Raw genomic sequence first — 144,179 nt, forward strand, 5'->3', positions numbered from 1 at the left:
TGTGCCTCTATTCATTCACACACACCCCTAAAAGCTGATCATTGTCTCCTCTCAGTGGTCTATTATGCAACCCTAGTTTGCAGTTTTTCTTAGCTTGCAGCTGTTTTTGCTGCTTGCAGCATTTACCATAGACATGTGTTTTGTATGTTAGGATAATTTTTGTTTTTTAAGTGGGTTTCGTGTTTGCAGGGCTGCTGAATATTTTCTGTTTGCAGTATTTTTTTTTAATTCTTTGTATATTTTGGGGGTTAGTGTGTTTTCAAATGTTTTAGGTTGCCTGTCTCATTTCTGTGATTGCAGGACCTTTGAATTAGCTGTAAATCATTTATTTGCATGCCGTTTGAACCACAAGGCCACCATAGAAAGGCTTGGTAGCCTTTACATATCCCTTCTCAAAGTAAACTGTTGATATTTTCTCTCCTTAGTTCATGTGCACAAGACGAAGAAAGGCTATAGCCTAAATCTGAAAAAAAAAAAAAAAACTAAACTTGTTCAGTGTTTTCTAATCATGGGACCTTACGTTTTTATATGGCTATATTGATGGATTGATTTATTTTTGTACATATTGTAGGAAAAGCAAGTCTCACTCCTTTCAAGCCAAAATCGGTCTGGCATGGTGTGGTGAAATCCGGCCCTGTCAACACATTCAATGGTCTGGTGTCCGTAAATGACCTGGAACATCTGGCAAATGAGGGAACAGTACTCCTCTGCAGCATCCTGCAATCATAACACAAAGGTTATACCTAAGGATAACTATTTAAAACAAATAAATATTTCTCTCTCTATGTGGCATAGTCAGCTTTTTTTTATCTGACTGCTATGGTAACCCTAGAGATGAATAAATGACAAATAAACAACCAACCCTCACCCTGTTCTCAACAGCCAGGATGACCAGGTTACAGTAGGCATCAGGAGAGGGTGTAGGTTCCAGTGGGTTGTAGTTCCTCCTTTCCCAACTGCCATAGCTTTTACCTCGTTCCCAGCTCCCAGTGCAGGCTTGACGCCGCTCCCAGCTCCCTCCACCACCCCCTCCTCTTCTCTCCCAGCTCCCTGCTCCTCCACCACCTCCATGCCTCTTCTCCCAGCTGCCTCCCCCACCTCCAACCCCCCAGTTCCCACTCATAGGTCTTGCTCTGCGGTTCTCCCAACTCCCACCTGTTTTCCTTGTTTGCTGTCTCCTCTCCCAACTCCCCCCCGCTCTCCTCCTCTCTAAACTCCCCCCTCCTGCCCTATCTCCCCCTCCTCTCTCCACATTTTGGTTTTTGTCATGGTTACTTCTGGAGAGAGATGGTCTCCAGTCAACCCCACAGATTGTATGTCTGCGCTCCATTGTGCCCCCTGCTGGTCGGGACTCTGCATTGCAGCCCATGGTTTGTCGCCTCCCATCGATGCCTTGTGTTTTCTTTCTGTCCAGACTGTCATCATCAGCAACCACAGAATCCACATTTAGTCCTGCAGAAAGCAGAGTTGAACACACAATCACTTGATTACAAGAGTCTAGGATGTCAGGCAGTATTTGAGCTTTCTTCCAGTTGGATAAATGCAGAGGCATAGCCAGAAATTTTTTATAAGGGTGGCCAGGCAATAACTAACGTACACTGAGGGGTGGCCAAAAGTGGATAGGCACCAGAATCTCACGGTCAATCTACACTGTTCCTACAGGAAAATGCACGAGCAGAACATCCATATTTTCTAAATAAAGACAAACTATACTTTCCCACAGCCTTTCATAGCAAATAACGGCATATATTTAACCCCTTGAACCCTACGGACCCGCCGGCGGGTCCAGCTGCTACATGACCTCGTAACTTTACCAAACCCCCAGTATTGATGTAAAAAACATATTTGGCACAGTTTGGTGACATTTATGGATAAATGTGCCAAACTGGCCCCTCCGCCTAAGAAATTTCTCACTAATACCATTCTAAAATAAATATGATTCATCTGATTGAGTCCACATTTTGTATATTTTTACACAACATTTAGATTTAAAAGTCTGTACTACTTTTTTGTGCTATAAATAATATTTTGGTAGTGTTTTGCAATGTTTATTTCAAAGAAAATTTTGGCGAGGTTCAAAAAATGCAAAATATTTTGTATTTTGTCCCTAATATTTCAGGCAGGGTCAAAGCTACAATGGTGCTGACACCAGAAAACCATTCTATGACATCTTACCTTTACAGAGGTACCAAAAGTTTCTTCTTAAATCTAATAGGTTTGAGGCTATAAGTTATTTACTTTTGTGTGTTTTTGTCAGGCAGAAATTTATTTATACCCCCTTAGCGTGTAAGAGGTTAAACATCCATGCTTTCTAAATAAAAGGTATAGTGGATAAAATTCTTTCAGGCTTGAGTTCTGGGGCGAAAATCTTTTCCATTGCCATTACTTACCTACTTTTATCGATAATCATTCTGCATAAAATTTATATTTACAAGTGCTAATATCTACATAAATTGATAATTTTATTAAAATTGTTATTTATCCATGATTTTACTGAAGACTCCTAGATGACTTGCAGAGACACATCTCTTTACCCCATATGAAACAAAATCTAGTTTTGAAAAGAGCATGAATTCTGTACTTAATGTTAGTACATTGATGTGCATAAATAACCACAGTGTCTGTGTTGTGAAGTCATTGTTAATATATGAGAATGAAAATGTTTTGAATATTTCAAATGAGAGTATTACTGCTGCCATCATCTGTATTAAGGGGAAAAAATGGTAGGGGTGTCTACAGGGGTGGCCAATGATTGGCTAAGGGTGGCCATGGCCACCCAGCTAGCTTTTTTATTTCAATTGCGCTGTTTTTGTTGAGAGATTATTCTTGTAAAAAATATTTTTAAATCTATACCATGGCCAGCTTGTTCCATAGCTCTACCACAACAGAAAATTAAAATGTTTCAATCACTTCAAGGCCAGGTGTCCTGAGGTGCTACCAGTTGGTTGTGCAGAGTCATTTAGAAAGGAACGTATGCCTTCCTTTGTTGAATTTCATCAACTTTCAACTTCATCTATTTATTAAAGTCTAACTCACCCCAAAATCAACGTTTTGGAGACAAATAGTAAAAACTAGGTATACTGGAGGAAATTTTATTGTTAAATTAAGGTTGCATCCAGTGTCAGCCTTGCTGATACTGCATTGTACTTGATGACAGTGTTGATCTGAAAGTCAAATCTAATCAAATTATTGTTAAAAAAATGCATGAACACTTTTCAGCACTTTTTTTTTTAGATCTGTGGTCTGTGTGATTTAAGCCTGTATGGCTTATTGTTACCTATGCAGCAGCTAGGTTTGCTTATTCCTTGGACCCTACCTGTCTTGAGGATCAGAAGGTGTAGTGCGTCATCTCGCAGGTAGGAGGCAGCAGCGATCTCATGTGTTGGGATCCTCATTAGCAGCTTCTCGTTGTTTCTCCATGTCAGCAGCAGACAGCGAGCAGAGAGACTTAGAATACAGTCCTGATCAATGCTTGTCTTCAGTGGCAGTACCTTCAGCTGCTACTGACAAACAAAAATTAAAGATTAAGGCTCCATTCATGTTAGGTTACCTGCATTACATTAGAAATCACATAGAAAATAGAGGGTCTTTGAACAGTCTTCATGAGGACTTCTTGAAAGCCTAAAGAAAGTATTGTGTTCCCTTTCACATTAGATGGATGTGCAAGGTGGTTTTGAGCATATTGAAAGTTTCTAATTTGAGTTCAGATGTTTTATTGTGATAGAAGTACATCAGGGAGATTTTCACCATCATAATTTGATCCTAAGTACATTGAAGACCTGCTACACTGGCCTTATGCAAATGGAATAACCTCATCACAACAGAGGCTGTTGGGGTTTATAAGTAATTTATTGTAATGGTTCTTTGTACATTGCCTCTCGCTGCTGCTCTGGCTGCAACCAAAGCACCTCATTAGGACACTGCAATCCACCATCCATGATCTTTACTCCAAAAAATTCGGAAATAACATCAGACTCATAAAACAGATCAATATGTGTTTCCTCAAGCTCAGTGCCAGCGCATACACCTTCATATTGACTGTGGGCTTAACTTTGCTCGTTGCCTGAAGACAATTATTTTTTTTCTTTTTATTTTGTAGGCTGCTTCTAAGAAGTCTCATCATACTTTACGATGTTGAATAGGGTTCATTATATAATTTTGCAGGATTGGAAGCAAGTCTTGTAGAATTAACTTCATAACTTTCATGTATCAGCTTAAAGTGAAAAACATAACGTTTAGATGATTCCTTTTGACTGCATTCGCCAATGTATCCACAAAGGACCCTTTTCGGAACGCTTGCTCTTCAGAATGCCACTCTCCTGCTTTCCCTCCTATAGCTGATTACAATTCTTTTCTCATCAGCGAGGATGAAAGTTATGGTGGTCGTGCCGAAACCTCTTAGACCTATATAGAATGGAACCTTCTGCTGCAGGTATGATCAGCTTTTAACTTTTGTGGTATAATAGCGGCAGAGAAAAAACTGTTTTACCTGTGAGTACTGAGAAAGAAGTGGCATCATGAGTGCCTTGAAAAAATGTGAAAACATGCTTTTCAAAATTTTCCCTGCAACTCACGGAAACTTTGAAGCCTTAATCTGCAGTAAAATGTGGCCAACCTAAGTTAATATAAAAACTACTTTCTTAAAGCAATGAACCTTAATGGAGAAGGCCTATTTGCATATCTGGCAAAACAGAAAGTCGACTGAATCACAGAAGCTGGATATTTACATTTCTGGAGCTTATTGTAAACGCTGAAAAGACATTTACACAATTACATGGTTCTGATTGGATTCCATGTTTACTTGCAAACTTCAATAAATAAAATCATATTAATTTATATATGGTAGCCATGTTTTTATTTAAACATTTTAGTTATTAGAAATACATTTGATATCACTGGTTAGCCTGGTTTGCGTGTATTTTAACAGAAAATATGAATAAAACCCTTGTTTGATTATAGATGAGGTATATCTACCAACCCTGGCTGTGTCCAGCAGCTGTAGAAGTTCATCTCTGCTTGATGGATTCAGTGAAACTGACACCCAGGTCAGATGACCGAGGAACTAAGGCAAAAGGTTAAACATTGAGTAATTAGACAAGGGTCTGTTATGGTATTACTCTTGTTTCTGTTTTTTTGACAGTTTCTACCTTTACTTCCTTCTCCACATAATCAAAGATGAGTCTCTCGGGGTGGATGAGGTAATCCGGTGGGTAGAGGGGGACGGTGTGGAGAGGCCGGCGGTAAACACTCCCTCGATCAACAGGTCTACGACCAGATTTGGACCAAACCAACCGCTTTATGGGTGAAACAAAAGCCTGGAAGAATCACAGAGAACCCCTTGGATAGTCTGGCATAACATTTGGTCCTCTGTCAACAAGTCCTTACTCCAAGGAAAGGTTGAGACCTGATGAAATGAATTTAAATGCACAAATTGATGTTGACATTAACCTAAAACTGGATCACCAATCTGACAATATGATCTGAGTTTTGAACCTGATTCTTTGCAGCATGATTTTAATTCGATTGACTTTTTGAATGACTTGGGGTGACATTTGTTGTGATTTGGCATTAAGTAAATTAAACGAATTAAATTAAATTCACTTGCATTAAATAAAGCTGTCTACAGTTTAATCCAGAGAACACTAGAGACTGATGTGTCTAAATTCACCTAGTGGCAAATATTAACAGTATTTTAAACTGTGTGTTTGAGCTGTTTTAGGTGCCAAAGAAACAGGGACTATCTAAGCTATTCTGTGAGTGTCCAAAACACTGTAGATAAAATAAAGGTGCCCTGTTTTATTTAATTAATTTAAGAAGCGCAGCTTATTGGCATCAAAGTGGCTTCTGATGTAAAACAGGAAAGAATAAACATGGTAAGTCTCGGTCGAGACTTCAGTTAAGGGTGATTTTGACAATTCTAATGATCTTTATTGACTACAAGATTGTTTCTGTTACTGAAAACTTGATGTTTTTTTTTTAATGGAATTTCAGCAATAAACAGATTTACTGCTTTAAAACATACATTTCTGTTTGGATGTTAAAATAGGCTGAAGTCATCTGATCTTGATAAGACAAAAATGGCGAAGGAAATCAGTTTGTCTACCTTCCTGGGTTTCTTCGGTTCATAGTCCATTTCAGTAGGTCAGAAAGTCCTGATCCTGGTCCCAGTTTTCACTCTGCTGGTGTTTAGAGATTGTAGATCCTCTTGCTCAGTTGTTCTGCTTGTTTCTGCCACTCTGTTCCTATAGGTTTATGTAGAGTTACATTCTAATCCTTTCTGTTTCTACACTGATTGTCTAAACTGCGGAGACCTCTCCTGGGGCAGAAACACACAAACAAGCCGGGCATGAGGAGAGAGCAGGAAACAGAGGAAGTTCGCTTCCTGTCCATGAGGAAACTCCACCAACAACTGATAGCATCCATTTTCTCTTCTCTGATAAAACACAAAAATTCTGCAGCTCAAAGTGGATCTTTTTATTTTATTAGTTATTTTTTGTTGTTACAGATGTCATACTCTGATAAATCTAACACACGTTATCATGCATAGCCTAAGCTATTTTCGATGCCAATGCCTTGATGAGCTTTTAGTTACATACAAATCCTTCATGCAAGCTTTGACCTGAAGAGAACTACAGCAAAAAAGACCAACAAACCCAATGAGGATGAAGCTCTCCAGACCATTTTGTAACCAAAAGGCCTTTACAAGAAACTTGGTCAAAGTAAAAGCCATTACTTAGCTTATATTGAAAAAACATAAAATCCTCTCTGAAGAGGGTTTAGAGGAAAAACTTCTATATTTTATATAAATAATAGGTTTCCAGTATGAATGCTTATACTCATTCAATATGCTTGGAAGAAAGTTTTGCCCCTCGGCTTTTGAAAATACTGTTGTATACAGTCTTGACTGCATGAAGGGCATGCACCGGTTTGTGTCATGCCACATTCAGACCTATATATGTTTTCTCTCCCTTTAGAGAAGAAGACAGTTCATATTGACATACCTCTCTAGTCAGCAGGTGTCAGGAAACAACATATTCTTCAAATAACTGAAAACAATCTCTGAGGTTACCTGAAAGTGTTTTTTTTTTTGTGTTTCCCAAATCAACTTTCCATTCCCAGTTTCTTGGAACACTAAATTTCCATTTTTAGTTTGTATCATAAAATTTGATTTTCTTGCTTAGCACATGGCTTCCTGGCCTTATCATCTTCTAAATATATATCCTGCAACTCAATCACTGCATGCAATCAGCTGGTTTTCTTTAGATATATACTTTTTACCAGTCTGACTGTATGATCTGATTGAACTGTCTCTTAAAATGTGATGAAATTTGTTGCGAATGGGTGCTTAATTTGAACTGAAAATAGCAGACCATCTCCCACATGCTATCTTAATAAAAACGTGTTATTCCTCTTCTGATGATTGTTTTATATTTGTACCCTGCAAGCATCTCTCCTATGGCTTTTGCCTTCCACTTTGCCTTGACCACACCCAAGGAAAGAATCCCAGAGCTTTCAAAATGGCCTCCCCCCTTGTGTGTTTTTAACTAGACTCTCGTAACGAGTCAAAATGAAATCTGTATTGCTACACTCTTCAAGAACTCTATCTTCTTGCATCAGATTAGCAAAGCCAGGGAGTCTTGCAGTCTCTCGCAGGGCTAACTGTGCGATAGATCCAGCTGGTCTGTCACCTTTGTTAACTTGTGCAGCGGCAGCTTGTCCTATTTCTCTAGAAAGATTTTCTCACCAGAGCAAATCTTTCAAGGTGCATTTTGCATTCTTCTTTCTCTGTAGAAAGGTACAGCAAAAATACTCAGGAGAAGGATATTTAGCATTTGATCAAACTTGACTGATGTAAAATAGCCTATACATAACAGAGTTAAAGTTTAATGAAACGAAATAGATGGACTGAAATGACTACAATGTGATTAAATATAAACAGAACCAGGAGGATTTTATATTGTACCTGCATATGATTGTGGGTAGTGCTCTTGCTGGTAAAGCACCCTCCACAATGAATTAAATTAATGGTTGTTATGGTGACTTTAAGGATGACACTCTTTGTTGCAGTTCTCTAACATGGAGCTTTAGAGATTCAGTTTTTTTTTTTTCATTTTCTTCTCTCCATTCACTTTCTCCTTACTGTGAGTGGTGTCATTTCTTTTTCAGGCTTGTTTGTCACAGTTCCCAAAAACTAAAGAAACTGATGAATAATTGCTTAAATTGCAATTAGGTGCTAGTTAAGGACATTGGCTATATTCACACTAAAAAAAGATTAAGCTACCAAGTTCTCTGGTGTTAATAGAAATTGGAGTCTCAGTCAGGTTAGATTTTTGGTCTGGGGAAAGTGGAAATCATGGACAAGTAACTGTACTAAGATAATAATAATAATACAAAAAAATCCACTTATATTTGTTTTACAGGAATTGCTAAAGCTGCAAAAAGTATATTTTAAAGGTATAGAGGACAACCTTTTATTTCCGGGTGGATCATCTTAATAAGTGGTCCTCCTAATTGTCAATCACTCTGCTGGCATGTTTACGTGAGGCCATTCTACGTGTTTCTCCCCAGTTAGCTATCTTTCTTTCTGCATGCAAACTTTCAGGCGTATATGTGTGAGCTACGGTTTCAGGCAGTTATTGAAGCTCACCTTTCTCACTGGGGATATTTGAAAGTGTCTACAAAGTGAATCAGAAGAAAAGAAAGGCCTCAGAAGAGGCAGATATACCCCGGAATGATTTGCGCGGAGAGCTCTCCTCACAAAGCTTTATGGGATTTGCTGTCACAGTGGCCTGTTGTTGCCATAGACTGTCGCTACCCAACAGCGGCGACTAATAACAAAGATGGCACAGGCACCACGCGATGGAGGAGGAGTTACATGGCCAATGGGGAGCAAAAAATAGTGATCATCTGTCTGAATGGTCAGTTATCTGAATTCACTACAAAATCCACTATATAGTCCCTATTCTATATAGTGATTGAGGGATTTAGGAGTTAGGGTGGACATAAAGACACAGTAAGCTTGTATGAAGTATGAGAACAGCAACTTTTAAACAGAATGCCTATTAAACATGTGCGAGAGCAGAGCGGGTACAGGGTTGTGCCTGAACATTTTTTTTTAAATGGAGAGGGCGGGTCTTTTAAAAAGTTCTTGAAAATCCTCCACAATACCTTTAATAAAACATTTAATTTTGAAAGAATATCAATAGACTAAATGTTGTTTTTCTTTTTTTCTAATGCAATAAGACTATTGCAACAGAAACATTATTCATTGTAATGCTCTTGAGTATTAGTGTAAGAAATTAGGAAGAGAAATAAACATTTCAACAGAGCTGGACCATTTTAAACCTCATGGAAATCATATCAGTCTGCAGTTGCAGTTAACATGTTTGACCTAAAGAGGGCAGCGCAGTGTTAATGGTTGATTAATTGAGAAGCCTGTGGGGAAAAGGAAAGGAGATAACATTTCTCTTCTTTGTGACAGTGATGGAGCCAAATGAGCCTTACAAAAAACAGCATCAGATACAAATAAATTCAAGTGAATCATATCCATGTGCACAGCTAATGTCAAGGCAACCTCTCCTTTAATATCTGGTGCGCCAGTTGCTTGATGATAACCTGGTTACCAAGGCAACTAGAAGCTGAGATGGGACATTTATCTTCTCAGCTTTCCGTTGTTTTTGTTTTCTTTTTTTTTTTTTTTGGTAATATTTGTTTTAATCTTCGTCTGTCTTTGCAACCCCAATAAGACGCATGTCTGTTTAAAATATAATATCGGGCTCTCAGTTTACTGGTCCATTCATATTCCAGCCCTGATCTTTGGTCATGAGTTTCAGATCATGGGTTACATAAAGAAAAAGAACCTTTCAGCCTTGTGCATCTGTGAATAAATGCTGCTCACTGAAGGACACAGAGAGAAAGTTTCTCTGAAAAAAACATTAAGAAGTTCAGACTGATTAATAGTACATAGTCAGGAATGAAAAATAGATTCTCTGAAGGTTCCTTTTACCAGAACCACATTGGAACTCAGCAACAATCAAGATTCTCTAGTCAAGACACAATCTATAGACTGGCATTGGTATGATTTCATGCCTCTCCCTGTTGGCCTATGTCCTTTGATATTAGCTCTTCTCACTGGAAATGAACTTGAAAACTTTTCCAATGTATCTTTTGAACTCATATCCCCAAAATCTAACCCCGGAATTTTGAAAATGAGTGGATAAATATAAGTTTTCAGACTCTGGGCTGTTGGCAGTTAGGTGCCCTGACAACATATGTAATTTATTCATGAAATTAGAAAAGCTGCTAAAATATCCACCGGTAGATGGCTTATAGACATACCAGCTTTGTGACAAACTGAACAGTCAGTAACCTTTACTCAAATTACTTTATTGATCCAAAAAACAAAGCAAAACAAACAAATAGACCAAGGAGACGTTTACTTCTACTTAACAAACTCAAAGAACAGCATGCCAGGCTCTCGCCTCCTTAGAACTGGGGTCATTGGTCTCTAGCAAAGACTACTTTACTTTTTGTTAAATTTTTTTCCACTGGAAATTAAAAATAGCCCACTCAGGTGTATAAATCTCTAAACTATAGAAATAAAATTTGTATTTATGTTATTTAGTACTTATTGGTTAGGTTTGATCTTATAGCTTTAGTATTCAGATAATGTGCAATATACAGTATAAATGTTCTGTGATGTTTAATTCTGCAAAGCAAGAAGTAGGTTAATAATTTGATGTATAACAAAAATCAAAATGTATATATATGTATATGTTTTCCTGGAAATGAACTTGAAAAGTTTTTCATTCTATCTTTTGAACTCATATCCTCAAAACCTAACCCCAGAATTTGGAGAATGGGCCAATCCAGGGATGAATATAGGTTTTCAGACTCTGGACTGTTGGCAGTTAGGTGCCCTGGTTACAAATGTCATTTATTCATGATATTAGAGAGAAAATATCCACTGGTAGATGGTTTAAAGACATACCCATATTGTGACAAAGTGAACAGTAATCTTTAGTCAAATTACTTTATCGTTGAAAAGAAAACAAAGCAAAACAAATAAATAGACCACGGAGACGTTGACTTCTACTTTACAAACTCAAAGAACATCATGCCAGGCTCTCGCCTCCTTAAAACTGGGATTATTGGTCTCTAGAGAAGACTACTTTGCTTTTTTGTTCAATTTTTTTTCACTGGAAATAACAAATAGCCTGCTAGGGCGTACAGATCTCCAAACTATAGAAATAAAATTTGTATTTATGTTATTTGGTTAGGTTTCATCTTATACATTTTGTATTCAGATAATGTGCAATAAACAGTGTAAATGTTCTGTGATGTTTAATTCTGCAAAGCAAAAAGTAGGTTTACAGTGTGGTGCATAACACAAAAACAAATTTATATATATGTATATGTTTTTCAATAATAAAATATCTAAATTTAGTGACTAAAAATCAAATATTTCAATTGTAAGTAAAACAGAGATAAAATAATGAATTAGCTTTACCGCTGATATATCAAAGAAGACACAGACACAGGCTTGTTGAGTTTATTCTGATGGCTCTTGAGCCATGTTTACTACAGTATTTTTCCCACCTACAGTAATCAGCACAGTTTGTGAACTCCTTTTTTTTTTCTCCTTTTTTTTAACATCGTCATAGATAATTTTCACCACAGGTTTATTTTCTGCTTGCTCACTCAAAGGATGTTTAAGCGGCATTATCAAAAACAAAGAAGAAGAGGAAACTGAGAGCACATCCTTACGGTACACACATACTTTACATACACAACATACTTACATACCAAAGCACACATACTTGTACACGCACATCCTAGAATAGCATCACTCTGATATTTACAGAAATATAGAATGAGTAAAAAAACCAAACTCTATTTTCATATTGTACATCTTAATAAAAGTCATACTAAAGACATGGCCACCAAGTGAGTCGACAATAGATAAATAGATATAAAACAAATACAAAAATAAATCAACATAAAATCCTTGCATTAATCAATAAAAGATGATTTGAGTTTTTGAACCCGTTAACATTTAAACATGTTTTTGTTCAAGTCAGCAAATAATCAGCACATTACTATCAACTGTTTTCTTAGCTTAACAACAAAAAACTGTTGCATTACCCAATCAGAGAAAGCAAAGCGTACCTTGGCTTGTGACTGGGTGGTTTATGTATGCATCAGCCGTACATTAGCCTATCAAGTTAAACATGTCATGAATATTTGTAACAAAAACTCGTTTTTCAGCACCATTAACATCTCTGTGTATGTCACCAGTGGACGAAGGTCCAGGAGTTCAGGTAGGACACTCTCTGCCACGTTCTAAGTAGCTGTTTTTACTTTTATTTGCCTTTGTGAAGGTTTTGCACATTTCGTTTGATCGGAGGACACACAAAAGGAAGTGTTACTAGACCCTCCCCACTTATTGGCACCTCTGGTAGAGATGTATTAAACGTGTTTTATTGCAGCGAGCTAATGTCCCACTGAAACAAAACCCTACATTTAATGTGAGAACATTTATTCAATGAGGGGAAATTTTACACCGACACAAATAAAATTTAAAAAGGGATTTTTTTTTCTGATATCATAACGGCAGTACTTACTGACACCTGTAAAATCCCTAACGATACTTTTGAAGTTAATAAATGTGTCTAAGAAGCATCAAATCTTCATAACTAGCAACAGACCTTATCTATATGGTTACTGGTTGTTTGGGGATCATGTCGGGGAAAATGATATTTCTATCCCACAACAACAACAACTGTAAATATCTTGAATGACGGGTACCCTGTTTTAAAGTGAAATAGGAATAGAATTAAACATTTTCGGGGTAGGTAATACATAAAAAGGATGAATATGAGGAAAATCCTTTCATACTTAACATTACATATTTTAGAGGACCTGTAATGCTGTGTGCTTATTCCTCTTTAAAAGATCCTTACAAGTGTTTGACGTTAATGAAGGAAGAGAACGAAATACTGGATCCAGGAAGAATTAGAGAGATTGACAAAGTAGAATAGTCGAAAATCCTTCTTTGTCGCATTCTGAAATGTTAAAGAAGAAGTCTAGTCCAGCCATCTAGAATAAAATTAAGCCTCTTCAATAAAATGTTAAGACGTTTTTACACTTCTTTGTTGTATAGCCAATAAGTGTGGAGGGCATTGCACATGTTAGAATCTGAGCCCCTCTATCCTGATTTTTAATATCACAGATTTCTGAGTAGCATAGGTTTTCTTTACGTTCCACTAAATACTTTACAGCAAACTGTGGGACACATTAGGAAACAGCAGAGCGTGCAGCAGCAAATGGCAAATTCAACAGACAATACAAACAGCATGGAGAAACTCTGGGAGCATGTCCTTAATAGGATGCTGCTAAGGTGGCAGCCAGTGGTGGCCCAGGTACCTCTAGTCCCCAAAGGGGGATCTGCCTGTGACAGACGAGGGAGAAGTACATCTATAAAGAGGGCATTATATATTAACAGCAGAAGATGCTCGAAGGTCACATTATACCAGGATATGAGTATCGTTCAACATTAATCAAGCTGTCAAAGCAGAACTGTTGATGCAATGTGGATATAAATGTTTTTGTTAGCCAACACGGCGCAAACAGAAATCATTAAATTTATTGTCTTCTATGATACTGAGAAACAGATCCATGGCCTCAGCCACCGAGGTCCTCGATATCTATACTGAGCTGCAACATTTTGATGTTACAGGAACTAAGCAGGAAAAAAAAACATTTTAGAAGATCCACCTTGCATTAAATGTTACCACTTTACATTAAATCAGTATATTTCTGTAAGTTTTCCAGGAGCAGACAGAAAAGAACCTCCACTTTTATGAAGTCAGATTAACTTAAATACAGTTGAAGTTAAAGGAGAACCTGCTTAGGAGAAAAATTACTTGTTTGATATAAAAGTGAGAAGAGTTGACTATTAGGGAGTTCTTCTTCTCTGGACTGTTGAGCACAATGCAATTTCTTTTAGCGGCATTTTGCCACACCCTGCCGGGTTAATAATGTGCTGCTGCGCTATGGGTTCTGCAAGAAACCCAAATTACTGGAATGAATGTGTACGCTCACATCTGCCTCGATGCAGTGTGGGTGTGGTTATAAAGACTATGCGAATCAACAAAGTGATTCCTCAAAAAGGAAGTTTGACTGGACATTGGCTGGACTCTTGCAGCACCATCCAAGCTACTAAATTTCACAAGCCAAACAGAAAATGTCAAGCGCCAGACAAATAAAGTCCTGGTGAATTTCAGAATAAATTCCACCTATACTAACTTGACTAGTGAAAATAAAAACTGAAAAACTGAAATTATAGGAAACAAGGGAATACGGGATATTTATGAGCATGGGTAACGAATTTTGCTCAGCAGTTGCTGGAAAATGCACTAACCAATGTGAACTTCTTTTCTCTCAGATGCTGTTTCTGCAGCCAGAGGCTGTAGCGGGCCAGCCTGGTCTCAGTGTTCAATTTGAGTGAGTGAATGGCTTTTTGACTGCATTGCAGCTGCACCACCACTGTATTCAGTGTGAACCCAGCATTAGTGCTGCTACCAGACCTTAACCCCTGAAGCTGCCTCCCAGTTTGCTAGAAACATGGGGTCCATACGCTTTTAGCAATCAATGTTTTCTTGCCAAATGCCTGCTACCTTTGGGTATAAGTCAAAACACAATTGTGACAAATCTGCCTGATAGGTCAAGGATCCATTCCTGTCAATCCACCAGCCAACAGAATGAGGCTTATTAATTATGAAAAAATATTAAAAAGTATTGAACAGACATCAACACCCATCAATAAAAGTGTACCCTCCAACACCTGCGCGTTTGCATTGTCCAGGATGAAAAACAACAACAGAAAGTGACATATTGATCCAGTCATTATCCTTCTGTCTTCACTGCTGCCTCCCTTGTTCTTTGCTAAATTACAGGAAAAAAACAACAACAATATTTACTGTTTATTTGCCAACTGCCGTGTGAAAGAAATGCCTGGAATCAAAATGTCAGTCTTGAAACCGTTGTTAATTTAAAACAGTTGGAAATCCAAACTGATTAAACATTGGCTTGTAAGTGGCGTTAAAGTGTACCAGGGTTTCTGTTTTTTAAAGGTTTGGTTTTTAGATTGCTAAAACAATTTTTTCCCCAACAGTTTAAATATCTTTAGTTGAGGTGTCCCAGAATGCAGCGGGGTGTGTTTAGTTATCTCCAACTGTATGAATGAAATGAAAAGCTGCCTCTCCCCTACTTAATGGCGCACTGGCAGAGGAAGATTACATAAAATGGAAATCTAAGTAAGTCATTTTTCTTAAAATAAGTGCATTTTTTTCTTGAATTGAGGAGGAAAGTTAGACACTTTGCCAATGGAACAAGACAATTTACATTTAAAATAAGAAAAAACTACTGCATTGTCTTATTTCAAGTTCATATTATCTAATTATCTTATTTCAAGAGTAAAAATACTAATTTCATTGGCAAATCATCTTATTTACCTACTCAGATTAAGGGTAAATACACCTAATTTATGAAATTTTTACTTATTTCTAGATCGTGTGTACTATAGATTTTTTTCCTTTCTTACAAGAAAAGACATTTTTTTCAAGTCACGATTAACATGCAAGGTAAACTAAAAGTAAGTATTACACATCACTCTTAATGTAAAGCTGTTTTGAAACTGTATTTGGAAAACTCAATAAAATGGCAAATGTAAACTGCTACCTGAGCAAATAATTTAACTAATTAACGAGAAGCTATTAGCTTTTTTAATCTCAGTGTTACTCTGTGAGGAACAGAATGGCAAAAACAATTTAATCCATCCAGCTGTCCAACTGTCCATCATCTTTAAGAGAATAAGGCCCAGAACAAAAAACCCAATTTTCACTTTTGCCAACAACACCAAAGTCATTCTTGCAATCTGAAGCCAGAGTCGATGTGTAATCATGTTTGATTTTCTAGGTTTGCTCCAGGTTCTCCTCCAAGTTGTATGTCTACAGGGGGAGGGGCCCTGAAGGCATCCTGATCAACTGTAACACATCAACTGTAACTGATTCCTTGTGATATTTCCTGTGGATCAGAAAGCGCCTAAACCCATCTCCAAAGGCGAGTCAAGCCTCAGTGCTGATGTAGATTTAGGGGACATGACTCATTTCTTCTCCACTGGCTGCAAACTGCTCACTTGAGTATGAGCTGCAGGTGACTGCTTAAAGAAATAACATTATCTGCAAAAAAAATATTCTCAAACTAGAACACCCTCCATTTCATGAATGCACCTCGAGGTCCATGATATCCCTAGATTCTTTCCCAGTACTAGAAGCAGAACTGGTGGGGTCCAGACTCCAAACTTTTTCTGTGCTAAGTATGCAAATGGATAATTGGTTGTTATAAAAGCCCCACCCATTCCCAATTCTCCTGCAGCACCACACGTGGACCAGAGCACCAATCTCCTGTGACCCATTAAGAAAGGGTAAAGAAAGATAAAATTTCTTTAATGAAAGCAAAGCATTATTTTGCAGAGGAAAGAAAGTTGGGTTTTTATATAAATTCAAAACATTAGAATCAAATTATATTCAGGTATTTTACTCCAGTTATAATGATGTGGCTATCTCATACCAACTCGTGCCTTACGGTGGTAAAGAAGGCTTTTGCAAATTAGAAGGCATCTAGGAAACATTTCTTAATCTAAAAAAAAACAAAAGAAAAAAGAAAAATCCCAAACAAACAAAAACATAAAAATACACACAATCAGTGAAGACATGAGTTCTACGTATGATACCAACACATCCTGTATGTAATACTCTGGTCATCCTTTTTTTTTTCATAAGTAGTTGCAAAATCCTTTAATATAGCAATATTTTTGCCTTGTTACAACATGAAAAGAAATTTATTTGGAGCCTGACAGCGTTTCCTATCTCAGAGCCTTAATTTGGGACCAACAATAAGAGCTGATCATTTTTCCTTTTAATTGGAAACTCTCATAGCCGCTTATCAGTTGGATTGCACTTTTAGCAACTTTGCCAATCTTTCTATAACTTCTTGAGGCAGTGACTTTCTCCACTGACGATACAACCTCTAAGCACCCAGAAGGTTTTTATTTATTCATTTTTTAAAATTACTGCTCATAACCTTCTAAAATCTTAAAACATGGTGGCCTTCAAAATAAACCAAACCTAAAAAAAAAGAAATGATACGGCTGCGGCGGGTATATCCTTACAAAAGACATCAACTATTGCAACTAGTAGTTTGCAAAAACATTTCTGTTGTCTTGGTTTTTGACAGTTTACTTTAAACAGGTGTTATATTTCTTTTTAGTATTTTTTTGCCCTTAAATCAAACCCTTAAAAACCATACTGAAATAGATCATTAATCTTTCATATACTACATATTATGATTTTTAGAAAAAGTGAACCACTTTGGACAACATTTAGACTCTTACGAGTAAATGAAGCTTCCTTACTCACAAAATGCATTCATCACCTAACTACAGCTTATTTTAACATCTTATACAGTATTGGACATCTGCATTTATTCCACTGTACATCACAGACCTGTTTCTGGCGATTTACAGCATGCCATATGTTGGTAGCTATTGGAGAAGCTGCTCACGTACATCCATTTATCAGATCCTCGTTGAGCTTTCCCCACAAGTCCAATGGGTTGGGGTTGACAGTGCAGCTAGGATGTAAACAGCGAGACTTGTGCTATGGCTGCAATTGTGGCACAAATGGATGGGTGAATTGTTATCAGTTGTATTGAAGGCCTACATTTCTTGAACCAATTAAGCTTAAACTGAGCTGCGGTCTTTCCTCAGATGAAAACCGGTGCTCTGCTGGGAATTTGAGAGTGAATGATGAAATGTTTAAAGAGCACATTTATCAAAGATTTGTGAGGCACATGCAATGTTTTGGGGACAAGATGAGATGCAGGGAACAAATCGACCTTTGCAACAAATCAACTCAGACCTTTCTGTGAGTTTTTGCAGGTAATCTCTAAAGCATGCCAAAGTAATTCATTGGTTAATTGGAGGTAAGATGTGTCTGTTTATCTTGGCTAAACCTGTGATGAATTTAGTTGTAGATAATGGCTCAGCATCTTTGAACGTAAAATTACATAGACTGTAGATTTATGTTGGATGCTGTTGCATTTTTCCCAAAACCAAAATGATTGCATGTCCCATGCACACTCTGACAATCTGTTTCTTTAACATTTCGTACATTTCTGTTCTCTCTTTACAGCCTGAGGCTCAAGTTCATGTGGCAGACAGTTTTTTTTTTATTATCTCAAGCTTTATTTCTCTGGTGTCTTTTTACTTGTTGCTCTGACCATCCAGGTTGAAACACTTATTGGTCTCAGGTGTGGGATTAAGTTCCTTGTGATTGAAGTGTTAGAAAATATATTGGAGACCATCCTGGTTCAGCATTACTCCATTTACTCCCCACCAGTGACTCTTGCTAAAAGTTCTTCAACAGCTTTGGTCCCACATTGAGGCTCACATTTCACAATCGCTGTCTGACAACCTCTCTTCTTAAGACGACTTACCAGACACTCTCCCTTTTATCCTACTTCCAGCACAGGTAGTCCTGGGTTGAAGACCGATTCCTGGTGGAGCCTTGGTCCCAGGCTGCACTTTGTAGTTTGAAAGCCCCTATTGGCTTAAACGGTTGTCTCATATTCTAACACTTCTTTGCTGCCCATCAAGCTGCTCCTGTACTGAATCCGTGGACTGATGGCTGATGTGTTTTCTAGCAGAAGGATGGTTTTGCGAAGGCGCCGGTCGATAAAGTGTGCGTCCCAGGCCGGGTATCGCTTTCTTGGGAGGTCGATCCTGATTACAGGACCCTCCTGTGCACGGGATGTAGAGGAGGTCCTGTGAAGAAGAGCAGGAGAGGCGGAAGGGGACGGGCGTACCTGGAAGACGGGCAGGCAGCTCTCCTTGTCTCTGTCCCGTTCCCCAGGAACTGGCTCCCCTGTGTCTTTATCTTTAGTCCTGGGCAAAGTCCGTGGAGGACTGGTAATGACCATATCCGTTTGGGACCCTTGGGATGGAGTTAGGCAAGCGTCAATAACTCCCACCATCCCCCCTGTACCAACAACACCCTCATCAACACATCCTCCCCACTGAGAGCCCAGGACCGGCCCATCTGGGTGTAGCCAGCAGTAGTAAACCAACATAAAGAAGGTTCCCAGGGCAAAGCTGCAGGCCACTAGGCACACCACTACCAGGGCAGATGAGTCGGTAGTTTGGGGGCCACGGTACGTGTACCAGGCAGCCGTCAGTGCCACATTCTCTGCCAGCGTCACCGAGTAATACAAAGCCATGCGGAGGCGACTGGGCCCTTCTTTGACGTTGAACCAGCAAAATATGTAGATGATACCCACAACCATGTTGTAGATAATTTCTTCCCACTTGGACATACAGAAGTCAGTCTCACCCTGGATAATCCAAAAGGTCATCACGCACCTGGAAACAGTAATGGAGGTATGGTTACAGTTAATCATTGAATTGGAAATCAGAAAATCTTGTTGGTTTACAAAACTGACATGACATGTCAACCCTGTTCATAAAAGCTTTTGTTCAAGAAGTTCTAGTCTATGAAGGTTATTCTGACCATTTGGTCATAACTTGATTTTTTGCCAGTTTAGGTAACAGGTGTATAGAGTGGAATCTGAATGTGCAGCACAGGGCGGTAATAAAGAATTAGGTTTAAATGAAGCCACGTAAAAGTCATCTCTGCTTTTCTCGTTATAGTAGCTTTATCTGGTCCTTTTCTGTTTGGCTGAGTCTCCATCCTGGCAAGAAATGTCAGCTGGGCTGCTGCCATCAACACCTTTGATTGTAGATGATAGAGTTGGGCCTGTTTTTTAGTGTTTAGTCCTGTTTTTTCTCTTAGAAAGAGCTAGTGACTAAGCTTTTACTATGACTAACTTTATGTACTCTCTTTCATTCCTTTGACATAAAAACTGGCTCTGAGCTTGCCTGCTTGTCACTTTCTTTCCTAGACAGAGCCACCAATGTGGCTAGTTTGTATTACCTTTAACATAAAAAGTATTTATGGATCAGTGATTCGGTAGTCCTCTCATTATCTGTTTCTCTCTCTCCTGGAACCCCCAGTGGCTCTAGGTAGAACGCCGCTCACATTGAGCCTGGTTCTGCTGGAGTTTTATTCCTGTTAAAAGAGACTTTTTCCTCTTCACTGTTGTTGCATGCATGTTTGGTTTGAGGGTTTTCTGTAGAGTCAACTTTAAAATGGAAGTATATTTCTACAGTTGCCACATGCTTATTCAGGAGGTGCATGTTCTTCAACTCAATGACTCAAATCAATCAGCTGGTTTTCCTTAGACAGAAAACTATTTACCAATCTGACAAGTGCCTTTAGACAGAGCCTTGTATAAAATGTACATCTATGCATAGGAAGAAAAAAAAAATGTCATGCCAGTATCATAAAGTTAGAGCATGAATGAAATTTATTTATATTTTCTTACTTATTAACTCTACATCTTAGAAAAATAGATAAAAAAAAAAATCAAGTTAACAATATTTTTGTTAGCAATGAGGCAAAACTTCTTACTTGGGCCAATTTACAGCTGTTACCGTAATCTGTGAGCGCAGCGCGCACTAGTTGAGGGCGTGAAGCAATGTTCTTTTCTGCCTCTGATATAATAAACGGCCATTAAAAGCAGTTATCAGTCCCATAGAATGGGGGCTGCGTCTCCTCTATCTTCTAATATATATTTTTTTGGCTAATAACATGTAGCTTATCATTGATAACAGCCCCTTTGGCCATATCTAAAACCATAAGTTTGACTTTCGATTTACATACTAACAACAGCCATTTAATTAGATGATAACATCCGAAGCGGCTGAAACGGCTTTGGATACACTTTGTGATCATGGGTGGGGTTGCACTTCCTTATTTACGGTTTTAAATGGGGATAATTGCGGGTAATGGGTATGGTCCTGAACTGTTGTGTTGGGCATTTTTTTAATCTACATTTGTAAAGCTGTTAAACATGTTCACAGGGAATACGACAACCTTGCGTTGGTCGCCCGACATTTCAGCCATATAAACCCTATAAACATTTAATAAGTAAGTTTAACTATTCAGAATTACCATCAGAGATATCTGTAAAGTCATTGAGACTAGTCAAAACTGCAGTTTCAAAAATATTTAATTCACTTTTCATTAGGCAAAATGGTGTTGCAAATATAAGTAATTATTATCCAGTTTAGGAATTAGATCTTAAAACATATACCAAAGCCTCTATTCGCTTACCGGTTCCTGTTGTCTGTTCAGCTCATCATGGTGAGTCACAACACTGCATGTGATGTGTGAAGCCAAACTGTTTCAGTGGCTGGATAATTGCTACCAGCAGTACTTAAGTCTTTCCAGAACCCAGTATCAGGAGCTGCTCTCCTGCTTGAGGAGGATTGATCGACCGGGTCTGGGTCGACGCCAAAACCACATCCAGTCCCTGATTGTTTAACGCAACGCAAATTATCAGAGAAGTTCAGATCTTTCAACTAAAAGGAAATGTCCGTTTGCTCCTCTGTGTCTCCACCAGTGATGGGACTAACGGCGTTGAAAGTAGCGGCGTTACTAACGCCGTTACCTTGTTTTAGTAACGAGTAATCTAACTAATTACTTTGACTGTAACTATAACGCAGTTACCATTGCAGACACCCCGCTACTGCGCGTTACTCAGGTCGCACAATGAGCCTTTTTTCATGATAAGACTCGTGCGCAGCTGCGTGAAGCTGACACCCCACCCACGTCAAAAAGAACTCTGCAAATAGACTGAATGGTTAGTGCAACGTTAGTGAAGATTTGTGCAGAAAAAAATATTGTTTGTGCTACTTTTGTTTAAGAGATATTAAAGATTATTTTTAGGTCATCCAGAGGTGCGCGCCTTGTCATGAGAGAGGGGAGGATGAGAATGGCTGATGTATAGTGAGATTCCGTCTGTCAGTTGGGTAGGTGGGTGTTTCTGCTGGTGGGTGTTAACGTACAGCACACACAGAGAGATGGAGAGTGAGGATGACTCCGGCAGCAAAACAGCGTTTTCCTGATAGAAATACCGGTGTTACGTCGAGCTGCGTTTCCCCATACGGTTTCCCCTGCATCTCCGCACAGCGCAGGCGGCACGATTCACCGCACACGCGACAGGAAACGCGCATGCTTGCTAAAGGCGCGCAACAGTCGCCCTGTGCTCGCGCCACAGGAGAACTATGGAGAGCTGAACGATCAAATGATAGCCTATATGGAGAAAGAGAGAAATCTGGATGGATGGATGGATGGATACTCTGCCTTCTCAACCTACTGTATTTTTTATTTTAAACATTATTTGATGGCCTTTGTGGCAGGGATGGAGATCCATATTTTATGTCACACACAGAGTATAGATAGATAGATAGATAGATAGATAGATAGATAGATAGATAGATAGATAGATAAATGTTGCAGTACACAGGATTTCAGAATTAGACATCCCCAGTTATTAATTTCATATACTCACCAGTTGCAATAAATGCAAAACTCTCTGCAGGTTCTTGTCTTTGTCGTTCGCTCTATTCAGCTGGCTTTGGAAACACACGGCGAGAAGGTGGGGGCTGGGTGGTGAGGGTTACGGGGGCGAGAAACGCAAAAGTAACGCAATAGTTACTTTTACTAGTAACTAGTTACTTTTATTGTGGAGTAACTCAGTTAGTAACTCAGTTACTTTTTGGGAGAAGTAACTAGTAACTATAACTAATTACTTTTTCAAAGTAACGTGCCCAACACTGGTCTCCACATAGACACTTCCTTTGCATCACTGTTCGGTCACTCTTGAACGCGCCTCTACGTAGGGATTACATGGAAGTCACTTTATTCTCTCCAATCCAAATAATTATGAATGCAACATTAGAGGTATGACTACTTCTAAAAAATGACTGGGGCTCTTTTAATACGCATTTATGTGCATGGCTGCAATGTTCTTTTCTACAGATTTATTTTCCTGTTTTACATCACAAACACAAGTGCTGATGATTTTCTCAAGGTGAGCGTGCCAGTATGAATGAAAATCTTTGGACTTTGATAAAAAGTTACGCACCAGTGACTGACGATGAAGATGCCAAAGTAGAGCTGGAAGACAGAGGCAAAGAGAGCGAAAGCCACAGTCCTGGCTCCAATGGTGAAGAAGTGCCACAGCATCTGGGCAATCACAGCCTTGTAGGACATGGGCAGCTTGTCGTCGCGGGAGTCCCGAAGAACCTTCTGGTAGGAAGCGATCATCCAGGCCAGCGAAACCAGCGATGCTGAAGCTGAGAGACCTGGTGAAACAGGAAAAGTGTGTTGAAAAAGGTGGGTTACAGCAAAATGATATTTTGATGTGTGGAATTCTTGTTATTATCTTATGCGGTTTATGTAAATATAAGGACAAGGAAACACAGAAACTGGATAAGCTGTTTCAAGTTTTAACCTGGTAGGTAACACTATAAGCACATTGTAACTTTTAAACCACATTTGATCTTTTAAAAGTTAATCAGTTAGGACTTTACCACTTCGTACAAAGTTAAAATAATCTTCATTTCAGTTTGAATTTAATTTAGATTATTTTGCAGCACCAATTCATCATCTCGATAAAATAGAGACAGAAACTTAGAGGACTGCATCATGGACTTCTAGTATTTACTCTTCCTGGTTGAGGGTCACTTGTTGCATTGTGTTGTTGAGCCTGTACCAAGGATGCATGCAGGAACAGTTGAGAGCAGTCGGTCACAGAGCTTTGAGCTGCCCAGAGCACCGTTTAACACATTAAACATTCATATGTGTTAATAAAGTTGCCTCATCTAAAATTAGGAGCAAACCAAACTGAGAGAGCAACAAATTAAACAAGAAGCATCTCCTTTAATTCACTTTGCTTTTGAATGTTTCTTTTTATATCCATGTTTTTCAAATAATGTTTTTTAGGTGATTTTTCTCTAGCTGAAATAGATTTTTTCTGGCCATTTTTAGGGAGTCTCTTCTGTTGCAGTTTTAGGTTGACAGTAAGATATTTCTTTTTTAAAATGGTTCAAGAAAGAATCTTAAAACCTAAAAAATCTAAAGTTACAGGTAAAAATTATTCTTGATCATTCTTGTTTAACAGAAGCCTGTAGAATCTCAGGTGGAACTAATGCTTGTTTTTATTACGATTATGTTTTATTTTCTGAGCTTTTCACAGTCTAACGGTGAAATGGGGACATTTTCCAAACCCCAAGAGTCTAGGAAAGGAAGTGTTTCTCACTAATGCCTAATTCTTCACTAAAGGATGATGGATCCATAATAGTTTCAAATGTCCCTAAAACTCATCATCAATTATGTAAACATCAGAGGAGCAATCTACCAAATCTCCAGATTTTATGAAGAATAATTACAAATCCATTTGGTTTAGATTTTGCACATCTGCTCTGCATCTTTGCTTTATTGGTTTAAAGAAAAGTTTTCTGAAACTATACCTTTTGGACTATACCAAATTTATATACTAACTCATTTGCACTTCACTATTTATTCATGTATTTCTTTATAGACAAAAGCAGTAGAAGATGGAGGTATGGATTTATCAAAAATGTAATTTACTTATCTTATATCTTAATAACTTTATTTTAGACAAATAGCAAATTACAACATGTAAATACACAAATATTATGTATAATTAATGATATATATAATTAGACTATATGTATAAATTAGTGCGTCTGAAATGGGATAAAACGAAGGTAAGGCATGTTTATTTTCATAGCACATTTCAGCAGCAAGATAGTTTAAAGTGCTGTAGATGATAAAAAAGAAAAAGAGAAGTACATTGCAGTTGCATTAATGCTACACAAATGAATAAAGAGAATAAAAGTGAATAATTGAAATAAGACTATTATCTTAAAAACAAAATTAAAGTGAATGAAGAAGTGAAATTTATTTAATCATCCATCCATCCATCCATCCATCCATCCATCCATCCATCCATCCATCCATCCATCCATCCATCCATCCATCCATCCATCCATCCATCCATCCATCCATCCATCCATCCATCCATCCATCCATCCATCTCTATTGGGTAATTTTTTGGTGATCTAGGAATTTATATTTTAATTCATTGTTTGAGCTGGACGAAAAATGCACAGGAGAGGAAGAAACAATAAAGACTACAACGATCAATAAAAGAAACTGAATCCTAGGAGAGAAAAGAACAACACACAGCCAGAGATATTGTATTAGCATTGTTGGAGCGAGGATCTGAGTAGAATTTAAATGATCAGCTCTGCCATATATTTATGTGGAATCTCAAGAAATTATTGATATAATTCAGCTTTTCACACTAGAAACTCTGTCCAAAAGCAATCAGACATTTGTAGGCTACAGCTCTCTTTTTGGGCTATAGATATTCACCACCTTGATGATGGGGACTTAATCGCCTTCCTCACACACTGTGTTTATTGCTGTATCAGTTTAGAACATGATTCATTGTTTGTTTTCCTGTTCCCCCCATCATATTATGATGAGTCATCATTAATGAACAGGTGAGCTAAATTGATATCAGAGCAGGAGATAATGTTCGGTTCAGTGTTTGTGACTGTATTTGTATTGCACACAAGAGGTGAGGAAGTTAATGACCTGTGTTGCAACAAAGGAACATGAATTTAGGCTTTTTTGCCTTTAGATATGTCTGTTGACTGTAAATCCGTAAATGTGTGATTATTTAATCCCAGGAGGCCTTTATTGTAAATAATAAGAGCAAAAACGTCCAGTTACCGAATCATCTCTACCACTTGTCCATCTTTTGCAGACACTAATGAGACCACCATTTCCACATTGACAATAAAAGAAATACCAGGAAATGTAGTTTTGATAAAATCAATAAATTATGTACAATTTATCAATGTACATGTGTCAATGTCATTGTAATTCATTTTTATAATTGTATCATCAATTGTGTTTTTACATTAGATTGAACTTTAAAAGATTACTAATGTGGTTCCATCACCAGGAGCTGCAGACATGGTGACCATTCGAAAAACAGTAACGCTACTGTAAGTTCTATCTCAGCAGGACTACGGTTGTTTCGGATCTCCTCCACAGACATCAGGAGAGCATTATGCAGAGCTCTGCTTTGCAGCGTTAACAGAGGGACCAAAGTGCACTTTGAGTCACTGTCAGAGCACATTTACTGCCTTTCCTGGGTAAACACATAGAGCTGATTTACCGTCAGCCAGGCATGTCACTATCCATGCAAAACTGTTATGGTTGGTGGACGCAGGTTTTATTTTTAGGGTGTGAGGATGTAGAATACTCTAATAGTCATAAAGATGCATGAAAAACAAAACAGTCGATGAAGGAAACAGTTTTGTTTCTGTAATATTTCATGCAGTTATGACTTTTTGGGAAAACAATCCTTTTTGTTAACCACCACAATGTCTGCGGCAGACCAAAACTAAAGCTTTTGCAACAGTAAAGGTTGATTTTGCTTTTCGTGTTTGACAGATCACCAGAGCCTTTCTTCAGCAAAGCTACAAACTCCACTGTGGGGCTAAATTCCCTTCTTCTTGTTGGTTTTATATATAAGACGCTGCTAAAAAAAGTAGTACATTCAAAAAAGTACATTCAAAAACAATACTTCTTCAATCAACTTCAATCAAATCAAACTCCTGTGAAATCAAACGGTCCACTTAGGAAGCAACACTGATTTATAAACAATTTCACATTCAGTTATTTGCAATTAGCAAGACACACTCAATAAAGGAGTCATTCAGCAGGTGTGGAGGAGGCTGTAGGAGGTCCACAACCCAGAAGCAGGTCTGCTGCCTCGGCCTTTGTGCAAGGAGGAACAGGAGGAGCACTGCCAGAGCCCTGCAACATATCCTACAGCAGGCCACCAATCTGCATGTGTGTGTACAAACGCTCAGAGGATAGTCCAACATCTACAGATGGGGGTTGTGCTCACAGCCCAACAGCGTGCAGGACGCTTGGCATTTGTCAGAGAACACCAGGACTGGCAAACTGGTGGCTTGTGCTGTTCATAGATGAAAGCTGGTTCACACTGAGAACATTTGACTGACGTGCAAGAGTCTGGAGACACTGTTGAGAGCGATCTGCTGCCTGCAACATCCTTCAGCTTGACCAGTTTGGCAGTGGGTCAATAATGGCGTGAGGTGGCATTTCTTTGAAGGGCTACACAGCCCTCCATTTAGTCCTCAGAGGTAGCAGGACTCCCATTAGATACCGAGATGAGATCCTCAGACCCCTTGTGAGACCATATGCTGGAGTGGTTGTCCCTGGGTTCCTCCGAATGCCTAGTGTACTTTTCCACTTTAATTTTGTGTGTGACTTCAAATCAAAGTCTTTGTTGGTAAATAAATTGATGAATAAAAACCATGTTGTCTCAAACATTATTTCAAAAGTTTTGAAAATGATTTTAACAGCCAATTATTTTCTCAGAATTAGTAGTCAATTTAATGGTTTGAATCCTAATAACCCTATTGTAGATAGAATATATGTTTTTTGTTGTTGTTTATTTAAGCACTAGTGGCTCGTTTTTTGGACAGTAACGGGGGTATGAGAGAGGGGGAGAGACATGCAGCAAAGGACCACAGGTCGGATGCAAGCATGGGTCGGCCGCGTCAAGGACTAAGGCCTCAGTACATGGGTCGTGCGCACTAAACACTGCGCCACCTGCACGCCCCAGAAGTATGTTTTTACTGATGCATACGGAATGTGAGCTGCAGTTTTTGCTGGTTAATCATTGCACTATTTTCTAGGTTATACCAGTTCCCTGTCTGTGTTACAGGAAAGCTTTAGGTACCGGTATACAACCGTATGTCCAAGAATTACACTTTAATATGTCTGTGTGCACATGAATGTGTTTGTGCATGTCTCTGTTTATCTGCTTGCATTTTTGTAGGTTTTATGTGTACCTGCTCTGATTTGAGTGCCTTTCTTCTGCTGCCGCCAGGTGTGTGAGTGTGAAGCCAGAGATGGGAGTGTTGTTTTGTTTTATTCATCAAAGACCAATCTGGCTCTTGTAAGACCGGCATGAATAAGGCATGCTCTGCTACCGATACCTGCCTTCTGCACGAGCATACGCATACAAGATACCAAGATTATATATAGAAACGTGATGTTATGGACTGCACATCATGGGGAAGGCTGCTGACTCGACAGATGTCCAGCAGACTGTCACTGGTGACCTCCAGCAAGAGGGTAAACAACTATAGAATATTGTTGAAGAAGCTTGTTGTTCACAAGCTGTTTAATGTCAGAAAAATCTAAGTGGAGGGAAGATGTTTGGTTAAAAAAGGCAAACATCATAATAACTACAACACTGAAGATTAGTAAAACAAAATCCATCAGAGGGATGTTTCCGGTTAGTGATAATATGTTGGTGTTAGTCCATCATGTTTGATAAAGTCCACAGCTATCAGACTTACCTGTCCTAAATCCCACGGACAATCTACAGCTGTTGTCTAGAGGAAGATGAAAGACCAACAATGAGCTGAAGGATGATATGAAGGCAACTTCAACAGCAATGGGCTCTCTTCCACACCACAGGGCACTGATGCAGTAAACTGTTCAGCAGGCCACCATTTCAGTACAAAAACTCTCTTTTTATTCTGTTTATGGATTGTTCCACTTTTCAGAGAATTTAATTGTGCTGATTTTAAAGCTACAGTGTGTAATTTTCAGCGACATCTAGCGGTCAGACTGCAGACTGCAGCAACATGAATGTCTCCCCCCCACCGCTTCTCCCCCCCAACAGTACGGCGAGCGTTACGGGACAAAATGTCTTCCACGACGTCCGCATCACCTACCTTCTCAAGTGATGAGGTTTGTTTACATAGATAATTTTACAGATAGTATTTCATTAGTCTGTGTAGGGTATAGATTTCATGTAGACTTAAGATAATAAATATACCCGTTATTTTTTCTACGTCGTTGTGACGTTTTGGTGAGCTGCTTTGCATGGTGATATTAACAGACGAAGTAATTGTAGTCATTAGTTTAACAGCGAGATTGTGTTCGCTGGAAGAATATATATTCCCCGTTTACAGAGTCCAAGTCTTGTTTGTGGCACGGGGGTTACAAGGCAAGGAAGAGGGAAAGGAAGAGGGCAGAGAGGCCGGGGTGAGCGTGCAGCTGGGGCCAGGCGAGAGAGGGGAGCCAGCGGGGTGAGAGCAGAGGAGGAAAGGCTTGAAGATCTCCAAAGGAGCCGGAGAGAAGTAACCGAGGTATATATCCAGAAAATTATTTTACAGAAAATTACTGAATCATTACCTGTGAAATGTCAGGGACGTTGCTGAATAAGTATACTGGAGAGTAACAGCATCATCACGCAGCATGTTATTGTTTTAGACAGGTCTGAGCATCCTGTACTCCAAAAACTGCAGTGATATTAGACAATTGTGTGTATAGGATTTATTACCTGTCCAAGAGAAAACTGGCAACTTGAGCGTCACTTTGAAAACCTTTTTCCTCCATCAGTGACTTCCATCGTGTAAATGCCGTGCCAATGTTGATCCGTGTTTTTTGTCGTTTCTTGTCACTCTTGCGTTTATTCTCGTCGTGTTTCCGCTTCTTAGATGACGGGGGTTCGGTGTCCGCCGCTTTTCGTTGTGATACACAGTAGGCATGATCCTCCATTCGTCTGATGTTTGGCCACACAGTGCCAAACAGTTTGCAAAGTCACTCACGCCTGCCGCCTTGTTCACCTTTCTTGTTACTGAGGCGCAGTATACCTGCTTCTTCTTCTTCTTTGGTTTCAGGCAGACTAAACGCTTCTCAGGCATAATACTGCCATCTACTGTTCAGTACCGTCTCAGTTCATCTCTCTCAACTTGCCGTAGTTATTTTCGAGCGTAATGGGAGATCTCGCAATCGCTAGTTTGTTGCCTCTGCGCTGCCGTAGCGCAAAGATGTCAGCCTCCATGGCTGCGAGACCCGCTCCTATGTAATTATAAATAACGAATTCTAAGGCAACGCAAATGTTATGGTTAAAAGGCTGAGCTCATAGGTGATGATAAATAACATAGTTATGTATAATATATTAAATTTCTGAATTTATATGCCTGTAATTATTACACACTGTAGCTTTAATGAAAATAGCCACAAAAAAATCTATCAATCTATCATATTTTTATAAAAAAAATTTTGGATTGTAGAACTCAAATAAGCTCTCTTTGAAAACATCCATTTTAATTTACATGCATCAGTAAATACATTTTATTTATTGATTTTTATTTATTTTATTTTGCAAAAATGATGTTATTCTGAATAGCTTGCATTCAAATAGGTGGGATAAGGGACGCTTGGAACACTTTAGGAAACATGAAAATAAGATACGTTGGAATCAGACACAACCAGAACATTTCTGCTTAATCGTGCAGGTCTGGGTGGGTTCAGATCAGTGTTGGACAAGAAATGTGGACCATAATGTCCATGACCAGAGCTGATATTAAATAGATTATCCTAAAGTTTATTAAATATTAATGCACTTCTGCGATGGGCTAGCAACCTCTCCAGAGTGTTACTTTCCCCATAGACTGCAGGACACAGGCACCAGCCCCCAGTGACCCTGATGGATTAAATCAGTCATTAGGCCTAGTTATAGTAAAGTTAATGTTACCATTGAAATACTGCTTTGCATTGTAAATAAAAAAAACAAACAACCAGATTTTTATCTCTTTATTGTTGCTGGGCCAATTTCATCCTCTGGTAATCCCATTTTACTGATTTGTGCAGCTGTCATCAGTATGCAGGTTAGGACAGCGTCAAATATTCAAATGTATTGTGCTCAGTATTAAGCCCTTTTACACAAACCAGGGCAAAAACTGCCAATTAATTTAATTAGAATATAACATTCTGTCACAAAAACAGAGAAGTGGTTAACATAAAGGATTTCAGCAAGAGGGTTTGGGGTTTGATTCCCGGCCTGGGGTCTTTCTGTATAGTTTGCATGTTCTCCTTATGCATGCGTGGGTTCTCTCAGAGTACTCCGGGTTTCCACCCACAGTCCAAAAACATGACTGTTAGTTTAATTGGCTTCTGTAAATTGTCCTTAGGTGTGAGTGTGTGCATGAATGGTTGTACATCTTTGTGTGTCTCTATGCTGCCCTGCGACATACTGGCAACCTGTCTAGGGTGTACACCACCTCTCGCCCATATACTGCTAGAGATGGGCACTGTAACCCTGATGGAATAAGCGGGAAAAGATGGATGGATAGACTTAATGTAATGGTTTACATTCAGTTCCTTCCAGGTTTCACTAATCAATTACTTTTTTTTTTTCTGTCTTTATGCTGCACAGGTAGGACAAACTCAGTGTTGGTTATGATGGGTCTAGTTTGACTCTCACCTAAACTGCATCCTACAGTCAGGTGCGCAAATCAGTAGAATGAGATTAGAGGAGAATGAAAATGTTCACCAACAATACAGAGTTGAACATCTATGATTTCTTTTTCTTAATCTACAATACAACACTATATTTCATAATGTTATCATGACCAAGTCAAAGATTGACAGCATTAAACGGTTTAAAGTTCACTGTAAAACTTTCTGTCTCTGATCATGCGTCTCCTAAACAGAAATCCATCCATGAAACATTCCCAGAGTGTGAAAGACATCAGTGTCTCTTTCTTACCTTGCAATGGCAGGACTTCATTCTCGTGAATCATTATGCTAAGCTGGAGGACGAGCTGTGGCGCGGACTTCAGGAAGGCCTCCAGCAGGCGAAGCATGGTAATGTCGGCGCTCTCAAACATCAGCCTCCAGTGGAAGTGACGACGGGGCCCGTTGCTGTGCCATCGGCTTTGGGCGCCCAGGTAAAGCGTGTGGACATATCTGAGGATAAGAGACAGGAGTTTGGAATGGTGACATTTTAATGGTCAACCCTTCAAAATCCAGTTTAGTTGGCATTTTGCCTTTCAAAATGTCTGAAGACATGTGACAGCTTTGTCGCTCGCTGCTCTAGCCCTTGCTTGAAATCTGACACTTTCTCTGTTGCTGACAGGTCAAGCTTGGTTGCAGACCACTCCCAAAACCAATATATCGTATCCCATATAACCTTTCTCTTCTGTAAGTTTGTATTTGGGGACCATATTTTTCAGCTCAACTGTATCAAAGCTGACATCAGATAAATAAAAAGCGAAATGAGCTAAATATGCAACCTATTGGGAGCAAACAGGATGGTGCATTGGTTAAGAACATCAGGTTTCCAGTGCTTCCAATAAATAGCCAGCATACTGTACTATGCTAACACCAGCCCATTTTTTTACTAAATCAAGGTCCATTCAAGAGGTCTGAACCACTGGAAGCTGCATGTTCCTCATTGTGTCTCATAGTGTGCCATTACACTAACGAATGGTCTGTATTGTATTCTAACATCCATATAGTTCTATTGTTAATCAGTCAGTGACCCACAGGATACTCCTTATACTACCTTAAGGCATACCTGAATGCCTTCTAGATTTCATCAACTATATTATCTTATACATTATTTATATTTTTTGGCATTTTTTTATTTTCTTAACAAAGTTAGGCTTCATATTCTCTCCAAGTATTATGTAAATATGAGAAAGAAATATTCTTCACAAAACTATATCTACGAAGTTTATTTGAGGAAATAAAGAGACCTCTCAAACTAATTTTAAAGCTCTTTTTTTAGTCCTTTAGTACCTCATATTTCCTATTTAATTTTACTTGCTCTTAAGTAAAAGGTTCTGATTTTCCAAAGAAATCAACCAGGGCAGGAGATAGAAAAAAAATATCAAAGGAGTATTTGTAGTTCACTAGTAAATACAGATAGATGTCAGTTTGACAAATGTTGGAACAAATTGGGTTTCTGTAAAAGCTAAAGGAAAGATCACCTATAAACATATGAGAGAAGAAACAAAGTAGTAAAAAGTATAACTGAAAAAGCAGAAGATATTTTTACCACATGCTGGTTGTGTTTGACGTGTGACAAACATCTTATGTGTATCTTTGGAAGAAGAGTATGAGCCTAAAACAGTATTTTATTTTCCAAAGAAAACATCTAACTCTATCTGATGAAACCAAACCTAAACTTTAAACCACAAAACTCTTAAAAAAAACATTTCCAAAGGACACCATAACCACAGTGATACACGGCGATGGTGCCATCATAATCTGTGGCTAGACCTTATTTCCGATAATAAAACATCCATTTAAACAGGTTTTGCAAGGGATTGTGGGCAATTATTATCAAGTAAAGATGTAGGATAATGAATCATAAAAAAGACTGAACACTGAAATTAAAACAAAATGCATTTCTTGACTGACTTGCTTGTTTTTCATTTAAATTATAGATGATAAACTACATGTCAAATGTAGGGCTGAAACAATAAGACGTGTTTAACAGATTATTGAAATAATAGTCAAAACATTTGGTAATCTAATCAAATTGTTTACTTGCGCATACAGACATTAAAACATGCCAACAACCAGCTCAAAGCAGGATTTAAGCAAAAACTATACTAAAAAACAAAAACAAAAAACAAAGTCTTTTTAAGGTAAAAAAAAAATGATTTTTCTCTAAATATAATCTATCCAAACCTCCTTGTTTAGTTTTAGTTCCAACTGTTTCAAATCCTGGAAAGTATTAACAGTATTACATACTGTTCAATAAATGAACAGTATGTAATAAATAAGAGTTTTTAATTAAGAGTATTTTTATTTGAATGTGCTTTACTGGAGACATGTTAAGAACAATACTGCCACCTATCGGTTTATGATGTAACGGTGCGGTATCGGCTGTTAAGCAAGTCCCAGCACTGTATCTGGTGTTTGTCACAATGCACTATTATCCAAGTCATCTTGAAAACATTATTTTTCCAAATGTTGGCTACATATTACATGTTTTTTCCCTGGCCAGAGGTTCAATGGCAAATCCTCCCCCTTCAAGTTGGCAATCCAACGACCAGGACCGCAGTAATCCGTCCGTGGAGGATCATGAATCAGCAAGGTGAAATAGCAATTTTTTTTTCACTTTTAACAATGTATTACAACATCTAATTGCCATGCATGTAGGCATTGTCAGTTTAACTAATTTCAAAGGAGAAGTCCTCTCTAAATCTTAAATAATTGTTTTTGACTGCAGATGTGTTTAGGAGTTCCCACGGCTGCAGCCTGCTTCTGAAGGAGCTCCTCAGAGCCCCAATAGAGGGAGTGAGAGGCATTGATTATGGTGGAAAATCCTCTAATCCTCCACTGTAGAAACCAGAGGGCAGGCAAATGGTGAACTGGTCCCAGTTTATCCCTTCACCCAAACCTAGCATTTCAACAGATGTGTTTCAACAATTTATTTCTATGGAAAAGACCCTGCCTGTTTCCTAGGATTGCGAACTGGTTGATAGGCTAAGGAGATAACTTACCCATCCCTGTTATTAGAGTACCGACCACCATCTTATCTGCATTTTGCCTCATCAGGATAAGTTTTCGTCTCTATAAAAATATTCTAGCTAGAGCCAATCACTGACACATGCTTACTTTATAATGCTGTGTGTATTTCCCTATCCTGTCAAATGACCCTACAGCTCACATTACTGTACTGCTTGGGTGAACCCCCCACAATTCTACTCTGCATCATGCTGGTGAAGATTCTCAGTCATCCAGGTCATAGTCATTCCAAAAAAGTAAAAAAAAAACAATCCACTGGACTTTGTTGCAAAGTTTGAAAACATCTCTCTTTCCATTCAGGAAGCTTTTTCAATTCAAGCTTTTTCAAGCCTTGTTTTGGCTTATGTTTAGTGGCACTTTTTCTATTTGGACAGAGAGGATAGGTGGTTTGAGAGGGGTGTGAATGAAGCCATGTATGTTAAGAAAGAAAAACCAACCTTAAACAAGAGGGTGGATTTCACCAAAAGCCTATAATTCAGTGATTGAGTTGGTTCCTTCCGGTTATCATTGCAACCCCCACCCCATTACAGGGGACCAGAGCACCTTGCCTCTTCAGCTGGGCCAACAATTCCCTTTAATGTACCCCTCTTTTCAGATACTTATACAGGTTTTGGGTAATACAGGCTAACAAAGAAACAAAACGAACCCCATTCCAAAGGGGTGGACCGGCTCATCAGGTTCAATTTGCATGTTTCTAAGCCAAAACAAGGCTTTGCTTTGGTCCACTCTATAAAGCCTTAAACTCAACGCTATTTCTGACATTTTGGATTGAAAAATCTTCCTGAATGGGAAGCGAAACATCTTTAAACTTGGCTTTTTTTTTTCCTACTTTTTTGGACCAACTCTGCATCACTTTTATCATCAGAATGTTCAAATAAATACAGCCTGTCTCCACCCTGGCACTCCTGTCACACATACACAAACAGCAGAAAGAAGGACGTGAAAATCCTGTTATAATATCAACCCAGTTTTACTCATCAGACTGATACTGATATGTAACAAAAAAGACAGTGAGCTTAAGAAAGTTTAGTTTCACTCAATCCTCCTTGTCTCTTTTTGGGTCTTTCCCACAATAACGTCACATAAGGCCCACCGAAGCATCCTGGGAGTGTAGTCTAGAACCGTAGGAGAGATGTGTTAAAGAGGAGAGCTAAAACTCTGAGAGGAAGTGGGATGACAGGAACATCCTGCACATCTGGCTCTGTTAGCAGATTTTAAAAGGAGGAGTAAAAATAACCGGGCAGTTTATGCACTAACAACGATCCATACGCTGTCAGCTATACTCCGCTGTAAAAGTGACAAAGTTTGATCCCACACCACACTCATATGCCTAGAGGCACATTTATACTTGGTCAAGTCACTGAAATTTGCAGCATATCATTTCTAAATGTGTGTACAAGCAGAAACACACAGCAGTGGAGACAAGGAGACAGACAGGCAGGAGGAACACGGCTGCCATGGAATCTGTAGCTCTGTAAATCTGCTACTCAAGCAGTGTTGACACTGCTCCATTCAGTCCCCATGCCCCTCTGTCTACTCAGCTCTTTCAATCGTTCAGCCTAAAGCATTTTCTGCTGCCATTTATTATATTAATTTAATTCTCTTCAATATAGTTCATTTATATGGAGCCAATTAAACAAAATATTTAATCTGAGGGCGCTCCATGAAACAAAAAAGACCTGTATCATTTCCATTTATATGAAAATACACAATATATCAAATTTGTTCCAATACAATACAATCATAGACATACGCCAGATTCAAAGACACAGTCCGTTCTGACCTGAAATGTTATACAAGGCTCTCTTGTTCTGTTTATAATCTGAATTAAACATTTTCTTTGTAAAAAAAAAGCTAATATTATTGAGTTTTTGCAGAGATCCTTTCTACTCAGAAAACATTTAGCGGACCCTTTTACCTAAAGCAGCACACTGACCACTATGCCATCTGATCTATAGCCATCGTTTCTCGCTGTGATTAGTTTAGCCACCTTCAGATTTAATTTTCAAGCCCAATTTAGTGACATTTTGCTTTAGTATAGAAAAAACTAACCATCGATTGTTTTTTTCATCTATTTTGGCTTACTTCTGGTGGACCACTGGTCGGGGAAAGAGTGATGAGGTCCAGTGTAATTAAAAAGTATTTAAAGAGTAATTTCTAAGGTTTTTGTTTCCATCGAACCACCATAAGAACCATTGATTAGAGACAGAAATCATAAAATAAGTAGATGAAATCCATTTATAGAGGCTTTTTTCCATCATACCAAACACTTACAGTGCTAAACACAACTGCAGCTTTCACCCAACCATAGTTACAAACCCTCTCATAACTGCAGAGATTGTAGGCAGGATTAGAAGTCTTGCTGATGGGCCCAATGGCATGTGCAAACTAAGGGTTTGCACATGCCATTGGACCCATCACAAGTTTGTGAAATACTTTTCTCCTTTCTAGATGAAGCACAGTTTGGGCATATCTAAAAAACCTTGGTTGGATTGGGGGTGTCCAACCTTTAGATAGATCCCTGATCCAACATATACACCTGCATCAAATGGCTTAATTACCTCCACAGAATGCTGTCATGTTCTACAAAGTTCTACTGATGACATGATAATTTGATTTAGGTTTGTTGAAGTTGGGACACATGTAAAGGTTGCAGGATACCTGCCCTTCAGGACCAGAGTTTGACACCTGTGTTTATCGCTTTACAAGCTGCAAACTGGCAGGATTCGACATGTGAGCCAGCAAAGGACTCTCCGTTCCCTTAACACACATGAGCCAATGCAAACAACATTGGTGAAATTTACAGCTAAGGACCTTTTTTAGGCTTTATTCAATTGTTTTGTGGATTTTACAGAAACACATTTAGCTCCACTTGTGCACTCCAGGGTATATCGTTTTTGGCCTGCTCTTTTTCCTAGCAGTGTTACACCAACACTACTGGTGTGGCATAGGAAACAAATGGCTCCTCTGGCCCCATAAGGTTTCATTTATAGTTCACAATTATTCTGTATCCACACAGAACAATTTGGATACAGAATAATTAATGTATCCACAGGATAATTGATGATTAGATTTTTTAAAGGGAAAAATAAGTATTCAAACCAACCTTAGTTTAAATACTTATTTTTTCTCTTAGAAAAAATCTGATCATCATTTAGATATTGTATTTTGAACTCTGACATTAAAATGTGCCTTCTTTTATATATTTTATAAATAGTTCTTGGCAGTTAAACTCTGAAACTTAACTAAAATAATTTCTGAGAGGAAATTTCAAAGCCTAAAAATTGTGCCTCAAAAGATTATGAAAATAACACATGCAGCAATTGCAGTGATTCAAATTTAAACTAATGCATTAAGCCTGGGGTGGGAATGTGATGTTTTAATTTGTATCTCAGAATATAAACTGCAAGGAAATAAATCTAGCCCAATCAGCTTTGATACGCCGTTGCTCTTTATCTCCGTAGATTGATTAATTCTATTACCATTTCATTTGCTTTCCATTTTGTTTCAAGAAAATCTCTTTCTTAAACTTCCTGAAATCCAACAAGAGGGGCTGGTTTTAAATGAATAACAAAGAAAAAACTCATGACACCTCTCATATAATCTGAATCTGGGAAAAAATATAAACACTTGTTCAAAGAGAGAATTTTAAAAAATAAAGTTTACTTTAACTTCATGTTTTTATGCTAGAGCTCAATAACTGTCTAAATATTTGGACAAATTTGAGGATGTTAAGTTTAAAAAACAGTTAAAATTGTGATGAATAGTTTATTATCATGATAAATAGCTCAAAAAAACATATTTTGGTTAATTTAAGCAAATAATCTCAAATGCCTTTCTCTTTACTCTTACTGGCTATTATTTAAAATCTGTCATTAATGAAAAAAAAATAATAAGGTAACAAGTGAAGAAGTTTTTATCCTAAACACAATAAAACAGCACTAGGTTTTGAACAGTCCACCGATCCATTAGCTTGATTCAGTAACTCCCTGCAGATTTCCATAAGTCCTGCAGATCAGTCTGCTGTCATCGCCTGACTGAAGAGACACTCAACCTGCCCATTACCAAAGCAGCAATCAGTGACATTTATGGCCTCTGTGCAAGTCTCTGTGTGTGTGTGGACATACAGTCACCTTCTTTAGGCTCTTATAAAAAATACTGCTTTTGACTGGCTTATCAGGATTGGTCAGAAGCTAATCATCTGTATCTGCAGTACTTGATATGGTTACATAATAAACTTGCATCTCACCAGCTTCTGCAAACAGATATTATTGCGTCTGACGTTACACTCAAGCATCACAGAAAAGGTTAAACTCACGAGATGCACACATGGAACATCTAACGGGCTACATTCCAGTAAACCCTACTGCAGCTTTAAAGTGACAGCAAGCGTTATGTTTTTGAAAGGGTGGTGTGAAACGGGTCAGTGAGGGCAGGAAACCTGTGAAGAATGGAGACACCAAGCAGCAGCTCTGCTCGGCGTCAGACGTTTAGGAGTTCCACCTTGTTGCTCAGCTGTCGGCTCTTTTCCTGCTTGGGTTTGTTTATATTGCTCTCATTGTGCCAGCTGCAGTGACGAGCGGCTACAGGATGGCAGAAAAATCCAAGTATCTTTTAAAATAATCACATCAATTGTTTTAATTTAAACTCAGTTTTTCAGTGTTACAGCTGATAAAATGTCTCAATAAGCATAGAGTAAAATGTAATTATAGGCTTTTTTATGGGGGTCAATTCTCTGTAGTGTAGGTATTTTTGGGGCCACAGGCAGAAATGTTTGAAAAACCTTGGTCTTAAAGATCTTATAAGATATCATCTGCATCCCTGCTGTTTAGCATGAGCAGTTTATTATCTGACACTAAATGAGATTCAGTAGGCTCCCCACCATATACGTATAATGCCACATATTTAATCACTTTGCCAATCTACTGCTTTGACCAAAATAGGCATATGCTGAATATCTGTGTCACTACTTGTGCTAAACAGAAAATCACAGATGTTAGAAGTATGGACAAGTTAAAACAGGTTGGGAGGAGGAATTTCTTGTTGTCTACCATAAAAAGTCTCGCTGTTAGATAAGCTTTGCTCCAGAATTAAAAAACAGTGTCATGGTATCAGGTAGCAAAAGGCTTCCCAAAAGTCATGTTTGCTTTCTCAGTTTAAAATGACTACTGATTTCTGCAGATTTAATCTTAAGGATTTTTCTTAATGGAGCAAAAACATTGTTTTATTCCAGCTGTCTGCAGTGTCAGTTTTTTTTCTTTTCGAAAATCTCTAAATTCAGGGCTTTTTCAACAAAAAATTGTAAGGAGTTACTTAAGCAGTTCAAGTAGATTATAAACTAATAATAATAAAAAAAAACATTCTTTATAATAATATAAAAATATTCTGAACAATCATGTAAATAAATGATGCCATGCTGCTGGAATAAATACTTATTAAACCAAAACATCTAAAAGTTTCACAATACTTAGGCAAAAAAAAAAAAAAAAAAGAAGCAAAAAAAAAAAAAAAAAGAAAAACCATAGTTTATGATATTATTGCCAAAATACCCTAAATGAACCAATTCTGTTTGGTGGAGATATAGAGTCAACACGGTGTTAGAACTCTGGCTTTGGAGCTGTTTTACAAACAATTACAACACATAGAATATTTGTTTAAGCAGGATCTAAAAATAAAAACTTATTAAATGCATTTATCTTCAGTAGAATTGATTACTGCAACAGGGTCTCCACATATTTGCCTAAAAAGTCCATCAGACAGCTGCAGCTGATCCAAAACTCTGCTGTCTGTGTTCTCACTAGAACTAAGAAAGTAGAGCACATGGTTCTGTCTGGTTCTGAAGTCCTTCCACTGGCTCCCTATGGCTCAGAGAATTTACTTTAAAATCCTTCTGTTAGTCTATAAATCACTGAATGGATCAGCACCTCAATACATAACAGATTTGTTGTCATTGTATCAACCTCCCAGACCATTCAACCACAGGTGGGTTATACTCAATAAGCGTAGCACTACTTCAGCATATTTTTACTCAAGGCAAAGTAAAAAGTAGCCATACAATAAATTATTCAAGTAAGAGTTAAAAAGTCATTGGGGGAAAAAAAGCTACTCAAGTGCAAAGTAACCGTTCATAACATTTCATTTAATGTATTGAAGATGATGTAAATTAACAAAACACATTATCTACACATTTTTAAAATGAGATAAAACATTTATAAATTATTTCAAACGATATTTTCAAGTGGAAGAAACACAAGATTTTCTTTTTAAAGAAATATTTGACGTCATTACTGATAGAATGTTATGTACATAGGTGAGAATATGGTAACTTACTTCCTGTAACATGATACAGTAAAGTGTTTTTTTACTTGACCTCCAAATGACATTGAAGGAACAGCCAATAAAAATAACATTAAACTAAAGAACCAGCAGCACAAAACCAAACATTAACTGTAGGTGTTTGTCTCTTTGGTTCCTTTTTGTTTAAAACAAGCCTGTTCTTCATTGAGTGACGTTTACTCATGATGGGTAGGGTAGGCCAGCATTTTACTCAAGTAGAAGTAGTGATACCCCATTATATTTTTACTCAAGTAAAAGTAAATTGCATGATGTAGAAAAATGACTTAAAGTTTTCTCAAAAAGTGACTCCAGTAAACGTAACTGAGTAAATGTAACTTGTTATTTCCCACCTCTGCACCCAGTTCTTTAAGCCTACGCTGTACATCCAGAAATACAACCAAATATTGAGAAGCAGCATTTAGTTCCTATGCTTCACTTATCTGGAAAAAACTCCCAGAAGACTGGAAAAATGCTGAAAGCCTGAATATTTTTTCTGTCAAAGTTTAAAACCAATTTGTTTACAGCTGCCTTTGACTATTGACGTTAAACTGCTAACTGAAGTATTATAAGTTTAAGATTGTGGTCTGACTGTTTTATCTGTTTTACTACCTACTTGTATCTTCAATTTATTTTATTCTGCTTGTATTTTCCTTTTATTTTATTGTTTAATTAATGTAATATACTCTTAATAGTCTTTGTACTGCTATATAAATAAACTTGCTTTGCCTTTCCTAAATACTTTGACTGCATACAGTAAAGATGTACATTTGTTCTTTTTCTAAAACTGGTGTAGCAAACATAAACAACCGTAGGCAGTGCATCACAAATGGAACATCCCATACTGTGTTTGCCTCTATAGAGGTTTGGAGAGCACTTTCGCTGGCTTGACATTTCAGTTTGGGGAATATAAACCGGAAGGGAAGATAAAACAAACAACACATGATACCTATAAATCACTCGTATTAACAAAGTAAATAACTTTTCAAAAAAGTAATTAAAAAGCCATAAGAATCATTGCTTCCACAGTAGAGCATAGCACAAACAAGCAAATTATTTCTGGAAACTGGTCAGATTTAGGAAGATATAATAAATAATGTGAGCTTATTTATATATATTCTGTTCATATGCTTACACTATATTGCAATCAAATTAATGCATTTGGACATCCGATCAGTCCCATGGATACATTTGCACAAAGTTCGGTGTAGAGAAACCTGATTGACTGTCACAAAGTCCCGACCCAAAGCTTAAGTAACACCCTTGAAAAGAGAAAAGAGCAGATGGAGATATTCTGGTTTTCTTGCTAGGGTTTATTCACAAATTGGACCCTATAGATTAAGAAACAATCTCATCAAACTAAGTTCATCTATATTGTAAGCATATAAAGGTACTTTTGACTTTATACTTATATCCTCAAGCATGACGAAAATAATTTTAGTAATCTGAATTATATAAAAAAATATAAAGTAAGTTGATATAAAGTATAGTTTTGTCTAAGGTGCTACAGGAAGAAAATGAAAAACATGTCATCTAAATCTTGGAGTTGGAACTGAATTATGCTGGACTTAAATAAGGTAAGGTCCAATACTCTCCAGCTTCAATCAGACTGAAAGAATCGTAAAGAGGACCTATTATGCAACAATGCTTTTCTGTAACCATAACATTTCAGATTGCAGCTGCTACAGACCAATGTTTAACTGATACCCTTCATTGTGTCCCAAAAGAGATGTTTTTACTGATAGATTTTCAAAAACTGGCTGTTCTAAGAGCTTTTCTTTGTCTCTATTCAAAATTATCTATCAGATTATAGTCTGCAACATTATTTAGCCCTGCCTTTAAAATCAAGGTATACCCTCTCCTTTTCAGACTAATATGACAACAGAAATGAATACATTGTAAATTAGTCAGGCTGACAAGGCTAACCATCTGTTGCCTTCCTTCATTTGGTTTCTCCTCAGATTGTGATCATGATCAAAATGGATGCGGATTCTTTGCATGCATAAAAAACCTGAAGGGCCACAAAATCCGAGGCAACAAGTTGAATCTTAACTTTAGGATTCTCACCAATGCAGAGGGTGATAACTATCTTATAAAGCCACCAGACCTACCAGTGTCATCCATTGTGCAGACTTCTATACAGTTACAGTCAATACAAGAAGTTAAGGAAAGCAGTCGAAGTATCTGGTATCTACATGTGTCAAACATGCATGGAAATGAATGAGATGAACAAATTCTGATTTGTTCCAAATTTATGCTCTGAGCATAATCACTGACTGATCATCTCAGCTTTTGCCACCAGAGTCGCGTCATAACAGTTTTCTTGTTCTGGTTTTCTATGAGTTGAAGTGATGAAATACTATCAGACGGACACTTCAGCTAAAGAAAAAAAAAACTAACTCCAAAACCCTGTTTGTTCAAATGGATGAGCAAGCATGCAGAGATGTGATTCTCAATGACTTGAAGCCAGAGACCACAACTCAGAGATAGATTTGATGCCTGCTTCAACGGGGTGCTGGTGTTCGCACCTGCAACAAGATTGAGCCGCAAACCATTCATCGAATGTTTGGAAAAACCCACACAGAGCAGAAATAACGTCTTCTCTCAGTCTGCAAGGAGCTCAGCTGTCACAGCCGACCTACTTAGACTGTCACACTGAAAAACGAAGCAAGCAGAGAGGAGGATGTGAGATTATGTGAGGAGAGTGCGGCGAGAGGAACGCAAAAAAAAGGCAGAGGAAGAGATGCAGAGCAGGAAAAAAAACTTAAAGAAGGAGGAGGAAGAGGAAAAATGAGCTGAAAGGAAAAAAGGGAAAAGGAACAATGTATTTATAATGCCTTGGGATAAGATGAAGACCAAAAAAAGAGAAGCTAAAAAATGAACAAACAAAAAGGAGAAAAAGAGCAGGAGAATGAGTGGAAAAGTGGTGCAAACAGTGGAAGATAGAAAGAGATGAGAAAACGTTCAAGTTTATTTGAATGAGTGCAATTCTGCATTAACATGTGTGTGTAGGAAAAATGCTGATTGCTGCTGCTAAAGCGTCCAAGCTGCACATCAGATACGATCATTCCAAGCACTGAGGTGTTTAATTGGGAAGTGTGCGCATGTCTTTGTGCATGTGTGAAACAGGTGATTTTTATCATTTCACTCAAGGGCCCAGGCTCGATCTTTTATCTCTGTGCTGCTCCGCCTTCCTCCTCTCGCTGATGCATCCATCAGTCAGGAATAACAAAATATCTGCTGTGTGATGATCTCAAGGAGAAAACGAGGTAGAAGGAGAGAAAAAGGCGTGGAAATAGAGGAGATACAGAGGAGGTGGAGCAGGAGGAGAAAGATTAAACAGTAAGAGGAATGTGGGAAACAGGGAAAAGTAAGATAAGTGCTGTGGTCAGAATATTAATCACAAAAAAGGAAAGAAAAAGTAAAAAAAATTGTGTGGTGGATAGCAAGGACTCAATGATACTGAAAGAAAACCAAGAATGTAAAACAGAGGTTTGGAAAACCAGATGAAACGTATTCTACATTATTTTGCTTCAATGCAACAGACTAATGGAAATTAAGACATAACTGCAAAAAAGAGGGATATTTAATGCAAATAAAAATATCTGAGGTGTGCCATGCATTTATATTCATCCCCTCTTCTTAAACGCCCCTGTTTTGCAGCCACTTGTAAACAAACTACCCCTAATGAGTTTGGAGAATCCATTACTGTCTGACTTGATCTTAGTAAACAGGCAGAGGCATCTTCTAAAAGTTGAAAATGATTTAGGGAAAACATTTCAGGAAAATAATAAATCTTTAATGCCTTTTTTCAATATTTAGTGGAAAAACTGAAATATTTTAAAGTCTGGTTCACAGCTTTTCCATTTTTATCACTGATTTGGCTTTGTGATGAGCTTAGTCTTTAAACGGCCTCTTCGTCATCACCCTAATGTTGCCACTGGGAGTTACAGTTGTTCAAATGGTAAAGGTTTGTTTTGTAACTGGAGGGTTGTTGCATATATATATATACATATATAGTCCATAGACGTGCCAAGCTCACAGAAAAATGTCTACAGATATAATTGCAGAAACAAAACCGATTCTATAAAGTATTGAATTAAATTTTGTGCTATGAAACCGTACTCTCACTATTTCTTTTCACACTGAACACCACTGAGTTCCAGTGCACAAATCAACCTCTGCGATCTGTAGAATACTCGGATGCCTCTGCAGTTGTTGGGCTCAGCAGAGGTAGACAAGACCCTGATCACAGGGAGCTAGTGAACAAAATGGTTTGGAAGCAATCATTTTACTCTGAATGTGATTAAACCAAGAGAGATGACCGTAGATTTCAGGGGAAAATGAAAACTTTTACCTTTATATACAAAGCCAGGGAGGTGGAAGAGGAGTATAAATACCTCTGTGTTCTCTTGGACATCAGAATAGAACGGAGCTGCAAATGTGAAGCCGTCTATGAAAAGGAACAGACTGTTCTTCTTCAGGAAGCTTAGGTCCCTTACTGTTTGCAGGAAGATGCTGCATATCTTTTGTAAATCTGTTGTGGAGAGAGTGATCTCTTCCTCCAATTGCTGGGTAACGGCATCAAAGCAAATGACTTAAAGAAGCTCAATAAGCTCATAAAAAAGGTTGGCTCTGTTCTTGGAACTCCTTTAGAAAGTGGAGATTACTTCACAAAGAATCATTTTTCATGAAGATTGATCATTTTGTTAGACCATAAGATTCCTCTTGATCAGACTGTTGTAAAAGACCAGGTTGTCTTCAGTCAGAGGCTTCTCCAAATCAGCTGCAAGACGCATCACAACAAGAGGTTCACCCTGCCTACACTAATCAGCGTCTACAAATCCTTACATAAACACCTATTCTATGACTTACAATATCATTTAATTTCCCTTTAAAATTATTTGAGTGTTTCTTGAGTCAATTGAATTAAAGCTAATGCAAATGAATACCACAAAATATTTTCCTTAAGTTTGTGGTTGTGTAAATCACAAAATGTGGAGTTATGAACACTTTCACAAGGAGGGCACTATAATAGAATAGAATAGAATATTGTGTTTACAGCAGCGAAAAGATTATAGAAATAAATAGATAAATAAATGAATCAATAAAACAGAAGTCAATTATTTTAGGGTGAGTTTGCAGAAAAAATACAGAAAAGCAATAAGAAATAAGTAGAAACCAGGAACACAATTAGGAAAAGAGGTAATTTCAAGGTATGGAAAGAAAAAAAAGTACCATTGCCAACAAAAAGGTAATAAAGCAACGTAAGATGAGGTGAAGAAGAGCAGGAGAGACAGGGAGGAGAGGAGCAGGGAGAAGATAAATGATGAGGAGGAAAGGTAATGGAGGAGAGAAGAGAAGGTAATGAAGGGAAAGAGAAAAAGGGACGGAGGAGGTGATGATCAGTGAGCTCCTACTGCTGCTGATCAATCACTGTTTATGGACCGATCAGAATGAAAGGGAGAAGCAGAGAGGAGGACGGATGGGTGGATGAAGAGGGAAAAATATTTATTATCTAGACAGAGTAATAATGGGAAAAGCAAGAAGAGACTAATGTTGAAAGTCAAATTCTTTCTTCTCTGCAGTTATTTTTGGAATTTTTACCCCCGTTATTTTTCTCTTCTGTTTAACTCTGTTGATAATTTCAGGTCTCCATCTTTGCTCCGGTTTTACACCAGTTACTTTGTGTTAATTGGGACTCCATGTTATTGAAGTTTCTTCTCACATGTAAGCAGTTTAATATGATACAGAGTAATATTTTCTCTGCACCTCTCATGTTTTTGTGTCACTGTCATGATCTGCAGTGGCGAAAGATTGAAGGTTCAACAGGGCATTGACAGGCACATGCTAAGAACAAAGAAACCAATGGGAGGAAAACAGATAATAAGACCATGAGGGAACAGAAAACACTGACTTTAACACAGCAGAAAAGACCAAAAAAAACAAAAAAACACAGCAAAGGTGCAGATCAATACTTTCACCTTTTTTCTATAAATTATAGAGAGAAATGTGTCATGACTCGGCACTTTTTGGTTCTGTTTAAGTTTTCTTTTTTGAGCTTTCAGTTATACTTTGATCAGGTTTTTCTGTGTTTTCTAGTTTATTGGATTAATTTCCTTTTTGTGTTATCCTACTTATTTTTGATTGTATTTGAGATCTTAGGTATTTCTTGTTTGCCTTCTGTTGCCCTCTTATGTCAGTCTATTTTTTCCCTAGCTCCCTTCTAGACTCCTCTGTCCACACCTGCTCCCAGTCTGCTGATTAGCCTGGTCTTTGTTCAGTCACCTATTTATACACCTCAGGTTCAGTCACTGTTAACTGGTTCCTCGCGTGTGTTTTCCTGGATGTCTCCTAGATTTTGAGATTTCTGTATTTATTATTTGGGATTTTTGCTTCAATTGCTGCTTTTGGACATTAAACCTACAAGAAATTATCTCTGCCTCCCTCATCTCTGCATTTGGGTCCTCAAAAACTTAAACACAAATTGAGATAAAATGAGTTGGTGTATGCAGGTTCTCTATTTCAGATGTATTAGAAGCAGAGCCAACGTACTATTTAGTCTCCAGGTTCTACAGGTCCACAAAACAAACATTAATAAGCATGAAAAGCTCAAAACTGACATATATTAAATCCTATAGGCTTCAAGGAGTTAGACACAGATTATTAACATGAGTGGATGTGTGGAGTACCGTAGTTATATTTTTCACCAACTTTCACCATCAGCATTCATTTCTGCTGGCTGGTTTCATTACAGTATTTTTCAGGAATACAGTAAAACTGCTGCTGGGTTTTGCTCAAACTCTAAAGAGTTGTGTGGGTATACAAGAACCAAGCAGGACCTGTCACATCTCCATTTTCAGTGGTGATAACAGTTATAGTTTAGATATTTACAAAACAACTCCTTATTGCACTGATATCAAACTGTGTGCACGCTTGCAGTTGTAAGCAGTATGTTCTGTTAGTTGCAGAGAGGAAAAGAAGTATAGATGCTCAGCCACAGAGCAGCAATATTTAGTGATGAGGTTTTTTTTTTTGGTGCTTGAAGCTGCATCAAAGTAATGGCTATGTTATTCAGTAAAACTACTTGTGATCAATTTATCAGTCCTGTTTTTCAGCGAGTACATAAAGAATATTATTTTCAGCTCAACCTTATTAGATTTGAATGCAGCGACTGGGTACAGCCACAGGCATTCATTGTTTGTTTACATAAGGATGTGATAAATCACCAAATAAAATGATAAAGAGGTCCCAAAAAAACTAAAGCCACCACAGAAAGTAAAAGAAAAGTAAACTTCTCAATAGCTAAAAAACACCTTATTTCATATAATAACCCAATTTACAGCAAATGACTTGGATCATACCAGCCTGTGTCCCTGAGGCAAGCATCTCATCTTCCTATTGTTGCTGCTAACATAGGCACAACCTAATTATTAACAGTCAGCATTGGAGGTCTGTGGTATTTTGAATTTCTGATACCATATTCCTAATGCTTGTTTTTTTTTTTTTATATAAGCAAAAACATAAAAGCCTTTAAAGTTTGAAAGATAACAGTACATCTGTGCTGCTTCCATTGCATTTAAGAAGAAAAGTTGAACAAACTGCCTTTAATCCAAGGCAGTCTTACTCCCAACTCCTAATAAATTGATAATTGGTGAAGCCACCAGTGTGTCAGATAATGACACGACAGGAGGGTTCCCTGCTTTGTCATGTATTAGAATTTGTGGCAGGAACCTATGAAAAAAAATTACATTTACTGCAGAACTAACACTAAACCATCCCTCACTCTAATATTAACCCCTAGGCCTTAACAAACACTAGTATAGATGTTACCATACATTCCTGTAGCTATCAGCAGCATCTTTGTAGGGTAGAATTCTTTGTGTATTTAGTAGATGATGAGAGGGGTGCCCCCTTTTGCTTCGGTCTGACACACAGAGGGCTTGACCAAATGTAGTTGACGAGTTGGGAGTGAGAACTGTTGCTTAATTAAAAGTACTTAACTGGGTGTGGTCACCAGGTTTCAGTAGGTTGTAGCGCAATACAGTAGCATAAAACTGAGGTAGAAAGAAATTAAGAATGATCTGTAATGGCTGTAAGGCCATTTTGCAAATAATATGAATAGTATTTACACATAGAAAACATTTAGGTCAGTTAGCAAACTCTACAGTAGTTGACATCTCCAAGATCATCCAAAGGTCAGACCCTGCAATGTTCAAATAGACTATTATAACAAACCTGGCCCAACATTTCTGACTCTACAGCAGGGGTCACCAACCTTTTTAAGGCAGAGGGCTGCTTCATCGGTACTGATTCATAGGAAAGGCTATCAACACTGACCGATGAACTGGAGGGATCAGTGTTCAACTTAACTTCATAATTATAAATATATTTCAATTACAAGGGAGGGTGAGAAGGAGGGAGAGGGAGGGAGGAAAATTGAAAGGAGGTAGGGGGAGGGAGTGTAAAAAGAAGGAAGGAAGCAAGAAAGGAAGGAAGGAAGGATCTTCGTTCACCTTAACTTCATACATAATAAACATATTTTTTGGAGGAGACAAAACACTGCAAATAACCATGTTTCCTCTTTATGAACCTTTGTTTGATTAAGCAGACACATGACCTGAGGCACCTTGCAGTTGGCCATGCGCTCTTGTCTCACTGCAGCTCAGCCTATGCATAACCTTACAGATGGTGCTTGTCTGGCTCTCTTATAATATGATAAAAAAAACTGATGTTAAATTAGAAGAGGTTGATTGTTGGAAAAAAAGAAGGGATTATTTTTTTCCTGAGCACTTAAATTGAAGACATTTCTACTCAGAAACAGATATTTGTTTCCTCTCTAAAAAGAGTAAAACATGCAAATTTTAATTCCTTTAAATTTAAAAGTTCTTCTTGATGAAAATACTTTTAACTCTGAAAAATTACTCAGTTGCAGTTGCATATGGTGCTGCCCTCTGACTATTTAGGTTTTTTATACTTATATGTCAAGGATGGGTTCTCTCATGTTTTACACAGGTACGAAAGTGTGATCAACGAAGGCAATTTCTAAATTTTCTGCATTGAAAGTCAGCAAGTGTTATAAGAGATATGCAACCTATTTAAATGTTATGTTAAAGAAATAGACCTTAAGTTCCCCAACTTTCTCCCTACTCTTGCTCGTTAACTTTAAAACATGGTGACTCATATAGTACTAGATCAAATCACATTGTTACAAAGGAACAGGGGAGTTTACGTCCGTCCCCTGTCATTGCATGGAGCTTCTAAAGAGTTTTAATTTAGTATTGAAGGAGAAGGAGCCTGGGGAATCAAAAGAGCCCAAATACAATAAAATCATCCAGTCAGTACAGATTGACTTTTCTGGATTGCAAAGAAATGAAAAAGAAAAGGTAAGGACAAATCAATTCATTTAGATTTGAATGGCATCAAAACTTTCGAGATATAAGAAGAAGCTATTGCACATCATGTGAACTACAGCAAAACAGCAATTATATCATGTAAACTACCGCAATAACTATGGAATTTTTAATCTGTAATTCAGCAAACATCATATTAAATATTGCCTACATAATCACTGTAATAATATCGGGGGTGTATAAAAACATTGCCTCTAATAATCTCATATATTTCAGAACGAAAGCACCTAAAAGCGCCCGAATTGTAAAATCAGCTATTAGTGAAGCATCTTGCAGGTCACTGCAGTCTAATATAGCCTCTCCAGCACACTGCTACCATGGTTACACAGGACTGAGACGTCACAGGTACCAATAGATGACTGAGCATGCTCGCTGCTGATCACCTGTCTGTCACCGTCTCATTCACAGTGACACAAACTCTCAGTAAACACACAGGGAAAGTATGGAGGCAGGAAGACATGCATGCGGCAATTTTTACCACTATTATGAAGTCAGCACTATCACCTACTGTCACACATGCATGCGCTATAAATATCCACATGCCACTCAAAGTGAATCAGTTTTCTATCCCTGAGCTGTTGTCCCACATAGCCATTCAACTGAGGCGTGTGTGCCAGGAGAATCTGTGTATGAGAGACTGAAAGTAAGGAAGCGTTATTTTAAGCACTGCATCTGAACAACAGACCGAATGTTGGAAATTTGCAGAGAAAGAAACTGTGCATCTGTGTGTGTCGGAGGAAGAGGGCCTTAGTTTTTATGTGTGTGTTGGTGCACGTTCAGCTGAGAGCAAACATTGTGCTCTCCTGTGTTGAGGATACAGGCCTGCAGACGCAGCGCCCCCCTCAGAGCAGAGTCTTGAACACAGAGTGAGGGGGAAGTGTGCGATAAGACGTTCAATGGTAACTAAATCGAACTTATCAGTTAAAAAGATTTATCTAGTGCTCCCTTGGGCTATTCAGCCGAATATTTATACAAGCTGAGATGAAAGATAGCTTAAATATCCGGAAGAATTACATAAAACCCTCAAATACTTAAAAGGAGAAAAAAAAGTTATTTATAGGACACTATAGCATGCCTACTTTATCCATAAAGCGCTATAAAAAACAGCGAGAGCTGAAACCAAGTGCAGAACATAGACGTAACACAAAAAACGATGCATTAAAACAAATAAAAAAATAAATAAATAAAAAAGGCATATCTTTAAATAACAGAAAACAGTCAAAACAATGGATTTTGAATAGTTAATCTAGATAAATGATGATTCAACATGGAACTGAAAATAGAATATGGGATGTTTTAAAGAATTCCTGCCTCTTTTAATCAATGGAAACTTTTCACATTGCAGTGAGCTCTCACTAGCAAGGAAACCTCTTTGTCTGATGCACACTAACACTTTGTATGTTTTCTATTTGTGAAACACCTTGAAATGTATTAAGAGTTTCTCAATGGATCATCAAAAAAGTTTAGAGCTTTGAGCACAAATTTAGATTCTTTTGTAAAACAGATAAGTGTAAGGGTCATACTGTATCGTTTATCTCATTCAATGATCTTAATGTTAGACCAAGTAATAGAAAAATAATTAGCATTATTGTCATTGGCCAAGAATTTTAATCCAAAACACTGATTGCCTCAGTTATGATTAAAGCTAAGTCTTCAGCAGACCTGCATCTGCAGAAATAGGAAATAAAAACCTACCCACACATTTCCCTGTTCTAGTTTGATTACTGTTTCTATGGTTACCTCAACCTAAGAAATACAGCTTCTCATGTGCTGGACAGGCTACTTGAGTCTTATATGCAGATATGAAAATACCTGGGGGGGATATGTATATAAATAAACAGACCTGCAAAGACTGTCTGTCACAAAATACTGTGCATATTGGACAGAGAATCTTCTAAATTCCGACATTTATTTAAGGTGCAGTTTTTGGATTGTGAAGAAAAGCTGGACTAGCCAATCAAAACAAATCCCTGCATAATGTCTGAGTAACATACAGTCTCCAGGAACTGTATGAAACCGTAAAACTATTTACATTCATCACATGTGTGTGATTCACAGTGTATCTATTATTGTTTTTTGGATGTTTTTTGCTGCCCTTGACAGGTCCCTCTTGGAGAATATATTTTGATCTCAACAGAAAAACAACAAAAAACTTCTAGCTGTTAAAAATCAATTCTAATCATTGACCCAGAAAATCTATAAGCTAAAAGAGACTATAACATACCGCCCCACAAAAACAAAACAAAAACAAACAATAAAAAGGCAGAAAAAATGTTTACAGCAACACAGTTTAATTATTTCTGACCATTCATTGTTTTTCTCTATTTTTAAGGATATAGTGGAGGATTTTCACAAATTTTTGAAAAGACCCGCCCCCTCCACTTTAGAAAAAAATGCAGATGCACAACTCCTTACCCGCTCCCGAGAGGGAACACCAATTAAACCCCTTTGAAAGCATGCATGAGCCCATTTCTCTATTATGCACGCTCTGTTTAAAAGTTGCTGTTTGCATCACTCATACAAGCTTACTTTCCAAAATAAGATTTGCAATTTGTCTATGTCAGACTCACCACAGGTAAGTGAAAATGGGGACGAGGATGTATGTAAAAATATCACCTGAATGATTGACAATTAGCAGGACCACTTATTGTGATTGTCCACGCAGAAAAAGAACATCCTCCACTATTCCTTTAAATATTTGATTGATATATAAAATAGTTTGGTGTTATTTTTAATAGGAGGGTTTACCATACGCTCTATAGACTTCACAGGACATAAAATATGCACAAATGCACAAAGCTTTTTTGATACATACAAGAACTTTTAAGTTGCTAAAAATTTCAGAAAAAATAAGTGATAAAATGTTGGTCTTCACCTTAAGGTTTGGGTGATTACTTCTAAATTTCTATAAGGTTTTCTATATGGCTTCATGTCCATTAAATGTCATGAGAGTGGATGCAACTCAGATGAAGGTTGGAAATAGGCCAACTTTCCTTCTGATGTGCCTTCATTACATGGCTTATCCTTGCTTACATGTTGAATCTGACAGAAATATCCCTGCGATTGAGGAGATTTGCATCAGATTGATGGTTAAAATCATTCAGCGTCTACAGCTGATCTAAATGCTGTCTGATGATGATGTCTTCTTCTTATATTCCCACTGCCTCTGCTTTTTCTCATGCGTCATTTCTCTCTGTCGATATAAGAAGTCAGGTTGTAATGCAGCAGAAAAGTAAACACCGTCATGAGGAAATAAAATAAAATGAGATGATAGCATTAAAATAAAGATACCAACCCCCAGATGTGCACATTTGTGTAGATGGTTGTCATTTATCTATAACAAACAGTTAATGTACTTTGTCAGTAAAATAGTTGGAAATAAATGGAATAACTGAGGCTCTGAGATCCATTTAGTCTGATTCAATTTAAAGATGTGGAGACTGTTCACAGCTGCCTTGGTAAAAGGGTAACAAATCCAACTGGAACTAAAGCACTGGATATACAATGTAATCCATGTCAAACATTTCACTGCAGTTCACTTAAATATAAAAATTATTTGGTTTCCTGTAGCAGGATGCAAACATGTAAATTACATTCCATGTTTAAAGCCAGGACTGATCTTCCAAATAGGAAAATGCCTTGCTGTGGTCCTGGCTGTAGAGTAGTGGACCAGATATTTCCTTTCTGCAGAGCTGGTAAATGGATTTTGATTGTCCACTCCATATTTGTTTGGTAAATCAGGATAAGGTTGAGTGCTTGGGAGAGATTAAAAGGATCTCGGATTCTATGTCCATTTCTAGAGTTGTGTCCAAATTCTTAGAAAAAACAGGAAACCTTGTTCCCTGTGCAGATTAGACTCAACCTGGGCTGCCCCTGGTTCTCACTCCTGTTTTGGGCCTAAAAAAGAAGACGTAGTCATGGAGATGAAGGTGTCTGTCAGAGAAACCTTAGTGTGTATTGGTTACTTCTCAGTGTTCACTAGGGAGGTTGAAAGCTGATTGTAAAATCAGTGACTGATTCACTCGCACACCTTCAATCATCTTCAGACATGAGATGTGGACAATAAGTGTTTTATAGGAGCTTCCATATTAGAGCAACCAGGTAGTTTGAGGAAAGCTTTTTATTCCTGGCTTTGAGCTACAATGAGCTAAATGTACTGTTGGGGAATGTTTTAGTATTCCCTTTACAGGATAATAGATGGATGGATTAATTTCCTTTCAAAAGCTTCTCCAACTGAACATAGCATCAGTATCTTGATGGTGTTAAAGAAAAATGATTATTTTTAGACTTTAATACAGTTAATCTTATGGCATGTGTAAACACTCTCACTTGAACATATTTCTTAATTTTGAACAAGGCTGTGTTAATGATTTAAAACTACTAATGGGTAAGTATTTAGAGCACCATACCATAAAATGAGTATCTCCTGGGGGCGAACATTATTTAAGCCTGCAGGAGAGATTTCTGCTTGGTTTACAGAAGGTCAAAAGTCTTCCAGAATAAACAACCAGGGATGCTGTGAAAACTGAATTTATGGTGAGGCCCCCCGCATTCCACAAGCTGTCTGTGAGACCTTATCTTGTGTTTTATGACCCTAAGAATTCTAAATGCCAGGACAAGCTTTCCGCCTTTTCTTGTTAAAACAAAGAAGCAAATGACCCCAGATGTTTGCAGTAAATTAGGTAAAGCTCTAGGTAGTGTCAGAGATGGCTTTTGGTTGGACGACCGAGGGCCAGCCCTTTTTGAATGGATTAGATACAAGAGGATAAAGCTTTCTAAATAGAAGTTACAGATCAGATTTTGCTCTTGCAAACTCTCCAAAGATGTCTTGTACGTCTTTGCTTTATTTCCTTCTCTCCATTCATGTCAGGTAATGGAATGTATGTCTCTGTTGTTCTGCAGTTTCTGGTGTAGGTTTGTGCATTGTCTTATTTCTAAGTGTATGCATTGTCTTATATTGGATTAAACTCTGTAATTCTGTGATGTCAACACGCCTTGCTGATTTTCATAGTGACCACACGCAGCTCGCCGAGTGGACCTGGGGAAGGGAAGAAAATGAAAAGCCAACCTTTTTCCAAAGTTAACTATGTTAGAATATTTTCTTCCTTTACAATGGCAAATGGTTTGCCCGCCTGGTGTATCTTTCACAGGTGGATCCAGGCATCGGATATAGGAAAGAGCACAAGAATCAAACGATATGTCATATTTTCTGCTCTTCATATGTGAAGCTCCTGTCCTCATTATAATAGTTATTTTGTTGAATTAAAAATAACAGACCAACCTTTAATTTTAACACTGTTGTTATTATTTGAATAAGAATTTCAAATCATTTGTCATTGATGGGGCCATCCCATACTTTTAAATTTCACGCGCAGATGCATATCTCGATCTAAGCTATTATCATGAGTCCAAGTTCAAAATTAAACACACTATTAAAAGTAGCTTAAAGTATAACTCAAACACCCCTCTGGGACTTTACTCAACACTTCATTGAAACAAAATAACAGCCAAGATTAAAACTATTTTGCTCTTTAAGGGACACAAATGTAATTCGTGAGTAGATTGTCTCTGAGTTAACAGCTACAATGAAAATAACAGCTATAAAAAAAACCCCTAAGAACAGAAACAAAATATCTGTATCAGGATACACTAAAGGACCGATGCAAGAACCCAACCAAGACTGAAAAAAGGAGCCTAAATACTAGCGAGGATGATAACTGATGTGAAAAAGTGAGTGATTGCAGAAGAGTGAATATGTGGGTGAGGTCAAAGAGATGAAGTTCATTCCTGCAATTTATTGAGAGTAAATGGATAAAAGGGAAGCAAAGATAACTTCTCAGTCATTTATCAGAATAAACACCATAAGAACAAACCCAAAGGTGGAAAAAGAGGTTTAACAGAAAAAAACTGGAGGTTATAGGAGAGACTAGAGACTACAACACAAGTCAGCACTTTACCAAGACTTGAAAGCATGTCAGACGGTAGAATCTCACATCTAAACACTGACCTTCATGTGATCCCAACCAAAAACTGATCACAACACAAAATTATTAAAAATAGAAGTCGTGACATGAAAAATCTTGAAATGTCTTAAATAATCAGATTTGAGTCTAGGTTGTAGAAGAGCTCAGCAGTAGACATCATCTGAATTTATGTTCCTGAAGCCCAGAACTCAGCAGTGCTGAAAGAAGGACATTTGAAAATAGATGGATCATTTGTTAAATATGTCAACATGCCTTCAGGAAGGCTATATTGAGACAGCATTTTTTTTTTTAAAGAAAACATATAATCATTCAGGGATAAGCAAGAGTGACATTTGTTTTTAAATGAATGCTGTAAACTAGGTCTACATCGCGCAGTGGATGGGGTATTGAAAGGAGAAAAACTCAAACCAACAGCTCCCACATACTGCAATGCTCCAAGCACCATGAATTGTCTCTTAGGTTTCCTCAGCCCGTCGGTGTGGATACTGACCCACATTTCAGACTTCATTTAGATATTCCTTCATCATGGCTGATCCAGAATTACAGCTGGATGCTGTGCCTGGAAGACAGGAACCTAATAAGGGAACACTGTGTGTAGGTTTACTCTAGGGCTGTGGTCTCTGTGTGCAGGACCTGCTTCCCACAAAGAACAACCAGATCCAAATCTATTAATGTCTGAATGGTGTGAAGGCTTAAAGAACTGCTGAGTTGTTTGGTTCTGTAAGATCAGCTGTACTGAGGCGAGGAATGTCCTACAGTAGTATAGAGTGGTATGTTTTCACACCAACAGGGGCCTGAAAAAGTATTCAAAGCCTTCTGCCTTTTCATTTTCCAAGCATTAATATTTGAATATTGAAAAAGTTAAACACATAAGTCCTTAAAAACGTGGTGCAAATATTTTTTCTTCATCTTTTGAGAATCAACAATTATCTTTCTATTACCTTTTCATTTCTGTCTATTTATCCAGAACAGTCCTGTGTTTCAATCTTATCCTATTCCTTAGTGTTATTAAAGAAAATCTCACTGTATAGAGCTGCCAGCTCTGTGTTTCACTTTAGGGTTGGCTTATTCAGAGCGATTGGCAATATTCTTTTTTTTTTTTTTTTTTTTACACACATAACATTTTGCCTTTGGGCCAATTAATTTTAATCTTTTCCTTTACATGTTTACTGTGTCCCTAAGAGGAAAAACAGCCGATGGGAAATCTTGTTGTTTAAGTGAAAGTTGTAATTTCAATCAATTATTCACTGTTTTGTGTTGCCGTATTACATAAAATCACGATTAAACACATAATTGTTTGTGGTATAAAAATATAAAATAAGAAAAAATATTCAAGAATTATGAATGTTTTGTAGCGGGGGTAAATAACAAAGATGACACAGGCCCTGTGCGGGGAGGCAGAGTTACGTGACCAATGGAGAGCAGAAAGTAGTGATCATCTGTCTGAACGGTCAGCTAACTGAGTTTACTATAAAGTCCACTATATAGTCCCTGCTCTATGTAGCGATTGAGGGATTTTGGCGTTAGGGCGGGCTTTTGGATACAGCCTATTTGTGCAGACTACATTTCAAGGTGCATTGTGGGAAATTTTGAGTCGCTGCTTTTTCTTTTTTTCATCCACTAGACATCCAGACACTCATGTAAAATGGCATATATAGTTCTCTATATTGACTGCGGCAAGTTACTAGTGCTACAAATGTTGAACATATTTTCTTAACATAAACTAAATTGGAGTGTTTGTTATTTTTTGGACACTTCTTTCAGTCAGTTTTGGATACAGATATGCAAACTGTTTACCCAGGATTTATGGAGCTATTTCTTTAGGCTTACATAATAGTTCATAGCTTACAAGACAAATAAGACCCAGCTAACTAACCTTTGTCAATAACTGAATCTGTGTCAGAAGCAGAATTGCAATAAGTTTTGAGGCCTTAAAGGAAAATTCCGGTTTTTAACACTTTTAGCCCATTTTCTGTAGTGTCCAGGATGAAATCGAATGATCGACACCAAAATTTTGACGATTGGTCCTGTCTCTGCTATTTGGCTCATGCAGAATCCCCCCCTGGCTGCTTCAGAATGGCTTCCATAGTGCATGTCCGATAATGTCCTTAAAACAACCTTAAACGTTCTTTTTTTAAAATATGCTACTCACCGGGTCGTCAGCGCTGTTCAATGACGTTCCAAAAAAAGTTTCGTGAAGAAAAACCGTTCCTGTCTTGTTTTATTTAGCATTTTGTAAATCCCAGAACTATTTTTTCCGATACATCACAACCGCTTATAAACTTCCGCTTCCCGTTCGAATCTGAAGCGTTGCACACTCCAGACCACTAGTTGGCGACGGTATCCTCTACCGTCAAACTCAAAGTCCAATATGTCCTCCTCAAGAATCCACCTTTCGTATTCCATTTTCAGAGTTTTTTAAAGTGTTTAACAGAGACGTTAGCACCTCGACGTCGGAGTACACAGAGTGAAGCAGAAACACATGGGCCTTGCGAAAAGACTACAACTAAGCGTAAACAGGCCCCATTTCCGTTTCCGGTGGCGGAGGGATATTGACTATTCCAACAGAACTCAATGGGATTTACAAAATGCTAAATAAAACACTACAGGAATGTTTTTTCTTTACGAAACTTTTTTTGGAACGTCATTGAACAGCGCTGACGACCCGGTGAGTAGCATATTTTAAAAAAAGAACGTTTAAGGTTGTTTTAAGGACATTATCGGACATGCACTATGGAAGCCATTCTGAAGCAGCCAGGGGGGGATTCTGCATGAGCCAAATAGCAGAGACAGGACCAATTGTCAAAATTTTGGTGTCGATCATTCGATTTCATCCTGGACACTACAGAAAATGGGCTAAAAGTGTTAAAAACCGGAATTTTCCTTTAAATTGATATATTGTGGGAAACCCTGATTATTTCAGCACACTTCTTGTGTTTTTTTCAAAACATTTGGTTGATTAGAAAGGCTGACAGGCATAACACCCAATGACTCAGTCACCCCTAAGATCTTAACATACATCTCTGCAGCATCCATCAAAGACTGTACAATGAGCAGATATGATAAAGAAAGCCTTCACTTCTCACCTTTTATGACTCTCAGCCTCAGTTATCTTGATCTTAAAATGCTGTGAAAATACAAACATTTATTGCTTAAGGTTCTGAGTTGTTTCTTTTTATTTTATTAGGTTTAACCATAAGAAAAAAAGCAAGTATTGGACCAAAACACATTGGATAGGAAGGTCCTAGTTAAAGTTCAGTTGATAAGAACCATCCACCACAAAAAACATCCTCTTCCTCATCATCATCATCATCATCATCATCATCATCATCATCATCATCATCATCATCATCATCATCATCATCATCATCATCATCATCATCATCATCATCATCATCATCATCATCATCATCAAATCTTAGATCTGGTTACAAAGGAAGAGAAAACCAGTTATCTCTAATCCAAAGGACACTTTCCATTTCTTTGGAGGGGAATCCTATGTTGTCCCCAGCATCAAACAAATACATGATTCATAAGGCAAGTTCTGGAGCTGTCCAGTAGCTCTACTAAAAGTATGACTTTTTCAGACATCAGAAATATTTCCTAATGGTTCTCTAATACAATACCCAAGCTCACTCAACTGACTGTGAATAAAATGTAACATTTGATCCTCTATCTGGCATTGTGCTCTTTCAGTCATAATCCATATTTAATCATCATATTTTAGGGCTGAAGTGTAGAGGGGGCTTTTTTTTTGACTCAGCTCCTGCTTTCCACCAGTGAGTGGGGGAAATACCCCAACTACTGCTGAGAAATACTTTCTCTACTAACAGGACATTAACATACAGTAGGCCCCGTCCACACGAAGTCAAAACGAACACGAAACGCTGATATTTTCCAAAACGTTTGCCGTAAAGACGGAGACATAAAATAAATGTGAGCGTCCACACGAATGCATGAAAACGCTGCAAAATGTATGCCAGGCCTGTAAGTGGCGCTGTGGTGCCAAAGCAAAAATAAGCGACGAAATGTTGGGCATGCGCACTAATATTTATACATGGTTGCCCTGCGGGTCCATTTTCGTGGTTAAGTCAAATTCAGGTGCTGAACTATGTCGTCGATATTGCTCTGTTCTTCCTGGAGATATTCCAGAAGAAGAAGATTCTGTTGTAAGCCCGACAGCAGGGTGAGTAGCATTAGCAGCAACGGCGCCATTGTTGTTGTGATACTGGTCGCGCATGCGTGTTTAGAGGCGACGCTATGACGCATGCGTGTAAAAAAAAATATGCGGTTAGAGCGTAAAGATGGAAACGCGAAAACGGCGTTTCGAAATCTTCCCACTCTGAAGGCTGAATAAAAAAAAGATCGTTTACAGACCCCCGAAATGCCGGCTTCGTGTGGATGAGAGGCTGGTTTGGTGAAAAATTTGTGCGTTTAGGCCAGGGTTCGTCTTTGTGTGGATGGGGCCATACTTTAAACTCCTCAGATAGAGACACAGAGTTACCCCCACCTGCACAGCTTGCTTCCCTTTATCTCAGTTGACAACTATAGCTTCAGATTTACAGAAACTGACTTTAATCCACATAGTCCACAAAGTCTAGTGACATAAACTAGACTTTTATTTACCAAACATAATAACATAATCTGTTAAAAAAGTTAGCACAAATATTTGCACTCCTTGAGATTCCGACACCACCAAAAGAACATTACAAATGGAGGAGTCCAGCCCAAACCAGGAAAAACTTTAACTTAGTTCCATATCCGCAGTAGAGATCCTGTATTCCACTGAAATACCTAGACAAATTTAGGCTGACAGGCAAACAAACAATAAGTATTTCCAGCTCATAAAGCTCTGACCAAAAAGCAAAGCAAAGACGAGGAATGTGGAAGAAAAAGGGGTTGAATTATATGAACACCACCTGCTCTTTTTCATCTTTTCCCACACGTTCAAAGTTTTCCTTTTTAAAGCCCCACCCTCACAACCGCCTTGGAAAGAATGGAAAAGATTCCCTGTCGGTGATGCAGCTGCCAGCCCATTCAAATCTGGATAATTACTCTGAATGACTTTAACGAGGGATACGTGGCATATGAAAAGAACAGGATTGCTCTCAGCAAAATGCTTAGAGTGTTTATGATTAGAAGAAAGCAGAGTAAATGGGTCAGGATTGGTTCTGATTTCTGTTTAGAAAGTGTGACGCTCTTCATGTTGCTCTGCTTGTTTCTTACTTTGAATATAAACAATATCAAATCAGTAGAAGATGAAGAACATGATAAAGTGAATCCACTTTAGCTCTTATGGTTTACAATCACAAACATTTAAACATTTACTGACCTATAAGATACCGATCATTTCCTTCCACACCTTTTGTCATCTTATTTGAGAGCAAGTCCAAACAAAAACCTCAAAACAAAAGCTTAACATTAATTTCACTCCTAAGGAAGATAAAAAAAAAAATCAATATTATTTTTCCATTTAAATATTATTTCTTTCTGTTAATGAAGTTACTGTTAATATGTTTTTTTTTCTTAAAAGAAGATTTTTTTTTTTCTTAAACCAAAATATTAGACCTTTAAATAATGTAGTAGGATTCAGGTTAGTTCTTAAAGGAATAGTACACCCAAAACATGATTAGCCTTCATTTTCTACTCACCCCCATGCTGAACAAAACTCTGGAGTACTTTTTTGATATCTCAAATGCATCTGGAGATCTGGGAGGCTTCTTGCTGTCTGCTGACATTCAAATAATGGAGGTCTATGGCGCCCGAGACAGAAAGGTCCACAAAAGTCCACAAAAACTTGTCAATATTCCTCCATACTGCTCGTCCAATGTAATCCAAGTGTCCTGAGTGGGTAGCATCCAGAATTTACTCGAAACAAAGTCATTTAGAATGTTTTTAGAGCATAAACAGTAGTGTATAGGATTTCCTAATAGCGCCCCCATGCGCGCTCGCGATTCTACGGAAGCCGGCAGACCAAACCAGCGCATTCAGCTCGGCAAAGAACTCATGCTCTTCCTCAACACTGAAGTCCTCAGACATTTTTCTTTCGTTGTTTCTTTCTTTGCACAGGTAAACAGGTACTGTTTATGCTCTAAAAACATTCTAAATGACTTCGTTTCGAGTAAATTCTGGATGCTACCCACTCAGGACACTTGGATTACATTGGACGAGCAGTATGGAGGAATATTGACACGTTTTTGTGGACTTTTATGGACCTTTCTGTCTCGGGCGCCATGGACCTCCATTATTTGAATGTCAGCAGACAGCAAGAAGCCTCCCAGATCTCCAGATGCATTTGAGATATCAAAAAAGTACTCCAGAGTGTTGTTCAGCATGGAGGTGAGTAGAAAATGAAGGCTAATCATATTTTGGGTGTACTATTCCTTTAACTTTTAAGTTATATGGAGGCCTGCAATCGTCACTATTCTAGAAAGACACTTGTTTTAGTACATAAAAGTTCATAAAATATACATCTCAGCCCCTATAGCAACTACAACAGACCATGGGAAGATGCAAGGTGTGCTTTAATCTACAGTGAAATAATTCTTGTATCTACTTGGACTGACCACCTTAAAAAGGAAGACGCCATCACTCTATATCTAGATTTAAAAATGACCTCAAGAAAATATATATGTCCTGGAATATTGAGTGAAAGTACGGAAAATAGTATAAAATAAAGGAGTATTTATACTGATGCTGACATATATACAGGTAACTAACTATGTGACTTCTCAAAACAGATTTTATTTAGAGGTATCAGAGTAAAATGAGCTGGATATAAATCCCCACCAGACTTTTCAGATTTGTCTTTGTAAAACTAGTTGAATTTGCTTTCCGCATCCCAATGACGCACTACTTTGTGTTGTTCAAGTCACTTTTAATTCTGCACTGAGGCGTCTAAAAAAGAGAAAACTAATATCGAATTGTTTAAGTACATTGCAAAGTAAGCCTCTCATCTACAAAGTATTGCATATGGAAAACCTTGAAACCATCATCATGCAGGTAATAATTTGATGTCTCCAAAATATTTTATTCTTATTTTGTTTTTTATGTGGAAATCTCCTCTCCACACTGTTAGTCATACCTAGAACGAATTCTTTTGGGTTGCAAAAGGCTTAATTCGTGCAATTTGTCAGTGTATTCTCATGATCAGTTCGTATGAAATCGTACGAAAATTTATGCACAGTAATTTCGTACGTTTTTGACGTTTTTTTCGTCGTATTTCATCGTATTTTTACATCTTGCCTCGAGACATGATATCCTTGTGTATGCGCATCTTACGCACCATTCAATAACATAGAATTTAACATACAATTAACCCTAACCCTGACCCTAACCCTAAGATACAAAACAGCAAGCAACCTACCGTAGTTAGAGAAATCCTGAAGTAATTGCACTGTTTTTCCCAGTTTTACGTCCGTCCGCGGATCTGCTTTTTTCGTCTGTCTGCCTGCGCATATGCACTGATCTGTTTTTTTGAGGAAAAACTTCAAAAACGTACGAAATACTGTGCCTAACTTTTCGTACGATTTCATACGAACTGATAATGAGAATATGTTGAATTTGTAGTATTGTTACCTTGCAGTATGAAGGCCCAGGGTCTTTTTGCATTGAGTTTTAAAGTTCTTCCCATGCATGCATGGATTCTCTCCAGGTATTCCAGCTCCCTCCCACAGTCCAAAAACATGACTGTTATGTTAATTGATCTCTCAATTATCCTTAGATGTATTTGTGCACATGGCTGTATGTCTATGTGTGTCCAGTGTGTACTCCCATAGACTGCTGTAGATGGGCCCCAGCCCCAACGTCACACTGACGGATAAGTGGAAGAAGATGGATAGGTATTTAGCCCCAATCTTATCTACTTTGTTACTGCAACAAGCAGGAGAAATATTTCTAAACAAACCTTGGTTTTCAGTAGACTAAAAGTTTCTCCACATCGTTCAGCTGTATGAGAAGCATTCTGCCATAGCTATCAGGTGTTGATGTGCAGTTTGACTTTCGTGCGCAAACAGCAAGAAAGAACACACAGGGAAGCTGCTAAAATCAACCTGCTGTAACTTAGATCAAAACCCTGTTGGAGAGTAAAGAGTTTGGATAAAGTTGGAACATTTATGGTGACAGCATAAGTGGAATCAATTTTTAGCAGCTCAGACCTGAGGAAATCCACAGCTGACTGACATTAGTTCAGTAAAAAGTAAGCCTCCATTGTATGTGTATGATAATGTGTCTTCATAGTAGTTAAACTGCGGTCAAAGGATAATTAAAAAACAAACTTGTTAAGAGTGGGACACACCCACCACATTTCAGAGGCTCTGGCTGACATTTCTGCCTCTCTGTGAATGTTTCCATCTGTCAAACACACTGAATGATGTTACATCTTTCTTGCATGCACAAACACTCTCACAAGCTTTTGATTTTCATTGTTTCACCCATCCATCTCTCTGACAGTCACTCCTCCCATCCTGTGACTTGATGTGCACGCAGATCTATTTGTATAGCAGAGGCTTCCCGTTTGTTGTGGGTTCTCTGCAGGAGTCTTTGACTCAGTGAAGTGGGATGCATTTCTTTGTGATTGCTGACAGATTGATAGGCAGGTAGTTGCATGAGGAGCTTTGTCTTGACTGAATTGTTTTATAATGTGTAAATAGCAAAACATTTCGTGTTACAGCCAGATAGTTATTCATATGCAAACCTTTGATTCTGAGGGATGTTTACCTTCAACTTCACAGCTTTCTAAAATATTTTGCTCACATATTGATATGTCATTCAATTTTTAAGGAAGGCTTTTCACAATGTTTCCAAGTCTATTCTGACCTGTCTGTAAGATGTGCATTTGCAAGGTCAGACACTGAGGTTGGATGATAAGCAGTTTCTTGAGGTGTATACTTTAATTCATTCCAAAGGTTATTCTGTTGTTCTACCAAACCAAATCATTTATAAATGGTCAATACTGTAAGAGAGTACGGAAGAGGATTAGGGCCACTGAAAAAAAAAAAATGTTAACTGATTTATTTTATTTTATTTCAGTATAGTATGGGAAAAAAGTCAGAATTCTGACTTTAATCTCAGAATTCAGACTTTTTTATTGTCAGAATTCAGTCAGAATTCTGAGATTAAAGTCAGAATTCTGGCTTTAAACTGAAATAAAATTTAAAAATCAGTAAACTTTTTTTTTTTCAGTGGCCCTAATCCTCTTCCGTAAGAGAGAAAGGCCAGCCACAAACCAAAAGTTGAAGGTATGATATTTTTCAAAATGCCTTCACTGGATTCAACTGGCCAAGCCAAACTCCAGAAAAACATCTCAATCACCATAATTCCTTCTGTGCTAAATTATACACTTGAAACAGAGCAGTTGTCATCAAGGCAACTACTTGAAGATATTTTCCTTTAAAAAAAATACTTTCTATATAGTAGCTACAAGGTGAAGACATCATAACAATAGAGCTAAAGTAGATAGATACTGTATATGTTGCAGGTAAAATGTTATGAATAGGTTTAAACAAATTTTCTCTTTTAGATATCTTAAAATAGCTTGCTTTTGTTTTGAGCACTGCTCAAACTCTTAGGGTTCTCTCCATGAGCTGCATGACAAGAGTCACCTGAAATGGTTCTTCCACTGTCCTGTAAGTCCACATAAGTATTAATAAAATTAAAGACAACCCACTGAATGAATTAGTGTAGCTCGGACAGAACTTTATTCTTTTATCATTAGTGAACATGCAGCCACTATGGTAGTGATAAAAAAAAATGTCGCACTTTCTTTTAGACAATAGAGACTTGACACTGGGAAAGATATTTTACAAATTTATCAGACAACTTTTTTACAAAACAAACAATTCATCTGGTATCTCCCTCACCATGTATCCTCTGTGCAGCAGCAAAAGCAGTTGTGTGGAAATAATTTCCCACAGAACATTTCTGTCTGTCTGTCTGTCTGTCTGTCTGTCTGTCTGTCTGTCATGTTTGCACAATACAGGACTAATAAAAACCTGAAACAACCTAAAGTTTTAAAAACGCCAGATGACACTACATTTTTTTGGTTTATTTATCAAGTCACAAACATTTAAAGGTATAGTGGAGGATTTTCTCCAATTTTTGAAAAGACCCGCCCTTTGCACTAAAAAAAAAAATAAAAAAAATAATGCACATGTACCCACTGCCGAGAGGGAACGCCTATTAAACTCGTGTGAGAGCATGCACAAGCCTTTTTCTCCTCATGATGCTCTGTATAAAAGTTATTGTTTGCATCGCTAATACAAGCTTACTTTCCAAAAGAAGATTTGCAATTTTTCCACCATGTCAGACTCACCATCGGTAAGTGAAAATGGGGACAAGCACATAGGACGGCCTTACGTAAACATATTACCATCAGATTGACAATTAGGTCTACTTACTTTGATGATCCAACCGGAAAAAGAACATCCTCCACTATAGCTTTAAGTGGTGACAAGCCTTTATTCATTCCTGTAAAACCTTGGCATTAATCCTGATCTGTAATTCAAATATCTCTAATTGCAAAATTTCAAAATATTTTTTCTGCATGAAAGAAGATTCACTCACTTTTATCTTTGTTTGGTGAGTTCAATTTGAACACTGACGTTACTTCGACTGTAGAGCATGTGTTGGTTTGGATGTCACTGTTTGACACACATGCAGGGAAACCATGAAGCACACTCAAGAGGCTGCTTTTCAAATAATGTATATCTATAAACACACCATCCTTATAAAAACAATATTCTCCTATCATCACGCTAATGTATACTGTCACCATTATTTACCTTCATCTTTACCATATTTTCCTGCACTACTCATCATCTTTATAATAAAGCTGCCCTTATCGTTCCTCCTTCCTCATCTTCTCTCTTCATTCCTCTCTTGCTTTCATTTATGACATCTTGTGATTCATCTACCCTCGCGCACCACTATCGTTCTTCTCTTTCTTTTAATTTATCCTCTGCTTTGATCTTTTCATTAATATGCTGTTTGTGTCTTCAGTTTCCTTTTCTCTGTGTCTTTCTTTTCTATATCTTCCTCCCTTCAGATCTCTTTTTAACTCTTCACCTTCATCCACTTGAGCCGTATGTCTCCCTTCCTCTCATCAGTGAGCTTTGGTTTGATGAGAAGAAATGTAAATGTCAGGTTAAAGTCCTGCCAGGAGAAAGAGGCTATGGACTGAAGAGTACAGTAGATTTGATGACGTTTCAGTCAGAGTCAAAAGAAATTTTAGAAAATCCTTCAAAAGAAAAAAGAAAAGAAAAATATTTGGTAGAACATTATGCTGTAGCTTCAACTATACCACAAGTCATCAAGTTTAAACTACCTCTGTTCTTTTTCATAAATGAGCTGCAAACCTATGTATAGATGGAGGTATAATTTTTGTTTATTTTTGGGAATATTGTCCCACAATAAGCAACACACTAGGGAGGCATAATTTTCTTAGAGTTTTGTACCCTGGACTGGGATTTTGTTATGTTTGGGAAATTGATCTGTGTGCTACGGTGGCTGAGGGGTGCAAATGTGATGGACATACTTAATTGCCAAGCAAATACAACAAGTCCTGCAATGACAAAAAAATAGGTTTGTAAACACAAGAGTTCGCCTAGTCCCTTAGATTTGGTGATAAACAATCAATTTCTCATTTTTCCATTGCATCTGAAAATAAAGCCTCTACTGTCCCTTTATGGGTTTTTTTTAAAATATGTTTTGTCCAAAGACAATGAAAAAGGTGTAATTTTGAATATCAAGTAAGGAAAGATCTGTACAGAGGAACGAGGACACGATAGAGATAAGAGCAAGAAGACAGACACCTTTACCAACTTCATCAGCTACATCAAGGTGACTGCAGGTGCTGTTTGTGAGCATAAGATTTCATAAACAAGAAAAAATGTTTTCCCAAGGTTTTAATATTTGTGTCTTCTGTCAGTACAAAACATCTGCTGACTTTTTCATCTCAGTTTATGAAATGTAATCAATGGCTTTTCAGCCCATGTGTTTCCTTGCATGTTTATCATTGAAAGTCGGCTGCTGCAGAAACTTCTTTTCTCACTATGTTAAAGCAATATAAAGAAGAGTTTGTGACTGTAGCTAGTGTGTGATGTATATGTCTGGGTTTTAACTGCAAGGAGTTTGAGCTGTGTGATAGAAGATATCCTTGGAACAATATCTTAACAGCTTCAAGAAGGGTGTTTAAACCCACAAGAGTAAAACATGGGCTGACTTTGTGGAAAAAAGGGGATTTAAAAAAAAAAAAAAAAAAAAAAACTCAATGACTGCTGTAGAGTACAGACAGATGTCTTTACCAAGGGCTTTTAGATCCTTGGGCAGGGTGGCAGTGTTTGAGTTCTCCAAACAAGTCAGACTTCAGATGAGGTTTTACTGTCTTTTAAAACAATGCCTGAAAGAAAGATCGTGCCAGCTGATTTGAAGAGAAGTGAGGCAGAGCAGGAATTTTTAAAACAAGAACAAAAAGGTTTTTAAAACAAGAACCAAAAAAAAAAACATTTTTTTAATGCATTCACTTTTTGTCTGTGCTACATCCAAACTGAGGGGCTGTCAATATTGTGCAGAGGTAAAAAAAGGGTGTCAATTCAGAGTCTGTGTATGAGAGAAGTGCTTCTCCCTCATACACAGGGATGGGGTGGGGGGGTGGCGGGGCGGGTTGGACTGACGTAACCAAAAGCAAACAAAAATCACATTACTATGGGTGTGTGTCTGTGTTGGACAGCACAAGTGTTTTAGATGTACAGGGAACTTTGAGGGACCACTTTAAAAATTGCACCCATTCTAGTGCCCCCATCTGGTTCCATTGGAAACTACAGTGTATAGGAAAACTAAAACAAAGCAAGTGCAAGTTCACCCTCGCTCTCTCTATACGACTAAGGAGGAACATTAGCAACAAGGTAGTGTAGAATAAGTGCTCTTTTTTTAATTGACCACAGTTTGCAAGAGTATGATAAGAACATAACAAGGCAAACCGTTTTCAACTGTATAGGCAATGATGGAAGTGTTATAAGATCATTTTGTAATATCCATCTCCAGTATTCTCCGGAGTGTAATATAATAAAACATAATATTTGGTCAGATCTGACTTTGATGACAAAGTGAACCTGAAGTTTTACATCACTTTTAATCTGCCTCTCTGTAACAGTTAGTCACTGTTCTTGCAAGCACAGCTTGACGATTTCAACCTGTAACCTCGACCCTTTGGCTGCTGTCACCCTCAGCTGAGGCTGTAGCCTTCGTCATCCTGCTGCTCTGTTATCTCTGCTCTAAGAAGAAAAAATGTGGAGAAATAGGAACATTGTGACCCACCGCAGAGCAGCCCACAGTCTTATTGGCATTTGCTACTCACTGAGCATTTGCAGCTGCAAGGGATTATGGGAAGAGGCGCCATTTTATTTTTCTCTTCCTGTCATCTTTTTAAGGGGTTCATTCGTTTTTTTCTCAGACGTTTTTTTTCCTTTTCTCTTTTAAAGAAACTTTAATAAATTATTTGGTAATGTTACTCACTTTTTTCATGTAATATTTTCATTTCTGTTTTCCATTCATTCTGACCTTTTTCTCTCTAACTTCCTCCACCCTCATTCTCTTCCACCACCAACCTAACTGCTGTGTGCATTCGAGGACACAGTCAGTCAGGAACCAGCCCAGCGCAGTGAAAAGTTAAAAGGTTGAAAGCTGTTGGGACCTTTTTTTCCCATTTCAGTGCCCCCTCTCAGCAGAGTTCAGTTATTCCAACAGCTGCTGCATAGAGAAAACCAAAGCAAATCTGCCTGATGCCTCCCATTATGAAAGCTCTCATGTTAAAATAATCTGTCAGCTCCTGAAAGCAGCAGGTGTTAGATAGGACACACTTATAATGCAGGAAAGAATGTAACAAAAATCCAGCAACATTACCGTTTTTTATTTTTTTTGCATGTCAGTTAACATCTTGGTGCAGCAAAGGTCTGGCTTATTAAATCAGAACAGCTCAGAGTTTGTGATGCAGAGTGATGCCTTCTAAAGGATTGCTTAAGCACACTGGTGTCACAGGAAATGTCATGATAGCTATTGCTGCCAGGTCACAGAGACATCTCAAAAAGCAGCCAGAAGCAACTTTATTGCTCTCCAAATGGTGGGTATTGTGAAAAGGTAATTCAAAGTGTAAAAGTCTACAGAGAGCTTGACCTTATTCACTTTATTTGATGATGGAAAAAAACTGTGATTTGATTGATAGATAAACACAAAGTGGTAAATTGTGATAAATGTTTTTAAAACGTGGCATATATGTATTTTTAGCTCTCCAGATTACTCCAGAAGACTATAAGACATCCCTTTGCTGCAGGTACTGTTAAAAGTCCTTTCAGGTTAAGCTTTTCTAGCCTCGTGAGACCATCCTGATCTCGCGAGCTTTCAAGATTTCACTCGCTAATCAGTCTGGAGACTCTCCCATTAAGAAAATTTGGAGCCGTTCACCAAACGAACGTCCAATCAGCGTTGGCTTTGAGGCGGGTTGAAGTATGACGCAACGAGAAGCCGATGAAACTAGCATTAGCATGGCTATCGAGCAAGTTTTATCGGAATTACAGAGTATTTCTTCACTGAAAGAAGAGCAAAACACTGCTCTGGAGGCTTTTATCAGAGGAAAAGATGTTTTTGCTCTTCTCCCGACTGGTTTCGGCAACAGTTTGATCTATCAATTGGCTCCTCTTCGTCGTTGCTCTGTTACGTCGTATGCTTCGTTGATCTGATTGGTTTATTTGGCCCGTCTATCACCAACATAGGCCAATCAGCTAACCAGTATTTTCGCCCCTTCCCAAAATTACTTCTACGGAAGGTTTCCAGATGAATATGCGGAGCAAATCCATCTGGTCAGGTTAAAGCTTTTCACCAGCTTTCCAAATCTTAGAACTGAATATATATTGCTGCCTTTTTGGAATAACTCAAGCTTAGTCAGAGGCGTAGCCAGAAGTTTTTAATAAGGGTGGCCAGGCAGTAACCAATGTACACTGATGGGTGGCCGAAAGCGGATAGGTGCCAGAACCTCAGGGTCAATTTACACTTTCCCAGAAGGAAAATGAACAATCACAACATCCGTATTTTCTATATTAAGACAAACAATACTTCCCTACAGCCTTTGCTAAAAAACCAAAAACAAACAAACAAAAATGGACGCATTTAAACATCAATGCTGTCTAAATTAAAGGTTTAGTGGACAACATTTTTTCAGTTTTGAGTTCTGGCGCAATCATCTTATTCACTGTCATTACTAACCTACTTTTATTAATAATCATTCCGCATAAACTGTATATTTACATGTACTAATATCTACGTTATTACTTATTATTCAATTAGTTATGCATTTCTGATTTCAGTGAAGATTCTTAGAGGACTTACAGAGAAAATTTCCTCTTTACCCCCTATAAGACAAAATCTAGTCCTGACAAGAGCATGAATTCTGTATTTATCTTTAGTATATTGGTGTGTATAATCAACCATGGGGTTTTTGTTGTCAGTTAATTGTTTATATATATAAAATTTAAATGATGAATAAGTTAGAACTTTCCACTTGAGAGCTGTCACTGTCTGTATTATAGGGAAAAATGGTAGGGGTGGCCACAGGGGTGGCCAATGATTGGGTGAGGGTGGCCATGGCCCCCCTGGCCCCCCATCTAGCTCCGCCCCTGAGCTTAGTCAGAATGGATGAAGAGCAACAGTGAACATATGTGTTAAAATCTTGCCACAGATGCCTAATTGGATTATTGTCTGCACTTTGGGCCCCTTTATCATGAACGGCTTTGATTTAGAGGCTCCATAATAGCACAGCTACTTGTTTAGGGGCACTGTACTCCTGATAGGTGAACCTTTATCCCAGTTTAAGGCTTTTCCAACATGAAACCTGTTCTCCAAAACTGTTCTTCAGGGCAGTTCGTTTCATGATTGGTGGTGTGGTGCACTTATTATGATATCTTTAAGCACATGCCCAGCATAAATGTTATCAACTAAAACAGCACATAGGCTAGAAAGTTTAGCTCTGGTTTAATCACAGCTGAAAACCTTCTTCCATGCATTTCCAGTCTTTCCTCCATGACGTCTAGCTTTCCTTCATAACCAGCCTTTACTTCTTTTCACTATCCCACACAGACTAGATTTGTGGATTAAATGGCTAATAGCGATCCTGTCAATGGATTCTTATATAGGATTTCTCTGCAGTTCCTCCACAGGTACCACAGGTCTCTTGACAGCTTCTCTGATTAATTAAATCTTAACCAGACCTGTCCCATAGTCTGTCATTGCTTTTAGAGTATGGGTTGAATAGAGTTTGTTAAGATTTATTTTCATGAACTAACTATTCATTTTGATCCCCAAACACAGAGATTTACACAGAAGGACTATTTTCTAATGTGTGGACTTAAGCTGACAAGAGGAGCTAAATGCAGTCATAGAAAAAAATATTTTTTTTTTAAACCAGTTACTGTTTTCGCTTAGAATCATGGAGGCTTCAAGTGGAAATAGCTATAAATGACATAGGAAAACAATAGGAAATGAAAGAAGATAAAAAAAAATTGGTTTAACTGAAATAAGAAATTATCAAATGTAAATAAGACAAAGTTAATATCATTGGAGAAGTGCGACAGAAACAGAAATGTGGGAATAGAATTGATGGGGTAGAAATGGAAGAAAACAGTTTCTTTGCTTCACTGTAGATCATAGGCAAAGTTGAACACAAACTTATATCTGATTTACACAGATATATGTTTATTTCAGAAACATTGCAGTCTGTTTGTATATAATTATTTGTTATATACATATAATTTTGCCCCCTAGTGCTTCAGTTTATCCTATGCTTTGCCAGATATTTCATCGAGAAGTAACGGGGAAGCCAAGAATATTTTTATGTTCGAAATAAACAAAACAAGCTATCATTACTTTGAGTTGGTCTATTATTTAATATTATAAAAACCCATTGATGTCTGTGGTGTAAACAAAAAGAAAGGGGAAAATGTTCAGGGAAATGCAAGTATTTATAAATCAAGTGTTTTGTTTTCCTTATTTTTGCTTGTATATACCACTGTTTCAATCCATAAATCCCACTCAGAGAACTTAAAACCCTTTAATCCATCAGTAAAGCACTTGGCAACAGTTTGTTTTGGTATTGATTAAAGAACTGGTCTCAAATCCTCTGTTTCTATTTCTTTCATATGATGTTTCATCCATTTCTGTCTTATTTAGTAGCTAGAAATTGTATTGTGGTAGAGAGAACAGTTTTAAATACAGAATAACATGCCTGTGTTATTTTTTAATAAGGAATTAAGTCTTTAATTCATTAAGCATGCTTCCCTCTGTTATATAATTGGATTTTAGGGATTATGAATTGTGCATTCGGTGGTCTATATATAGGAGACCCTTGAATTAACAGGTTTGATTTAACCTGTGTTTACATCATGGATGAGTGAGCAGATGCTGCGGGTAGTCATGTGTGCATACATGAACATGTGAGGCAGAGCACATCAAGCCACATAAAAGCCCACTGAAACCGCCCTGTTCAACATGGTCCCCTCTTTCCAGGTGAGTGAACATGTCTGCAGACAGGAATTATAAATAAGGGGGAAAAAGTATTGAAACAAAATAAAGAAGCGGGGACAATGAGGGCTAAACAAATGAAGGGAAATGGAGCACATATGAAATATTGACACAGAAGGAGAGGGAAGGAGAGACAGAGTTCCTGAAAAGCTGAAATATGAAGGGGGGCTAAAATAACTACAGAGAAATGGTGGACAAAGATGGAACAAATGAATTAGAAAAATTATAAGTAGGGGTAAAACAGAAGGGAAACTATAGGAACCAGGCGCTTGATTCAAACAAGTCAGCCTAAGAAAACTTTCAGTCTGAACAAATATAAACAAGAAGCACGAATTTAAGGTTTTGTTAAGCCAAATAGAATCTGACAAATTTAACATTTTTCCTAACGGGTATGACAGAAAATATGCCCGTACTCGATAAGAACGGCATGCAGTTGGGTGGGAAGCGAAGACATTGATGCATATACAATAGCACACATTGTCCCGGTTAATGACACTCCTGCCTGTTTCTGCTGCAAGATCAGGTATTCAGCTCCGAGTGGCAATGTCTGTGCAGAGCAAAGCTGCAGCAGGTAAAAAGAGGCCAAGCTGTTTGTGAAAGGAAGACACTTCAGTAATACTTTGACCTTAAGGGTGTTTCTAATTAAGATTAAACTGAACAGATGTCTTTATTTTTATAGACATGTTGTTAGATTATATTCAGTTAGAATGTGAAAGCAGAAAATGTGCTTGAGATTTGTTTCATTACTCTCAACAGCAATATTATTAGCTACACTTGTTAAACTGCTTAAACACACAAGCAGGGACTAGGCCAATTAAATGGCAGCAGCTTATTGCATTGATGCATAGATGTTATCCAGATGACTTGCTGAATTGAAACCAAACAGCAAATTGAGTTTGAACTGATAATGTGTTTATCCATATTTTTATTCATAAGAACAATATGTGCTGAGACATTTATTGATATTTCCTGATACTCTAGTTCGTATGGTTTTTCTTTAAAACCACTTTCCAAACATGTTTACATTAGTCGGGCCAATTCCCCTCAATAACTTAGATTAGAAGAGCTAGTGGTGCGGGGGAGACTTGGCTTGTCCTTCCTTGTTTTGATCACATCCTTTTAATGTGAACATATATCTGAAAAAATTTAAACTCAAACTACAGATGGGCAATTGACTGCATTTGCAATATAATCACAATTTTATAAAATACAATTTTCAAATCACATAGGGTTAGGGTTTATATTTGTTCACATTGCATTTAAAAGGATTATGAAATCCAGCTCTTTAGGTGGTGATATTGCCTATAGGATGGGTTTGTCGGCATGGGGAAGAGTTGTAGCTAGCATGCAGATCTGTGCATACTACTAAATTGGTGTGTTCGTATTCTTCAGCTGCATCCTATGAAGGACCCAATCAAGGTAAAACGGGTCCTTTGGAGGCCGTGAAAATAAGGAGGCTGGAAGATTTCGGCTATAGATTCAGACAGGTCCAGTCTTTTCTGTCTGTCAACTACCCTGACTTAGCACAAGCTATGTTGCCTAGTAACCATAAAAGTTGTCACACAAAGCAGAAACAGGACATTTCTCAATTCACAAGAACGCAAATTCGGACTTGTGTGTCATGATCTGGCGTGATAGCTCACCTTAATTGTTTTCATTTCACACACCTGCCTAACTCTGCCCGGTTTTCTAATTATCACTCATCTCATCCACCTGCGTCTGATGCTTTATGTTCGGTTCAGCCGGAGCGATCGGGACCAGATCATTGTTTTTTGTGCTTTGTGTTCAGTTCTGTTAGTTTAAGGTAGTTCTAAGGTTTGTGTCCTGGTTCCTGGTGGCCAGTGGAGTGAGAAGGTTTTCATTACTGTCTTGTCTTCTGATCGTGTTGTAGTCCTTCTCTTCGGAGCCCTCAGGGTTTGGCCTCGAAATGTAGGGAAAATCATTTTTACTCCCGTAAGCCTGGCTCCAAGGAAGGGACCAGTTTAAAGTCTTGCTGAAATTCTGGTACAATGTCTCTGTTCTCTCAACAGCTGAGCCTATCCGTCTGCATCTGAGCCTGCCTGACTGCATCTGTGCATCCCCGTGTGGGCACGCTTCTGGACCCATCGGACTCTGAACCTGCCTGAACGCTCTGTATGGATTCCTGGAAGTCTGGATCCCTCTGTTCCTGGTTGGGTGGAACCTCTGAAATAGCAGAGGTTTCCTGGAGTTTGTAACTGTTCCTGCCTGCTCTGTCTTCCCCCAACCTGGATCAACTTCCTGCAACTTCCCCTGCAGCATCAGTGACACTCTGGGCGACGCTCGCCGTGTCTGGTAGTCAGCCCATCGGCGACTTTGAGATGATCAACTTCTGTCAGATGATCATGGTCACTTACCCGTGTTTCTTTACCCAAAGTGTCAGTGAATGGTTGGTGCCCGTCCCCTCCGGCAGCCCCCGCGATCACCAGATCCACAGCAGTGAGCTTATGTTCTGTCTATGTTTTTATTTTAATAAACGTTTTGTTCTTACTGACTGTTTCACCTTGAATACCTTGAATTCGATAATAATAAATTCTTACATTTTAGTTAGTGAGGGAATAATAATCAACACAGTCAGATAAACAAAAATCAAAATAACATTTTGCCAAAAAAAAAAAAAATCATAGACAGCTATCCTTCGCATATGGCTATGCCGAGAGAGGGCCACTGTAGACGGGTTAGGATTAGACCTGGCTGCCATTACCCTCGGAGATCCGCTGGTTGCCATGGTCCACTGAACTTCTGAAAATTTTTTTAAATTATGCATTAAATAGGTAAAAGGGCCATATAGTGATGCTTAAAAGTATAATGTTCTCACCTCAAATGATCATAAAACATACTTTTATTAAACAACAGCAAAAGAAAAGAGAACTTTTAACTTAATACTCTGAGCTCTGTGAGCGCTCTATTGAAAGCTGCTGCTGGGGGAGCTGTCAATCTCAAGAACAAACAAGTCTGTTCTGATGCATACTCGGTTCTGCTCCCTTTCTCGGTCTGCTGTTCTTATGAAGTGGAACAATACTAGGGCTGAGGCTGATGGTGTTTCACGAGTACACGAGCACATGAGAACGCACAAGTACACTAATTGAGAAAGGGCAAAAGAATGGATACCAAGGTTCACACTACTGTTCTGTGTGCTAATTTTATTTTTGAGGAGCTTCAGCAGCAGTACCTTTGTCGCAGATATCCGATTTATAGTCCCCACCATGCAGGTCTATTGGAATCTGGGCTTAAATGTCAGATAAACCCATACGCACAGGGACAGATAAAACCTTTCAATAAACCAAACATTACAGAAAACATTTCTGACTCAATAACCAATTAAATGAACTATTTACAGTAAAGTAAGACAAAACTATTCACATACTTTTATTATATTAAACTGTACTTAAAATATTTACCACTGTTTGTTCGCCATTTCCCTTTTTCCACGGAGCAGCATGGAGCATCCGGCTTGCTTGGACTCACAATGAATCATTGGCTATGATAATCTATTGAAGGACCCAACGCAACTGTCCTTAAATGTGGAGGAAAGAAGACCACATCTTTCAGCCACATATGAAGGAATCTTCGGATTCAAACAGGCGCTATGACGTAATTGGCAGATGAATCTGGCCTTCGGAGGACGCAGCTGCTGGATTCAAAAACAGTAATATGATATTAAATATATTTCAGTAAATTCCTGTGAGAATGGACTCTGTTTAAGCAAGTCTCCAAGGTCATGAAAAAAATGAAACCTTTGGAGTAAAACATCTACATACTTGTGGTTATTGCAAAGGAAAGATCCAAAGTGAATTCACAATTTGATTTTGGGAAAAATCCTTTCGCTCTGGATCAGATCTCTTCAATGTTTTCCAGGCCAAGGACCCCCTAACCGATGACGAGATGGAGCGGGAACCCCCTAATTATATATATTTTATTAAATTGCATTATATCAAACTATTCCTATAGTCACTCTATTACATATGGAGTGATATAACAACAGTAAATTTGCCCTGGGATTATTAAAGTATATCTGATTCTGATTCAAAACTTTCGCGACCCCCATGAATTACCTCCGTGGACCCCCCTAGGGTTCGGGGACCCCCTTTTGAAGACCTCCGCAACGGCTGGCAGAATTAGATTAGATTCCACTGACTAATTTCACACTACATTTAGACCAAGAAATAAATGGATATTTCCACACTCATTATAAGATCTTTATATATAAGTTATGAAAACGTGACTAAAGGAAATAAACTTGGGTGTAAGACATGGACACGTTTATCTCTCTTTCTTATGTTCTCTAATCAGAGCTTTTGTTGAAACTACATGTGAGGATGGGAAATCTATCAATATGCATTTGGGTGAGTCAAAATGAGGTTAAGCTCTCACTTAAGGCTTTTTATTTTCATTACTGATGTCTCGCTGCTCTATTTTCTTTTCTTTCTGCTGCAGTGTTCTTTGTGTTCTGTGATTTTCTCCTCTGTGGCATTAAAGCATTGTCCTTTGTGGCTTTTTATTCCAAAATAAAAAAAACAAAACAAACATCCAAACCTCAATCTTCATTCTCTACTTATTCACTCCGACTTTTATTGCTTTGCTGCTTCTTTTCCTCTCCTGCTTACTGCCCTATTTTCCTTCTTTATTGTCATTTGCATTGATGATTAAAGCAATTCCATTTATTTTGCACACCCCCATATACAAAGCACCAGCACAAGGCTTCATTAGTGACACATCCAAACATTATAGCTTCTGTCACTCCTTTAAATGGCCTGAAATCACACCCAGGTACACGCACAATCAAGAGGAACAGAAGGCCTTTGCAGTCAGTCACAGAAATGAGTCGTTTCTTTCCTTTTCTTTCTTTCAAGCAACAAAGTACAGACCATGAGGGCACAAAGGGAAAAGTTGAGGAGGAGGAGAAAGCGAGGAAGAGGTGAAAGAGACAGACAGATGGACATGTAGAGAAAGATGAGGCAGAATGAAAATGTCAGATCTGATGTTATTGTCTGCATGTCAGTGTTTCCAATCTGCAGCCAGCATGACAGGAGGGGAGGGAGAAAACTTGTTAAGAAACACAACAATAGAATGAAGCAAAATGAGCGCTCAATCTCTGATGGTATAACTCGTACAAAACGGTTACTGCATCATTTTTCACTGTTTATATTAGTCCACTTTAAACCACTAATTAGGGACCCCTAAAATATACAATAAATATAATTTCCTAAGTTCAATAATTTAGAAAATATATTATTTTCAGAATTGGGAAGAATTTGGGTCAAAATATATTTGGCTTAAAACATGAAACTGCATGAGATAATTTATGCAAATGAATGAACTTGCAGAGAGATCTGGGGGTTGGCCAGAAATCCGAAGATGGAAGGAGCAGGTTCAGCAGAGTATTTGGTCATCAAGTGATTAAACCTTTAAGGCCGGGGATCTCGGCAGCAGCAGCAGCATTGGCTGCGGTCCTTTACTCATTCAGCACAGCTTTAATTAAAATACAGCAGCATATGTTCATGTATATCCAAGAGCTGCAGAATTTTCTCACTCCATCACAGCTAGTTTAAAGGTTTTAGAGAGATTAATTCAACTGCTGAAAAATACTAATGAAAGAATATATGGAGACAGTGTGAGAAATAAATATTTGAAATATGAAAATGATATATGCCACTGAAAAAGATGGTCAAAAGAAAGATCCCTTAAAGATGATGCTTAAAATATTATTCACAGGGTGACACATTTTTTTCCATAATAAATGAAATGTGTCTGACATCTAAAAAGACAGTAGCAGACAGAGGAACATTTCCTGTTTCAATGATTTGAAGGTTTCGAGTTTCATTTAAAGCTCAGATATTTCCTGCTGCCCCAGAGGAGGTGCCCAGAGAGCAGCCGAAACAAAAGTCAATACATTTTATATTGTTCACAGCCAAGCAAAGAATATTTCAGAAGCAGAGTATATTTTCTTCATGTTTTGTCTGGATCTTCACTGAAATATGTTGCATATATAATATATAAATGTTTAACCAACTTATATACAGTATTTTTTAACAGAGATGAATCAGCATAAACTGCTATTGTGAAAAGTTAATTGAAAACTGTATTTATTGAATCAATAATATATTCAGAAACAAATGATAAAGAAATGCAAAATATGTTTTAGATGGCCCACTTTAAGAATGATCTGTTAGAATAAAACCCATGAGATAAGCTATGTTGGAGCAGCTAATTCAGCAAATATAGGAAACTATTCCTGCATCTAGAAAGTTATTTGTGAAATTAGTGCTTCATGACAACACTATGTTAGATAAAGTTTAAGTTTGGGATACATATGGTGGAATGCTTCTTGTTTAATAGCTTAGATTAATCTTTATGAGAAATGTTTTAAGTATTTGGACATCTATGACTGAAATATTTTATTGAAAGGGAATTCAATATTATTGAAGAGTTTGACAACAACACCTGCAAAGCTATAAATGTCAGGCTTAAACTTCACAGGAAGTCAAAGTGTAGAGGATATATGAAAGACATTGGTTTCTAATCTTTCCCAATAGATTATTCTTGTAAGCAAAAAAAAACGCAACCCTACCCTCAGAGACCAACTTTTAATATATATGCATTTATGCATAGACTCTGTAAGATTAATCTGATAATTTCCTATCCATTCAAAAGTTGAATTTTTTCCCCCTATAAAAACTCTCTTCCACTCCTGAAACATCACAGGCTGTTGGCATTTCTCCTGACTATTCATAAGCAATTTTAGCAAATGCAAAATAGTTCTATAAATAGCCACCTGATTCAAACATTAGAGGGATTTAAGTGAGATACGAGTTGTATCAGGATATCATACATAAACTTCAGTCCTGGTCCACACACAAAGCAGTACTTTGTATCTTTTGCCACTAGGGCGCTAGACCTGTTACGTTCTGGTGTAGAGCCCCTGTCACTACCCGATCTGTATGATCTGTGCCAGAAGCACAAGCCGTATCATCAGCTCATTTGCGCATGCGCAAGCAAATAAACGTTACTACAACAAGTGTTTTTAATTAAGAGTAATTTTCATTTGAATGTGCTTTAATTAATCCATGTTTGTCAAAGAACACTACTGCCACCTACCGGTTTGTGACGTCACGGTGCGGTATCGGCTGTTGAGCAAGTCCCAGTGCTGTATCTGGTGTTTGTCACAACACGTTATTATCCAAGTCATCTTCAAAAAATTCTTCTTCAAAATTTTGGCTACATATTACTTGTTTTTTCTCTGGCCATAAGTTTAATGGTAAATCTTTCCTCTTCAAGTTGGCAATCCAATGACATCATGAATTGGAATGGTGAAATAACATTTTTTTTTTCACTTTTATCAGATGTATTGCAACATCCAACTGACATGCACGTGGGCTTTGTCAGTTTAACTATAGCTCTCGCGAATTTCAATGGTGTCTAGTAGTTCCCAATGATTTTGCTTGTAAAGCGAGGAGAATGGCGCTAGGCTTACTGCACCGTAATATTACTGCAGGAAGATGTCAGGAGTGAGGTGTTACCATATTTGGGCAAAAATGACCGCTCCCAGACTCAGTGATCCTGACGAAAATTATTATGTTTATTTTTTACTGAATAACGCTAAATTCATTAAATCCCCACAAACCAAACTTTTCATTTAAAGATCATGGAGTCACTTGTAAAGCCAAGGCAACATTCACTCCTCTGCATTTCAACTTACATCAGAAAACCAAAAAAATCTGTCTGATGGGCTAAGTGTCACATCTATTTTCATGCCGAATAACAAATTTTAAAGTTTAGGAATTTGTATACAGTTTATATCCTTCTTGTGTTCAGCTTTTAGTAATCTACTCTATTTATATGGTTATAAAACCATCTAATATTGTAATAACATGTTTGAAAAAATTATTTTTGTAAATAAGCTTCATTACTCGTACATTGCCTTGTGAATCAATGTTAATGACATGAGTCCATCTACTTTGTTGGACAGTCTGACTCTCCTGCAAAACAAAACAAGCATTAGATATATTTTGTATACAGCAAGCTAAAAGAAAACTTACTAGTCTAATACTAACAATGAAAAAAGATTATTCTTCCGTAATTGCTCTTTCATCATAAACTAATGAGAACTTTCTTTGGTGTGATCATCTCCACTTTTCATCTTCCTTGGACATAATCTTTCTTTTCTTTTGCTTTGCTTGGCCATTAAAATCTTTAACCTGAGGAGGAGAAAACTAGAAGCATGTAAGGTTAGCTCTGATGTTTAATGGGAGCTTAGGCTGCTGTAAAGCGATGCTCTATGTGTCCCATGACCCATTTAGTGATGGATCCGACCGTCTTAAGAGATTTTGAGAATGGCAGCATCCATACGTGCCAAGTGCTATGTTTTGATCTAAAAAATCAATTAATATATCTCAAACTGTAAAAATGTGCACAGTTCTGTTTTAAATTAACCTCAACGCATTTATCCCATCAGTTTTCTAGTGAAGGTAAGAGATTGAGTCAGCTTGACTCAAAAGAATCCAAATAAATATCCGTCAAAGATATTTAATTAGAGGCTTATCTGATCAGTATTAATACACACACACTGGTGTCACCAGTGCATTTCTAAAAGTTACTGTCAGCTACATTTTGTATGATATCTCGCTCTCCACTTGAATGGTGAACCGTGAAACATTTAAATCGTTTTGTTAAAAATGGATTAGTGTATTAAATTCTCTTTGAAACAGAATGCATGACATGGAAACTAAAATTCTCTACAGAGACTTTGTCTGCAGCCACATTCAACAGCTCAATCATTATCTCAGGAGGCCGGGGTCTGCTAAGGCAAATAAAAGAAGCCTCTTTTCTTTTTAGAGCAATACAGAAACTAGAACGTTTCATTCAGCTGCTGTTCTGTGAAGCAAGGTTGTCAAGGGAGTTAAAAATATACTCAACAGACACAGATCTAAACACTCGACTCAGAATTTAAGGCTCGGAAAAGATTGTTGAGTCAAACTGGCGTTGTCACATCAGATTCCCCTCCTTGTGTTATTTGGAGAACAAGAGCTTTGGTTTGCTAAAGAGGAGCCAGTTGTCAACAGGTTGGGCTGAGCAGACTGTTAAACTCAGTTCATTGTTAGACACAGCTTAAAACTATAAATCCTAAAAAGTACTGGTGGGAGAGTTGGTCTCCGAGGGTGAGGACCTAATAAAGCAATGATCTACTGTACTAGCACAGGTGCAGCTAACTCACTTTATTAATAAGAAGGAAATACAGTAGTAACAGCAGCAGAGAATATTATGGTCGATACCTCTTGATGCCAGCAGTACCAGGCCTCTCATTATCACCTGAACTCATAAACACTGGGCCTGTCACCAACAGCAGGTTCTCTTCCCATGGTCCTAACTGTCAGCATGGCCCGAGGCTACGACCATTTAGCATTTTGCAAACATGACAGTATTCAAGACAGAACCATCCCTCTTATAACTTTTCTTTCCTCCGTTCCTTTTTCATAATTGTAAATATCTGGAAACGTCATCTCAACTTTGCCACAAGAAATGTATTTATTATTTTTATTTTTTAATAAAATGGCACCTGGAATGGATGTAACTACAACTATTCACTGACAGAAAGGCCAAAAACCCAGAAGGAGTGAACGGAAAAAACTACCCAATTATGTTTACAATTTATGTAGACATATTCAACATTACTTAATAATGCAAAAAAACTTTTATGTTTTTATTTTACAAATAAACTTTGAATAAACCAAAATGCATGAATAAACTAATCGTATGAAAGTTGGAAAAGCTGCTGGTAGTTTACAAGAGGCATCCTCTGTATGTGTAAAAACCTCAAAACATATAGATTCTTTAGAATAGGATCATAATGAAGAGAGAGTATCACATTTTATATAAGTTAATTATTGTCTTACGTAGGATATCCTATAATATAGCTGAAGCCTGTTTTACTTTTTTATATTTCAAGCTGAGCAAAAATATCCAGGAACTTGTTATAAGTAGGCTCATCGTCCAGCTCCTATATTTCTGGGATATTAATATGATGTGACACAGAAGCTTCTTTCTCTAAGCCACTTTTAAATATTGGACAAAGGTGAGCGTGCTGCTGAAGTAAGACAGCTATGTGTTGATTTTCATACATCATAGAATAGAATAGCAATAAAAGAATAAGCACTTATCATAATTCGACCGTATCTACAGTCAAAGTGATTATTCAAACAAAAAGATTCTGATAAAAGACTCTGGATAATTTAGAGCAGCGATGTCAAACTCATCTTATTGTCTGGCCTCTGGCCATTATCTGGCTACATAAATGAAGCGTTTTATTACATCGTTTCATTTACACAAAGCAAAACAAAACACTGCTCTAGAATTATAACTTTACTCCCATTTATTAATCGATTTTAACCCCTTTCTACATTTTAAAACAACATATGCCTCTACTTTATGACATCATACCGTATGAGTTTTTTCAAAGCCTGGAGGCCTTGAGTTTGACAAATACAATCTAGCAAGACTGTGTGAAAATATATTCCCAAATATTTCTCCCTCTGTATGCACCTTGTGAAATAATGAAAAGAAAAGTAAAACTGCAAGCGAGAACGGGTTTGCTCCAAGTTTTTATTTCCAACTGTCAAGAAAGGCATAAAAAACTCGAAGGAATGAAAATGATAAATATGCCCAAATTAAAGACATAAACATCGGAATCTATGCCAGCTTTGTTCACCAAGTTTGTCAACAGCAAGAAAAAATAGACTTTGGTTCCACTTCTCAAAGGAAACCTTTTGAATATGTATTTATAAAGAATTTATTTTTATTTATTTTTTATATAGAGGGAAATTACTTCTCTGCATTTAACCCATCCCCTTGGGGAGCAGTGGGCTGCCATTGTGCGGTGCCCAGGGAGCAGTGTAGGGTTAAGGGTCTTGCCCAGGGACCCAGAGTGGCAGTCTGTTGGAGCAGGGGATCGAACTCCCAATCTCAGGTTTTAAAGCCCGCCACTCCCCCAAGAAGATTAAATCAATGTAGAAAGGTATGATATCGATCAAGTTATTTTAACTGATAAATAATCATCAGGTTGATAGCCTGGGCAGGAAACAGTCACCGTGTAGCTGGTTTTAGTAAAGAACAGTCTGTAGCGCCACTTGAAGGTACAAGTCTAAACAGTTTGTGTCCAGCATGTTTGTGGTCTGCAGATTGATTGATTGACTTTATTGATCTCAAAGTGGAGAAATTTAATTGTTACATCAGCTCAAATAGTCAAAGGAGAAGAAGAAGGTGCCAAAGGAAGAAAAAGGTACATGGGATATATACAGTAAATACAGTGCGTCCACATATGACACCTTTTTTTGTGGTGTGGTGTTGTGAGATGTTAGCTTCCCCTTTCCTGACCCTACACCTCTACAAATCCTGGCTGAAGGGAAGGTCTTGCTCCCATGATCCTCTCTGTTTGTTTGTTTGTTGTAGTTTGATCCTGTCATGTTTTGTAGCTGAGGAAAATCCCACATGATGGATGAATACAGAACAGACTGAAAAACTGGACCAGGAAGTAGAGTCTCTGCTGGGCCTTTTTCCTAACAGTTTTTATGATCACCGGGTCAATAGACAGGGTGGTTCCTAAATGCTGCTGAGGATGGTGAGAGGAGGTGGTTTGTTCTATAGAAGTCCAAGGGTTATTTTCAGTGTCTAACATAAAGGGTCCAAAAGACTTTAAAAACATATAATAATTTAAAAAGTAAGAAATTTAAATGCAAGTTCAAGTCCCAGTCTCATAGAAAAACTACGTTAGTCTGCCTGGCTTGTGAATTATTAAAACTTAAAAGTGTTGAAAAATAAAGGAATAAAGTTAAATGCAAAGAACATTGTTAATAAGCCATAAATAAAAATAACAAAACATAAAATAATTGCAATTTAAACTGAGGATTATCCATGTGCTTCACCTATAGTATTCAGTTCCATAAATGTATGTTTTCCTTTAAGAAGCTAACAGGAACAAAAATAGTAAGTGATAAAATATCAAAAACTGTTGTCAACATCTGGAACAAAATAGTCCCGGTTGTTTAATGTGCGCAAATCAAAGGTCCTCACGTTTGGAGAATTTTCCTCTCAAACAACCCCCCCTCCATACACACCCAGTCAATCAGAAGAAAATCCAGCGAGACAGATCAGAGAGTGTGTGAGTTCAGAGAGCTCAGGGAGAGAGAGAACTAGAATCCACCACGATCCAACCCTTCCTCTGGGCTTTGAATATAAAGTTCACACACTCGAGGAGAATATGTCTGAATGTGTTTGTACCAACGAGAAACGGAGAGAGAGAGAGAAATCTGTATGTGTGCACCTGCAGGGTACATGCTAATAACATGCACCACTGATGTGCACACAGAGATAAACCAACACACCGTGTGCAGGCCTGAGTCCATGCAGTGTCCCAGATTAGACCATCTATCAATTTACATACAAACCCATCTATCAAGTTTCCCCTCCGTCTGCCCAATGATCTATCACCGGTCTTAGTTTAGTAGCAGAGAGGTTTGTGTCAAACAGAGGAAACAGAAAAGTCGAAGAAAAGAAACATTTTATGCTTTGATAATTTAGTGACATAAAAAAAAAAATACATTTTAATAATGAGGGGTTCTACCATCACTTTATTCGGTAATACTACGGTACGGAAGAGAAGGCAGATACTGAGACTTTAAAGAGGCACCTCCTGGCTGGACATGGTATTTTTGGATAAATTGGAAAACCTTTAGTAGATCTGGGCCATTTAGCTGCTCCAAAAGCTAATGTCAAGCAGGAAGGCCTAAGACAAAGAAGGTGAAGATTTGCTCTGTAATTTGTGCTTATATCAATGATTTTGTTAAACATAATTGGAATAAATTCTGTTAATACTTAAAGATGTTTTCTTTCTCTGTTTACACTTTCTGAGAAACATTCCTCATCAATTTAGAACAGGGTGATCAAACGGATAATCAAACACCTTTTAAGTTAGTTTTTTTTTAATATGTGCAACTTGTTTCTTTGTTTGAATGGTTTAAATCTTATAAAAAATGTTTTTTGATTGAAGCACCCTTTTTAATTGAAAATAAAGACATATAACAGCAAGCATGACAGTTAATTAAATGTATTTGCTGCAGCAAAGGATGACAGCAGTTTTTTAGTCATCTATTTTATAAACAGCAGTCAGCATTTATTAAAAGAAAACTAGGCATTGAGGTTCACTGCGTGTTTCTATAGGTTTTTAAATCTAACATTAGTACAATCATTCCATATTTTCTGGCATTTACTGCAATGTCTTCTGGCAATGAGTGTTCAGCACATTATGTGAAGTTATGAAGGCAACTGCAAGCATTTTCTACATTAACTGCTTGAGGTACATCGCGAAAACAAAGAAAACCTTGGAAAAATGTTCAAATATCCCAATCAACTTATTTCAGTCCTCCATGAAGTAAAAACTAGTTTTTATTGGACATTATGAGTAACGAGGAGAGCCCAGAAGCTATGCTGTCAGCAGCAGTTTGCCCACTGTAGGAAACCTCTAAGCAAACCTTGACAACATATGACTCAAAGCACCTGTCACAAGCATATTAGTTTTTAAGATACTTTAATTGGATGAAGGAGACCATGACCTGCCCTGGAGTGAAGAATCAGGAGGCGGGTTATCAGTGATCCATATTAATTATGCTTTTTTCCCCAAGGAGCATAACCTGACCCATCGAGGATCGGCCCACCTCCTTTGTGCTGTCATACGGGTGCAATGCTATGGACTTGGTAGACCAGAAGTAAACATGGGTGATAAAAAACTCTGATAATAAATTTGTGTTTCTTTACATATGTAGTGTACAAAACGAAATTACCTGAAACACTTTTACATGTTTGACAAACATGTAAAAGTGTTTGTTTTAAATTATAAAGACTGTACATATGTGATTCCAAGCCAGTCATCAGAAAATGCAGTGATGATTTGATAATAGACCTAAAGAAGACGGAGGGTTGTTCTAAAATGCCTCGCCTAAATGGTCTTTAACTGTAAATTCATGCAGTCCTGCAGGATGTGATTAAGTACTTAAAGGCAGGGGAGCAATACATCAGCCACAGGGAATTAACACTCATTCTCAGGAGGTAAATGTGTCATTATTGATTTTTGTTTAAGTCCAGAACAGTGAATAAGAAGATGAATACACCATCAAATGCACTCCATACCGAGACAATCTAGGAATGGTTGATGATTATGACACATTTTAGGTTGGCAGAAATGCACAGAAATGATTCATTTCCCAGTGACAAACAGCAACAGTGGAGGCAAAATAGTAATTCAAAACTAAAGACCAATACTTCATGAGCTTTACAAGCACCTCTTTGTATACAGTGAGTGTCAAGGCAAGATAACGGTAATAATTTAACATTTCATTTGTATTTTCACAGGGGAATATGTAATTAAGTTCTATGTTGTCTATTTTTTTTTTCTTTAAAAAGTAAAGGCTATTTAACTTAAAAAAACAACAACCTTCCTTTCCATACACAGTGTTCTAACAAGACACATTTTTTTAAAAACTTAAAAATTTATTGTAAACTCAAGGCTTATGGTAAGGTTTATTTTAAAGTAAGTGGAAGTTTTTTTTTTTTATACATATAGAAAAAACAGCCTACCAAATTAGAGCTTGCAAACTTTTACAAGGTTGTTTGGTTTTCTCCTCTGTTTTCTGGGAAAGTTTTATTATTCTCCAATTAAATAAAAAGAAAATTTGCATTCTGTGCACTTTTCCCCCCCTTTTTTCTGTAATAAACTTTAGGTACTGTTTTTGGTCTTCCCTATATATTTCTCTTAACCTATGTACTCAACGTCTTGTTCTTATATTGGACTGGGTATCAGTCTCACTAGATATTGCCCAGACTTCCCACTCCCCTGTTACGTCCCTGAGTGTCTTCTGGGCCTCCTCCTGGTGGGACATGCCTGAAATACCTCCTGAGGGAGGTGTTCAGGGGGCATCCAAAACAGATATTTGAGCCACTTTAGCTGAACTCCTCTTGGACTGGCTTTACTCCAAGCTCCTCGCCCTTCTTCTAAGGGAGTGCTAGGCCACCTTGCAAAGGAAGCTAATTTCAGCCGCTTAAACCAAGGATCTCAATCTTTCAGTCATTGTCAAGATTTCATGACTATAGCTAATAGGAAAATAGACCAACTGGGAGCAATAGCTCAGCCTTTTTTGGCTAATCTTTCTCATAAACACAACAGTGTCTGACCAACAGTGGCAGCCACACTGATCCGTCCGTTGAACTCCAGCTCCATTTTCTCCTCAGTTGTGAACACGACCCCCAGACACTTAATAAACTTTTCCACTTGAGGCTGGAACCCGCTGAAAGCTGAATAGGGAAAGTCACCTTTTTACGGTCGAGAACCATGAACTTCGACCTGGAGGAGTTGATTGTCATCATAGCAATTTTACACTTTGCTTTGAATTTTTCCAGCCCATGTTGTAGGTTTTGGCATTAGGGAGCCAGCAAAACCAATTTATCCAGAAAAAGCAGAGACACAAATTTGTTGGTGCCCAAGCCGAACCTTTGGCTATACCTAGATTTCATGTCCATGATGGTGATAAACAGGACCAATGACAGAGTGCAGCCCTGCCGAAGTCCAACATGCACTGGTTTTGGGTCAGACTCAATGCTGGCATGTGGACCAGACTAGCGCAGTAGAGTGCAGAGACTATATGCCCCCTATTAAAGGGCCCCTGACCCGTATTTCAGAAGGCTATGAATGGGATTTATTACAGATTTATAGATTTATTATAGTCCTTATAATTGGACTAAAGGATCTATTAGCTAGGGCATCATGCAGGAGAATGTGGGTGAATCAACTCAGATGCAGACAGGACCAGAAAAGCTTTAAAAAAAAAAAAAATATATAGTATGCCTAATGCCAGAGGGACTGTTTAAAGCTGAACCAAACATGCTCTATCTTTGTGTTTTATAGACTTAATAAATGCAATTACCCCCTAGATTTCAGTCTCATTTTAATAAATTTTCCATGCATTCAGCCTGTATTTAATTTAGTGCTTCTCTTTAAATACCAGATTTAGCCAGCTTAATAGGCTGATGACATGTTTGCTGTTGCAGAGGCAGTGGTAATATGGAAGCATTGGTCAATAGGGTCTTCTCACATTTTGTGCATGAATTATTTTTCTACACAGTCACACTCTTCCATATATGGTGCTTGTATTCACATATTGCTGTAGGGCACAGACTAATAGCATGCATTTCAGAATAAACCCTTAACTGAGCATGTTCAAAGCGTATGCTCTGGTACTAAAATTCAGCACATAAACAATCACAGACACGTGTTCTGAGCATGTGAGCTTGGGGTGGGATGTGGGGGGAACACGTCAGGTGGGTTTTATGCTTTTCACACTCAAAACAACCATCAAGCTTCTCCAGCAATTCCACCCTTACCTTCTTTGCTGATTACAGGGTGAAAGTAAAAGAGAGCAAATAACAGGAGCAACTTGTAGGAAATGCTAGATATCTTCACAAACACATACTCAAGCTCTGAAAATGTGATTGACAGCTCCCTCAAGAACGGGAGTGAATAATTCAGCGCAGCGTGACAGACCGACAGACAGGAGAGCATACAGGGCCTGAATGAAAGGAAAACAGGAACACATGCAAGCAGACAGACAGATGTGCATCATCAAAACCTCCCTCCAGGCACAGTTTTATTCATAATCAATAACTTCACTAAATTTTACATAAACCCGGGTGCACTTGCGCTGTAGGGACTTTGAATACTTTAAGAGAAATGTTAGGAAATTCTGGCCATTCCTTTGGCTGCTGCAGGCCACCATGAGGGAAACAAGCTGCTGACATCCAAACAGCAACTCAACACAGATAGACAGGACATGCTTGTGCATACACATAAACAGCAGAATTAGCAGCTAAAGTCAGCCAATTAGCTAGGGAGGCAGTGCCTGTTAAAATGACTCCCATCACCTACTGACTTCTTTCAGTTTTAGCTGCACACCCAGACCATAATCATTCTGTTTTTGCAGATTTTACATAGAATAGCTTTAATACATTTATCATTTATAAGTAAAGTGAAACTGCAGATTTGGAATATACAAAAATGCACTAAAGTTAACAGAATTATATAAAAAAACACTGTAAAAATGCCAATACATTAACATTTATATTGAAATCAGTCTAAATATCTGGTTTGCAATTGTTTTAAATATTCCTTAAAGGAATAGTACATCCAAAACATGATTAGCCTTCATTTTCTACTCACCCCCATGCTGAACAACACTCTGGAGTACTATTTTGATATCTCAAATGCATCTGGAGATCTGGGAGGCTTCTTGCTGTCTGCTGACATTCAAATAATGGAGGTCTATGGCGCCCGAGGCAGAAAGGTCCATAAAAGTCCACAAAAAACGTGTCAATATTCCTCCATACTGCTCGTCCAATTATTCCAAGTGTCCTGAGTGGGTAGGGTCCATAATTTACTCGAAACAAAGTCATTTAGAATGTTTTTAGAGCATAAACAGTAGTGTATAGGATTTCCTGACAGCGAGCGCCTGCGAGCTCACGACGCTACGGAAACCGCGGCAGACCAAACCAGACGAAAGTGCTGCAACACATATCAATGTATTTGACGTGTTCCAGACGACCGCTGAACATATTTCTAACTTACAGCTACTGTATAATGATGTATTGGCAGCGTTTTGGTATAAAAGGAGGTTCACAGGAGGAAACCGTCAGTTCTGTTTCAGACTTCATCATAGGGTGAGCGAGAAGTTGATTGTGATGGAACCTTGCTGCGTTACGGCCACAGTGACGATCAACAGACTTCCTAACAGACATAATGCTGAATTTGCTGTGACTGCAAATCCTCTCTCTTTCTTTCTTTTTTTTTGGCGAGCGGTAAACAGCAGCTAGGTTAATACAGAGACCAACGAAATATTTTCATGCAGCCTGGGTGCCTCCAGGAGCATTGCTGCCCCCCTCAGGACACTGGGTTGTGACATTTCATGGGCTTTACGCTGCTGTGCGTTATGCATGTTAGGCTGTCACTGGACATAAGTTCTGGACTCATTATAATGTATATGCCCAAAATTGAAAAAATTAATAGAAAGCTCAGCGTATTTCAGCATTTTAGGAGATTCCGGGATGTCAGGCATACGCTGGCTAAATTGTCAAGGTGTGACAGGAGCTTTAGCTGTACAAGCTTTCACCTCAGGTCAGATAAAACAATAAAACATTATAATATTTGAATTAAATGCAGGTGAAAACAGTTAAGAAGCATTAAAAACCACCAAAAATGGAAGGACACTGCCAGTGCTTAATGGTGCTAGAGCTTACCAAGAACCAGTTATTTGCATTTCCACTTATTCAAACATAACTTAAACAGCAATGACTATCCTACTACTGTAGCTTGATGCTGGAGCGGATGAAAGAATAGCCTTTGTTAATAGCCTCTTGTTTCTTTTTACCGTAAGTCCATATAAAAATGATTAACAGAAGAAAAAGTACAACATCTAATGTTTAACAATCTAAAAACTGTTAACACTTGTATGTATGACTGTTGACATTTTGATTTTCCAACTAATCATTTACTTAGGTTAATTTTTGTTTTCAGCTCATTTGTTTGTGTTGTTTAGTGTTGCTGATTAGCTATATAATTATTTCCCCTATTTTTAATTCTGTATTATTGTATATATTCTGTAAATTTCTTTTTTGTGTTTCTCCATGTCTGCCGCTTAACTATTATTCTCCCTCAACCAGAGCCATCAGCTAACAACTAGATTCTTTTTATCTGTTTTTCTTCTATTATTTAAGCCCTTTTTCTTTGTTCTTGTTTTTCATTGGATTCTTTTAGCTTGCTTTTTTCTATTTTGGATTCTATTTTGTGAATATATATCATTATCTCCATTAAATCATTCACTTTCAACACGCTGCTTCAGAGTGTTTGGTTGCACCTTACCCCAAAACATGGATCTTTGCGGGGGTGATACCAAAAAATGAATGTCTGCAAGAATCAGAGTGAAATTTACAAAGCATTTCTCTGTGTAATGAAATAATTTATCTTCTTTATTGTACACATCAGTAAACCTTAGTTGGGGAGTAGCGGCCTAGTTTTTAGGGCATAGAGTTCGGAGTTCTGAGGTTCTGACATCGAGCCCCCCTCCCACAGACTGCTGCTCCGGATCCCTGAGCAAGACCCTTAACCCCACACTGCTCCAATGATCAATAAAGTCCAATTATTATTATGGTTGGGCAGCATAAGGTATCTGAAGAAGTTGGTCAAATTAGAATTAGCTATCTTTAGGTCCAGTATGGGATTAAAGTTGTTTTTTTTTTTTGATCTATGAAGATTTTATATGAAAACTGCTTAAATATTAGGTGGTGAAAGATCTTAAAATGAATAATTTAATTGACACCCCTCAGATAATTAAAAAATCCCCAGAAACCAGTGGTTTATTGCTGAGTGACAGACCCTGAAATCTAGATGAACAGGAAGAGCAATAATTACTGAGTCACTTCATTTGTGAATGAACAGACAACGCTTCCCATGAATGCAAACACACACAAATCTGAAGGATTCAGCTCAGTAAGCAGCAGGGAGGCTACCATTTAGCCACTCTGCCTGATTATTAGCTAAAGCTGGACTGACTCAATTAATAGTCAGACCACCTAAGCTGAGTGTTTATTTGGAACTTGTTCAGTCAGTCTTCTTCACATCTGATTGATCTTTTCTGGCACTGAAAGTAACAAATTGGACAGTCCAATAAAAATACATAGAAAAAAAACCACTGCAGTGTTTTTTGCTGACTGTCAAAAATCCTAACAGGACCTACGGAGGAGCTTGGCCAGTCTGTCTATCTGCTGGTTCAGCTGTATATAACTATCTTAACAGTAAGGATATAGCTTTAGAAATAGTCGTTAACTCCTGGCATTAAGATCTTCGCTGTTTAATTGAGGTTTACAAAAAAGCAATGTGCTATATTTGTTTGCACATGCATACCTTGCCTGTCTGCATTTTGTTGCGGTTTGGATGTCAACAGCTTCTTGTCTTAGTGGTGATGATAGGAGAAAAGGAGGATTTGCACTTTAATCTAATTCACAAAATCTAATAAAGCAAATAGCATTTTTTCTGACCTATTGCTGTTGACCTATATTTATATGAGGTAATATTTGTGCATTGAAAGGAGAAGCTCCAGAGATTTATATTCATGTCTGTGTTAATGACCAAAGAGTAAAAGCATCTGACTCTTGTGATCAGAATGTTTGCAAAGGACAACATGAAACATTTACTTCTCTTGAAAGATGGTGGTAATCTCATTCCAGGGTAAGAGACTTTGTCAAAGGTGACATGCTGCTCTGTGTCTTCTTTGTAGAAAGAGGCAGGAAGACAAAGATAGTGAAATTCATTCTTCTGGAGATAGGGACTTTTGTAACAATACAAATAAATGAAATGAAAATAGAATTGATAGAATTGAAGGTACATTTAGAAAAACTTCAAATGATTTTTAAAGTCAAATTTTCGCTATTAACCCATGATTTTTCTTTTTACTGAATAAAGAAGTGAAAGAAACAAATTTTACAAACTCCATCTGTGTCAATCTAAGTAGGGTATTAGTACTTCAGACCTGGCACTTGGATGCCTGTTGTGTTAGTAGCACGAATTGTGAGTAAAGACTTCAGCGAAAATATGAAACTAAATGGAAATTTCTCACACCTGTCAACTGCGTGTTTGCACCAGTAAATCATTAGTGCTATCAGTGTTTAGAGATAAGCAGCTGCCGTTGAAAGGTGAAGGTTTTTATTTTTATTTTTATGGAACAAATACAAGAGGCTGATAGCTGTGGATCACTAAACACCTCTTTCAAACATATAATTGTGATAAGTGATGTTTACTTTAGATAATTTCAGAAGAACACCAAGTTAAGGCCTCTGGTTTCATTTAAGTATGAAGTTAAAACATTAATCATTAAGTAGTCTGAGAGGATTAACTCGGCCTCAAATATGGAATTTGTTTCTCCTGATTTTAAGCTTTAGACAACTGAGCCATTAAAACCATCAACACGATAAACATTGATAAAAAATTCAACATTCAGGAGACAAGGAAAGCCCTTCTGCCAACTTTAGTTCCAAACCGACTAAATTAATCATAAGTGAACCAAAGCACATGCACACCAAACGTGTTATATACAAAAGCCTGGGAATTCAAAGCAAGATGTGCAGTAGACAGTCTGATTAAATGCCTAACTAAGAAAGTAAAACAATCCTATTCACGTAATGCACTTACCCAGACATCAGCAGCTCTACAGAAATTCTATTTAGAAACACCAATAGAGCCACATTTTCACCACTAAACAATGTGTATATAATGTGTTTGGACCAACTCAGAAAACACAGTTTTGTGACCATTTTTGGGCTACATTGGATTTGAAATATTTCATGGAGTTGGAACCTTTTGCTTCGCAGCTAATGGAACATCAAATGTAATCTCTTCATATTTTCTCTTTTACTGGTTTCGTCTTTGTTTTATACTCAATCCATCCATTTTCTTTACACGCTCATCCCAAGTGGGGTCACGAGGGGTGCTGGTGCCTATCTCCAGCAGTCAATGGGCAAGAGGCAGGGTACACCCTGGACAGGTTGCCAGTCCATCACAGGGCAACACAGAGACACACAGGACAAACAACCATTCATGCACACACTCACACCTAAGGACAATTTAGAGAAGCCAATTAACCTAACTGTCATGTTTTTGGACTGTGGGAGGAAGCTGGAGTACCAAGATGCTCAGGGAGAACTTGCAAACTCCATCCCCGGGACGGGAATCGAACCCAAAACCTTCTTGCTGCAAGGCAGCAGTGCTACAGTGGGTAGTTTTTTACTAAGATGCTAAATTCTCTGGACCTAAGAGTTGTGTATAAAAAGTCAGATAATTAATCTTTTACCTATGCTACTCAAGCAGTGAGCTAACAACTCAGCTGCTGCAGTTTTAGAGAATGGCATTGAGGATGAAATTTGTCTTTGAATGTACAATCAAAAGAAGACATGAGAAAAATCATCATTTATGAGAATTACAAACTTTAATGATGATAAAATTTGATATGAAAAAACAAACAGTTAACTGGGTCCATATTTATGAAGCCCCTATGAGAAAGTCAAATTATGAGGTGACTATAATTGGCGTATTAAATCAACCAGCTATTTATGATGTTGAAGCTGGTGTCCTTGCGCTTTGGTGTGTTAACGCACTGAGGCTTGCAAACACAGGATAAAAGTTAAATACTTAGATCAATTCTTGTGACTCTTCAAGTCCCACCTCAGCTAAAGAATTACTGCATCTCCCATGATGCCTTTTGAGGAATTCAGATAAAGAAATGTGACCTCTATGCTTTTTTACCAGCAGAGTTTTAAAAGTAGATTGAAAAAGGCGATAAACAGCAGAGAGGAGGCTCCTACTGATTTGACCTTGATTCACAAACCTCCACCTCAATGCACTGAAGGATCTATTTTGCTCTTGTGGCTGTGAAATATCAGCCTGCATCTCTAAAGAGGGGCTTTTTGCAGAGTGATTTTTGTACAGTGTGAGAGAAATTACATCTTGACCTAAAACTCGTCTTTAGATCAACAACGGCAGCATGCGTTCTGTATGCTTACTCTGATGGTGGAAAGCTGTGGAGAACTGCTGGAACGGCTTCCTTATATTACATCATGTGAAAATCAAAGCAAACGAGCCAACATAACATGAAAATAAATGGGGACCTGCAAAGTCTGACTGATCACTGGGGATAACACCACATTTTTCTACTGAAAAAAACACACAAACAACAACTTCATAAGAAAGTGGAGTCATGCTGCACAGAAAGAGGAGGGTTCTGTGTCCTAGAGATGATTATGTTTTGATGCAAGGTGTATGCAGGAAGTCTAGAGCATAAGGAAAAAGATCTTGTGAAGATGCTGGCTGCAGCTGGTTATGGAAACTCTGGGTTTGAGAAGAGGTGAGAGTTCGTCCATCACAAGAGCAACAAACCCACCAACAAACAATGGTTGAAAAGACAAATGATTTACACCCAAAGGACGTCTATATTAAGTTGAACAGTGAATGTTGAAAAGATTACATTTTTAGATAGTTGAAAAGGCGTTGTAAACTTGGTTTGCAACATCTTTTCAACATCTTTTGTTGTACTAAAGTGGGACAAACTCAGACCGACCAAACAGCCCAGTTTTGAACAACCATTTGTGGACTAAATCAAAACTATAATGGACCAACCAAAATTAGTCTAAAAACCAACATCTACTGTAAATGACGTCTGGTGTTTGAGGGGATGGAAACACCGACATGCATCACAAAAGCACAATTCTGAATCTCAAATAAACCCAACATGCATCTTTTCCTTTTTCTTTTTATCAAACCAAAGTTCTCAAAGAAGTCATCAATGCTACTCCTCTTACAAAAGAAAATGCATGACAAAAGAATGCATGAATGAGCTTAGTTTAACTGACCACTAGAAAGAATAAAAAGGTAAAGCACAACTGTACACGGTGTGTCGGTGTGTGTATGCTCAGGAAAAGGCATTCCTGGAACATCCACTGTAGTGAGGAAACCCATAGACAAAGCTATAAGTGCTTGCATACCAGAAGTCACACATCTGCAACATTCAGCCAAAAAAATCTCAGTATGAAACTGAAAGATGGAAGCAAAAGGGATGCAAGGAATCACTGCACTCAAAACCCATCTGAACAGTGGATGAACCAAATGTGTCCGGGTATCTGACGAACTGTATTTGCCTATGAAATATACTGACTTCATATAAAAATAAATAAAAAGCTTGGCAATATAGCCAGAAGTAAGAGTAAAAATAACATCTAAACAGCGCTGAAGGGAAACAATCACAGAGGGGAGTTTTCTCCCCACTCCCACATGTGCTTATCTTTCAAACTCTGCTGCTGGATATCAGAACTGTAAACCAGATCTAACTCTCCCAGCAGCAACTTCCACATTTAGCCCGACTCCTCCAGCTCTCAGCTCCTTATTGTGTCTCATTAAAGTTGTTCATTACGGACTCTGCATGTGATTATAGGACTCCCTCATCTTCTATTTTTGAATACGCTGATGCAACGCAAATCTTCATTTAATGATATCCTGTTTTTTTTGCCTTTCTCTAACTACAGAGATCGAATCACCTATTTATCGTCATCAGTACTTTAAATGTAATCCCGCTACTCGTCAGTAAATCAACCTCATATGAGACGAACACAGATTTCATGTTATTTTGAAAGCATAAGTTTTTATCATGCAAGAAAAAGCCGATGCAGTACCCGCCGCAGTAGCATGAACTTTAATGACAAAATTACCGTAACTGTATTTTTATTTTATATTTCAGTTTTTTCCCTCTTAGCATCAGACCTACAGACTTGGGCTCCTGTGTCTCCCTCCTTTATAAAATACCTCAAAGCAGAAGTTAGTGTGATAAACATATCCAAACGAGTGATGGTTAGATGTGTTATTACTAGTGGTAATTATAACTGGAAGAATAGGAGAAGTGATGCATATTTGTCTGTTTCTGACATTTCTCAATCAATCTGAACCAAGCATAATGGTTACATACGATCATTTAGGCTGCATAGAATTGGAACTCATTATTACTTTTATTCTATGTGGGAAAGCCTCTAAAACATAAACATACAATTAAAATCTTGAAATGCAAATCTGCATTTGTTCATACACACATTTTTTCAGTCTTTATCTTACCTTATCAAGCTACTAAGTGTACTTACAGTTTTAATGTAGAAATTCCCAGAAGCGTCAAAAGTATTCATGTTTATTACTTAAGTAGAAGTATAAATCCTACTTTTTAAAAACACTGTAGAAGTTAGAGTATCAACTCAAGCTTTTTACTCAAATAAAAATGTAAAAGTACCAGTTTTAAAACGACTTAAATTATAAAAGTAATGCAGTAAGAAGCAATGCAGGAAGAAATGTTATGGTAAGATGCTTTAAACCTTATATTGCACTACTCTATTAAAGGAACATTTGTCTACAAATCTGGATGATAACTTCACTATACCTTGAGTGTTTTGAAAGGCGCTTGAAATAAAATGTATTATTATTATTATTGTTATTACTATTTTATTTTGGTACGCTGAGAACAACAAGATGGTGCAGTAAAGATTCCAACCACAATGAAATTAATTGTCAGGATGAAACTTTTTTTTTTTTTTATAACAAGAGGCCATAACAAAAATTGGCTTAAATGAGACAAACTAACCTTTTAGAATTTAGACAGTTGTTATGTGTCATTTTGTTTACGCAAGTGTAAAACAAAAAGAAATTTCGTTTGGAAACAGCTCGCTGGACAATTTCATCTTTTAAAAATGCAGCCTTGAAAAATAGTAAAAATGACTGTAAATTTACAGTTCTAACAAATTTTTTTTTAACCAGTTTGTTTCTAAAATTTAAGGAGTATAAAGAAGAGATAATTGCAAAGAAAATGTATGGAGTAGTGTAAGTAAAAAGTTGTCTAAAAAGTAATTAGCTGTGTGCAGATAGCGATACTTTCTACTTAAGTAAGGTAACAAAGTATTTGTATTTTGTTACTTGAAACCTCTCGAAATAACTAATTTGGAACAAGTCTAAGTTTATCTAAATGTCTAAAATTAATGTTATATTAATTTAAAAGAACTAATCTACCATTATCGATGATGTACTAATGTTGCTTTACCCTGAGATAAGTTTGTGAAAAAGAAAAAGTAAGCATGGGTGGCGTTTTGTTGAATCAGCCAAAGGGAGGAAGCATCCCAATGAGATAGTTTTTTCAGTATCCAGTGCCTGTGAATGATTCATTGCACTGAAGCAGCAGATGATGCCGAAGGCTTTGAGAAATGTGACAAAGTGGCCAAATGGCTTCACTGTAATTTATAAAACTTGCTAGTTTAAGTTTTGGAAATTTTTTTTTGCTCCTAACAAAGATATAAAACCTTGTTTGAAGAAACATTGTTTTAGTAGCTTTTTGGTGCAGCGGGAGATGAGTTAAATCTGAAAATGACTTCTATTGCCTAACCAACAGCAGGACTGCCACATTAGGAAAAGACATTCAGCATAATACAACTTTCAGTTTTGTCTATAACCAGCATCTCAACACTTATTTGGAACCATTTCTCTTTAAGCATAAAGTTATTTTCTCATCCTGTGTTTGTTTTCTAATGTATTTGTTTCTGAAAAGCCTAATCTTAGTTTCACTGAAGCAAAGCATGCAGCTATAATTAAAGTCCCATCATCAAACCCTATGATAGTAGGACAGGCTTTTCCATGGTATGCACCCCAACCAACCAGTGGACATCTGTGTAACTCTAGATTTAAGAATGTTTAATTATTTTTCCTTCAGGCATTTTTCACTAAGTATTTCAGAATTAAAGATTGTATTTTTCGTCTATTTCAGTTGTATAATGAAACTGCAGTTCAATGCACTGCTTTGACTGGCTGGTGTGTCAGTGTGTATAAGTGTGTGTATTTGTTTGCTGAAGGTGCTTTCATTTCTCAGTATACAAATTATGACAAAATATTATCTCATATTTAATGGGTTTACAAAATGTACATTTGGAAAGTACAAAATAAATCTGTTACATGGGATATTGGGTGAAGAGTAATCTAAATACTGCATAAAAATCCTGCAGGATATGTCTTTCACAAAGTACATAAGCAGTAAGAAAAACAAAGAAACAAGAAACAACAGACTGCATCTTCAGGTGATCCATTGTAGCATGAACCAGCGCTTTGGAGGAAGAAGGGTGGATTGGCCACAGGGTATTTGACATGCAGATTATTAGTGGAACTGAAGAGAAGGGAATTAACATTTTAATTAAATGCAGTTTCTTAAGGCAGGGGTCTAAAATTCCAGTCTTCTGAAGGCGGTGTCCTGCAGGTTTTGGATGCATCCCTGGTCCAACGCACCTGAATCAAATAGCTACATTACCTGTTTAGCATGTAATGAATGCTGCTAATTAGCCTATTATTATATTCAGGTGCAATGATGTGGGTGCACATCTAAAAACTGCAGGACATCAGCCTTTGGAGGCAGCATTTAAAGAATCCTGCTTAAGGCCCCTTAAAACTGTCTGAGTGCATCTTCCTTGGCTGTGCTGAATTTTAAGTACAGGACTAGAGAAACCTTAGCTTGTGCCTCTGGGGGTAGTCCTCTGTGGATTTTAAGCTGTTTTTCGACTTTTTGTTAATTAGAAGTGTATTTTTTTTCCCCCACAAAGTTTTCTTTTTTTCTTTTTATTTTGTTATAGTTTACAGTTTTCTTTAAGGGATTTGGTTACAAATGGATGATTACCAGAAGACTCAGATCGTCTGGTACTCTTAAAACGTTTAAAATTTATTCAGCTTCAAAATTAACCCTGATTAAAATACAGCCCCAATCATGAGAGAAAATTTCAGGTTTGCAACCTTTAAAAAAAAAAAAAAAAAAAAACTGAAAGCAAAATTGTTCTAGCTGATCATAAATGTGCAATGTTTGACTCCTGCATCTGCAAACAAAAACCCTTGTTAATGTTTTCCAGCGTTTTAGTGTCTTAACACTGTCACAAGTACAGCGCAACAAAATTCACTCTGTTTTTAACCCTTCACCTTGCAGAGCAGTGGGCTGCCATTGCAAGGCGCCCAGGGAGCAGCGTGGGGCTTGGGGTCTTCTACTCAGGTTCCCAGATTGGCAGTCTATGGGAGTGGGGCTCAAACTAAGAACCTCTGGATTCCAAACATAGTGCCCTAATAATCTGAAGTGTTAATGACTGGAAGGCCATTGAACAAATTTAGGAGAATTTGACTAATTATCAATCAAGTCAGAGCAAAATTAACAGTAGTAGTGGATCAAAATAAGTAAGGTAAAAAACTATCTAAAAAATGATAATGGAAAGCAGACAACAGGTACCTTTAGAGGTGTGGAGAGCACACAGAAGAGAGAAAAACTCCAGATCCTGATAAATACCAGCATGGATACATTTTAACACGAAACATAAAAATGAAACTAAAAAAAGACAAAGTATAACTCTGAAAAATTAATCCATATGCTCTAGTAAATATTTCAATTACTTAAATGAAAAAGCACAGAAATGTTACCACCCTTTAGGTTGAAGACTTTCTGTGTGAACCAAAGGCATGTTGTGATTGTTCATCCTGTTCTAATAACAGAAACAATTTACAGTGGTATTTAAAAAATACCTGAAGCACTTTTTGTGTTTGGATACTCTCCTTTCATAAGTTCCGATCTAAAATTGTACTTATCAACGGCAAACATTTCCATCAAAAGAGGCGGGGTGGAGGAGCTCTAAACCACAGAGGTCCTGTCAACATATCTAGACCATGACATATGGGAGCAGTGGAGAGAGAGCTGCTCCCAGTAGAGCTCAAGCATCCGTCCAGACTCAGTCACCACCAGAACAGGAATGGCAGCTGGACAAAAAGGTTTAGTCTGGGAGATAAATGGGCTCTGGAGGGGGTTCCATCTCCTGACGGTCTAGTCGGGTTCTTTACATTCCTGTCATCGATCAGTTCGGCAATATGCCAGGGAAACATGCACACATGGAGATCCCATTAATAGATTAACAAAAGAGCAAAATAGCGTTCAGAATATGATTCCTGCATCTACACCCCGCACCTTAATTAAATACAAACCAAAACGCATGCACACACGCGCGGAGCACGCGTGGACACAGCTACGAGCACACCCCTCTTGTTTTGCACACCTCCGGAGCGGTCTTACCTCCAGACTTGCCCCAGCTGCAGCACGTGAAGCACGGTTTGAAAAACCCACATACAGATGGTGCAGCATCTCCGAGGGGAGCCAGCTCTCCCCGCCGCGGCAGTCGGGCCAGAGGATGTATACACCGGGTTAACATTCGCGGAATTCACCGCTGCCGCGTTCGCACCGCGTTGGTCGCTGTCCTTGGTGCTTAAAGTACTGTCGCCCGCTGTGGCATCGGCGCCTGCCGCGCCTGCATTCGCCACGCAGCCCCCGCTGGCGCTGGCTGAACCCTCTCCGCTGCTAAGATCCGAGTAGTCATAAACGAACCACCTGAAACTCAGCACCTGCACGACAGCGGAGGGCACCACGACAAAGACAAGAGTCAAGCCGAACCACCAGTATTTCCCTTTCAGGTAGTAATCTGCGGCCAGCCACAGGTCGGTCGCTCCGTCGGAAGAAAAGACGAGCAGGGCGCAGAGCACCCAGCAGCAGTCCAGGAGGGTGTAGGGTTTCCCACCGGCGGCGGTGCAGCGGGACCGGGCGGTGGGGTTCCCCGGCTCCGAGAGGCTCCTGGGCGTGTTGTCATCTTCCACAGACACCGCTGCTCCATCCGACTTAGCGGCCATGTTGGTTAGGATAGGAGAGAAAGACAGGGAAAGAGGTGGGGAAACAGGAAAGAAAGGGAGGGGGCTGTAGCTGTGTGCAAGGAAGAGGGAGTGAGAAAGATTACATCATAACTAGCCTCATCATCAGCCAATAATTGTGAGGTCCCATAACTAAGAGCGCCGTTAACACCATGTCACCAGCGAGATGTTTTCAGGACATCCAGCGTGCAGGCGGACCAAAATATACATTTGCAATCTACCTGGAGGTGTTAGTTAATCCATCAAGAAATGTTTGCCAGTTTTAGGTTCCTCTCTCTGCAGCGTGCTGCAACGCACATGACGACACCACACCGCTGTTCAGCTTCCCAAATACATCACTCATGTTCTGTCCATCAACCGTTCACAGACTGTCAGATAATTACTGGAACACATCTGCTGCTAAAGAATGCAAAAAAATGAAGAAGTTTTTAGAAGTTCCTTGCAGATGTAGGTTGATTGCGTTTTTCATCCAGAGGAAGAGAGACCGCATGCGGTGTGCTGCTCCACAGTCAGACAGAGGTAAGAAATCACATGAGCTCATCGGAGAAACCACTGTCTGCTGAGAGGTTAAAGGCTAAAGGCTGTTTGTCCTTTCTGTCAGTTTCTTTCTCTTGCTGTATGCACGCAACATTAAGCACCTTCAAAGTGCACAGCCTTATTTTCTCCTTAAACATCAACAAACTCTTTTACTTGCACAACAGCTTTAAAACTAACAGATTAGAAAAAGCTGGAATGGGAACTACAGAGTACAATTATTAGTTTATTTTGACAAGTTTCCATCTCCAAAATCATTCAAGGGAAAAAGAATTTGGTAAAAAGGATACCAAGAGCCAATATTAATATACATAATATCTAATTTACATTAAAAAAATGGTATCAGTCAGATGAAAAATGAAGTTATGGTAAAATTCTGATAATCCAAGGACTGAAATAAAGAGCTAAACAATCATTGTAAGCAGGAAAATAATATTTTCCAATAATAAAAATACCTTTTCACCCTGCATATTCACATGCTTAGTAGATAAAAATAGCATTAAACAATAACCTTTTTGTAAAGACCGCGGAACCTTGGATCCAATATTCAAAGCAGACATATCAGGATGATTTTCAAACAAGCCTTTATGAAACTCAAAATAAAGCGTGTGGCTGGTTGTGAGCGGGGACGGATAACCAGATTCTCTGAAGGGGTAAAAAACTAAGGTCAGTGACTAAGAATATATGGCTGATCACGACTAGAGTAAGAGCAAAAGTCACTGACCTGGTTCTGAGTACAGTCTGATCCCAGAGGAAGGAGAAGAATCCAAGAGGGAGATTGTCCATCACGTGCTGCTTCCAGAGTTCAGAGCGATTAGGCAAGTTGACGCCAGTCGACGCCAAGGATGCAACAGTGTCTGTGTGGGAATATCTAGAGCCAAAGTCGAATCAAAACCAGGTTTACAGACCTGAAGATCAGAGAGCCGAAGAGGTACTGGAGGAGAATCCAAGCCAAGGTCAACAGTACAATCCAAATTTGGTTAACCGGCAGAATCCAGGTATCGGTCCAGAACAAAAAAAACTGACAGAGAAGACAAGGGCAAGGCAGAAACTTAGGCATCCAAAGGAAGAAACAGGTCGGAATCAGAATTACAGAACAAATAATTCTGATCACTAGAGTTACTCTCACCAAGCAGCTCAAATAATCTGGCGCAGATGGTAGGCAAACAGAAAGCAGCAGGAACCAGGTGGAAAAGATGAGCATAATGAGCCACCAGGACAATTAAACAGGTAACAGGAGAAAATAAAAATGCCAATCATCAGTGCCAAGACCATGATGTTTTTGTACAAACAATAAGTCCTCCTGGAACATATATTGTTGGCATTCAACTGTTGCTTTTTAGGTTAAAGCATACTTGCTTTTCAATTAGGGAAATAACCTAAGGTGTGTAGAGTATCCAGCACTAGCTATAAAGTATGAGGGACTTTATTTCAAAGGAATGTTACTCTAGTAAAAGTAAAGCTGCTGTGAAATAAAACAATTCCTAGAAGTATGTAACATTTATTTATTTTTGGTGAAAACAAAAAAAATCAATCACTGTGATACAACCTACTATAAGGAAATGACCAGGAATGCAGAGCTTGGATTAAGACCCAAGTGAAGACATGTGGGCTGAGGCAGAAAAGTGTGTTGAGAAGGTTTATCTATAAAAAGCAGGCATGGTGTGGCAGAAATGGTGTCCTGGTGAGCAGAATCCAAAGAACAAAACATAGGCTTTATGAGGGAGTGGTAAGAGGAAAGCCAACAGAAATCATGTTTGCAGTTTTTTACTTAGAAGTGACAGCAAAGGATGTTTTGTTTAGATGAACTATTTAAACACTTACACTGCACATTTTTTTTCTGCACAGTCCTTATATTTCAACACATTGTTGGCAGTGTCATGCTTTTGGGATGTTTTAAAAAAGCTGAAGTTGAAAGGGTTTGGGACAGAGCAACCTACAGGGCACTACTGGAAATAACCCTGTAGGAGCAGCGGACTCAAATTCTCATGTGCCAGTGTCCTGCAGATTTTAGATGTGATTCTGTCTTACCACACTTGACCCCGGTATGAACTTATTATTAGAGTTTGACTGCTTATTAGAGTTTGACTGCTGCCATATCAAACCTCCCCTTTATCAGTAAGATTATTGAAAAAGCAGTGTTTCAACAGTTAAACACTTTCTTAGATATGACCAGCCGCTTTGACGTGTTCCAGTCAGGTTTCCGTGCTCACCACAGCACAGAGACTGCTCTTATCAAGGTGTTTAATGACATACGTATAAATACAGACTGCGGAAGAACCACAGTGCTGGTACTATTGGACCTCAGTGCAGCATTCGATACTGTCGATCACTCCATCCTGTTAGAGCGCCTGGAAAACTGGGTCGGCCTCTCTGGTACAGCTCTCAACTGGTTTAAATCCTACTTAAAGGACAGGGACTTTTTTGTGTCAGTAGGCAACTTTACATCAGAGATGACAAAAATCACATGTGGGGTTCCCCAAGGGTCCATTCTGGGTCCCCTCCTATTCAATATCTACATGCTCCCTCTTGCTCAGTTAATAAAAAACAACAACATCAGCTACCATAACTATGCAGACGACACACAGCTTTACATCACCATGTCACCAGGTGACTATGAACCAATTCAAGCACTGAGGAAATGCTTAGAAGAAATCAATGCCTGGATGCGCCATAATTTTCTTCAACTGAATAAAAACAAAACTGAAGTAATAATCTTTGGACCAATAGAGGAGAGATCTAAAGTTAGCACACAGCTTCAGTCGCTTCAGCTAGTAACCACTGATCAGGCCCGAAGTCTAGGTGTAGTGTTGGATTCAGACTTGAACCTCCAAAAGCATTTAAAGACAATTACAAGGTCGGCTTTCTATCACCTGAAGAACATTTCCAGGATTAAAGGACTAATGTCTCAGCATGATCTGGAAAAACTAATCCATGCGTTTATTTTTAGTCGAATTGATTACTGCAACGGTGTTTTCACAGGTCTGCCTAAAAAGTGGATCAGACAGCTGCAGCTGATCCAGAACGCTGCTGCCCGTGTCCTCACTAAGACTAAGAAAGTAGAGCACATCACCCCAGTTCTAAAGTCCTTACACTGGCTCCCTGTATCTCAGAGAATAGACTTTAAAATACTTCTGTTAGTCTATAAATCTCTGAATGGCTTAGCACCTAAATACATCACAGACTTGCTATCAGTGTATCAACCCTCCAGACCACTCAGGTCTTCTGGCTCCAGCCTGCTCTGCATACCTAGAACCAGAACTAAACATGGAGAAGCAGCATTTAGTTCCTATGCTCCACTTATCTGGAACAAACTTCCAGAAAACTGTAAAAGTGCGGAAAGCCTGAGTTCCTTTAAATCAAGACTAAAAACAAATTTTTTTAGGATTGCCTTCGACTGTTCCAGTTAAACAATTCAACAAAAACATGTTTTCTTTAATCCAACTGTTTTTAATATTCTTTTTTTGTTTCTGCATTTTTTATTTTATTTTATTTGTTTTTTATTTTTTCCTACTTGCTTTGATTCAATGTTTTATCTTCCTGTATTTTAATCATGTAAAGCACTTTGCATTGTCTTTGTACTGAATTGTGCTATACAAATAAATTTGCCTTGCCTTGCCTTGCCTTGCCTTGCTGCCAGTGAGCTGATTAGCCATTTGATTTAGGTTTGTAGGGCAAGGGCAATTTAGATGTAGCAGGATACTAGCCCTTGAGGGTTTGAATATGTGGTTACTGTGTTAGAGGCTGGAAAACGCTCATCACAGAGATGTTGATATACAACCTCATGAAAACAATCTGGCGGAAGAAACTTGGTCAGAAAGAGACCCCATAAAAAGTGATCACACTACACAGCCCTTTAAATATTATGCTGGTGGAGGCATTATGCTGTGGGGTTTCTTTTCTCCAGGAGGGACAGGGAAGATGATCAGAGTTGGTAGGAAGATGGATGAAGCTAAATACTGGGAAATGCAGAGGTATAGCCATTTTTTTAATAAATAAACCTCAGTCAGAGAGAGCGCTCAGGATGCGAGCAGGTGCAGAATCATGGCCGCTCCCGCTGCATAATGCTTTAGCTGCCAACTTTACAGGTTGTTTGATGGATGAAGGAGGGGACCACCCCGAACACCCCTCCTCCTCCCCAGCCCTTTCAGACAGGGCACAAGAGTCGCACTGCTGTGCTATAAAAACCCATTAGAGTCACCAGCTACCTCATGAAGACTGACGGCTACAGCTTGGAGGAAGAAAGTTGCTCATGTGATGCTCTTCGGGAGCATCACCATTGCCATTTGCTAACTTCAAGGTAAAGTATATGTTATTTTAAAATGAACAGTCTACCTATGGTGATAGGCATTTATGAAACAAATACTACTACAGTTTTGTGAAGGCAGACAGACTCGTGATTATGTCGATCACAAGTTGTCAACCAGGGCACTTTGGAGCCTTTGGGTTGCGTATTTGATTAGTTTTATAAGAAATGCCAAAGTAATACATCCCTGTGTAGTTGTAGCCACTCACTTTGTCTTCATTTGTTCAAACTTTTAATTTATATAGCCTCTAAAAGTGATCTTAAAGCAGTTTCCACTCAGTTAAAGTTAACCATGACAATAGAGATTTTTCCTGAAGATTAGCCCACAATTAAACCAGCACTTCATTTTTTCCTCTCTTTTTTTAGTTCAACCATTTTAAAATAACACAATAATATTGTGATCTTTTTGCTTAAGGTTCAGAAATTCACACCAGCCCATGAGGCTGCAGACAAATACAACTAGATGAATAATTTTGCAGGTATTTCCATAACTTTATAATTTATTACTGTTTCAAAGTATGTGTCCATAACAACAGAATGACCAATCTGAATGAATTAAGTGATTGAACTTTATTTATCATATATACTTATAACAATATATACTTATAACCATATATAAATGACATTTTTCCCTAAATTTAAGTGGCCATTACAAATAACAATAGCTCTATTGGCCCAGTGTCTTATCGCAATTTTTGGCTGAAGAAGGGTTTAAATGCCAGGTATCTTCTCCATTTCACTTCAGTTTCATTAATAAGTTATTCAGAAGAAATCCTCATATAAAGCAATTTATTAAAACATAAGCACACAATTAAAGCAAAGTGCTCTCAGGCTGTAGTTGCAGAAGAGGGTTGCCCTTGTCACGCATTAAATACCTCCTCACATCTATCAATTCCAATTCTGGAACTGGTGCCAGACCAGTAACTCTCTAAATACAGGCTACTTCCCTTTTATCTGGCCCTATAAAGTGCTTTTTTTGATTCTAACAAGGACTTGATGCATGAAGCTGACAAGACACAAAGCAACTGGCCTGTTTATAGCAGCGATAGCAGTGAGCATCCTAATTGATAAGATCCCATAAACTCTGGGCAGAATAGGCAGTAAAAACCTTTGGTGACTTACTGCTCTTTGCTTCACTGACCTCAATAAACAAATCAGCTGCTGTGCTTCCACATCGGGGCCACGCAGAGCTTATTGGAGCTGGGGGTCAATCTAAATGCACGCCGATCAAGATGTGACATCCACTTTGTTCCATTGGGGCTATCCATCTATTCCTAGAAAATGTTACCAGCTTTCATATCTGCACCGTAAAGATTTGACTAAAAAGTCTTTACTGTATGACGAACTTTAAAATTAAGATGGTTTTCAATGAGGAGCTAAGCTTTAACTTTAGGGTTTTTTATTGAGACAGCAATTTTTAGTCTACGAAAAAAAAATCCTAGATTTTACTTTAAGACATGCATTGAAGCGACAGATATACATGAAGAATTGAATCCTCTCATACATTTGTAAATTGCAGATTTTCTGCTCTTTTTTCATATATATTTTGAGCCCCTCTGACATCTCAAAACTAATTTTCTGAATAAGCTGGCCTGATTTGTAGATTTTGAAAAACATGGGTTTCAGTGTCTTGCCAACAGACACTTTGAGACTGAGAAGCTGGATTTGAGCTGACAGTTTTCCAACGGGAATCCAATTACTTCTGTCTGAACAACCATCATGGCTTCCTTATAGCTTCACATCAGAGAGAAAAGGCTGAGCTTACACACATTGTAATGACTGACATTGTAATTAATGTCAGAGCTGCATTCTGATAAAAAGAAAAAAGAAAATCCAGGTCAAAATACGTACAGTATTTTATACAGTACAAGAATGTAAAGTCTTGGTTAGGTCTATCGGAAAACAAACTATAGCTACACATCCCAGCATGCATTGTAGTTCTGACATCACAGCACAAGTGATAAAGGTCTCCTGCTAGAGGTTGTATGACACCCTTCTGCAGCTCTTCAGGAAGTTAAGCTGAAAGCACCTCTTCACGATGGGATTGTTGTAGCTTGCAAGTTTCAAACTATTTACCTTTCCTTACTTCCCTTCAAAGAGGAAACCTTATCACAAAATCGATCTGGACAGATAACTAATGGATTTTTAAATCTAATCCTGAATCTAAGAGAGTTTTACAGAAAAATCCACGTATGGTTTTCCTAAAAGTCAGTTAAATGTTGTTCTTTCCCTTTAGTGGAAAGACGGAAAGGTCACCGCTTTATCGATCTTGAGTCACTCATGGATGCATTAATAGAAACCCAGCTGTTCCTGGCCAGGAGCAAGTAAACTTGTTTATTTTACACTGATGCTTTTAAGTTTTCCTGAGCTCGGGTACGACGTGTTAGGTCAGAAATAGTACAGTCCCTAACCACCGCTGTCTGCTTGAACATGAGCTGAGTGTTTTTCTAAGTAATTGCAGTTGAGTTTTTTTTTTTTTTTGCTGTTAGATAGTATTTTTTAAGGAAGAACTCTTGTTCTTGAACTGATTCTGTTCAGGTGCCTTGGAACTTTGGTGTTTTGTCTAGTTTTGGGATTACAGCCTATTCATCAGCAGTTAGTGTTACACAATGCAGAAGGAGAACTGGGAATTAAGAAAGGGGAGCTTTTTACCTGTGCCTACAGAATTTTCCTTTTAATGTAAAAAGAGAACATAAAAAACACAAGTGAATGAGAAGCAGGACTTGGCTACTCTGTGGAAAACACAGCAGCTTACACACTGGTATGTTTAGCAGTTATGGGCATTTGAAATAGGTAAAGGTCTGCAATTTGGAGGGATCTATGAGTGCACCTGTGTCTGGATGCTATTGTAACTGAAATAACTGGCGACCAGTGCATGAAGGCTGGGAGATATAATATTTAGTTGATTTTTACCACCATATCTGAACGGCTGGGAAACCTGTTTATATGAAGGAGCGTTTTGCAGCAGTTTCTCCAGCTTTGTATCTGATTTTAGTCGTCTCTCCAAAGCCGGTGGAAGCTGTGATCCTCCTCATCAGAGATGGATCCCATCATTTGAGAACAAGCTAAGGTGGACATTAACCCAGACAGGTAAGTTGGAATGTGTTTATTCACTTCTATACAAAAAGTTTATAGATAAACCCCAATAGTGCCATTTCCTACCAATGTTTTTCATGTACAATATTTTAAGTCTGACTTGTCAACTTTTTTATCTAGACCTCACTGACCCTTGGTGAGAAACATCACACCAAATATAATAATTGCTGAAATTTACATCAAAATAAAGCAGTCCATCCCAACCTAGGGCTTATTCTTTCTTGTTAATCTCCAGGGTATTCCCATGATTTCCCATCATGAAGTGGTTCAAGTCTTTGACTGGTTGGGAATTGTAAAAACTTTTATATGTAGAAGTGACAGCAAAAAAGAGGAAAGGATGCTTTGTTCAAATGAAGCCAGAATGTAACTATTTAAACTCTTACATTGCACAGTCCTTACATTTCCACACAGTGTCAGTAGCGTTTATGAGCAAATTGTAGTGAATTATTGTGGTGAACCCTGAATATGGACGCAGCTGAAAGGATAAAATCATCTTAAGGTTAATCCCCTTCCCATGGTTGTCTTTGGGAGCTACTCTGAATGTTGCAGACCAGAGATGCCCAAATAGCTCCAGAATGGAGTGACTAAAGCAAACTTTTGTTTTTGTTTTAATAATTTTTGTAGAAACAGTACAAGAGACAGGTAAATATTTACTGGAGCTAATGGTGATAAGGAATTATTAGCAATCCCCATGGATTAAAGATGTTTGTAGGAGACTTTAAGTAAAATACATGGAAATCATCTTCATTCCTCTATTGTGCATTGCTTACATAAGATAAGGTGTTTTCCTCTTTTGCTCATAATGGAACTCAAAAATATTAAAAACAGCTATCGATCAATATGAAACCTCATATTGTGATTTAATGCTTTTTAGACATATCGCACAGCCCTAATTTATTATACCCTGGCACATTCAATCTGCGGGATCTTTTGAGGTTTTTAAATCCTCCCTAAAAACACACTTCTTTTATCTGGCTTTTAATCAAGTCTAAGTGGACATCTGGCAAAAAAATAAATAATAATTTACATTTTTATTTAAATTTTAACTTATTTTATTTTCCTTCTATTTTATTGCATTTTGTTTATTTATTTCAGCTTTTACCTCATTTCCTGCAACTGTGATATCTGTACAGCACTTTAATTACCAGTCTGTTGTTTTAAATGTGCCTTTGTTATGGTTCTCATTTGTTGTGACTCTGAGTTTTCAGTTTTCTGTTATCAGTTGTTTTTATTTTCCATGATATTCTAGCATTCTTTGGTTACTCTCTGTTGCCCCCTTGTGATTGTTTTCTTTCCCCTTGGATTCCCTCTTGCCAGTTCCACCCACACCTGCTCCTCATTCAGCTCGTTAGTCCATCCTTTGTTTTGTTCTCCTTAAATACTCCACCTCTGCAGTCACTCAGTGCTGGTTCCTTCTCGTTGCTGTATTTGTCTACTCAGCTCGTCTCTCCCTGGCTCCTCAGACTCGTTTTTCCCCTGATGTCTCCATGGTTTTGGTTTGTTTAATATTTTAAGTTGGATTTCTGCCTCTGCCACCTATGGTCTGCAATTAAACCTCTCAGAACTCATCTCTGTTTCACTCGTCTCTGCATCTGGGTCCTTGAGCAACCTCACCACCCATTGCTGACAGCTTTATAAATAAAGTTTGAGTTGAGTTGAGTTACATTTTTAAAGCTCAAAGTGCTGCGTTGGAAAAATAAATATAAAGAACCAATATGTAAAGTAAATATATAGATACGCACATATATGTATATCAATTCTAGCTTTAAACCATCACCAGGTCATTTAATACACACAAAGACTGAGGTATATCATAAAAAAGTATCTAGATAAATGGTAAATGTGGCCTTCATTAGCAGGGTTCCTGTTTACTCCAGCACTCAGCCTGTGTACATCCTAGTACAGTCACATGGGGTATTGAGTTGGTGAATTAATCCACCCAAAAAAGCACATTTCTAATTTCCCTCTCTGTTATGTTTCTCATGTCCACCTCTGTTGTCGGTTCTGTTGTCTCCAGCTTTGACCCAACCACAGTTCCTGCTGTTTTGTTTTGTTGAAAGAGATAAAAGCGTTTGAAAACAAATTAAGGAATCGGAAAGGACTACTAGCTATGTTGGTGGAAAATACCTAAAAGTGACGGATTTATAGGGTATACTATGGTATAATTGGCTGGTGCTTCATCAGAACTAGAATTTAGACTTTTGAAAGTTCTTTGAGGTAACCCTGCAGCTGAAACTCAGGCCTGCTAATATTAGCATCACTTTATTCACACTACCGTATTTTCACGACCATAAGGCGCACCGGACTAAAAGGCGCACTCTCAGTTATGTGTCCCATTTCTGTATTTAACACACACATAAGGCGCACCGGACTATAGGGCGCGTTTTTTATATACAGGTACATGTCCTCTACTACCTTTAAATACCTCTACTGCGTATTTAAAAATACAGCGGGGGCAAAACTGAGTATGATTGTGCTTTATTCATGTATTTATTACAAAGTATTAATCAAACCTGGCAGCTGGCCGTGAGACAGACACATCGCAGATGACACAGCGCTGTGGTCACTCCTAAATTAACTTAAAATCCTGAAACCTGCCGCTTTTATTGCCGGTATCCTAGTGCCTGCAGTTTAAATTATTTAGATGAAAAACACCTGCCAGCAGCCGCGGTGAGGCTGCTGTTGAAGGGATTTACTGTCGGTGCACCGCTGGTATGTGGGGGTCTGAGCGCCCCGGACAGAAATAGATAATCTGGATGAACTGACTGCAATTATGAAGTTTTCAGGTGGACTTTCTCACTTAAAAACATATTAAAACTACTTTATTCCCACTGATCACAGCAAATATAGCTGCAAGATTTAGATTATTTAGATGAAAAAACACCTGCCAGCCACCGCGCTGAAGAGGAGGAGACGCGCCCACAGGCTGCTGTTGAATTAAGTTTTCAGGTAGAAAAATAGAGCGGGAGCAAAACTGAGTATGATTGTGTTTTATTCATGTATTTATTACAAAGTATTAATCAAACCCATCAAAGTCATCATCCTCTGTTTCTGAATTAAACAGCTGCGCTAAATCAGACATGCCAGTTTCCCCTTTTTCTGCGCTGTCAGAGTCACTTTCCGTGCAGCGCAGCTCCTCAGAAATAATGCCGGCTTTTGCAAAAGCTTGAACAGCAGAGCCAGCAGACACGTTAGTCCATCTACAATCCATCCGCAAACGGTGGCGTTAATTGCCCAGCGCTGCCTTCCACTTATCCTGAAACTGTGGTCTCCGTCTGTCATCCATCGCTCCCACGCCGCTCGCAGCCTTGCTTTGAACGGGCGCTTCACACCGACGTCGAGCGGTTGAAGCTCCTTTGTCATCCCCCCGGGATAACGGCGAGCACAGCGTTCATTTGATTCACCTTTTTTTCACATCGGCTGTGAGATGGGCACGCAGCAATGGTGATGCGTGGAAAAAACCACCTAGTCTTCTCAGATACACCTGCCTCAGCCACGCATCCACCCAGCCTTTTTCATTAGAGTCATCAGAGCGCTGTGTCTGTCTCGCTGTCAGCTCCCAGATCAGCTTCTCTGATTGGTTGATGCGGCAGCAAAACTTCAATTTTTCCATCTCAGCAGCAGCAGCGCGTTGGCGGCGCTTCATAAGCTTAAACGCTCCCGACGTGCTGCACCAAAACGCGCTGCGGGACCTTTTGCTGCACCTATACGCGCGTCAACCATTGACTTTGCATGTAAACTCGCTGCTTCTGCTGCACCTGCTGGGTCCGGTTCACACCGATGTCCAGCGGTTGAACAGCGAGCACAGCATTCATTTGTTTCCCCATGTTTTTCACATCAGCTGTGAGATGGGCACGCATGGAGTTACATATTAACAGCGATGGTGAGGGGTGGAAAAAAAAAAAAACACTTGGTCTCCTTACATTCACCTCCCTCAGCCACTCTTTCATCATCTCCTCAATGAGGTGGTCTCAAAAGTCGCAGTTACAACACACATAGGGCGCACCGCACCATAGGGCGCACCGCACATTTTGAGGAAAAAAAAAGACGTTTAAGTGCGCCTTATAGTCGTGAAAATACGGTATATCATCTCTAAGCATCTATAAGCATCATTAAGCATCATCATGGTCTTGACAATGTGAATAATGCCAAACCTCCTAATTCATTCTCTTCTGCTTTCCCACCTGTGTTGTAACTAAACCTTAGGGCGCATCGATCAGACCCGGAAATTCCAAGACATTTGTGGTTAAAATATATGTTTGTATGGAATAGTGGCATTAATTGAAAGCGTCCGTCCGTCCGTCCATCCATCCGTCCATATTTAATCTCCGTGCTCCTGAGCTGTTATTGTTACAGTGTCTTCACGCTCTGCTGTTTGCTGTGTCTTCCTGTGTTGTTTCATCCGCCTACATCCCTCTGGTGTGAGAAGCCATTTTTAAAACTGTGTTAATAGAGATAAATGAAGGCCTCTACAAACGCAAAGTCAACCAGTTTCTTATTTTTAAGTCTGGTTAAATGCTTTGATGGAGGTTAGCGCTCAGTGTCAGTGAGTGCAATTAACTGTGTGGTCCTTCATCACTGAGAACAGTGACTTAATTTTTGTATTCTCTTTGGCTCTCTAAATGTCTTTAAACCTTTTTAAACTATAAAGTTGTGTTTATGGCCTTTAGATGAGCTATTCGGGAGACTTCAGTTTGTCTTACTTTTAAATAGAATTTATGGCAATACATTTCCAACAATTAAGATGCACTTTTATACAAACTTTAAGAATATTTCATTAGATTAGATTAGATTAGATTAGATTAGATTAGATGAGCTTTATTGATCTCACAGCGGAGAAATTCACTGGTCACATATTGGCATAGTAATTAAAGAAGGTGCAAATAAGGAGGAAAAAGGTGCATTAAGAATAAACAATATATATATACAGTATATCAAGATAAATAAGGATTAAGGTGCAAGTGTACATGTATCACACACAATGAAAAAATAAAAATAAGAAATAAGAAAAAATTGAAAATACAAGGGAGTAGCACAGAGATTTGAGGTGTCATATGTACAATCCGGATGGCTTATATACAGGTGGATTTACTTTTACATTAAAGTGTAGTAGGTGAGGAGCAACGGTGAGGTAGTGGTGTATTCACATATATTGCCCAGTCAGCATAATGCACAGAATATTGCACAGTCAATAAAAAAAAAAAACTATAATATAGCTGCACAGTGGTTTTTACAGTTACCGGTAGTTGGTTTTTATTAGTAGTTTTAGTATTTGTTGCTCTAGTTCAGGTATGCCATTCTAGCTGGATATGTGATTCTGTGTATGCTTGTGTCTGATTAAACATTAGCTGTCCCAGAAACCTGCCCGTATACTGACTACTACAGCAGTCTTCCTCTTTTCATCAGTTTCTCTTTTGTTCTTAGTTGCGGCAGACGGCCGCCCACCCTGAGCCTGGTTCTGTCAGAGTTTAAAGATTTGATCATAGCATGTTAGGCACCCTGAGGTGACAAATGTTAATAATTTTGCAGCATATAAATGAAAATTGATTCTTCATAAATGTTATGTTGGATACAGAGATGCATTTTTCTGCGTAACACTTTATACCTTCTTTCCAGACAAATAATAAAATCTATTGGTTTTAACTATAGCTTGGCCAGGATTCTTTCTCCAGACTGACAAATTGGGCCTTTTATTAAGGTTGTGCTCATTTGAAATCTCTCACCATGATCAGCTTCAGTGATAAAAGGAAAAAACCTGTTTGTTTACCGACATTGTTTGTTATACTCCTCTCATTTCCCTTAGGGAAGAATGTACAGTTGGAAATGGAAGATGATAAACCAGTAATTAGGCAGCAGCAGATTTTTTCAGCTGTTTTAAAAACTCTCTGAAGCTCAAATTAAGTGTACATTTGTCAGTGTCCATTGCAGCAGAAACACCACTGATCTGAGACCTGTAATTAGCTCCCGGTGCTCTGTAACTCATAATGATGCTCAGCTGTCCAAAGATGTGCTGCTTTGGACCGATGCACAGACAGGGAGGAAGGAAAAGTAAAAAAAAAAAAAAAAGAAATCATCCCAGAGGAAAAACATTCTGAATTAAGCTGCAAGTTTGTATTTTATCCAGTGTAACCTATTTTTTTACAACCAGAAAAAGGTGAATTGCTTCCTCCATCTCTTCCTCAAGAGAGGGAATCTAAGTATCATGGTATCTTGGATGAACAGATTTGGACTTATATTCATCTAATATCAGTTTTCTGACCTCCAATCCTCACTTATTGTCAGGCAATATACATTTTTATAAGTTTGATTCATCATGGGAAATGGATGGATGGATAAATGGATGGATGGATGGATGGATGGATGGATGGATGGATGGATGGATGGATGGATGAATGGATGGATGGATGGATGGATGGATGGATGGCCTCTGCCTTGCAAATTTAAACACTTAAAACTTTGATGCATTTTATTGTAAATTTATGGGCTGGACCAATATTAAGTAGTGCATCATTTTGAAGCGGAAAGAAAATGAGATAGACGCTGTTAAATCTGGAGTTTAGTTAGTAGTTGATGTTGTCAGTTGTGCTCTCCTTATCCCTGTTATGCAAACGATATTCAGTTGTACAGATTCCTTTAATCTGAATGATTTTTTTTTAAATGCACATTTTACTAAAGTAACTTTTAACCTCCTACAAGAGAGGGATATCTGACAGTTTTCATTGATTAAGATACGTAAAAACTGAAATATTTAACATTGCAAAAGATCAATCAGATCAGATCAATCATTTTTAATAGCTTTTACTTTAAATAGTCACATGTAGTCTGTATTTCATCCTTCCTTTGATCATTTGAGAAATGTTGTCAAGGTCAGCTTCATTGCCTCTCTTTCTCAACTAGAAGTGATAATTCAGGTTTCTGTTTTGTAATGTCTGTATTATGTCTGACTGTTTGTCTACAAGGCAGAGTCTCTGACATAAATAATCCAAATGTTGAAATGTGGCTCCTGCTTCAACATTATCTTCTAGCATATTTCAAGATTGTTCTGATTTGCAGTTCTGCTCCTTGGCAGATTATTCAAGTCAAACAGAAAAAAAATAAATAAAATGAAAGGGTTGTCATGCAAAACTGGTAAACCTCTTTGATTGACTAATGTATGTTTTTAGCCTCAAGCCTGATACAAATGGTTAAAATACTGAGTGCACCAGTGTGTTACTGGGGAGGGGGTCCGTCTAAAGAGTAGGAGTTTGTATGGCATGGCAGCTGCCATGTTCGCTTTCCGTTGTTTAGTCACATGCTGCAACAGTGTGTGCAAACAGACAAACACAAACACACACTGACCAAAAAAAGACTCCCTGCAAAAGAAAACAAAAACTGTGAACGCAGATAAAGAGAGATAAAAGGAATCATTCTAATTCTTTCACCTGTTGTACACAATAAACACTGTCTGCCTGCTGCAAGCACGCACATACTCTCACTGTGTCTAACTACTGTCTCCCATGCTGGCCCTCAAGAGCTCAGACTTAGTGAAGGATCCACACAGACAGCCTGACATAACAAGCAAAAAGCAGAGATAAAGTGAGGTAGAAGGACACAAAAGGAGAGACGGAAAGACTTTTAAAGAAGAGTAAGGCTGAAATATGACAGTGGGGGATGTGAGATCACTTAAATTCTGTTATGATCTTTATATAAAGAGAAGTTATTTCTCAACCATTAGGGTTCCCTAACTTACAGGGCAGATAGGCTCATAGAGCACCGCTACAATAACTTACCAAGTTCCCAGACATCTTTTTAAAACACTGATGGTGTTTGCACTGAACAAATAACATATATTGAGAATTTCTGTTAAGTAATTTGTGACAAACAGTTCATAATGGAGGAGTTGTTAGCCATGTCCACTTTAAACACCTTTTTCCCTTGCTCAGTGTGAACATAGATAATCCTTCCAGGGGGAAGAAGGCCAAACATCCAATATGCAGGAAGACTTCCTGCCGAAAGGCAAAGACAAAAGCAACGTTAGACTCAGTGAAACAAAACTCAGATTAGACTCAGCTAAACTCAGCTTGGCTAGAGTACCCAAAACTGGCAAACACTCTGGCATTAAGGTAGTGACAGTCCACTGCTTAATTACTCCTCCAGATAATGATCCAAGGAGCCGCAGGTGTGCAGGGAGGACCAACGAGGATAGGGCGCCACCTGGTGGTGGAGGGAGAGACAAACACAAAACAACAGACCACACAAACTGGATTCCTGACAGAAAATATGAGGTAATCTGAAGTTTATGTTTCTAAATCAAGCTATCAATAAATATAAATGTTGTTAAAATTGTAGTAATAAATATTGTCATAAGAGCAGTTAATATTTGTCAATAGGGGCTTTTGTTCTGGCTTTTTAATGTAATTACAAGGTTATATCATTAAAATTTGATGCTAGCTCAAACCTATTAGTGAGTCAATGTCACTACTGTTGGTCTTTCATCATACAAGCTTACAGGAACGCACTCAGTGACTACTTTATTGGGTACAGTTATTCAATACCATTGTGTCCTTGGGCAAGACACTTCACCTGCACTGTCTACTGATGGTGGTCAGAGGGCCCGGTGGCGCCAGTGTACGGCAGCCTCGGTTCTGTCAGTGAGCCCCAGGGCAGCTGTGGCTACAATGTAGCTTGCCACTGTCAGTGTGTGTGTGAATGGGTGAATGACTGAATATAGTGGGAAGTGCTATGGTTAATTCTTCTAACTCAAAAAAAGCGCTATATAAGTATAGGCCATTTACCATAAGAAGGCGTTAGCTTGTCAAAATTTACATACTGGTTCTGGATGGTTCATTAAAATAAGTGGTCCTCCTAATTGTCAATCATTCCAGTGATATGTTTACGTAAGGCAGTCCTACATACTACTCTCCATTTCCTTTACAGGTGGTGAGTCTGACATAGTGCCAAAATTGCAAATCTTCTTTTGGGAAGAAAGCTTGTATGACCGATGCAAACAGCAACTTTTAAACAGAGAGTGCACGAGGAGAAATGGGCTTGTGCATGCTCTCACACATGTTTAATAGCCGTTCCCTCTCCAGGAGGGGTACAGGGTTGTGCATGTGCACTTATTTTTTAAAGTATTTTATTTTTAAAGTTTTTTTTAAAATGTGTTTTCAAATATTCGCATAAATCCTTCACTATACCTTTGACATTTAATTCCACATGCACCCTTTGGCTACATTCACACTGCAGGTCTTGATGCATCAATTTATGAAATCAGATTTTTTTCTTCAAGGTCATTCTACCACATAAATGCTGCCACCATCAGACTCCAGTATATGTTTTACATCACCAACTTAACGTTCCCCATGGAACCCCATACCACACAGCAGTTCACCGTTTACATAAGTAGTAAAGATGTCTAAATATCTGTTTTATTATAAGTGTCGATTATGGCAAGACAAGGAAATCCAAAAGAGAGTTGAATTATTTACACTGTTTTTGTGGAGTAGTCACTGCTGTGCTGGAGAGCTGTCTGTATGAATAAGTAGTCAGAAACTGAATGGAAATGTGAAAGTTGTAGAAAAATTGACATTCAGACCGCAGAATCTATTGGATTCTATTTGATATCTATCCAATTTGGCACATGTGGAAGTGGGACAAATCTGATTTTTTTGGAGGGGATAATATCCGAATTGGGCTGTTCTGACTACCATTAAAAGTCGGCTAACAGTCGGATATGGGCAAAACATTGGATTTGGGTCACATTTGCCTTTGGTACTAACTTCCAGCAATAATTTCCTAACAGATATCTAATGGACATTTTAGGGTGTAGCCAGGCTGTTGTTACCATAGGAACTATGCTAGTGTATTTGTTTCTCAGAACCTTTTGTTACTGTTCACCATTTGTGTGAAGAAGTAACACTTTGGTTACATATATGGGAGGAAACAAATAAAAACTTTGGAAAAGATAAACCTACCCTTAACATTGACTTTAGAGTGCAAGCACAGCAAGGAGAAATGTTGAAGAGACCGAGAAAATAACAGAATCTACTTTACCTCCTAAACATAGCTCTGACTTATATAGCTTATGTTTTTTTTTTTTTTTTTTGGAATAAAGAGCTGATGAATCATGGAGGCTTCAGTAACATCTTTAAATGCATTCTCATATATACTAGTACCTTGAATCTGCCAATAATAGTGCACAGTTTATCAACCGACTTACCAAACACACTGTGCGTAGGTGAGGATTCAAAAAGTGACAAAAGATGCAGGCACACACTTTTTTTTTTTGTTTACACTTTGAAAGCATCGTCTCTGGTTGACCACTTTATTAGGTTCCCTTTGTAGTTTTTGTATTTTATTGTTTAAACCCTAATTTTTGCAGAAGTAAACTGACAAAACCCGAACCTATTTTGCAAGGAAATACATGTCTTGATTTGTTGAAGGATCCCAAACTAATGAAGTACTGTAGAGCCTCATAAGAAAAGAATATAAAAAAATAGGAATGATACTAATGCAGACAATTTTAGTGAAGAAGGAAAAAAAGCTTAAGAGAATCGTGAACTATTGGTGTATAATGAAGCAAGGGCTCCTAAGCATTTCAGGCTGTGACCCCAAAATAACTACCAGAGCGAACCCGGCAAACTCCTTTTCCACTGCTTTGGTGACTCTCTCAAAATACTTTTCAGTAATTCATTCTGTGTTTATTTAAATCAAAACCAAAGTGACACAAGACACCCAAACAAATAGATTGTGGCTGTAAAAACACCAACACTAAAGAAAGAAGTTTAAACAAACATGATACAAGCTTCGTAATTATTAGCTTCTTTTCAAAACATGACGTGTCATTTAGACCTCAATAGTTCTAAACTCCAAAAAATCCTAAACCCTGCTTCTGCAATGATCATTACTTAGCAGGTAATCCAATTCAGGCTGTCCCTGCATCTCACACAGGATTAGAATGCAAATGATTTAAAGGACCTTCTGCCAAACACAGTTCATGCTTAGGGAAAATATGCATAATTTCCCAATCTGACCAAAGTTGATAGCTTCTAATGACTTTAGGTATGGGGAGAGGACCAAAATTCCCTAACATGGCCTTTTAAAGAAAACACATCACTCATGTGCAATTATGCAAACAAATCACTGAATCATGAATATGCATTCTCCCATTTCAAATTAAGGTAACAAAACCCACCCTAATGCTTCATAATAGTCTTAACCCTAGATTGTCAGACTTCTCCATAATCCTATTAAAAACATATGTTATACATGTTGTTCCCTCACACGGAAACAGAAAAAGATAATCTAATAAGCTTTTATATATATATATATATTAAGACTTCTTTTCTAATAAGAGGAGTGAGATATTTTTCTGTGCCTCTCCTTTAATAAAGAGGTAACATATACAGTCTTCCTCAAACGTACTATTATTGTGTCAAAGTGTTCCTAATTTAATGAGCACTACAGATCTAAACTATTTTAATGGGATCAAAATTAATAATAATAATAATAATGTAACTTTATTTATCTCACATTGGAGAAATTTACCTGTGCATCTAACCCTCCCCTCGGGGAAAACTCAGAACCTCAGGATTCCAAGCTCTATGCCCTAACCACTAGGCCACCACTCCTCCACTCAATTAGTATCATTAGTATCACAATATTCATTTGCTATAAATAAACTAGAGCCATTCCTCTGATATTTAGGTCTACAATAGCATAATAGCACAGCATCTGCTGCACATCCATGAGGTAAACTTCTCTTTCCATCACAGCCCAAAGATGCTCCGTTGGATGAGATCTCCTGACTTTGACAGCCGTTGTAGTACTACAGTAGATTGAACTGATTTGAGGTTTGTGGCATGTTCCATCATCTTGATCAAAGCAACCCTGAGAGGAATGGTGCACTGCATTTATAAGGGATAGGATAGATATGCAACAATACGACTGTGGTGATGGGCCATTGATACGATACACAGTTGAAACTACTGTAAAGGGCCAATATGCCTAGAGAAAATCCCCCATACTCTTTAAACGGTGTAAGGAGATCTATTCTGTATTTCATCTATTCAATGAAAAATGTGGTTTAAGCATATAGAAACACTCAATTTCAATTAAATAGCAAACAGAATGTGTGTCCTTAAGAAAGTTTGTCAAACACTACAACAGGAAGAGAAAATGCGACTGGACATCTCTATGAAATATTTTGTAGAAATTTACTAGTATTAAGATTCTGCAGGTAATGTTTCAATTAGACAAAGGAAAAGACAATGAGGTTTTGGTATTCCTCCATTCAAACCTTTGTCAAAGGGCTCGGTAAATCTTCGCCTGACTGGTCTGTCTGAACAGGATCTGGGAAAATCCATCACACACTGTCTAAATCTGATTGACGCTCCACCAGGGGCCTGCATAATTGAGTGCTGCTGTTGGCTCACAACACTGATCTCATACTAAAATGACTACACTTGTAAGGTGCTATAAATACCTGGCGCTGTTCCTCTCAATCAACAGTTTTCAAGTACTTCCTTAAACGAACGAAGATGTATGATAAAGAATAATGAGACAGGTAGGAATGCAAGTCTGTCAGTTCTAAACACAAAAGAGCTTTCAAAATCACATCCAATCAATCAAGCTGGAGTTAAAGCCTGGTTGTTGGTCCTCTGAAGCACCGCTGTGCACATACCAGCCGTAGCCATCAATAACTGCTGGAGCTACTCTGTGATTTAATGCACTCAGCTTTTAGGTATTTAAGGAAGAATGTGTTGCAGACTCTAGATAAAATGATTCTCACATACTGAGCATGACACCCTCAAAATTCTCTGCACGCCACAGATCTATGCTCACACACAAAAGGGAAAAACCATTTCATAACTGATTACTTGCCAGAAGAAAGTGACATAAAAGCCAGATTCAGACTGAATGGAGGACATTGTGCAGCAACTGCAAAGCTTTCAAACTAGACACCCACAAATCAGTTTCATGACAATTTATTTAGCAGTAACTCCTCTGCGTCTTTGCACAGGGGAAGACATGACGGAAGGTGAATGAATGTAATGAGGCCACTTAATGAGTCAGTCTGATAAAAGGGTATTCATTTTCTGTGTGCATTTTAAAATCTGTTTGAAAGTTTAACAATTAAAACACTTCAGAAAGAATTCACTGGTAATATAATTAATTAAAAACATCAATCAGAAAGGTTATGGTTATGGTTACGTTAATTGAAAATACTTTTGTGATGCTAATATATACAGTCCAATGTAAACGGAGTATCATGTTGTAGTAAAATATGTTTTTATTTCTTTTTTAATGTATAAAAAAAGAACTTCTAAAGATTGTTCACTCCTTGTTAATCCTCATTGAGTTTAATGTAAAACCCTCTTTTAATTGCCAATCATGTTCTTGCAAGGTTCCCTTGGTGTTTGATTCAAAGTTCTAAGGGCCGGATCTATCAAAGGTTTGCGTGTAAAAAAACGTGAGCAATTTCACTGCGCACGCTAAAAAATGTACAAACTGATCTATCAACAGCGTGCTAAAAGGATTTGGTCTTTAAAACGCGCCTCTTATCCATTTAGTACTTTTTCTGCAATGAATATGATATATGGGGCGTTTACACGCAAAAGTGCGTCTTGTGGGAGGAGAACATGTAAATATATTAATTTAGCACTCGCAAAGTGATTTATCAAACCTGAAAGCCTGACAAACCTGATAGCTAAAATTTCACTCTATATTTAACACGTTTCAAAAGAAGGTGCAAATGGTCTGTATGCGTAATTGCGCACACATGGCAGCGGTTATTGTCGCAAGAAGGAGACATCGAAATGAAGCAAGGAGACGCAGAGAACGCATTTTTTCCCTCCGTGTGAATATTTTTGGAATGAACGAGGAAACGATCATCAAAACATATCGTTTATCCAGCATTGCCATTTTGGAGCTGTTGGGGGAACTCCGAATGGATTTGGAGCCAGCCACAAGGAGGACCCACGCAAAACCAGATATCACAAAACTCCTTGCAACATTGGATCTCCCAATCTAGTTTTTCAAGAGGTGCTGTCTGGCGTTCTAAATGCCATGTCGCCCTGACGCCCTAACGGAGAAACCAGACCTCCCCCCTGCTCCTGTGGAGCAACATGCCAATGCTGCGGGGATGCGTACGCGCAGTAATCTCATCCACAGTCACTTCTTGTGAGCCATTTGGGATGTGCATTTTTCTACAGGCCAATACAAAACACCAGTTTTTTTTTTTTTTTTTTTACTGCAGTGAAGTAGAAATTCAGCCACATACCACCTTAGGGAAATAAAGGTTGCCAAAGTTTTTTCTTTATATATATATATATATATATATATATATATATACCACAAGGAAACCACGAGGAGATGGCAAGAAAGACTGCCACAGCTAAATACCTACAAAGAGTAAGGCAGGTCCTGAAAAGTCAGCTGAATGGGAAAAACAAGATCCACGCCATCAACACATATGCCCTACCAGTCATCAGATACCCCGCTGGTATAATAAACTGGCCAAAGGAGGAGATAGAAGCTACTGACATCAAGACGAGAAAGCTCCTCACAATGCATGGAGGGTTCCACCCCAAATCCAGCACCCTGAGACTGTACACCAAGCGTAGCAAGGGAGGCCGAGGGCTAGTGAGTGTCAAGACCACTGTCCAGGATGAAACAACTAAGATCCAGGAGTACATCAGAAAGATGGCCCCCAAAGACAAATGGCTTGGTGAGTACCTCAGGCAGGAGAAAACCGAAAGTGAGGACAAGAAAGAGGAAGGAGAACCATCATGGAGGGACAAGCCGCTGCACGGCGTATACCACAGACAAATAGAAGAAGTGGCTGATATCAAAAAATCCTACCAGTGGCTGGAAAAGGCTGGACTGAATGACAGCACAGAGGCACTAATCATGGCAGCACAAGAACAGGCACTCAGTACAAGATCAATAGAGGCCAGGGTCTACCACACCAGGCAGGACCCCCGATGCAGACTGTGCAAAGATGCCCCTGAAACAATACAGCACATAACAGCGGGGTGTAAAATGCAGGCAGGAAGTGCATACATGGAACGCCACAACCAGGTAGCTGTCATAGTGTACAGGAACATCTGCCATGAGTATGGGCTGGAAGTCCCAAGGTCAAAATGGGAGACACCTCCTAAGGTAGTTGAGAATGACCGAGCTAAGATCCTATGGGACTTCAAGATCCAGACTGACAAACAGGTGATGGCTAACCAGCCAGACATCGTGTTGATCGACAAACAGCAGAAGAAGGCAGTAGTGATAGATGTGGCAATCCCAAGCGACAGCAACATCAAGAAGAAAGAACACGAGAAGCTTGAGAAATACCAAGGACTGAAGGAGGAGCTAGAAAAGATGTGGAAAGTAAGAGCAGCAGTGGTGCCAATGGTAATTGGAGCACTGGGGGCTGTGACCCCCAAACTGGGAGAGTGGCTACAGCAGATTCCAGGTAAAACATCAGAGGGCTCTGTCCAGAAGAGCGCAGTCCTAGGAACAGCTAAGATACTGCGCAGAACTCTCAAACTCCCAGGCCTCTGGTAGAGGACCCGAGCTTGAGGATGACACATACCACCCCACGAGGGTTGAGAAAACAGTTTTTATATATATATATATATTTTTTTTTTTTTTTTTTTTTTTGGGGGGGATTTAAATTTCTTAATGCCATGGTTCAGCCCCTTGCGCAAAATTCCCGTTTGTTAAATGCAAATTATTGCACGCAAAATTGGATCTTGATAAATCCGGCCCTAAGTCTTTTACAAACAATGTTACCAAATTAATGTAGATTCTTTATTTTAATAGTACCAAAGATGATAATAATCCTTTTTCAAGAAGGTCTATGGATTTTATAATTTAATCATTTAGACATTTTAACCTTCCTCAGGTGGAACTACAGAGTAAGGGTTTGTTTTATTTCAAAATACAGTATAAAAGCAGTTTAGTAATTTTATCTCTGGCTTTACTTGAGAGTCTAATGAAATTAGTAAAAATGAACTTGGGCTCATAGTAAATTACATTTTGTGGACAAAATTATACAGATCAACAATAATAAAAAAAAGCCTAGCTCTGTAGATTTGAACTAGGAAATAGAGGTGTTTAATAAACCACCAACATAGGTTTTTTTGAAGGTGGCTATTGAATATTTCCATTGATAATTATAATCAATTCCTAATAAAAGCAGAATGTCTAAGAAATACATGCAGATTAATTTATGTTTAAAATTATCCACAGTGAACATCTGAATATTGATTCAGAAATGTGTTTACTTTAGTAATACAGCTCCAAGGTTAAAAAAAAAAAGATCTTTATTATTCATCCAGTCTGGAGAATTAGGAAAACAGGATGTAAATTTAACTGACACTCAACAAGATTTGTTTTAGATGCATGTTGGAAAAAGCTACAGGCTGTTTTAAGATGTAAATGTAGTCTTTATTCCCCCCATTTTCTTCTATTTCTGGAATCTGAGCATCTGAATTAGGCTTCATCAAATGTTGCATTCATATTTTAAGTTTATTTATTATGTCCATGCCTTACATACAAAAAAACGTCAGTGAAGACATTGCCATATAGAAGAAACTCTGGATATTTCTGGCTAATGAAAATAATTCTTCCCTAACTAGAGACTTTTCTTTCATCCTTTTAATTATTTAGCCTCAGCAATGAGGATTATTTCTTTTCTTTCAGATCTGTCTCTAAAAATGGCAACTGTCTCATTATGATTTTAATAGGCTTCTTACAAGAAGAATGATGGGAGATGATAGATGACCGGATAGGTAAAAGGAATGTGTTTCCACTGAACTTACATTGCTATTTTTGGGGACATACTTTTACTATCTTGAATTATTTTGTGTCGCAAATGAAAGGCCCCATAGTAATTTAAAGAATTCAACAGTTATTCAGCCAAAAAAGCTTTAGCTGAAAGCAGTATGTTAATGATATAAACTATCAAAAAGACATTATAATCCTTAAAAAAGAGTTCACAACAATAATTCTGCTGTATATAATTTCATCTCATTTTAAACACAATGCTTTATTTCTGATACTGAATTTGACTCTAAATGACCTTCAGTTGGAAACAAATCTGCTTCAAAAACAGCATAATCAAAGGTCTTTAGGCTCAGAGGCCCTGTTTAAGGTTTGTTTGAAGAAAACAATGTCCAAACATGATAGTGAGCACAAAAATGATCTACCCACTGGCCATTGCTAGACTTACTTAGTTGACATGGAGAAAGACAACAGACCCATCATATTAAGTGTGGTTGCATTCATGAATATGCAGAACATGATGATCATCTGAACATTTGAAGGAGGATTTGAAAATGTAACTACCTAACTTATTTATTAAAGATTAAACATATTGCAGGTGAAGCTCTGCATTTATATCTACTGTGGAAGGTTGAGAATCAGATGCAAACTTGCACGGGTAGAATTGTCATTGGCTTTTGTAGCAAGAAGGAGGCACCACAGAAGGTGAGTATTCCATTTGCATTGCATCATATTTAGACTGTCAGAAACTAAAACAATAGAGACAGATAATCTGTCAACAAATTATGTTTTGGGCCAAAAAACTCCTAGCATCACTACATTATCTTGCTTTTAAATTGACCATTGCAGCACACTGCTTCAGTTAGTGGCATCTTCCATTTAAGTTTTTCTTGTGTGCTGTCCAACTTTGTCAGGATATTTTAAAGGTGGGGGCCACCTTCCAAGGGTTCCTTCTTATTTTATTAATGATCAGATCAAGGGAAAAATTAGCTAACAACAAGTCTGTATTTTTAAATAAAAAGAATAATTCATGTAAAGCAGTCATGAATATGAAGGCATTCTTTTCTTATAGTGAAGCTTCTCTGAGGTAATCAGTGGTAAAATCTGTTATTTTCATAAACTAATTACCTTATCATCTTTAATAAAAGAAAAAGAAAACATTAGCGTGTTTAGGATGTCTGGGAGATGATGTGATGAATATTTCCAAATTACGTTGCCTTTAGAAATTAAATCAGTAAATTTGACAGGTTTCAACAGAATAATCCAGATGCCAGAGCCTCCATGTTTGTGCCACACAGTCATTCTATAGGCTGATCCCCCTTTTTTTTTTGTAATTCCTAAACCAATGGAGGGGGTCTTTTCCATATTTGTCTGTCTGCATCTTCTCCACATTACTTTTCATACTTGTGATGCATGAGCAGTACTGTTGCAAATTTTGGTGCCTTTGGGATATTCATATTAAATTTACACTCCCCCCCTTAAACTTATGAGACTGCTTGTAGTGCATACATATACAAGATCTTCATTTAAATAGGACAGACCACTTTAATAGGAGTAGTATTTAACCAAACCAAACTTATTAGATATCCTCCAACATCCCTACTAAGGCAGTGCAATTTTATGTTGGCACAAAAATAGCAAAATTATTTGCACAAAAAAATAAGTACTTCTCATCTGCAATGAGGCCCTAACAGTTTTGTGTTTTTCAGTAATATAGTACTTCAACCAATTGACATAGCCACAATCAAATAAAGGATTAAAGATATATTAAGTAACTGTGCTTTAAAGTATACCCAGGGTTAAGGCTGTTAGTATGATATACTTTAATTTGCACACCGATTTATTTGATAAAAGACACAGATATATGTATGGAGTAAAAAGTGTAAAGCTAAGATTACTTACATTTCGGTTACCTTTGGGAGAAGTCTTACAGTTCTCCTGGTATTTCATTTCAGCATTAAAAGGCTATGTTGAATTTTTCACCACTAAGGACACATCTAATGAAAAATAAGAAAACCATCTTTTCACTGTATTCACATTGAGAGAGTTGTGGTTGAATTTACTTCTTACAGCTTCATGAAAACATTTTGTGGTTGGGTTTTTTTTTCCATTCCACTGAAATAGGATCGTATATTGCAGTCTGCAATCAAATCAGATGGAAAAAGTATTTTACTAACAAGGGTTCGAGTTTTCAACTGTTTATTTCTGTTTCTTTTGTGCTGATACCAGAGGTGCATAATATAAAATTATTGCCATCACCCTTTCCCCAATACAAACGAGTCAGTCATCTCTGGTATATGAAAGCAAATCAAACACAAATACTTTTTTAAATGAAATTTTCAGAAGAAAACAAATCAACTTTTGATAGAATTATTTAGATTGAGCTTTACCTCCTAGCTGCCCTTCCTCAATTCTATCCCTTCACTTTTTGCATGTTCAACAGTAAGAACACCAGCCAGGTTAGGAAAGGAGCTCCGGATTCTGGATTTAGCTTAGCAGAATCCAACAGCCTTCAACCCTGCAGACAACACTATGCGATTGTCAAATTGGGACTACAGCCTTGTAGAAACGAACTACAAAAAACAAAAAATATTTTAATGTTGCTAACAGATGACGCTTTCCATTGGAATACCCAAAACAAATGAAGGTGACGACATTTACATGTGGCACAGAGTACATGTTATATAAAAATGCATTTTCTGTTAAAATCCATGTGATGGGCCATGTTTGTAAGGTCTGTCGGTATAGAGGGACGGCAATGGATGTCAGCAGGTCGTTATGCTAAATCAATAGATGCTTCTTGTCCTTGCTTCTTCCAAACTGTCAGGACTATATTTGGATAGTACTAATTATAATGGCCACTGTAGATGCTCTTCTGTTGTGGTGCAAGTGTCTTCACCGATTTGTGGTGTTAGGATTGAGCGACAGTCACCCACCATTGCTTAAACTCTGGATAGTCATAAATGCTGCATGGTCAGTGTTTATTTAAAACTCCTGACAACATGTTTTCTTCTGCCAATGTTCACCCCCATACTTTAATGTCACTTACGGTGGTTTATTTACGACCTAAAGGCCCATCAGTGTTCTTAGCTTAATTACTAAAGGGTTTTGTGTAATCACTGATGGAAGCTTCTGGATACTGCAGAGAAAGATTGGCAGAGAGAAAAGAAAGGTGGGCATAAAAGTGAGAGCTGATATCTGGGTGAGTGAGAACGAAATGAGAGGAAAACACACAAGGGAGGCTGAAAGACAATTAAGTTTTATCTGCATAAAGTAAAACTGTAATGGCTATAGGAATCGAAGAGTTATTATAAAGCTATATAAATGCATTATTCCACAATAATAAACAAAACAAAAGTAAACAAAATAGATTGATAGCTGTTTGAGGTTTCACAGTTATCTGATAGCTAAAATATGTACAGAAATTAGGAGTGTTACAATGTATTTCGTTTACAGGATACAGTATCTGATTTATGAGAACAAATTACTTTTAAACTTTGTAAAATCATTTTTTTTAGTCAGAAACAGACTAAACTATTAACTCTTTTAAAAGATCTGAAATTGTTGCTGAATGACCAGTCTGGGTTTCATCAATGGGCATCTTCACATATTAGCATATATAGCTAGAGCTGAGAAATGGCTGCCTACGGTGCTCTGTGAATTCCCTATTCCCTCATTCCATTTAATTTGCTTGTATCTTAGCAGGACAACAGGCTAAAAAACTGCTGATTTCAAATGAAATGTAGATTGTTTTTTAAATCGTATTTACCCTTTGATTTTCCTCTTTAAAGTTTTTCTGAAGGATTCAGAGTCTGGAAGGTAGATTTAAAAAACAAGATATGATATAGGGAGGTAAACGGACGAATCCAGTAAAGAAACAATAATAACCTAATAATCTTAAGTACAGGGGTGATTTGAGAAACAGATGGCAAACTGGTGAGAATATTCAGGAGTCACCAAGGGGTAAAGGACTGAGGGACATGAGTAAATTAGTAAATTAGTACAAGTAGCTACCAGTTCCTGTTCCTTCACCTTTCACTGGGTCAAACGTAAGATCCTATCATTGATAGGAAAGGAACTCATGAGTGTAGTGCAGAATCTGGACAGCTTTTAGCCTACAGATGTCACAGCTCACAACAGAGGACCCATTATTCAAGGCAAGACAAACAGTGGGATTACTCAAAAAGTGTTTTTTCAAAAACAGGTCTGTGGTAACAGTTGGACAATCTGTCCGCCTGTTTATCCATCCATCCATCCATCCATCCATCCATCCATCCATCCATCCATCCATCCATCCATCCATCCATCCATCCATCCATCCATCCATCCATCCATCCATCCATCCATCCATCCATCCATCCATCCATCCATGATGTGCCCAGAACACCTCACCAGGGAGGCATCCATCCATCCATCCATCCATCCATGCATGCATGCATGATGTGCCCAGTACACCTCACCAGGGAGGCATCCATCCATCCATCCATCCATCCATCCATCCATCCATCCATCCATCCATCCATCCATCCATGCATGCATGCATGATGTGCCCAGAACACCTCACCAGGGAGGCATCCATCCATCCATCCATCCATCCATCCATCCATCCATCCATCCATCCATCCATCCATCCATCCATCCATCCATCCATGCATGATGTGCCCAGAACACCTCACCAGGGAGGCATCCATCCATCCATCCATCCATCCATCCATCCATCCATCCATCCATCCATCCATCCATCCATCCATCCATCCATCCATCCATCCATCCATCCATCCATCCATGCATGCATGCATGATGTGCCCAGAACACCTCACCAGGGAGGCATCCATCCATCCATCCATCCATCCATCCATCCATCCATCCATCCATCCATCCATCCATCCATCCATGCATGCATGCATGCATGCATGATGTGCCCAGAACACCTCACCAGGGAGGCATCCAGAGGGCATCCTGAGCAGATGCCTACTGTAAGCAACCTGAAATGGCTTCTTCTACATGAAGAAGCAGTGGCTCCACTCTGAGTCCACTCCACCCTGCAGAGAAAACCAATTTCAGCCGCTTGTATCAGGGAATCTTGTCTTTTTGGTCAAGACCCAAAGCTCATGACCATAGATAAGGGAATGTAGGTTGACTGGTAAATCAAGAGCTTCGCCTTTCAACTCAATTTTCTCATCACTATGACAAACTAATATAACTCTGCTGCAGCACCAATCGGCCAATTGGAGAAGATGTAAAGAGTCATGATCCTGACCCCTCTGGGTCAAAACCATGGGCTTCGCACTCAGCTCTGAACCACTCTAGCAAGAGCTATTGGTCACATAATGATGAAGATAACAGAAGCACGTCATCTGCTAAAAGTTGAGACCCAGGCCACCAAAATAGATCTCCTCAACACCTTGGCTGTGACTATAAATTCTGTCCATAAATGTTATGAATAGAATCACTGACAAAAGGTAACTTTGGCAAAGTCCAAATCTTTCTCGAAACAAGCTCAACTTACTACCGACCAAACTCTAATAAAGGTCATACGGGGCCCTAAGAGCCCGTATCATACGTACATATATGTTGGTAACTCAAAACTCCTGGAATATCCCCCATAGGACAGGTCAAATGTCTCCTTAAAGCCCCAACTGCAAACTGCAATGAATGTTCTAAATGCATAAAACAGATCGATACATGGAAGTTCCATAATTTTATATCCATTTGAATAAAAACAAAATTTAGGTAACAATCTTTGGACCAAAGGAGGAGAGGTCTAGATCGAGCACGCAACTTCCGCTACTACAGCTAAAAACCACTGAATATAGTCAAAATCCAGTGTGATGATGGACTCAGACCTTAACCTTCAGAGGCACATAAAGGCAGCTAGACTTTTATCACCTCAAGAACATTTCCAGGATTAAAGGACTAATGTCCGAGCAGGACCCAGAAAAACAGAATTGACTACTGCAGCAATGTCTTCATAGGTTTGTCTAAAAAGTCCATAAGACAGCTGCAGCTGATTGTAAACTCTGCTGTCCGTGTTCTAACAAGAACTAAGAAAGTCTATTTCAATATTCTACTCTGTACACCCAGAACTAGAACCAAACACAGCCTTTCACTCCCTTAGGTCAGCTGAGTATTTGGTACTAAGTGCCAAAGACAAAACGCAAGCTCAGAGGGGACAGTGCTTTTTCTGTCGCAGCCCCTAAGTTTTGAAATGACCTTTTTTTGAATTGATTCAAGGGTCTATATAAGATTCCACCATCTTCACTTTTCTGTGGCCACTTAAAGCTGGCAAGATGATGTCATCCTTTCTGTCATATGACCTGGATTATTTTTTTCTCCTATTTATACATTTCTATGAAACGACTGGGAGCCTATATTAATCATTGTTTGTATAATCTGTCTATTGTAGTGCTTTCGCTTTTGAAAATAACATAAAATGTTTTTGACAGATTTTTGTGAGTTAAATGTGTCTTTATCTTCACTCTCCATTACAACAGCACCGTTTTTAAGTTTTTAAGTAAAGGACTCCCTTGTATAGTTGCACACACAAAGGGAATTTTGATACTTTATCCTTCAAAGACCTCGCAATAATTAGAGAATTATAATTTCTATAGAAATATTAGAAGTAATGCTAAAAAAAACTTGAACAGTATAATGAATGCAATACAATTTGTTTTTAACTGTGGGATATAATATTTGTATATATTGCATGCAATAAAACTAAAGTTTATTTGGAATATTCATATATTGTACTTACATATATTTTATAGTGTGTATAATGCTGATCTGTTGCTCTAGAAGCAACTTACTTCCAGTCTGCAGCAATAAGGCTCGTCTCAATCAACCTGCCAAAGCAATAAGCCAAGCACATATTCCCTTAGAGCCCCAGGCCTTAAACCCAATAAACTGAAAGGAAAGCCTAATGAAATGGATGATACAGAGGGAGCATAAGCTAGAGTCAGAAATCAATGAAAAGGAGCGATGTTCTGTCTGCTGGATACAGAATTTGTAGTTGGAGACCATAAACTTTGGAGCATCCATCCAGGGAAAAACACAAAACAAAAACTGCAACTTTTTTGTTGTGGATATTTTAATTTAAAATCAGTGAGTTTCTGTGTTTCTTCCATTTCACCTTGGTCAAATTGATGTTTCCATCCTAGAATCCACAATAATCATTTATGTTATGATTACCTGTGTTTCATTGGGTTTGTTGTTATTCTTTGAATAGAGACTCACACAATTAATGCTGAAATTTTGAGAATCCATCTCTTACTGTGATTACAGTTGTCTACCTATAATACATTTTTTTTAAAATATTTTTAAAAGATTGATGTGTTTGATAATTAAAACAAAATAGTTTTTCCTCCAGCTGGAATGCCCTTTTATTTTAAAATGTCAACATTTTCAGCATTAAAAATAGTATAAATCCTTTAGAACAATAACTTATGGAAATACTAAATCCTTTTTGATTAAGTTCAGTAAACGAATCAATAAATATTTCTCACAATTTTGACTGCATAATGTTAAATTATGCATTAAAGAGGTTTGTCGTATATACAGTTCAGACATATGTAACTCAAAGTGTTTAGACGGTTGAACATAGTTAATCATTTTCCATAAAAATGAGGGTATTGCCCTTTAAATTTCAGTTGTATTGAGATAGAATCACAGTGTTCCTCTGCTAGATCACTGGTCAGCAACCTGCAGCTCCTCAGCAACAAGTATCTCTTTGGTTCACTTAATATATAAAATGATAAACTATTGTCCCGTCTCTTTCATTTTCTTTTTTTCTTTTGCTCTGTGTCCCCATAAAAAAACTTTTACCCCAACCTGGTAAATTTGGTTCAGAACCACCAATGTGTACTCCTAAACTTGAAAAGGTAAAACATTTTGGTTTGTTAATAACAAAGTGAAGAAGGGGAAACAAAGACTTGAAAAGTGTACCATACAGTGTAAAGGAATGCATTTATCTTCAATAGAATTGATTATTGAAGCAGTGTATTCACAGGTCTGCCTAAAAAGTCGACCAGGCAGCTACAGCTAATCCAGACTGCTGCTGCCTACGCCCTCAACAAAACCAAGAAAGTGGAAGTCTTTTCACTGTATATAAGAGTATAGACTTTAAAATACACCTGTCAGTCTGTAAATCCCTGAATGGCTTAGCTCAAAATACATTACAGACTTGTTGTCGGTCGATCAACCACCAAGACCTGTCAGGTCTTTCAGTTCAAGTATTCTGCATACCCAGTTTTACTTATTTTTTCTCCAATAATCTGGAATAAACTCCCAGAAAAGTGTTAGTGCTGAACCATAAATTGCTTAAAATTACGTTTAAAAACATGCTAAAATCTGTTTAGAGTAGGCTTTGTGCTACACAGACATATTGAGTTTAAATTTCTAGTGCAACTTTCTTTTAATTAATTATCAATCATTTAATTATTTAAAAAAAAAAATCTTGCTACTGTAGGAATTTTGGGTTTTCATGAGCTGTATGCCAAAATCATTCGTATTAAGTAAATAAAAGACCTGCAATATTTCAGTTAGTGTGCAATGGATCTGAAATATATGAATGTTCAAGTTTTATCATTACATTATGGAAAATAATGAACTTTATCACAATATGCTAATATTTTGAGAAGGAACTGTATAGGAATAATTCTTTACTTTATGCATGTAATAAAATCCATTCAGATTGGATTTAACTATTTAAGTTCTTTATACACATTTCCCTCCATCCATACATTCTCTTCAGGTTCTGACATCAACTTGCAGGATGATGACTCTTAAAAGGGGCCTGTTCTATAACCTCCCCTTTACACCCCTACAGGAATCTGGGGGACCCCAAGTTCTTCCAAGTCCAGACAGGATATAACAGGGATGATGGAGATCTCTATACTGTCTTTAGAGCTGAGTTCAGCTTCACAATGGAGGAAGTTAATTTCTTTTCGCTTCACACGAGTCATTTGATCTGCAAAAACATGAAGAAGAATACTATAGTACATGAAGAATAATATAGTAGCAGACGGTGATAGTGCCCACTACTGTAGATCCATGCCTAAAATATGGATTTATCTCATGAGTTAACATCCGCCGCTGCCATGTTGTTTTCAGGGTTATCACCTGAACATACTTGCTCACATGCAATTTAAAGATTTTCATTGTTTTTGTTTTTAAATAGAAATACCACAATTGTGAAACAATATTGTCGAATATTTAGCAAAATATCAACACAGTTTTGCACAAATTTGGAATGTAAATGTAACGTTGTTCATTTTCTTAATCTGCTATAGCCAGCATTTTAATTTAGTATTTATTTTTTTTGCTTAGCTTCTTTTATATGTATTGTAGTTAATTCAGTCCATATTACTTTTCTCTTTTCCTTCCTTAATTACTTGCTGTTCTCTTATTTCTACTTCCAGGCTCCCCAATCAGTTGCTCAGCCTTTTCTCTGCAGTGAATCCCATTCGTCCCACCTGTGCCTCCATATCACCTTGACCTCTTTGACCTGTGAAGGAATGTCTTCTCACCTTTACCCTTTATAAAAACAGTTTCTAACTCCCCTATCAGAGCTTTACTTGGCCCACATCTAATATTGGAAGAATGAGTCTAAAGTAGGCGACGCTATGGATGCATGTACAAGATGGAGCCACTTGTATAGCCCATAGCAACAGAGCTACTAATGTCAGTTTTTCTGTGTGACACCATAATAACTATTGAGCCCATGTCAACACTGATTAAAACTGAAACTCCGTACACTTGTCATACATGCCTTTTATCATTCTCTGCATCTGATTCCTTTTTAAACTGAAACATAACGGGTAAATTGTAAAGTGGCCCATGCCAACTTACATTAACAGAAATATTTTCCTCCCAATAAATCTGTGGGAAATTCATTCATGTTGCAAATTTCTGTGATGCAAGTACATGACTTTGTTTTTTCCACAATTCAGTCTAATTTAATTTGATTTAGTTTTAGCTATATGAAAAGATGAACATATATTGTACATCCTTTGCTCATTGCACCACATGCTGGGTCAAAGGAACTAACAGATGTAAAATATAATATTAAAATCTAAGAAAAATATTGTATGTATACAGTAGCAGATCCAAATGATACAATAATCCAATGTAAATTATCAGCCATCCAGGTCATGGCAACCACAAAACAGGCTTAAATTGAAAGTCCGGGTTGCTACCAATTTAAGCCAGTTATGTTGAATTTTTACAGTTAATACCTAATTTATTACTTCCTATATTTGAGCAGAAACGGTCTAAAAAAGCAGATTGAAGAAAGACAAGCTACTCACACACACTCCATGTTAATCTGTAGGGACTGATAACTACCAGCTTCTTCCTGCAAGAAGATGATAGGTACTTTTGACAGCTGCTGTCTGCATAATGACTCCTTAACTGGAACCAGTAGGCAGTAAATGTTTTACTGTTCGCTCTTTTCCTCAAAGCAAGAAACTGTTGGATGCATTTGTCTGACCTAAACATTATTAGACATTTTAATGAGGAAAAAAAGAAACATCTTCATAAAAGGTCAGAAGCATAACAAAATTTACATTTTACATGCTTCACCCTCCCATTATTCTCTGATATTTTCATTACAGCTTTGCCTCCCAGAAGATCATTTTCAAAAAATGATTGACCAAGTTTGAGTCAGGCTTTTTTTTTTCTTATAAGTTATATTTATAAGTGTTTATTGAATATATTGTTCTGGCCTGTCAAGGGGGAGCATAATATGCAAGCCTTTTCCCACAAGTTTTAAGCACCTCTAGTAATACATTTTAAAAGGTTATGATGTTTTATTTACATCCATCCATCTTCTTGTGCTTGTCCATCAGGGTCACTGTGGACCTTGTGCCTTTCTCAGCAGTCTTTGGGCGAAAGGCAGCGTACAATCTGGACAGGTGGCCAGTTCAAATAAATAAACCGAGACACGCTCAACTTTTAAACCCTAGGAAATCACTATAAAATGAAAAAATAAATAAATAAAATTATATATATATATATATACATTCTAGCTACTTTAAATGCTGTTGGACCATGTCCGTCGATGAAAGATGAGATTGGCCTGGCTTTGATCTCTACTTTTCATTTAGAAAGAGTACTTGGCTCAGTCCAAGGGCCGGATTTATCAAGATCCAATTTTGCGTGCAGTAATTTGCGCTCGCAAACTGGAATTTTGCGCGAGGGGCTGAACCATGGTTTGCGGGTGATTTAACAAGAGCGATTGCGTAACTGGTGGCAGGTGCAAAACTGTTGGAGACGCCCTATTTAAATGATGGTTTTGCGCGTTTGGTGGTTTGCGGCATGGCGAGTTTGGACAGCAGAAAGCGCAAAAGGAAATTCGACCCCATGGAAATGGAGGTGTTGGTGGATGAAGCCAACAAACATTTAAGTGAACTACAGTAAAAAAGTGTGACTGTCACACAGAGGAACGCTATATGTGAACAAATCTGTAATAAAGTAAACGCTGTTGGTGAAACCTTGCGAACAGTGGATGAAGTAAAAAGAAGATACCAGGATATTAGAAGGCGAACCAAAGAAAAACTGGCATATAACAAAACATCTGCGAACAAAGCAGGAGGGGGCACAGTAGATAAGATGCCTCTGACCAGCATTGAGGAACAAGTACAGCTGACGCTCTGTGAGGAGCAAATCACTGGAATTGCAGCTCAAAAATGGCAATGCTGGATAAACGATATGTTTTGATGATCGTTTCCTCGTTCATTCCAAAAATATTCACACGGAGTGAAAAAATGCGTTCTCTGCGTCTCCTTGCTTCATTTTAATGTCTCCTTCTTGCGGCAATAACCGCTGCCATGTGTGCGCAATTACGCATACAGACCATTTGCACCTTCTTTTGAAACGTGTTATTTATAGAGTCAGATACCGTAAGCAAAATTGCTTTCAGGTTTGATAAATCACTTTGCGAGTGCTAAATTAATATATTTACATGATCTCCTCCCACAAGATGCACTTTTGCGTGTAAACGCCCCATATTGCATATTCATTGCAGAAAAAGTACTAAATGGATAAGAGGCGCTATTTAGCACATTTTAAAGACCAAATCCTTTTAGCACGCTGTTGATAGATCAGTTTGTAAATTTTTTAGCGTGCGCAGTGAAATAGCTCACGTTTTTATACACGCAAACCTTTGATAGATCCGGCCCCAAGAGTTCCCGCCCTCCCTTGGACACAACTGTAAAGCTCATGCAGTGAAAGACTGTTGCACCTTAGGAGCGCCTTCTCACATTCTTCCTCCCTGCTACCATTAAACTATCTTCATTGCTTCCAACGTGTCCACTGATTGTGTTCAACCATGGTTTAGTAGCACAGTTTCTTTATCTGATCAAAACATTTTTATTTTGTGCATATGGTTAGGTGCCTCTTTCTACTCTACTCTATATGGATTTTAGTACACTGCAAAAACAGTCTAGAAATAAGTAAAGATTTCTTAAATTAAGTGTATTTACCCTTAATTTGAGTAGGTAAGTAAGAGGATTTGCCAATGGAATGAGTATTTTTACTCTTAAAATAAGATAATTAGATAAAATTCACTTGAAATAAGAAAATGCAATTGTTTTTTCTTATTTTAAATGTAAATAGTCTTGTTCTATTTGCAAAGTGTCTCACTTACCTCCTCAATTCAAGAAGAAATGCACTGATTTTAAGAAAAATTGACGTATTAAGATTGACATTTTTTGCAGTGTACATGTTTTTTTTTTCTCTTTATCCAGGCAACAGTTAACTGTTATTTGCACATTGTTTTGACCTGCCCTGTAAGTCTATTTTTTTTCCTTATATATAATCAAGCTTATTGCACAGTTTTTTTTAATCCTTCCAATCCGGCAGCTGTTTTTATTTTATTCTAAACTTCAACATTTTCACCTGAATATGCCTTTTTTAAATAGTTTCTCCAAAGAAGTATTGTGATGTGGCCACAGGTTGGGGGAGTCAGGGAACTAAGATGAAATGTTATTGGAGGGGTCAGTTTTTTTTGCAAAGGAGCCAGGCTTTAAGGAAAAGCAACCCCTGGAAAATGGCAAACAGAAAATACCAGGCTCTTAAAAGATTAAACGAAAACTTAAGCTAGGGGAACGCCACTTCGTTACAAACCAAACCAAGACCAGATTTTATACACTTTAAATACTTCTGGCAAGAAAACAGCCATCACTTTAATCCACTCAGAACACAACATAAACCTAGCCTTCACAAATGCTGTGAAATGGGCTACTGGCAACAAAACCAGCTCATCTCACAGCACTATATTCTGATTGCCAAGCACAATCAGCTGTTCCCTCCTGACTGAAGGAACAATAAACAGAAATCTGAAAACTTAGGAGGGAGAAGAACCTGCAGAAACTGCTGCCTTAAACATGTAGGACAACAGTTTAAATTTTTAAACTTTGTTATTTTCAAATAGTTTAGTCTTGTGTGCACCAGGATGCAGCAGACAAATGCTAATCTACCGCCATCTGCTGGTTAGTACCTGCAATATTTTCTGATTATAAATTTTAAAACTGAAGCAGTTTTGTACATGAAAAGAAATAAAAAACTTCTATTGTCCTTGATTTGCTTACATGTTAAAACTCAACATACATAAAATGGTTGAAAGCCATTATATAAAAAAGAGGTTCTTAGATTTATCTGAGGCTGGGTCTGTTTCTGTGTTCTCTGACTTTTGTCCATATGGATGCTGACCTAAAGCACACTTCATGAGCTACAATTTTACACTTTATGTTATCACTGAAGTCCTTATTATTTTTTTTTCCACTACTGTGTTGTTTCACTGTGGAAGTCCATATTGGTCTTTAGAGGGAATAATTGATCATCTGCAGTCCTAAAAGAAATCTACAAATCTTGAAAGCATAAACAACTAATTCACAGTCTGCCTTTACGCTTTCACAAAGCAGCCTTTTCAGGCACCATGAGAGCCTTCAGAATCTGCACTACCATATGGGGTGTTGACGCATTGCAGGAAACTACACTGCATGACAAGCCTTTCTTGTTAAAATAAATTAGACTATTGGGTTAAAAAGCAAACTACCCAATTAGGGAATAGGTGAATGGATGTGTAGCTGCTTATTAGCAGCACTGTTGATGCCCCCTTTCCTTTCTGTAGGATTATGACACAAATCTTATACAGAGTACTGGCCTTAAAGAAAAGAAGAAATCAAATTAGAGGCACAAGGACACAACTCAACTAATTTGGTGTCCATGACAGACAGCTTAAACAGAGAAACAGATATAATAAGAAATCCTTAATTAAGTCCATGTCCATCTTTGATCTAATGCGTTCATAAAAGAGTAATAAAGAAATCATATACTTCAAAAATAGGTACAGTAGTTGTTAAAATTACTATAGAAAACATAGTTCTATAGTGGTGGCCTAGTGGTTAGGGCATGGAGCTTGGAATCCTGAGGTTCTGAGTTCAGCCCTGCTCCCACAGACTGCTACTCAGAGTCTCTGAGCAAGACCCTTAACCCCACACTGCTCCACGGGCGCCAGACAATGGAGGCCCGATGATTCTCAAGGGGATGGGTTAAATGCAGAGTTTAATTTCTCCAATGTGAGATCGATAAAGTTCAATTATTTCAATTATTATCATTAGCATCAGAAAATATGGTAGAAGAGTGGCATTACAAACATTAGCAGAAAAAATATAAAATAGCTAAAACGTAAGCTGCCACCAGCCTGACACTAACACCGAAGAAGCAGATTGCATTGGTTAGTGCTGATTACCTTTTAGATGAGAAAACCGTCTTGTGAAGCAGAGCTGAAAGGAAATAACTTTTTTCTTTCAAAAAGATAACATCCAGACATTGTTAAATCTCCTAAAACCTTGGGCCAGTATCTGAGGAAACAAAACTTGAAGGCATAGCCTCAATCGCAGGAAGTGGGTTTGGCACAAAAACAAATAACCAAAGAATTCCATACAGAAACACCAGGGAAGATATATGGAGTTTATAATATAATGATGTGGGATCAATATTCTTCAAATATCAGTTTCGATGACATAATAAATAGTTCTTAGTCAATCTAGCACTTCAAATTTAATAGTAAAACTTTGAAGAGGCTCATGCAGAGTCCTGAATCAAATCTGACATGATCTGACATTTGCAGGGTGACTCCGGGCTGCAAGGAGGCTCCATGCAGGGTCACCTGAAAAGAGCTGAGGACATCCTCATATCTGCTAGATTTGGTGTGATAACATCCATCCATTTTCTCCTGCTTAGTCATTGTCAGGGATGGGCCGGTGCCCATCTCCAGCAGTCTATGGGCGAAAGTCGGGGTACACCTTTGACAGGGCAACACAGAGACACACAAAGACACACAACCATGCACACACACTCACACCTAAGGACAAATTAGAGAAGCCAGTTGACCTAACAGTCATGTTTTTGGACTGTCGATGGAAGCTGGAGTACCTGGAGAGAAACCCACGCTTGCACAGGTAGAACATGCAATTTCCATGTAGCAAGACCCCGGGCCAGGAAGATATGCAGTGATGGCATATCACTTATTAGCCCGGAGAGATTAAATATTCTTTGTAAATATGTGGGATGCAGATAGACTCCTAACTAATGGGTCACATATAGAAAAAAAAAAATGTGTACAGATTAGCGATCAAGTTTCATAAGGCTGTTTTCATTATTTAAAATTTTCTATTTTCCTCTCAGTTTAGTTTGATTTTTCAGTTCGATTTACCCCATCTTACATTAAAGGGAAAGTTTTCGACTGACATTTGACTGACATCAATATAGACGATCAGTCTTAATTTTGGAAATCTCAAAAACAGTAAATCCTACTAATTGGATTTTTTTTTATCCTGAGAGTCTCTGCAGCCAGATAGATTTCATTTTTCCAATCTGTGTTTCAGAATGAACTTAAACAAAAAAAGAAGCAAACCTTGGTTCAGTGCTACTCTCACTAAACACATTTAGATATATATAATGTAATGTTAAAGAAAAAGGAAATACATTTTCTCATAAATATAAGTACTGGTATTTGTTTTTACAAAAGAGGAAGACAAGATTAAAATGGTGCAAGAACAGGAGCATAGCGCAGGCTCCAGAGTTTCTGCTGAAGTTTTCTCTGTTTTGTGCATCTGCTGCTTTGTTGCACTTTTTGTTGTTGTTTTGGAGGCATAATATCTGAGGTAAGAAAGCTATAAATATAAAAGTTATTTCAATGACAGTTGAGACTCAACAAAGTATCCAGGTGAATTAAAGTGCACAACACCTCACACTCATACCCATAACTAAAGAACCCCACCAGAATCACTCTCTCGTGAAATTACTAACCTGCCATGCATATAAAAGGGAAAAAAAGGATTTAACCTTTAA

General features: G+C 38.0%; 2 protein-coding genes across 3 annotated transcripts in view; both read right to left on the minus strand.

The window, feature by feature from the left end:
• The window catches only part of ccm2l (CCM2 like scaffold protein), a 13,129-nt gene extending 6,792 nt beyond the window's left edge, over positions 1-6,337 (minus strand). For both annotated transcript variants that reach the window (XM_038309307.1, XM_038309306.1), the window contains exons 1-6: positions 6,104-6,337; positions 5,148-5,315; positions 4,979-5,062; positions 3,317-3,500; positions 869-1,452; positions 588-717 (exon numbers count right to left, since the gene is read on the minus strand). In XM_038309307.1, coding sequence (XP_038165235.1) covers positions 588-717; positions 869-1,452; positions 3,317-3,500; positions 4,979-5,062; positions 5,148-5,315; positions 6,104-6,133 — 1,180 coding nt within the window. In that variant the 5' untranslated portion in view covers positions 6,134-6,337. The remainder of the gene's footprint in view (positions 1-587; positions 718-868; positions 1,453-3,316; positions 3,501-4,978; positions 5,063-5,147; positions 5,316-6,103) is intronic.
• A 9,745-nt stretch (positions 6,338-16,082) lies between these two features.
• Positions 16,083-103,203, minus strand: xkr7 (XK, Kell blood group complex subunit-related family, member 7). The gene is made up of 4 exons (XM_038309409.1): positions 102,504-103,203; positions 31,669-31,868; positions 23,110-23,329; positions 16,083-19,480 (listed from the first exon to the last, which is right to left on the minus strand). Exons 1-4 carry the CDS (start codon positions 103,109-103,111, stop codon positions 18,673-18,675), a joined length of 1,836 nt encoding a protein of 611 aa, XP_038165337.1. The 5' UTR covers positions 103,112-103,203; the 3' UTR covers positions 16,083-18,672.
• Between the last annotated feature and the right edge of the window lie 40,976 nt (positions 103,204-144,179).

This window comes from Cyprinodon tularosa, unplaced genomic scaffold (genome assembly GCF_016077235.1).
Source record: "Cyprinodon tularosa strain WSP-4 unplaced genomic scaffold, ASM1607723v1 ctg66, whole genome shotgun sequence".
Classification (NCBI taxonomy): domain Eukaryota; kingdom Metazoa; phylum Chordata; class Actinopteri; order Cyprinodontiformes; family Cyprinodontidae; genus Cyprinodon; species Cyprinodon tularosa.

Coding starts and splice junctions, on each gene's coding strand:
- xkr7 (XM_038309409.1), bottom strand. CDS start 103,111: ATGGCCGCTAAGTCGGATGGAGCAGCGGTGTCTGTGGAAGATGACAAC. Junction 23,330..31,668: donor TGAAGTCCTGCCATTGCAAG/GTAAGAAAGAGA, acceptor CTGTTTCACCAG/GTCTCTCAGCTTCAGCATCG. Junction 19,481..23,109: donor ATCTTCATCGTCAGTCACTG/GTGCGTAACTTT, acceptor TACTGTTTCCAG/GTGCGTGATGACCTTTTGGA.